General features: G+C 38.0%; 4 protein-coding genes and 1 pseudogene across 10 annotated transcripts; 3 read left to right on the top strand and 2 right to left on the bottom strand.

The window, feature by feature from the left end:
• The first annotated feature begins 63,743 nt into the window (after positions 1-63,743).
• Positions 63,744-75,342, top strand: LOC147494247 (uncharacterized). The gene is made up of 9 exons (XM_086568078.1): positions 63,744-63,898; positions 64,021-64,277; positions 65,079-65,273; positions 70,032-70,094; positions 70,788-70,877; positions 73,427-73,485; positions 74,300-74,355; positions 74,594-74,736; positions 74,817-75,342. The coding sequence occupies exons 2-9, from the start codon at positions 64,050-64,052 to the stop codon at positions 74,871-74,873; spliced, it is 891 nt and encodes a 296-aa protein (XP_086424204.1). The 5' UTR covers positions 63,744-63,898; positions 64,021-64,049; the 3' UTR covers positions 74,874-75,342.
• Positions 75,343-76,483: 1,141 nt separating this feature from the next.
• SCPL50 (serine carboxypeptidase-like 50) lies at positions 76,484-84,083 on the bottom strand. The gene is made up of 2 exons (XM_086566851.1): positions 83,231-84,083; positions 76,484-77,239 (listed from the first exon to the last, which is right to left on the bottom strand). Exons 1-2 carry the CDS (start codon positions 83,879-83,881, stop codon positions 76,535-76,537), a joined length of 1,356 nt encoding a protein of 451 aa, XP_086422977.1. The 5' UTR covers positions 83,882-84,083; the 3' UTR covers positions 76,484-76,534.
• Positions 84,084-84,318: 235 nt separating this feature from the next.
• LOC147494245 (N-terminal nucleophile aminohydrolases (Ntn hydrolases) superfamily protein) lies at positions 84,319-90,036 on the top strand. Of its 4 annotated transcripts, none has more exons than XM_086566853.1 (8): positions 84,319-84,473; positions 85,110-85,296; positions 85,404-85,569; positions 85,708-85,772; positions 85,884-86,333; positions 86,410-86,468; positions 88,131-88,235; positions 89,436-89,892. In XM_086566853.1, the coding sequence occupies exons 2-8, from the start codon at positions 85,237-85,239 to the stop codon at positions 89,653-89,655; spliced, it is 1,125 nt and encodes a 374-aa protein (XP_086422979.1). In that variant the 5' UTR covers positions 84,319-84,473; positions 85,110-85,236; the 3' UTR covers positions 89,656-89,892. The 4 variants fall into 4 exon arrangements, 3 of the variants coding, with proteins under 3 accessions (XP_086422979.1, XP_086422978.1, XP_086422980.1); XR_015199269.1 differs by lacking the exon at positions 84,319-84,473 and adding an exon at positions 89,894-90,036 and having other exon boundaries at positions 89,436-89,767; XM_086566852.1 differs by lacking the exon at positions 84,319-84,473 and having other exon boundaries at positions 85,003-85,296.
• LOC147494244 (uncharacterized) lies at positions 89,928-94,154 on the top strand (annotated as a pseudogene). Its single transcript, XR_015199268.1, has 2 exons — positions 89,928-90,045; positions 91,553-94,154. The product of XR_015199268.1 is annotated as an uncharacterized LOC147494244 (transcript).
• A 1,811-nt stretch (positions 94,155-95,965) lies between these two features.
• Positions 95,966-101,177, bottom strand: SHOT1 (Mitochondrial transcription termination factor family protein). Of its 3 annotated transcripts, none has more exons than XM_086566850.1 (4): positions 98,545-101,177; positions 96,663-96,783; positions 96,361-96,522; positions 95,966-96,258 (listed from the first exon to the last, which is right to left on the bottom strand). In XM_086566850.1, the coding sequence occupies exon 1, from the start codon at positions 100,995-100,997 to the stop codon at positions 99,330-99,332; it is 1,668 nt and encodes a 555-aa protein (XP_086422976.1). In that variant the 5' UTR covers positions 100,998-101,177; the 3' UTR covers positions 95,966-96,258; positions 96,361-96,522; positions 96,663-96,783; positions 98,545-99,329. The 3 variants fall into 3 exon arrangements, with proteins under 3 accessions (XP_086422976.1, XP_086422975.1, XP_086422973.1); XM_086566849.1 differs by having other exon boundaries at positions 95,966-96,522; positions 98,545-98,922; positions 99,038-101,177; XM_086566847.1 differs by having other exon boundaries at positions 95,966-96,522.
• Positions 101,178-144,179: the final 43,002 nt, after the last annotated feature.

Raw genomic sequence — 144,179 nt, 5'->3', positions numbered from 1 at the left:
GTTGGTCTCACATTCTTATTATTTCACGCACTCAATGTCACAGCATATACTGGAAGGAGGCATTGCAAAAATAGTGGACACAATCGACTTGAATTGCACAAATTTGGAAAAGTTTTTTTTTTGTTGGATTCGATATGTTTTGATGGTTTATTTTCTGAGCATACACCCTCACCTCTGTGTGTGTGGCCCAGATGTATCTAGTTATTGCTTTTGCTTTCAAACATGGCTAAAAGTGGTATGCTAGTTATATTGACCAGATTGATTGGGTCAAGAGCATAAAAAAACGTACTTCACTGATTAGGCTATTTCATTTCGACTGCTATTTGATTAGGACTGCTAAAAACAAAAAAATTGATTATGTTCTCGTTTAATTGCAGTATAACCATTCTACATTGGCGTATAACTAAACTACATTGTCTATTTAAAGAACATGCATAAGAAACCGGAATCGATAATAAACTAGATAATAAACAAGAAAGATTGATGTCACCCTAAATATAAGTAGTACATTAATTACAAGATACAACTACGGGTTAAACTGAGTTGCAGTGAAGTCTGACATGAATGGGAGAATGGAGTGATTGCCCCAGGTTGAGATTCTTTTGACAAATAGCAACTTCTCACCACTGAAATCGTAAAAAAGGATCTCGTTGTTGCATTCAAAAACTGCAATATTTTCTGTGAGTAGGTCAACGAAATGTGGGTGACGGTAAGAGAGAGAATACAATTTGTCCAATGAATACGTCCTCGGTTCACTCCACAACCTGTTGTCGTATTCTTGTAAAACCCTAAGTTCTAATTTCTCGGGGAGCATTGTACTCCTCACCCGGTACTTGAACATAATAGCAATAGTACCATTAAACCGAAACGGTTTATGCGAACGGGGGATTTATTCTGCGGTAGCCCAATCCTCGTCCAAGATTCGAGGGCAATGTTAAATACCAATATGCGCATCATAAAGAGACCAGTGAATAGATCCTTTTGCAGCCATTGCGCGGTTTGGTTCTGATGTGTTCATCATTAAGCGACAACTCAAGTCATTCAACCTTCTCCATTTCAAACTTGGGAATCAAACAATTCAACATACATGATGATGACAAGTTGCTTAGTTTTACTTGCTCGGGTAGACTTTCTGGTGTTGAAGTTGGGCTTTGACAATCGAACTATAGTGAAATCCAATGGTTCCATTGAATTCACCAACATTCCATGGGATTACGTAAAGAATCTAACCCGAGGAGTATTGAGTTGATAGACCTCTCATGTCGTTGGTTTGCAAGCGTAATAATTTTGGTTTTCTCGTAAGGTGTTGTCAAGAGAACAATACCTTGCATTGAAGACACGACTATTGTAATGCGGCCCGATTACCATGTGGTGTGTGTTTGGTGTTGGGGTTGGAATTGGTGGGTTGTTGTCAATCTTTGGATCACGAAAGATATAGTGGATTCCCATTTTTGCACGGTATTTATAAGCGTAACCAAGAAATGATCCCGTGTGAGTAGCGTTGTCCATTACAAAGGAATTTGGACTTGTAAGGCTTCCCCATTCTCACGGACACAAATTTTGACTTACGGACAAATGGGAGTGGAGCACGTTTAAGAACCCTGCCCACATATCGTATGTAACTCCTTTTGTTGTTGTTGTTGTTGTGTGCGATAGAAGGAGAGGCCGCCATTGTATGTTTGATATGTTTTGTTTACGCTTTGTATTGCATAAAGCTGTTTCCACGACTTCTGTTTAAGGATTTTATCTTGAATTGGATGGAGGTTCTTGTAACCGTTTTCTCAAGTCTCGGTTCCCTTTTTGCAAACTAATAACCGTGTATAGTATGTTTGCAAATTGAAAGTAGATTTGGTGTGGCAAAAGTAGAAGGGAGAAAAAGAAGGAAAGGTCTAGTAGTGAATAATATCTCTCAAAGCTCTGGGTGTTGGGTTTATAGGAAGAGTCTATAGGAAGAAATTGAAGGGGTGAATTGGGGTCTGTGTTATGTTATGGGGACCTGCGTTTCCCACTTCCTAAAGAGACAGAATAAATATGAGTGTAATGCTACGGGAACAGCCTGGACTCCATCTAAGTTACAAACCAAACAAAATACGCAGGGCCAATCGAAATTCAATTCTGTTACTATTGAGACATCTGCACAGCCTAAGCCATGAAAATCCATGAAAACCTATAATCACTCAATCATCATGTATGTTGAATTGTTCGATTCCCGAAGTTTGAAATGGAGAAGGTTGAACGACTTGGAGTTGTCATTTAATCCAAGTCGTTTGGGACTCCTTTTCTTCACGACTCCTTTTCATCACTCTAATTCTCTTGAGCCTGCAACACTTAATTTACACTAATACAGTCTCATCAAAGATTACACTCCATTTTCGTGTGGTTTGTGATGTAACTAATAACTAGATTTGTATTCAATCTTGTCCATAATATTAATCTATTTTTCTTAACAATATTAGATAATCAAAACAGATTTTGATATTATGAACAATCTCCCGAAAAACAGGTTTGTTAGTTTGTTACCGTGTTTCGATATTATGATAATCAAAACAGATTTTTAGTCTTTGATATGATAATCAACCGATCGACCAAACTCTAGAACAATTGGACTCACGAACAATGATTGTTCATAGTCATCGACTATGAACATTCTTTGTTCATATCATGATTGGACTATGAGCGATGATTGTTCATAGTCCATCTTGTACTATGAACAATCAATGTTCATAGTCATGAACTATGAATATTCTATGTTAATACCATAATTGGACTATGAACAATGATTGTTCGTAGTCATGATATATGAACATCCATTGTTCATAGCTCAATAAAGGGATGAACACGCTTTGTTCATACTCTAGTAGGTACATTATGGACTATGAACAATCATTGTTCATAATGCGTCTGATATGGACTATGAACACTCATTGTTCATAGCTCACGGCCATTTAGTTAAAAGACCCTAAATTATATGTCGTTTGAGACATAGTGGACTATGAACATTCCTTTGTTCATACGTCTTTACACTGAAACAGAGGAGGGTTGTCATTCGGACTCCTAACTAGTCGAAAGCACGAATATCGGTCGGGGAGCAATCAATGAAGAGAGTGGTACGATATATGCTAATGACTGTAGATGTTGCTTATTTTGGGACTACGACTATGATGTTACAAAGTAAATGTCTCCTTGATTGTTGCGTTGACTGAGCTCCAGGATTATCTCTCCAATAATGGCTGTAACTGCAGCTGATGACGACCTGGGTTTTGGGTCGTTGATACGATCTGAAGTTGTGGGACGAGCTGGAGTGAGACGTCCTGCTTTGTGGACACGTGCTCTGTAGTGTAGAACGGAGTGTGCTTACACAGCCCCGTTTTATGTCTGTTCTTTGGACAGCTGTTGCGTGGAACAAGAACGGTTTAGAAAGTAAAGTAAAGTTTGAAAGCACGTGTCTGACAGATGTTTTCTTTGAATTTAGGGAATGTGCGGGAACTGTTGGGCTGGATTAAGTGGCCCGGAGTTTTCGCGATATGTGAAGTGTAATGATTTAAGTTTTGGGAACACTAAAGCGTTTTGATTGTCTCGAGATGTTTGGGCAGTTGAGGGGTTTGAATTTTTAGAAAGAAGCTTTTTGTTTGTTCACTTTTCAACTAAAGGAAAAAATAATCCGAGTGAAAAAAGGAAAAAAAGAAAGAAAGAAAAAAAAAAACAAAAAAAAACTTCTCGTACTTTTTGGATCAGGTTCGTCTTTCAACTTTAAAGCTTTGAGCTTTCTTTCTTTCTTTGATTGTGCAATGTCTATGACTAGTGATAGTTTGAGTGGTGAGGCTGAAGTTAATGAATGGAGAGAGAGAACTGTAAGTGAAATAGTTGAGGAGAGGGTTTGTAGTGGTGATGAGGCTTAGTCGTCTTCCACGTTGGAGACGGTAGATGAGAGGAAGTCTAAGTCAAACTCTTACAAAGGCGAGAAAAGTCCAATGGCGACTCTCTTATGTGGACTCCCGTTGACTCTCGTTTGATTGTCGCTATTTAGCTCTCAATGGTGGTTGTGTGTCCTTGGGGCTTCCTTGGAGGCTCTGTTCCCACCCAACAATAGCTAAAGGAAGCACCTTTAGTAGATCTCACTAAGAATAATGAAGGAAATGTTGAGAAAAGAGTTTCCTTTGCAGACAAAGTTCGCGGTGCTCAACCTCAACAACTGGACTTGGATTCTCTTCGAGTTCCAGAAATGAAAGGAAATATGCCGATGATTAAGCTACCAAAACAAGCGGTGGAACCGGGGAAAGGTAGTACAGCTGACCTTGTTGGTAGACTAGACTTAAAGCTCAATGTGGAAGAAGAAGTTAGAATTGCAATGGAAACTTGGAAGCCAAAGGGAGATTAGAAGATCATTCCTCTTGGTAAAGGATTTTTCATGATTCGGCTAACTTAAGGAGGATGATTTGGAGGAAGATATGGTGTGGCGGACCATGGAAATTCAAAGATCAAACTCTTCGATTAACAAAATGGGGCCTTTGATTTGACCCCGACCTCGGGTAAAATCTAGTGGTTTAGTTTGGATTAAGTTTCCAAAACTTGGACAACAATATTGGGATTATGAAATCTTGATGTCAATGGGTAGAGGACTTGGCTCTCCGTTGGTGTTGACAAACATACTATGCAAAGAGACTATGGTTTTTGCTTCGGTTTTGGTTGAAGTAGATCTTTAGAAACCGATACCAAACCGATACTTGTTGAAGAGGATGAGCATACATCTTTCCTTCAAGAAGTTGAAGTTGAAAAACTCCCAAAAATTATTAGTCCTTTCACCGCAAATCTGTTGGGCACCTTGTTTCAAAGTGCAAGGCAACTGCAAAAAAAGGATTTAGACGAAAAGAAGAAAGCGAGAGTGGTGAGAAACAAGCCGAGGAGGATGTGCAAAACAGAAGAAAAAAATAAAAGGAATAGAAACAAGAACAAAAATGTCTCGTCGAACCAATGAACAATGTCACCGGTTGAGGCGATGGGTACGATTCCGTTGAGGTGCCTACTACAACAACAACCGAGGTGGTTCCAATTGATGTGGGCAGCGTGGATAGTGTAGTTGGAGCACAAGCAACCGAGGAGGATGCACAAACACAAGAAGATGGAATTGATCACGTTGATGCAATACCACAAGTTGGGGGTAGCAGAACATATAGTTCTGCGATGTTGTTGCATTGCTTCCACTAGGTGTGGAAATGCAACCAAAGGCAACCTTTGAATGCTCATGGCCGGAGGTTCTGACTACTAACCGCTCTCTTGTTGAAAATTTTGTTTCTCCAACTCGTGTAGTCTTACACACTACATTGCACCTCCACTCCGGAGTAACTATGGCTGAAAATACAATTGTGCGCAAAGAGAATAGCCGGCGACTAATTCCTATTCTCCCATTGCGAGGGACTATGAAGAGTGGAGGTTTAGAGCCGATTCCTCTTCAACGATGAGAATGGCTGAGTTCAATTCTTCTTCCACTCTTGGAGAGGGAAACAGCTCAGATTATTGAATGAGGCAAATTTGCTAAGATCGGTTAATTGGGACCTGACCGATGGATGATGATGAAAATGTCGAGGATGGTAAAGAACCATGGCGAAGATAGCAAAGAAAAAGTATAAGCCTGCATGGATGTACCGGGAGCGAGGTTGATGGCGAGGATAACTCACGGGATGGTGATGAACCATGGCGGTTTCAAAAGGAGAAAGGAAGCAAGACAAAGGGGAAAGATGTGGATCTGTCACCTCTTCCACCCAGGGCAAGGAAAATTCCAGCAAGATATAAATGATTTACTTTTACTGGAAATACATATGGTTTAGACTTTGGAATGAAGGTTTTATCACCTTTATGGAATTTATTTTTTGGTTTCAAAGTGGGAACTTGATCTAGCCCGGGTGGTGCTTAACCCCTAGTTTGTAAACTTTTATTATATATAATATATTCACATTTTGCCTGCAAAAAAAGGAAGTCTAAGTCGGTGAATTGTTATACCGCTTTGAGGAGGGAGTTTGGTTGGGTGAAATCCGACCTGGCCATGTACGATCTGGCTGGGGAAAAGAATTTGTATACTAACGACTACGTTCCTTGGGGTGGATGAGTAGTTGTTTGTTATGGGCAGTAGAAGGCTGGGATGAGGTTGCCCTTTTCCCGTCTCACTATGGAGGTTTTGAACTTTTTGAGGAAAGCCCCCTGGTCATTTCGTGGGGCAGTTGGTTGGAGGGTTCTCCATGTGTTGACTTGTTGAATGGCGGGTTGATCATCTGTCTCAACGATGTGATTGAGCACTTTGTTTTAGGAGGTCGGGTGCTATGAACTTTAGTTTTCATGTTTTTAAGGGAAGTCTTACATTATTGTGGGTGTGAGCAAAGGAATTTGGAATCGTGAGGCCGTTCTTCAGTTGTGGGTAGTTATTGTCCTCTCCTGGTTTGGAGATTGATAAGCGTGTTGTACAACCTCGTAGTAGGTCGTTTGTTGTAGTAGGTCGTATCGTGTGTTTTGAATTGTAATTTGGGCGTTGATTTATTTGGTTTTCATTTGCGGTTGTTTCTATCCCTTCTCAAACGAGCGACGGTGTGATTGAAAGGTTTGCTTGTTTGAGTTTGGAGGATAAGCAGGCTTTGTTGAGGGAGGTTGCTCATTACTTTAAGAGCGTGGAGGGAAGAAAATCAACCGTAAGAGGGGGAGCGAAGGCTAGGGCTCGCAAGGTGGTGGTTGAACTTTACGAATCTAGCTCGAATCTGCCATGAAGAGAGGGAGAGTCACAAAAAGTACACATACACGGAATGAAAAGGAGTGGAGGTCTTTGGTGACGGCCGTTCTGGTGGAGTTATGACGTCTGGTGGGGAGGTGAGGATGGTTAGAGGAGTGACACCATCCAGACGCTCTAAGCTGGGTGACGCAAATCGGCCGTCATCTCAACATTCTGAGTTGGGTGACGCAAATCGTTTGCTATCCCCACGTTCTGATTTGGGTGATGCAAATCATTTGGCGTCCCAACGTTCTGAGCTGGGGGACGGAGGGCGCTCTTCGTCCAACCGCTTCTCCTCTGGTGATGCAGATCGTTCTGCATCCAACTGCATTTCTTCGGAGATTCGGGTCTTTGGAAGTGGTGGGTGATGCTTTGCGGGTGGCGTTCTTTGGTGGGGAGGGTGATGCTCCCACTTCGTTCTGGAAGCCTATTCTGAAAAGGCATTCTGAATTGGTTGAGTCGGAAGGGGCTAAGAAGGTCCGGCGAAGTCGGAGACCAACTGGTCTTTGTTGTAGGTCGTTCGATCTTGGTCGGGCTTCTGCCGAGGATGAGCCTTAATGATGTGGCTGCTGATGTTGGGGTTGTTGAGACCGAGGAAAGGAGAAAGTTGGTGAGGCTAAGGCACATTCATCGAAAGTTGGGCATGGGATCGGGAAGTATGGACCCAAGTAAAAGGGTGGCGGTGATTTCCTTGATAGACTGGTTACTTATACGGACCCTATACTTTGTTGGTGAAGTTTGTTGTGTATGGTGATTTGTAGCTTCAAGTCCCCTTTGGTTGGTCTTGGCGTTGTTGGATAGTATTGCGCTTCCTGGAGATAGGCGCAAGCTGGATGGTAAGGGTCTGGACGTGAACTTTGTGGAGATGGAACGGTCGTTGTGCTTTGTGAGTATTCTTCCGTTCTGAGCTTGCTCCTTTTTGGTCTTGTTGATTTTGATCCATTCTATTGTTTATATTTGTTATCTCGTTTGCTAGGTTCTGGCGATGTATAGGAAGCTGAAGGATATGGCGTGTATCTCCAACCGTTATAAGAAGGAGTTGGATGATAACAAGCAAGCTGGTGGCTGAACAGCAATTGGAGAGAACGGAGGTTGCAGGGCTGAGGGAACAAGTGCAAGAGCTTGGTGGTAAAGTGGCTCTGTTGCAACCCGCTCTGGACTCTGCAAAATTTGGATGTTCAATGATGGGTTCATTTGAGTGCAAGAGGTCGCTCTCGTTGAACGAACGAAGTTTGCGGACTGCATACAACGGCTTGGTGGACACGGTGGAGAGTGGAAATGTTAATGCGTCTTTGTTTGATGATTATTATGAGGTGTTGGATAAGTATGATCGCCTTTAAGATGGCTATTGAAAGTGGGGACTGCCCACGATTAATCTGCTGCAGATCTTTGGTGTAGTAGGTGCTAGTAGACCATCGATCGCCATCGACCAAGTCGTTGTGCCACCGGCTGCTCCATCCATCTGTTTCCTTACATTTGTTTTGATTTGGATGTTTCTTAAGTTGTTGTTGATCGGGCTACCGATCCGGTGTTGTAGAGGGTGGTGATCGGACCCTTTGAATGTGGGTACTCTCATTGTGTGAACTATTTACGAACGTCTTGTGCTTTGTGATTGTCTTGTTGGGATGTATTGAACAATATTTAAACAATTTGTTTGTTCTTCATCTCGATACAATATTATTTTTGATGGGGATCTCGAGGTCATTTTTCCGGGATAACACGGGGGCCTCGATATCGACCGATTTTGTAAGTAGAAATATTTAAATTACTTGTTGAAGTCGTCTTGAAGTATGCATTTGATGGCTTTTGTTTTGGTGAATTGTTGTTTGACGATCGTCGCTGCGTAGTACTAGTTAGCACACTTGAACACCTTGAACCAATTGTATGGGTGTGATTGCAGCTTGGTTTCTAGCCGGATCTTAGTAAGTTTGATGGTTTGCACACCTTAATATGTGTTACACATGTTGGCCCGATTTGTGTTGGGATAATTTTTGAAAGACGTGGATCGGTAGGACCAGGGTTTATACTATACTGTACGTACTATGAACAATCCATGTTCATAGTCATGAGCTTTGAATATTCTTTGTTCATATCACAATTGGACTATGAACAATGATTGTTCATAGTCATGAGCTATGAACATCCATTGTTCATAGCTCCAATAGGGATGAACACGCTTTGTGAGTGTCCTTCCGATCTGAGTTTGTTTTCTTTATGTTTTGAAAGTATCTTTCTGATTTGACTTATTTTGTGGTTTGTCAGGTTCTGCCCATGTACAGGAAGCTGAGGGAGATGGCAACTATCTCCGACCTGTACAAGAAAGAGCTGGAGGTTGCTATGACAAACTTCTGGCTGTGCAAGAGGCGGAGAGGGTTGAAGTTGTAGGGCATTGTCTCAGTGTGCATTTTGTTAAGCAGATTGTCTCTGCTAGAAGTTTGCATTTTGTAATGTAAATATGTAATATGTGCAAAAGGTATTTTGAGTAACTCAAATGTGGATGATACTTGAATTGGCGGAATTTAAGAGTGTTGCATATAGTTGAATGCCTTTAGTTATTAATGCAGATCCATTATTATTTTGGTGAGTGTTATTTAGTGAACAAAGCAAGCATGATAGGTTGGACTTTATAACAAGAACAATGAACATAACATTGACATTACGTTCTGGACCACGAAGTCATTCTTTATCATCCGTGGCGTTTGCGAACTCTTTTGATGTCGCTTTTAAAAGCATTGAGACTGAAATCTTTTTTCATATCAAGTGAAATAATCACTCCCAAACTCATGCTTTTTTCATAATCACTCTGAAGGACCTGGTAGATGAAAGGTCAAGTATACCCCTGACCCAGTGTGTATATAGTATGAACAATCATTGTTCATATACAAAACATGCGAGCTCATTGTTCATACCTATTGGAGTATGAACACTCATTGTTCATGCCTATTGTAAAGTATGGGCAATGATTGTTCATACTTACTAATACCTACTAGAGTATGAACAATGGATGTTCATAACTCATGACTATGAACAATCATTGTTCATAGTCCAATTGTGGTATGAACAAAAATATTCATAGCTCATGACTATGAACATTGATTGTTCATAGTACAGTATGGACTACGAACACAGAACACTCGTTGTTCATAGCTATGCTACCAACTATGAACAATCACTGTTCATAGTCCAGTTGCGATATGAACAAAGAATGTTCATAGCTGATGACTATGAACAATCATTGTTCAGAGTCCAATTGTTCTAGAGTTTGGTCGATCGGTTGATTATCATATCAAAGACTAAAAATCTGTTTTGATTATCATAATATCGAAACACGGTAACAAACTAACAAACCTGTTTTTTGGGAGATTGTTCATAATATCAAAATCTGTTTTGATTATCAAATATTGTTAAGAAAAATAGATTAATATTATGGACAAGATTGAATACAAATCTAGTTATTAGTTACATCACAAACCACCACGACAAAAAATGGAGTGTAATCTTTGAGCCCAAATACCTTTGTATTAGTGTAAATTAAGTGTTGTGGGCTCAAGAGAATTAGAGTGATGAAAAGGAGTCGTGATGTTGCAAGTTGGGTCCTGCAATGAGGGCTTGAAGTACCTAGAGTTTATTGCTCAAGTTTTTCTTTTGGCCATGGATATTGAAACATGTTAATGGACTAGGCAGTAGTAAATACAAAATGAGTAACAGAGTTGGTTGTTCGAAGAATCGAAGGTGGAAGTTGTAGTTGCAGAGAATGGTAGATATGCACTTATTATGCTACTCTTTGTTTCTTCTAAGAAAGTAGGCACTAGGAAACAAAATATTCTAACACATGTTTAGTTTTCTTTCGTTCGAGAGCGAAATCTTATGACTTGATGAGATATACAGTCCGTTTGCAAACATGTCGTCTGTTGGTTTTCTCATCCGTAATTTTGGGTTGGAGAAGAAAGGGGTTTTGGGTTTTCTCATCCGTAATTTTGTTTATTAACAAGAAAGGGTAAAAGTTGGATTTTAAAAAATAAAAAGGGTCCGGCCAACTTATGGGTTTTGGGTTGTTGATCGATCGATGTTGTTGTGGGACGAAGTGAGTGAGGCGCCTGCTTTGTGGACACGTGCTCTGTAGTGTAGAACGGAGTGTACTTACACAGCCCCGTTTTATGTCTGTTCTTTGGACAGCTGTTGCGTGGAACAAGAACGGTTTAGAAAGTAAAGTAAAGTTTGAAAGCACGCGGTCCGGCAATTTTCTTTTGAATTTGAATTTAGGGAATGTGGGAAACTGTTGGAAATTTTGGATTCGTGGGGCCGAGTTTTCGCGATATGTGGGATGTAATGATTTAAGTTTTGGGAACACGAAACGTTTTGATTGTCTCGAGATGTTTGGGCAGTTGAGGGGTTTCTGAATTTTTAGAAAGAAGCTTTTTGTTTGTTCACTTTTCAACTAAAAGAAAAAAAATAATCCAGTGAAAAAAAGGAAAAAGAGAAAGAAAGAAGAAAAAAAAAAAAAAAAAACTTCTCGTACTTTTTTGATCAGGTTCGTCTTTCAACTTTAAAACTTTGAGCTTTCTTTCTTTCTTTGATTGTGCAATGTCTATGACTAGTGATAGTTTGAGTGGTGAGGCTGAAGTTAATGAATGGAGAGAGAGAACTGTAAGTGAAGAAGTTGAGGAGAGGGTTTGTAGTGGTGATGAGGCTTAGTCGTCTTCCACGTTGGAGACGGTAGATGAGAGGAAGTCTAAGTCGGTGAATTGTTATACCGCTTTGAGGAGGGAGTTTGGTTGGGTGAAATCCGACCTGGCCATGTACGATCTGGTGGTAAAGTGGCACTGTGGCAACCCGCTCTGGACTCTGTAAAAGAAGGAAGGTTCAAAGAATGGGGTCGCCGAGTGCAAAGAGGTGCGCTCCGATTCTTTGAACGAGCTATGGATCGCCATACAACGACGTGGTGGACGATGTGGTGGAGTGGCGGCGTAATGCGTCTTTGTTGGATGATTATTATGAGGAGTTGGATAAGTATAATTGCCTTAAGATGGCTTTTGAAAGTGGGACTGCCACAGTGTTTGCTGCAGATGCTGGTGTAGGTGCTAGTAGACCATCTGATCTGCCATCTGACCAAGTCGTTGTGCCACTGGCTGCTCCGGTTGTTCCTTCTGTTGTTTCTGATTTGGATGTTTCTTAAGTTGTTGTTGATCAGGCTACCAGTTCTGGTGTTGTAGAGGGCGGTGATCTGGACCCTTTGAATGTGCATACTCTCTTTTTGTGAACTGTTTCTGAACGTCTTGTGCTTTGTGATTGTCTTGTTGTTGGGATGTATTGAACAATATTTAAACAGTTGTTTGTTCTTCATACTGATACAATATTATTTTTGATGGGGATACTGAGGTCGTTTTCGGGATAACACGGGGGCCTCGATATCGACCAATTGTAAGTAGAAATATTTAAATTACTTGTTGAAGTCGTCTTGAAGTATGCATTTGATGGCTTTTGTTTTGATGAATTGTTGTTTGACGACACGTGCTCACGTAGCACTAGTCCCGATGGACTGCTTGACTTTGCCGTGTCGTCCTTTATCACAGTCGTAGAGCTCTTGATACGACACGGTTCATTTCGTAGTTGGCATCTAGGCTTCCGTCTTGTCCCTAGTTTACGCCATGATTTGTCCCTTTTGGAGGAACCCGGATATAATTGGCTTTTGAGTGGCCATTATATTTGAGTCGAGTTAAACCCTCCGTGAGGTCGTAAGTTGACTTGGGGTCCTTTTGGGGACCCCTAGATTGAATTTGTCTGATAATTGGCCTTTGAGTGGCAATTACAGTTGAACCATACCTAACCCTGGCGTTGGTGTTAGGTTGGTTTAGGGTCCTTTTTGGGGACCTTGATTTGAATTGATTGAACTTAACCAACTGCGTGTTTTGTTGTTGTTGTTTAGTCGTTTAAACTCCATCTTTGGTATCCGACCTGACATTGTGACGTCTTAAGCCGGGCGTGTAGTGTGAAATGCAAGGTGCTCATGTAAAAAAAAAAAAATGATAGCTGCACATAAAATGTTGATGAGATTTCATTCATATCGACTTATGTACTTGGAGAAAAACTTATTGATAAAAGCGTTTGAGGAGAGCTGTATTCCAAGGTCGGGGAAGCCTATCACCGAGCTGGGTTTTGATCCAATATGCGCCATTTCGAACGACTTTGTCAACAATGTAGGGGTCCTCCCATGTTGGGTCGAGCTTGGCTGGTGCTAAAGTGTTTTTGAGGAATAGGTCGATTAAACGCTTATTCAATTTAAAAAGTTTAAAATTAGTCCATCTTTTTCTCCACAATTAAGCGAGCTCTATATTAGACAATCAAGTCTGAATAGTTGTTTGAACAATGAGTTACAACAAAAATGGATACATGAAGGTTTAATTACTGAATCGCTTCACAATGGTCTGTTTCGGGTTCGTTTAGATAATGAGGATCTGCTTCTAGGTTATGTTTTAGGTAGGATCCTACGTAGTTTTATACATCCTGTTTATATAGTCTTTACGATTACTAATTGGCTAAATCTATGGTGCTGGAGGAAGGTAAAAGGTATGGTATGCTATCAATAACTCGGATCCTTCATACTTAGAATTTGATTATTATAAAGCTAAATCTCTGTTTGAGAGATGTATGGTATGCCCTCACATCTTTGGGCCACTCATCATAGGGGGTGCGTGTGTATTACATCACGAACTAAATACTTATGCACCACAAAAAAACTGAATTACAACGGCTTAAGAGACATTACGGACTAAACATTCTTCCCATCATCCTCTTTCATAAATTCTAGAAGGGTATCTAGTGCCGATACATCATTTCCAAATCAAAATGAAACATCTTGACATCAAAGTTCTTGTGCTCTTATCCTATTTATTGTTAGTTGGTACGTAGGAAATAAAATGGATCTGGAGGAAATAATAAAAGAGCAGCCATAATAAAAGTTATTATCAATAACTTCGGATCCTTCATACTTAGAATTTGATTATTATAAAGCTAAATCTACTGTGCGCGAGATGTATGGTATGCCCTCACATCTGGGCCACTCATCACAGGGGGTGCGTGTGTATTACATCACGAACTAAATACTTATGCACCACAAAAAAACTGAATTACAACGGCTTAAGAGACATTACGGACTAAACATTCTTCCCATCATCCTCTTTCATAAATTCTAGAAGGGTATCCAGTGCCGATACATCATTTCCAAATCAAAATGAAACATCTTGACATCAAAGTTCTTGTGCTCTTATCCTATTTATTGTTAGTTGGTACAATTACCAGTTCTTGAAAGCTACCTGATTCGTGGGTTGGCGTTTGAGCGGTTATACTTGCCAATATAGCCTTATTAGGACTTCTGACAGTGCTCAGTATCAACAAGATAGAATTCTTAAATATAAGGATAAAAAATTACAACGGTATATAAGATAAATGTGAGTTAGTTGCACATAGAATAGACCTTATACTACATTGTCGCACAGGTAATCTACATTGTCGCAGAAAAAAATAAATATTTGATTTGCAAATACAATTGGTTTTGAGTTTTTCCCAAATTGTACAGAGATAGTATCACATTGTAGTTCTTCAAGTGTAGCATTCCTTCACCTGTAGTACAAAGTTTATTACTTTATTGTACCTACCACACGCACAAAGTTTTGATGTCAGATGCCGTGTGAGATGGTTTTTTGCTTTTTCCCTTCTGATTTGTTTGTCTAGATCCTACTTTTTAACTCGGTGCAAAAAAGTTGTTGACATGGATTTTTTTTTGTCTGATTCGGAACACCCCGTGGACTAATTGAAGTCAAGATGAACACAAGTGGTACATTCTCAACTTTTACATTGTTCAAATACTTGGCTCAATTTGGACATCCACGATACATATCAAGAAATTGAGGATAGATAAACACCCATATCCTCCTGATATTTTGTACTATGTGTGTAGGTATTCCAGATGAATGCATGCATAAGAACCGATTGCAAGAGTATGCTCAGAAATACAAACTGCCACTTCCGACCTATACTACTAAAAGCTTGGGAAGCGCCACAATTTAGATCTTACGTTTTAGGTTGATGGGGTAAATTATATGTCGGTTGAGACATTTCTACATAAGAAAGAGGTGGAACAGAATGTTGCTAAAGTTGCTCTGGAATCGATATTGAAGAAGGTCAAAGACGAGGGATGTCCAATAATATATGAGGTGTGTTGCATGCATGTGTGTGTCCATGTCAATGTAACTTCGGGTTATATATTTTTTTGTTTTTGTCACTCTTGCGGGATATGACCTATTGCAAATCCATCCTTAATGTATTTGCCGTGAAGATTGGTTTGGAAATGCCTATTTATACAACTACCCAGTCAAATTGTCTTGTTCCAGTGTTCATCTCAACTTTGGTTTCCCATGGTAAAACATATACCGGTACTCACGCCAGGAGCAAAAAGGCGGCAGAACAAATGGGTGCACGTTCTGTTATCAAATTAATATTAGGTAGTTCTTTATGTTTTGATTCATGTTGATTAGATTTGTGGTTATATGGATTTTACTTTAACTACCTCTTAGATGATATTATCATGCAATTACCTGTTTGTTGGAGTGCTTTGAGTTCGCTTATTGAAGTAATTTGCAGTCTTGGTAGGGATCACTTCTATATGAAATCATCAAATCCAAAAGGAAACATTTTGATGCATTGCCCAAAGTCAGTAAGAACGCAATGTTGCCAATGGTTCCGTCACTTCCGTGTTCAAAAAAATCAATAAAAAGGGGAAAAGTTTAAAGTCAGTAATGTAAGCCTTATGAGGTGCGTAACCATCATGGTTAAATTGTAGTTTGTCGTAAACTTTTTGATTATCCGCGACTTGTTTGAATAAAATAGGGCAATCTGGTCTAGTTAGTTGTATTCACGACGATTATAAAGCTTTTCTAGTAACTCTGTTTATCTATGTTAGTTGCAATGGTATGAGGGCATGAGGCTACATTTGTTCATTAAATTAAAGTGAATTGCTGATTAGACTTGGATGCCTTCTGTGTACTCTGTCCACCCGTAAGGCTGAAAGCTCATTAGCATATGCTATCAAAACTTGTCCTAAGCTACTAATAGGCGCCATATCGTAGTTTGTAGCCGATGTACGTGTTATGTTCTTTGGTTAACCTTCTCAATCATATGCTATACAATTTCTTAGACAATGTATCTCCGTTATGGTCTGCGATGAGTACCAAAAAAATCCAAAATACCAAAATTCAACTCACTGCCTTAGCTTCTCCACACCAAATCCAGTTGTAGGCTTGTAGCACAGTCGCACATCACCGGTACCTAGTCACCGGTACCTAGTCACTTCTTATTGGCATGTAGTGGGTTAGGATGGTCCTACCCCAAAATGGGCAGGACGCTAGCAATCTTCTTAACATTAACCACAAATATACCCATAACCAGATATAACCCAACAAATTTAATGGGTACCATTACGACAATGTAGTTAGCAAGAACGACAACCAAAATGTAAAGTTCTTCGTAATAACGTGCATATTATCGCCATTCTAAAACTTTCCTTCAAACTTGCAGTTTCTAAGAATGGGAATCACTTGCCGTCTCTTCATAGTGTCTCCAGTCTTGCTTCTGTGGGTTTTCATTTTGTTTTTTTACTGTGGCGTCTCTTATTTTTAGTGGGTAATTTCCTTACAACATCTTATGGAAGTAGTCAGACATTCTAAAGTGTCACTAGATTGCAATGAATGCTGTGGAGTGGTGAGATTCCCTGTTTCACTACATTGTACTACAATAGTACCATATTCAACGCCTAGTGCTTGTCGGCCGAATGAAATGAACTCCTACATAGAAATTAAAGATTATTCCACTGCATTCAGCCCTAAAAACACATGCATAAATTTGAAGCACTCATTTACATTATGGAAAGGGAAAAACATTAGGGATTTACATTACGGACCCAAAACATTAACACTTGCATAAACTAGTAAGATGATAACGCGGTAACCTTCACATCTACAAATATCCCAACATTAAACAAACAAGCAACAGAACCCCACAACTAAATTGAATTCTTTTCTTCCCAATGGCACCGAAGAGGCTGCCATGTTACACATTTTCAAGATTCACTATCTGCTGAAGTGTCGTCTGATGAATCTAGTATAACATCTTTTATCGTGCCCTTTAATTTTGCTTCCGCTTACTCAAGATGCGTCGTGGCACGTGTAGGAATATGGGCGGTCGGGAGATATGAAATGATGGCTGCAAGGTGGCCTGCCGTTTGGCGTATCGATGCCATTATGACTTGCCTTGGAAAGGTACGTTACTTGGGCATAAATAGAAGAGAGAGAATTTAATTCATTATTTTAATGCAATACACCAACCAGAATTGACTTCGGAGGTTTTTTTTGTGCTGGGTCATGTGGGTTAGTTCTATCCTAAATAGAACTGTTAGGGGAAGTTCAAAGGTATTTCTTGTTGCTTCCTCTCCAAGTTGTTACGCTCCAAACTTCTCGCTCTCTCACCTTTCTTGATCTGTTAAAGATGCGTGCTCTTCTTGACTTATCTTGTCGTTGGGGACGAATGCTTTGTACTTCCAATGGTTCACCGATCTTCTAGCTTTTGTTTGTAGATTCGAGTATGGCTAGGCGACGTGGAGGCGGCTGGCTGGTGGTGGTGAGGGACGAGGGAAGCTTCTCCCCTAGTGATGGAGGAGATGGAATTTAGACCCCATTCTCTTGGGAACCATGGTAAAGCGTAAAAGGCGATGAGTCGATTCTAGGAAGTGTAAGCGTCGCGAAGATGGAGGGGCGTGGGCGACTGGAGGTGTCGTGTTCAGGTCTCAGAGTGGTGGAGGGGCGACGACACGGGGAAAAATCACCATCATTGCGGCTTGCGGCTCGTCCGCAGCGTCCGGTGATGTGGGGCGACTTCTTCTACATTGGGAAAACAGGGAAGAAGAGCATGGTGAAGCATTCTGATTGCAGTTTCCATTCAGCCTCTATAGCGAGCTGCCTTTTGGAGGGAATAGTGCTAGATGGTGATAAAGATGAGCTGGAGAGTGAAAGTTTGGAAACGACTCTGAAGACCTCAGACGCGGCTTGTTGTTTGGTGAGTTTTCTAGTTTTATTGCGACATGAATGAGGACTATTAACAGTACTGTTCTCCGTGCAGTTTTTGGCGGGGTACGATAGGTTGAAGCGAACTGTGCAGCGTCTTGGTAGCGGCGATGGTGGCATGGCTGAGCTGGCTAGGATGCGTGCTGCCTGGGAAGCCGATAAGAAGAAGCTGACGTCCCTGAGGAACAAACATCGGGGACGCGCTGGGGAGAAGGTCATCTTGGCTAAAGGCAATGATGGACTGCAGAAACGCGGTGGCGTCGGTGGAAAGCACGCCAAGCAGTGTCAAGTGGTGGCTCGCAAAGCAAAAAGGAGTATGATCGAACATGTGAAGATCATCTTTGTCGGGCGGAGTTATGCGTTGAGCTCTTGGAGAAGCGAGGATCGGAATTTGAAGAAAGCTGCTGCACTTGTCGTAGCTTCGCGATCGCGAGTCATCTCCTTCTACCGGTAGCCGCTCCCTACTGATAAGCATGTGGTTGGTGATGATTGATTTGTCTGCTTCTAAGTGAAGATTTTTTTTTGAAAATTCGACTAGTTGCTCTCTCTGTGAGAGAGTTTAAACAATAGAACTGGTTTCTCAAGCTTGCACTGAGCAGTTCGCCTTTTGATATAGATACTTCAACGAGCTGGTTCCCACGAAAGTGGCAGTTCGATAATTTGCACAACTTGTAAGAAACACCGATCTGGAAAGATATCAACTAGCACAATCTTGGAACTCAATCAATGCCACAATCAAGGAAACATTAACTTTGTAACAGCACATTAATGACGAATCATGAAGATAGCACACAAGGGGGATCTGCAATCCATAACGGTTCAAGCACACATCTATAATAGAGAGAGATGAACTACGTAAGGTAAGGCTTGATTCAAGTTTACCCTGAGAAACTTGATCGTAGGCAACTCTTATCCCAAGAAGAGTGCGACCACTTCCTATATCCAACAAATCATCAGGTCGTAGTCCCAAAATAACCAACATCCACACTTACGTTCTAGTAGATGATTATCTAGATCTAGATCGTAGGTATGAGCTCCTGAAGATGTCAGTTGAAAGTGGGGCTACAGCGATTAATCTGATTGGCGATCTTTGGTGTAGATCGGTGTAATCAAGTTAGATCGTGCACCGTTAGCATTGCATCAATATCAACACAAACACTTCCCATCAACAATGTTCTTCGCGACTGGCATTAAAGGCCACATCCATTCACAAACTTCTCACAACCGAGGGTCCTTCTTCTTGCTGAAAATCTGATGCCCCTCCTTTGTCGTTGCACTGCTTGTGTTTCCTTGACAATTGTGGAATTAGGCAATGGGAATTTGGATGGAGAACATCGATATATATATATGAAAAACAATAAAATACAATTAAGAACACTATATTGTCCTTCTTCGGTCTATGAGATGTATATATGTGGGTAAAAACCTTTGGAATACTTTTGCCAAATACAACCCTTGGTATGAAGAACACCATATTGTCCATAGATTTAGCCTATTGTCAAATATATCGGATGTCCTCTAATATGCGAAATAACAAATTGAACTATTTAAGTAAAGAACAAATTCACCGTCAATTGACTCTCAAACGGTGAAGAAATATAGATATAGGGAAGGGATTGGTTTACTCACTTTTCGTACTCTAAATAGCGTGTCGGTCGGATCAATTAATCTAATGGCCGTTTTTTGCTTATTAGGTGGATGACCATGTACTTTGTTAAGAAGGAATATGGCTTTGAGCTTGAGTCGAGAACTCAAGAGCCGAAACTAGTAATGAGTTAAGGACAATCATGGGTCCCATTTCTTCTCTCTCCTTCCTTTCCTTTGTTGTTCATACTCAGTGTTCATAGTCCACTAGGAGTTTGAACACTGAATGTTCATACTATTGTTGGACTATGAACATTCAGTGTTCATACTCTTAGTGGACTATGAACATTGAATGTTCATACTCTTCTTGAACTATGAACAATCAGTGTTCATACTCCTAGTGGACTATGAACATAGAATGTTCATACTCTTGTTGGACTATTAACAATCAGTGTTCGTACACTTTGAACACTGAATGTTCATACTCTTAGTCTTTCAGTCCTTCTCAGTTTCACCCACTGAACTTAGGAAAATCATGTGACAATGACAAGTGAAGATGGAAAAGGAATACTCACCATCTTGGCTGGTTGGTTGAATTCTTGGCAGGACCGTCTCTGTCAGATCTTGCACAAAGTCCACATAAATATGAACGAGCCCATCTTCGTGATGAGCCGAATTGGCAAAGAACTCTATCACCGCGTCGTCAGTCTCTAGTGTAATTTTCATGCCCCTAACCAGCCAACAAACAGTAACATTTTCATAAGAGGGACATTCAATAACTTCTCGTATCCAATTAAACAACCCGGCTCTTGTCATTTCATTAATTTGCATCTCCGGATAATCAACAACTTGACCACCATTGTACACCCACACTTTCATCCCTCTCATCTTTTTACCAACCCAAATCCCTCCATAATGGGCCCTAATGGATTTGCTATCAAGATGAGTGGCTAAAGTGCCACCGGTTCGATCATCATCATCGCTTTATCATCTTGACCTCTCCGTCCGTGTCCTTTGCCACTATCGGAACTGTATAAGTTGATACCAATCCGGGATCGTTTCGCGGTCGAGTCACATTGCTTCGCTTACTCGTGCGTGGGTTTCTTTGTATTGAGGAATCTTTTAATATCTCCGCAAGCATCGAGCGCTTAACTGTGGTGGAGGATTTCTTGATCCGCAGTATTTAGCGATATTGGTTCAACCAACTTCTTCTAAGTCCAAATCCCAATCGGTATGGCCACACCGTTTGGACTTGATAGAAGTCCAAATGGTGTGGCCATGTCGTTTTGGGATTTGGACTTTGAAAAATATAAAGTTCTGTTTTTGGGCTCTTGACCGGTGTGGTCACACCGTTTGGACTACTAGCAACGAAATATCGGGGAGCAAGCAATCAATGAAGAGAGTGGTACGATATATGCTAATGACCAATTATGTGATCATAATTTTTACAACATGTTATGAGTTTTGCCAATGCCGTGACTTACTTTTGTGTTTGCTTTATTAGGTCACCTACATGCATCGCATCCTATCTCTACTTGGAGATGAGTTCGCTGGGAGCTGTACAGTTAAAGACTGGAAGATTGAACAGTTGATCGACAATGTTCCACAACAGCTGAATGGGTAATCTCAATTTTCAAGTGTAAATTTGCAACAACAACCTTGGCTTGTAGAGTTACTAAACTATCTGTCTCTATGTAGATTCGATTGTGGAGTCTTCATGATGAAGTATATGCAGCTTTGGGATGGTCACAAGCTCTCAGAAGAGTTTTCACAGGTAGTTACTTAATTTAATTGTTCAAAAGCACCATGGTTTTCTTTATTCACACATCCATTTTGACTATGCATGACTGTATATGCCAACTTGCGGGCGGACATGGCACATATCCGGCATAAAATTGCCGTCGAGATGGTGATGTCCGAGTTGAACAAATCACTACCACGGCTGGACAATATGTAACTTTGGGAGGTTTTGAATGTTTGGGGACCCTCATCATGCGCTTTTGAAAACTCTTATATATTAACTTCAACATGTGGATGCAATGATTTTGGAAACTAGGGATGTATGTTTTGTCGTATTTTGCCGCACTGTACTCCATGTAATATATTTCGAAGACTATGTGGCGGGATTGAAGTTGGGATATGTACCATTCCAATTTCAATGTGCGTGTTATGTATCTTGTGTGTTAGATTGCATGTGGATAATAAATATTTTTGGCGTCAATGCATGAATATGTTACTTGATCGGCACATATATGCAAGTTGGTAGGTGATCACATCCAACAATTACACCTTAAATTTAAATTTTGTGTAGCTGCATGAACCCATGTAAAATATTTACTAAAGGAGCACACCACTGCAGGAGCGGTTGTGAATATTCTTTGTTTTGCCTCTTTTCTTTTTGGGATTTCTGCTCTTTTTGTTCATTCAAGATCCTTAATTAATGTTGTTAAACTGCGTAAGTTATTAGAGGAAGTTATATAGCGGATGCAACTAATTTTGCTTGTAATAGTTGTTGGGTGGAGATATGTCGTGGAGTATGAGTATGACACTGCCCGACATATGTGGAAATTATCGTCATTACGTACCATGGAGCGAGCGGAGAACAAAATTGTTGTGTTTCTGGCGATATATATTTCATTGAAGTGACCAAAAGTTTGCACTTGATCTTAGCCCGATAAATGAAGATTAAAAAGTTTGAAATACAAACAAAAGAGGATAAACAAATTTGGTTCTGATTAATTGTCAGGGATCATATAGCCTAGGCATAATTGTTTGAACCACTCACCGTTTTGATCAGACACATCAGACATGTTACTCAGCTCTTCCATTTAACTATGCACGTACAAAAGCTGTTGCGGTGTGGATCACATATGTTGAAATTCTTACGTCGGGCTAAAGAGTCGAGCGAGCCAAAAATGAGATTGGAGTTTGGGGTATGACACCTTTGTTGGTGCCATGCACGTACCAATGTAATGCGATTCGGCATGCGGTAGAGTTCGAATATGAAAAGTCAATGTATTATGTCACGGGGGTGACATAACTTTGGCGATATGACATAAATTATGTTATAGTCCTGCACTGCCATGAAATATGGCGATATATTCGGTTTTTTTTAGCAAACCGATATCGATATTGTACGAATTATTGCCTCGTATGGCCATAGCTCATGACTATGAACATTGATTGTTCATAGTATAATATGGACTATGAGTATGGACTATGAACAAATCACTATTCATAGTAGTCAATTGTGGTATGAACAAAGAATATTCAGGGCTGGTCATCAAGCTACCCGACACCCGAAAAGTACCGAGTCGAAGTTTTGCTATCTTGAAGCTTCGACTCACACATCGAAGCTTGACTCGAATTAGACTTGAGCTTAACATTGAACTGAAGCCACGACTTCGTCGGTGCTACTACTAGCTCGAGCTCAACTTCGTTTTGCACTTGAGCTTCGATGACATACTTCTCCAATTCCATCTTTTCCTTCTTAGATTGCCTCGTTCATAGTCTACTTGATAGAGGGGTATGTAATTGAAGAGGCCAAAATAATTGCCGAGATATCGCCGATATATATATATATATATATATATATATATATATATATATATATATGTTTTTTGGGTACACCGAGATGGAAATACCCAATATATCTCAACCGAATATTGAATCTATTTTTTCCCGATATATTTTGCAATTTCAGATATAACGATATATATCGACCGATATATACGATATAATTTTTTGGCTTTGACAGATATTGTTGGCTTTGACCGAATATTGTTGACTTTGACTGATATATTGACTGTATTTCCGATATAATAGACAATATATCCGATACATCGACATACAAAACAAAATTTTGACTGGTATGATGTAATACGATCAAAGCGGTGAGTGGTTCAAACAATTATACCTAGGCTATATGATCCCGACAATTTATCTGTAACCAAATTTGTTTATCCTCTTCTTGTCAGCCTCCCATGCAGTAGAGTTCCGAATATGAAAAGTCAATGTATTATGTCATAGGGCGTGTCACAGGGAGTGCCATAACTTTTACGTATAATATATATATTATGTTATAGTCCTGCACTGCCGCGAAATATGACGACATAAGCCGGTTTTTTAGCAAACCGATATCGATATTTTATGAATTATTGCCTCGTATGGCCATAGTTCCTGACTATGAACATTGATTGTTCATATACGTTCAGTATGGAGTATGAACACTCATTGTTCATAGTTAGGTAGCTATGAACAGTGATAGTTCATAGTTACCTAACTATGAACAATCACTGTTCATAGTTCAATTGCGATATGAACAAAGAATGTTCATAGCTCATGACTACGAACAATCATTGTTCATAGTCCAATTGTGGTATGAACAAAGAATATTCGGTAGGGCTGGTCATCGAGCTACCCGAGTACCCGAGTCGAGTTTTGCTATACTGAAGCTCGACTCACACATGCAGAAGCTTGACTTGAATTAGACTTCGAGCTTAATATTGAAGCTGAAGCTCGACTCGTCCAGTGCTACTAATAGTTCGAGCTCAACCGCGGCTCCGGCTCGACTTCGTTTTGCACTTGGGCTCGATGAGCTATGAAGATTGCCTCGTTCATAGTCTACTTGATAGAAGGGTATGTAATTGAACCGGCCAAAATAATTAGATATATATATATATATATATATATATATATATATATATATATATATATATATTTTTTGGGTACACCGAGATGGAAATACCCAATATATCTCAACCGAATATTGAATCTATTTTTTCCGATATATATTTTGCAATTTCAGGATATAACGATATATATCGACCGATATATATCACGATATAATTTTTGGCTTTGGCGGATATTGTTGACTTTGACCGAATATTGTTGACTTTGGTGATATATTATTTTGTATTTCGATATAATAGACAATATATCCGATACATCGACATACAAAACAAAATTTTGGTGGTCAACAAAAGCCAAAAAATGAATATCTCCGATATATATAGGTTTTTGGTACATCGAGATATTCACGAATTCGATATTTTGGTCCTTGGTATAGGCTATAGATCGTATATAGGCCCTAAACCGAAAACCTAGCATATAATTTTTTTGTCGCGGGATCTCGAATTATACACGATTACTTACGGAAATGAATTTATCAATTGAATTTTGTCATGTATGTATAATTTTGAAGGAATGCATATATATATGTCGTAACTTGAGATAATGCGTGGTCCTCTTGCTTAGTCGCTTTATGAATTGATTTAATCTAAAGAAATGGTCACTCAATTTTGACTAGTCTCTTGAGTATCTATTTTGCCATCACCAACATATTACAAACTAAACTATATGCTAAGAGTAGAGCATTCATATATACGATTTCAACTAGGAAGAGAGTATGTATGTCAAAAGGTTTGGCATTTTGGGGCGTGTTTGGTTAGGGCGTGGTAAGTGGTTCTAGTTAACTGACATATGCAGACAATAGGGAGTATGTAATTGGACATGTAATCATTACAATCAAAATTATAGAATGATATGCTACTGGCGGGCACCAAATGATCTCTTGACCTAGTAACTTATATGAAGACCATGTGGGAAGTACTTTAGATGAGATTGTTTCTTTGGCACATTTTCCTTCATTTAGATCAGTGTAATAAAGTTAGATCGTGCAACCGTTAGCATTGCATCAGTACCAACACAAACACTTCCCATCAACTTTGTTCTTCTTCGCGCCTAGCATTAAAGGCCACATCCATTCACAAACTTCTCACAACGGACTTGCCCCTTGGGGTGAAGAATCATCATCTGAACCATACAACTCTTCGTAAAAAGTGCCCCTCTTAGGCCCACTCATCCTTGACTAATCACTAGTTCTCATTGTCACACTAGTTCTCAATATATTCTCACAACTTCACTTCAGTACTTCAGCACGTACACTCCAAAATCAAAGTTTCAGTTTTGAAACAGAGAAATCAACAATGGCGATCCGAAAAAGTAAGTTCGTTGATATTTAATATTTGTAATTAAGCTTCTTGTATGCATTATATCTCATTAGGGAAGATGATGAACAGATGTATTGGTATATTGCAATGGTTATAACATATGATTGCAAAGTTACTTCATTTTTACATATTCTCTTCATCACACGATGGTCATCTTCTAGATCCGCTACAACAACAAAAAGTTTCACACTTACGGTTTTAGTTACTGGACTTTTAGACACTAAAGTGACCTTTTGGTGGTATGTTGCTTCAATTATCCTTGGCAAAGTGTGACATTAATTAGAAGCAAGGTGTGAATCATATGTGTATGTAATGCGGTGTTTGATTACCATATCTAGTAGTAGAGAAGCACTACCTATTTTTACGACAAAATCTTATTTTGGTGAAGTGTTCATAATTTTTTTGGACTTTAGTGTACCAAATTCATATTCCTACTTGTAAACTACCATATATTGGATTGCTATATATGCATAGATAAAAAGTTGGTTTCTTTTCGCAAGTCTTTGCCTATAAATGGCATAAATATTAAATATTATATCTTGACGTATACTAGTGTTGTTATGTTTTTACATGTTCCAAGATCAAAGATGCAGAGCAACACAGTGAGGACTGAAACATACAAACCTGTATGATAGAGTCAACTCACTTCAAGCTCGGTTAACGAGGAGGTCCAAAATGAATTGAAAGAAGTGAAAGGTGCTTTAGGTGCTTTGCGGTTTGTGAACTGGGTGGAAGATGTTAATCAAGCGATGGAAGAGTCCGAACAGCAGAGAAAGCAATTTTCTGAATTGGTGAAAGACAAAGGGACACCAGTATTGGAAGATGACATTAACATTATAAGTGTCTCTTCTTACGTAAAGGAAAGCTTCAAGACTCCTCCTTTGGTTAAAAAAGGCAGACAACTGTTTAAATCACCTCCAGAGTTTGCAAAGAAAATGAAAGTGGTTGTCGATGTGGAGGTATCCTCACTTGGCCATATACAAAATACTTTTATTTAGGTGAATGATAAATTAACATTAAAATTTGTTTTCTTTTTCTAGGCTCAACCGACAGCGATATTGAAGATTCTCCTTTCAAGAATTTGAAGAAGGAGTGGTTGAAGCCACACGAAGTCATTGATTTCTTTGAAGAAGCTAACTTCTTCCGATGGATATTTTCACCGTCCCATTCGAGGTAAAGGGTCAAGCTTTTCTTCTTCGATGGATATTTTCAAATCGTTACCAACAAAGGGGTCTCGTCTTTCCTTTGAAGAAGGGCTCATTTTTGCTGCAATCTTTGTAATGCTTAGTTTGCTTCTGTCCTAAAAAAGTCAAGCAAATATGAGTCTTGTTTTCATTTATATATTTCTCATCTGGCCTCTCCTTCAACCTTCACCTCAAAACCCACCAATCTAACAAGAGTGGTTGAAGAAAAAGTAATTTTTGTGGGACCCAATAAAATTTAATTTGAATATTGTTACCCAAATAAGTCTCAATTTGAATTTTAAAGAGAAATTGATTAAGCATATTTCTCTCTCCAAATGTCTAAAAGGACCTTTTCTCTCTCTGACCCGAAAACCCTTATTTGAGGCTTTCTCTCTTTAATTTAGGGAGAAAGCCTCGAACACTAGACTCAAACCCTAAATTGAAAACAAAATTGTATACCCGATTTGCATCTGCAGTGGAAGGTACACTTCAAGTTTTTATTTTAATTTGACGTGATTATATTTTGTATTTGTGCAATTATATTTTGAACCCTTATATTTTCACCATTTTTCCATATATTTTTTTTTCTTGAACAAATGTGTAGTGTTATTTCCTTACGTTTTAGGTTAAGTTTGGGTAAAAGGTTTAGCATCGACAAATATAATAAGGGAAAAATATTTGAAAGGAAGGTTATGATAGAGTTGGCTATCGGTGGGTGTTAGGTTATAATGATCTGTCTTCTCAATTTGAAAAAACTTTCAATTTGAGAGGATAGATCATTATAATATATCCATCGGAGGTAGGTAACTCTTTCATGTCCAAGTTTTCAATTATTTCTTTACGTTTTAGGTTAGTTTTTTTGGTACAAGGTTGTTCCATAGATATAGATAAATATCTGCCACGGTGATACAACACATAAAGGCAGTCTTTGCTTTAGTTATTTTCATTGTCAAATTTGGTAATTACATTTGATCATGAGATATCTTATTGTAGTTATTGGTAGAGGTGGAGAAGGTATTTTGATTGGGGAAACAATGTTTACTATTTCAGATTGGTGAAACTATTGGCTAATTAGGAAGAAAAATGTTATTATGTTTTATGTTATTTTTTCTAGGATGAAGAAAGATGTGTATAAATATAAGCCTAAAAAAAGTTGAAGGCGGTCGACCCGAGGTGGTATCAAGGTTACCGGTCGATCTTTTGTCGAAAATGCTCGAGGATAAGTTGTTTTCGACATTTTGATATAGATGAAAGGGTTGATTTCAGGAAATCACCTTTTGGTTTTCTTCTAGATATTAATGATGAGATCCGGATCGACGGTAAAAGGTATACTATGCTTGCCCAATCGCAATCTGATTGTGGAAGTGTTGCAAAAGAGGATTTTACCACGACTTACAAATTAAAAGAGGTATACTTAACTTTCAAGGAGTCGGACGTGGCCCCTTCTTCTTTGGATTGCCCACAGATCGACCTCTTTGACCTGGTATTTCCGGATGGATTCAACGGTGCCTACTGCCTTCCGGTTAAGGTATTTCAGGACAACCAAACTTCGGCGCAGTTACTGTGACGATGTTTTGCTAACGGAGATTTTGACGGCAAGGATGTTAGCTAAGACAAAGTCAGTATGGAGGAATAAGACGACTAGGAATGACATATACCACTGAAGCAGTTGTTTGTGGTCGGGGCTTTTTTTATTCCAAAGTCTACGAACGGAGTTAGTGTACTTCATGTCGACATTGCACAAGTTTTGGAACAGTTTGATGCATTTCCATGGGGCTATCTTACTTTCAAAGGCATTAAAGCTGGTGTGGAGCATCTAAACACTGAAATGGAGAAGCGGTTTAAAAGTTTTCAGGGAGAAGCCGTTTACACACACCCTAGGACGGTGTGCACTTGCTTTCACCTTGTGGATATTCCTTCACGTTCCCTCTTTGGATGCATACCGATTGGATAGGAACGTTTTCCCCTGGTTTCTAGGGTGGGTTAAAGTTGCAAGGAAAACCATGCGGGGATGATAAGTGGGACCCCGGTTTGAAGAACATGAGAAAAGTTCGTGTGGTGAATGACTTACAAGTTCCACGGAATGTGCAAGCAATGAGAGTCTACAAAGATGCGATTCAAGGTTAAGTTGTAAATTTGTTTTGTTAGTACGGATCGATCCCTTGTTTGTTTCTATTAAAAGTGTTTTTGATTGGGTTGTTTGTTCTGAGAGAGAAGCTGGCGATAACCCGGTTCCTCCGGACATTTTTTTCATCAAGCAATGCAAACAGAGGTAATGTTTTATCTTCCCTCTGTTTCTTTGGTCCATCGATCTAATAAGTATCGATTGATGTATGTTGGCATGAATCTCATCTTGTAATGACAGTGATTAAACGAAAAGCCGAGGAGATGTTATGGGAGCTTTCAAGCAAAGCTGCTTTGGACTGTTGTGGTAGTTGAGGGAACCGGAAGGGCAAACCGTGGTACGGAGGATTTGTGGTGATGATGCGTTTGCAGAATCGTCGGCAAAGAGGTTCCCAAGAGGAGAAGTCTCACCAAGCGTAGAAAAGAAAATCGGACACCAAGCAAGTTTGCATGATACGAACGGCCGAGGAAGAGGCAACCATCAACTAAACTCTGTAGTCACACGACATGAACCTCTAGTGAAAGGCGAGGACCACACACAAGTCCAGTTTGAAGATTCTACCCTTTACTAAGAAGCCCAGGACCCAAAAGACAAAACTTTCTAATGATAATGATTTATCTCAGCAAATTGCAGAGAAGAATGTTGTTGAAATTGAAAAAGAACGTGAAGAGGGAGAAGACCTGCCCAATGAAGTCTTAAGCATAAGTTCATTGGAAAATGAGTCTGTTGGGGGTTCTCAACTGCAAAATGTTTGAACACCAGTGGTGGAGTTGTTGAGAATAATTGCGGTGAAGTGGCGGTTGATACTTGGTGATCGCAGATTACAAACATCAAGCTCTTTGCAAAATTGGTATTTCCATGCTTTTATCTTTTTGTTTGTACCTTTGGTTGGTTGATTGCGAGATTGGATCGTCTTTCTTCCCTTTGTTTTTGGCGGTCTGAAGGGAAATCTCAATTGATCCGAACAAGTCAATTTATGATGAAGGGTGGGTGGTTTCTTGTGTTTGAAGGATTCTATGTACTTTTGTCTTAAATATTTACAAGTTATGAACTGTAAATTCAATTGTTTTGACCTCACTATTATTGTAAGCTCAAATGTTGATTTTGCGAGAATCTGGAGACATGAATCTTGCTAACGATTCGTCAGACGGTCGAGTGCTCATTACAAAATTGGCTTAGCTGAGTGTGGGTAGAGATATTATGTCTTGTCACATCAATTTCGATCTTTGCAATCAATGATTTGTAAGAGTATGCAGGTGAACTTTTAAACATGTGAGGAATGAATCCATAACTAAAAGTGGGCTTGACACGGCTTTGCACATTATTTGGGGTAAAGAGTATAAAGGAAAAATAACCCGATATTCCCTGTGAAAAGAAAAGGGTTATGTATGCGGCAATGATTGGCTAAAGAAAGTGAGTAATGAAGCATTGGCTAACGAAAAGTTCTAGATTGACATAAGGTTACTTGTTTGAAAGTTTCCACTATTTAGAGTGTGTAGTGTTGACTCGCACTTATTTGTACTAATTGTATCCATATTTTCTTCATCTATTAATAGGGACGGAGAAGCTGAAAAGGTTGATGATGGTGACAACAACCGTGATGATCTCGACAATGAAAATATTTGTTTAAAAGTGGAGCACTTTTAGTATCGTAAATTTTACGGATCCTTATATTTAAGGCTAGTAAACATTCTGCGCGTGTTACATTTTTTGAGGGTGAGTAAATTTTAAGAGAGACTGTATTGTACGTATGCGACAATGTAGTGTAGGGTTGGTTATGAAGCTATTTTATCGCGAGCTACTGTTTCATAGCCGTTGACTCAGTTGAGGGGAAAGCAACAGGCTATTCTCATGGATGATTTGTACTACAGATGAAGGAATGCTACACTTGAAGAACTAGGATGTGATACTCTCTGCACAATTTGGGAAAAACTCAAAACCAAATATTATTTTTTTTCTCGACAATGTAGTATACAATGCGACAATGTAGTATAAGGTCTATTCTATGTGCAACTAACTCACAATGTAGTATAAAGATGGCACTATCAGACTTTGCAAAAATGTGTCTTAAAAGTAATGTATGCATGAATGAATCAAGATATGAGTGCCAAATCCTTGTAATGAATAAACATATAAGGCTCAACATATAAACATAGGCTGACTTATTGGGTTGGTTTATTCTCCCATATTTATTCGAAAATGCTAAAGAGAGATGACTCTTGGCCATCGGCCTCTATGGCTCTATCTATCGTGATGGACCAAACACAATATGCCCGTGGTAACTATGAAAACTGGATCTGGTTGGTTAATAGAGAAAAAGGAACTCTATGGTCTCTAACTCTACCACCCTTTTTTCTTTGAAATGAGAAGCAACGTGGCGTATTTTGTTTGGTTTGTCACTTAGATGGAGTCCAGGCTGTTCCCGTAGCATTACACTCATATTTATTCTGTCTCTTTGGGAAGTGGGAAACGCAGGTCCCCATAACATAAACACAGACCCCAATTCACCCCTCCCGGTTTCTTCCTATAGACTCTTCCTATAAACCCAACACCCAGAGCTTTGAGAGATATTATTCACTACTAGACCTTTCCCTTCTTTTTCTCCCTTCTACTTTTGCCACACCAAATCTACTTTCTAAGGTTTGCAAAAACATACATGCAAACTAATAACGGTTATTAGTTTGCAAAAGGGAAACCGAGACTTGAGAAAAACGGTTACAGTAACCTCCATCCAATTCAGTATAAAATCCTTAAACAGAGTCGTGGAAACAGTTTATGCAATACAAAGCGTAAAACAAAACGGATCAAACATACAATGGCGGCCTCTTCTTTATCGCACACAACAACAACAACATAAAGGAGTTGCATACAGATATGTGGGCAGAGGTTCTTAAACGTGCTCCACTCCCATTTGTCCAGAAGTCAAAATTTGTGTCCAGAGAATGGGGAAGCCTTACAAGTCCAAATTCCTTTGTAATGGACAACGCGTTACTCACGGGATCATTTCTTGGTTACGTTATAAATATTGTGCAAAAATGGGAATCCACTGTATCTTTCGCATCCAGCCTTGACAACAACCCACCAATTCCAACCCCAACACTAAAGAACACAACACATGGTACTGGCTGTACTACAATAGCTGTGTCTTCAATGCAAGGTATTGTTCTCTTGACAACACCTTACGAGAAAAACCAAAATTATTACGTTTGCAAACCAACGACAGGAGAGGTCTATCAACTCAATACTCCTCGGGTTAGATTCTCTACAGAATCCCATGGAATGTTGGTGAATTCAAAGGAACCATTGGGTTTCACTATAGTTCGATTGTCAAAGCCCAAATTCAACAACGTGTAAAGCCTACCCGAGCAAGTAAAACTAAGCAACTTGTCATCATCATGTATGTTGAATTGTTTGATTCGAAGTTTGAAATGGAAAAGGTTGAGCGACTTGGAGTTGTCGTTTAATGATGAACACATCGGGGAACCCGCCCGATGGCTGCAAAAGGATCTATTCACTGGTCTCTTTCTAATGACTGCATATTGGTATTTAACATTGCCCTCGAATCTTGGACGAGGATTGGGCTACCCGAGACTAAATCCCCAGTTCATTACAAAACTATTTCGGTTTAATGGTACTATTGCTATTATGTTCAAATCTTTGGGGTGAGGAGTACAATGCTCGAGAAATTAGAACTTAGGGTTTTACAAGAATACGACAACAGGTTGTGGAGTGAACCGAGGGCGTATTCATTGGACAAATTGTATTCTCTCTCTTACCGTCACCCGCATTTCGTTGACCTACTCACAGAAAATATTGCAGTTTTTGAATGCAACAACGAGATCCTTTTTTACGATTTCAGTGGTGAGAAGTTGCTATTTGTCAAAAGAATCCCAACCTGGGGCAATCACTCCATTCTCCCATTCATGTCAGACTTCATTGCAACTCAGTTTAACCCGTAGTTGTATCTTGTAATTAATGTACTACTTATATTTAGGGTGACATCAATCTTTCTTGTTTATTATCTAGTTTATTATCGATTTCGATTTCTTATGCATGTTCTTTAAATAGACAATGTAGTTTAGTTATACGCCAATGTAGAATGGTTATACTGCAATTAAACGAGAACATAATCAATTTTTTTGTTTTTAGTAGTCCTAATCAAATAATGAAATAAAATGAAATAGCCTTGACCCAATGAAGCACGCAATTTTTTTATGTTTCAATTGACCCAATCAATTTGGTCAATATAACTAGCATACCACTTTTAGCCATGTTTGAAAGCAAAAACAATAACTAGATACATCAGCGGGGAAAATAACTAAATCACAGAGGTGAGGGTGTATGCTCAGAAAATAAACCATCAAAACATATCGAATCCAACAAAAAAAAAACTTTTCCAAATTTGTGCAATTCAAGTCGATTGTGTCCACTATTTTTGCAATGCCTCCTTCCAAAGATATATCTTTGTGACATTGAGTCGTGAAATAATAAGAATGTGAGACCAACCACAAAATAGATATGAAACAATAATTTGAAATAAATAATTCACCTTTGAGTTGGCAGATAGTAGACATGTTAATTTTTTGGTTGGGAACTTTTTGCAAAGTTGGAGAGACCACCAGTCGATGACCTGTTGAATTGAGCATTTTTAAGATTGAAAACAAAGTATAAATGAAGGTCAGATATAGAAATTAAAAAATAGCAAAGTATAAACATTATTCGGTTGATGGTCAGGTATGAACAATGAATTTCATAGTCCAAATAGGTATGAACATTCATTGTTCATACTCCACTAGGTGTATGAACACTGAATGTTCGTAGCCCGTCAAGAGTATTAACATTCATTGTTCATAGTCCACTAGACTATGAACACCGAATGTTAAAGAGTCCAATGGTATAAATGCATTCTAGAAATTGGGCTCCGGACACTTTCTTTTAGCGTTTTTTCTAGTGAAATACCAATACTAGTATCTTTGCGTGGCGTGGGGGGAGTGGCCGAGCTGGAGAGAGAGAGTTGGGTGATGGGGGGAGAGAGATGGGTGAAGGAGAAAGGTATTTGGGCGAAAAAAAAACAAGAGAGAAGATGAGGACAGACAGACAGAAACCAACCAAGTTGGTTTTTGTCTCGCATACCCCCCCTTCTACCAAAATCGTTCGCTCCGCTCACTCGATTATCTTTTGATTCTACTCCAATTTTAGCAACGCGTCACTTTTTGGGTGTATTACCGTTTTGAGTCCGGTTCCTCTATAACCGGGTACAGAGATCAATCTCTGTACCACACACACACACATCTCGTATCTCGACGCACACACACACATCTCGGAGCACACACACAGATATCGAGGCACACACACACATCTCGGATTTGAATCAACGGCGAGATAACACGGTTACAGAGATGATCTCTGTACCGGTTGTAGAGATCTCAAGTCCGTTTTAAAACTTCTTATTACTCCTTTTGACCTTTCATTTGTAACTGTCAATTTCTTCGGGCTCTCTGTACCCGGTTGTAGAGATCTCGAGCCCTTTTTTTTTTATGCTATTTCCTCTTAACTTGAGAAATTTGCGGCTGTGTACCTATACCCAGTTTTATGTATAAACATTATTCTGTTATGTAATGTCAGGTATGAACATTCAATGTTCATAGTTCAATGGTATGAACATTCATTGTTCATAGTCTAGAAAGGGGTATCAGAATTTACCTGATAATCAATTTCCCTATGAAACAAAAGGTCAATGTTTATTTAGGTTTCAATTCAATATCAAGCATTCAAGCTTTGGTAACGCTTTCAAACATGGCTAAAAGTGGTCTGCTAGTTATTGCTTTTGTTATGGGCCACACTCTTAGCGCAGCAAAAACTTTTATAATTTTGTACTGTTTTAAATTCCACCTGCTTCCTGCTTCAAATTTGGTAATAGCTAACAACACAAGAGGTTAAACCATCAAAACATATCGAATCCAACAAAAAAACTTGTCCAAATTTGAGTACAAAAAACTTGTCCAAAATACATAGTCATATCATACAAAAAGATCTCGTACATAAATATACTGCTTGGAGACATTTTCACCAACTTGTAGCATTTGCACTTCAAGAAAACCAAAAAATTCTGCAATTGAAAAAATGTAGTGAGATTCTTATAACTAGATATGATATAGAGAGTAGATGTACACCTTTACATGGTAATCAGGTAATAGGCATGGACATATTATTATACATAAGAAATTTCTTATGACTTTTTGAGAAAGTGCGGCAATAATATGATAAATGGATGTGAAATATATAAGAACCTACAATGAATAGACCAAGGTATATATGTATTGGTGTAGGTAACAAAGTTGGACATGTTAATGGAAACTCATTGCATGTTTCCTTTGATCTCACTGCCCATGCAAAGTTACAAAGGCTATTGCATCGAAGGTCAAAACAGGGTGCCTACGGCAATTGACGCTAGTGTAATCATAAAAAAATACCTTGACAAACAATTTGTCAAAGGCAAATAAGACCAGCAGACTACAAAAAGGTTAGCAACAGCGTCACATTGCCAGAGTGCATGAAGGTGTCATAAAGTATGAAGTCAGTGAACTAGACCATCAAGGTATCAGTATATGTAATTTGACGACTCATGCTAAGCACTCACCATTCTCAGTTGAACCAGGAGATCAATGAAATTTGAGTATCCAATATATAGCAACTACCCGTGTGAAGACAAGGCCGATATGATGGCAAATTGCCCGGTGTTGTAGGGGACTTTTTCATGACATTCACTACCACTCCCCATCCCCAATCGGTTCCTCCACATCGCGTATCCTTCAAACTTCGACTTTCTTGAATCGGACCTTGTTGAATTCCTCTTCATTAATCCCACAGTCTATTAAGTCTTTCGCTAGGGCTTTTCGGAGGCAATACGGTTCTTTTCTAAACACAACAGGCATATGCCTGATAACACAATCGGCAAATGCCGATTACATACACCCGCAATTCCATGTATCATTTTGTTTAGCACACTCTACAAACACAATTTCCCAGTCCTTTCCAAACTGCATATCCAGCATACACTTTGTATCGTGCAACAATATGCCAACAGGCAGCAGCACACCAAGTGCCTTCAACTTGGAATTTAGGCCGCTTGCTGGTGCTTTCGAAGAATCGTACACATAACATGTCCATGTCAAGAAGTTGAAGACAACAAGGACCCAATGTGTGCTCTTCCCTACGTTTAACGCCATCATTAACCCGTTTGATTTCAAAACATGTGGCACATCTCCGTTTTCTTGAACTAAATCTCTGAATGTCATCATCAGATCGAATGAGAACAACAACCCACATTTTGAAATCTTCTCTTCAATATTAAGACCTGTCTCATGCAGTATGCCAACCACTTGTTCATACAAGTCCAGCAAACGTACCTGTTTTCGAATTAAAACAAAGTAACAAACATATATTTAGCACTTCTAACGCCTGTCAAACCAAAAACAAAGGATGTGTTCATTTTAACAAATACAGGGAAAAATGTCTCTCAGGCAAAATAGTGTAAGTATCAAAACCGGGTGTTGTATGTGGCACAGACTTCCTTCCGTAAATCCCCGCCTATGCAACTCCAGGTAGGTAGAAATCAACTTCAAACACAATAAAGGTGTTATTTAGATACAGGTTAGCCTAACATATCGCTAGAAATAATTACTTAGTAGTTAGGAATACTATAAACCTTATCATTCAACCATTGTCTGCCCTTGAGAAGGTAGAAGGTCGCTAAATCTAATTTTAAATCATTACCATAGTGTATTATATCGGTAACCAATATCCTGCCTTTCAACGATTCCCTCTCCAACCAATACTCAGTGGCATAATCTTCTGAACTGCTGCAGTTCACACTTTTATCCCATAGCTTAGCTTAGGCGGTAGATTGCTTTAGAGCTCTTATTTATGAAGGGTCCTTCACCCATAACTTTAACAATCTTTGGAATGCATATATGAGCCATTTTAGGTTTCAAATTCGAAAATTTGTTCCTCTGTCGACCTTCCTTCCTAGGATTTCTTTCACATTTCAAAACAATGGCCAGGTTAAATGCCTTTGTCTAAATAAGTAAACAAGAATGACAAGGGAATAAATACATTTCTCATACAAAAATTAATAAAATTCAAATAAAATTAAATAACATAAATGATAAACCTTGTCGGGATCCCTTTCATTACTATTGTTCCTTCAAAACTTTCATTTTCCAATAACCGAACATCATCATTTTTTCCAAAGAATCGAACACAACAAACTTTGCACAATTAATATTTTCACTATTATTAGTAAATATATAAACCTAAGTTCTAAACAACCAAGACTTGCTAGCCCTTATAAATAAAATATCGGAATACATTGAGTTTTTTGAACTTTAGGTTTTTCGGACCTTTTCTGCATCGTTGTTGGTACATCTCACTTTTGACTTCGCTTTTACGGTCCGTGCTCATAGCCACTTGCCCGTTCCACTACCGGTCCTAATTCTTTTGTCCTCACAGCGGTTTCTTTGAGAACATCATCGGGATCTTTTAATTCATCGTATCTCTACCACCCTCATTTTTCCTCACTTGTCCGGACATATTACGGCCCCTCATGCTATTACCTCCGAACGTGTCTTTCCACACAAACCGCTTCTATTTGCAATACCTTCATTCTACATAAACACATAATTGTCACTAAAATAGGTATCTATGGCACCTATATAAACCTAACTTTTAAATCCGGTGAGGTGCTTGCCCCTTTACATTGTCGCAAAACACACAATATATTGACTTTTATTAGAAAACCTACCTTTTCCCGATCTTTTGTTGGTACGTGATCACTTTTTGACTTCTCAACTCCTTTTTATGATTAGGTTACAAATCTCTTTTCAATAACTCTTTATTTAAAATTACAAATGAAAATACAAATAACATTGTCTCAACTGAAAATCTATATCACCTCAAGGGAAAACAAAACCTATCTTGAAATGCGACGCTAACGCAAACCACAAGCAGCAACCAACCTTCTTCAACACTAAATCTGTCAAGACTTATCAACTATGTTCATTTAATGAACACATCCGATAAGCAAACATGCAAATCGGGTCAGCATTATAAAAATACTGGTGTGAGTAGCTCTAAAATACAAATTAGACTTATACATATATATACACAATAAATAAGGCAGGTAGTTCCTCCACCGAGGCACCTTAACCTCCAAACTAATAATACAACATCTTTAAGTACCATAATTAAGGCAGTGTAGTTCCTCCAATCGAGGTGCCTTAGCTTCCCACTAACCACACAACAAACCATCGCGATAATAAAAGGCATTTAGTTCCTCCACCGAGGCTTTTTAGGTTCTAACTGAACTAATAACCAGCCAAACATATTCTATACTTATCTCATTCCATGCTCAATTACAGAGTGGGTCGTCTCTGCACAAGTAATTAGTTTGACCCACCATACATCTCGCGCACCATAGATTTAGCCATATAATAATATATCTAAAGATATATCATTAACCAACATATTACCATGATTATATTAATTAAGACTTTCTTTGCGTGTCCCTAAAATCACGCCGTATCTATGTCTTACCTAGTTTCCCTGGCTACCACAATCGCTTCCCAACGTCGAACATGTACATCCACATGCCTCCCCTTACATAATGAACCACTCTGTGCGTAACTACCCTGAGCGGGATGCCGCACACCAAGTAACCCTCACACAAAAGCCATTATGTAAGTATCGCCACTATTCGCATAAACTATCGCCGCCTCGCTCTAATTTTGCTTAACGGAATAATCAAGCCACTATTCGCTACGCCAAAAGGGCCATTCAGATTCATCAAATTATGGGCCAATCACATTACTTTACGCCGGAAGGGCCATTCAGATTCACTGAAACGCCCGGCGGACAATCATATCACATACCATCACTAGGCCGGGCCAAATCACATGAGTTGTGGTAGTTAGGTTTTATGATTTTCGATTTACGTAATTTATTCAAGTGTCATACATTCATGACTCATAATAATTTCACTATATCACGGCATGCCAATTAATTATGGCTAAATCTATGGCGCAGGTAGGGGTGCGTGTGTATTGCATGGCAAAAGTATCGATCCAAAGGCCCACATTACCTGCAAGCACCATACCTCAGGCAAGACCTAATACATGCTCATTAATTATTGCACTAAGCCACACTATTTAGAAATATCTCAATACATCTCATAACTCCTTTCATCATTTCACACAATATATTATGGCTAAATCTATGCTCATTAGATGTATGGTGCTTGCCGATTACATCTCGCCACTCATACCAAGGGTGTGTGTATTTAATGGCATAACGATCCAAAGGCCCATAATTTGCAAGAGACATCATCATTAACAATATCAAGACATGCTCATATATTATTGCACTAAGCCACAATCCCGTGGGAAAATATTCACCAATACTATACTACCTCATAGTAGCATCTCACATATATAATAATAGAGCATTTATATAAATTTCTCAAAGATATTGCAATTAATCGATATCTTATCATATGATATCCTTTACCAGAACAACAATTTCAACATACCCCATAACGTCACAATAGCTCCAAACATACCGCATAACATTTTTATAACGTTTTAGGAATATTATATCTCCTAAAATTTCACTCTTGTCACAGGTCAAAAATACAAACTATCAACGTCACATCTGTCTTAGATAATGACAACCAAGTTTATACAAGCTTCCACAACATTCTATCATTTGATTTGTCCATACAATTTCGACAACATTTTATTACTACATTTGTCCATATTCTTAAATATGTGAAAATCTAGAAAAAAGTCAACATTTCATAGTCAACGGTCAATGGTCAAAGTCAACCCGTCATTGTCAAAGTCAAACTGTCGTTTCCATGTTCAACAGGTTCAGGGGTCATAGCCATGGTTCATGGCTAAGGGCAAAGGTGCATGGTTCATGGGCTCATGGTTAAGGTCATGGTTCGGACCCACTAGCCAAGCCCAAACCCCAAACCTTATAACCCAAAAGTCTAAATGTTGAAAGACCCATTTGGATCTCTATTAAGTCCTATGGACTGGCCCCAAACAATATTAGAAATTGGCCCCAAACACTTAAACTAACTGGCCCAACAACTTAAACTAATGTGGACCGCCCAAACAAAACAATCTAATGTTGGCCCAAACAACTAAAAACTAAAGTCCAAAACTGAAACTGGCCCAAGGCCCAACTGTCATCTTTCCATCGCCTACCACCAGCTCCCTCCACCAACCACCAACCAGGCAACCACCAAATCAACCACCATCAAGTTCCAATCGCCCACCCATTTCAACCAACCGATTTTAACCCCCATAAAAACCCCTACAACTTTAACAAAACCAAAAACCTCAAATCATTCAATTCATATACTTCATCAAAACTAGATCTAGAATTCGCGCCACCATTAACGACTTCCACAGGCTTCGACAGCCCACACCCAATCCCGCATTTCAATCATACATCAACCAACCATACCACAACAAAAAGGAGAGTTCAAACAATAATCCAGATGGTTTCGATCTTGCGACGCCATTACAGCCCTTTTTAAAGCTTCAACAGCCCACCCATTCAAACCTCCATAACCAAACATAAAACCCTTTACTCCCCCGACATCAATCAATAAATTCCAAACCACAGCAAAGAAAAAGTTCAAACAGACAAACATGCCGATTTCTTTATGTTGGGCTTTAACTGCCATTAACGCCCATAAAGCTTCGACAGTCAATACAACATAGTTTCAGATTTAATCTATAACCGGGTACAGAGATTGATCTCTGTAGTCTGTACCACACACACACACATCTCAGAAATCTCGAGCACACACACACATCTCGAGCACACACACATATCGAGGCACACACACACATCTCGGATTCGGATCAACGGCAAGATAACACGGTTACAGAGATGATCTCTGTACCCGGTTGTAGAGATCTCGAGTCCAATTTAAAAATATAACCACTCACTTTTAAAAATATAACCACTCACCTGTATTAAAAGCTAAAAATTTAATCCCTCCTAATCCTAATTGAAGCCCAACGCTTCTAGCCAACAAGCTTTTATCTCCCCCTCTCTTTTTATTTTATTTTATTTTTCTAAGAACCCTATTATTTGGAAAAGTATGAATATATATTTGGGTTTGAAACCCAAGCCCAACACAGACTCGGGCCCATAAATCAGGCCCACGTATCCCAAATCCAATTTAGCTTAATTTTTAAATAAATAATTAAATTAATTAATTAATAAATAAATACATATTTTTGGATCAAGACTTTTTGATGCAATACACCCTCACCTCTCAGGTGTGTGAGTGGCCCAGATGTGAGGGCTGCACCATACATCTCACAAGACAATAGATTTAGCCATTTTAAATAATGGCTTTACATAAACTCACTTTCATTTTGGGTTCTTAATTACTCATGGAGAAGGCTAAAAAGGTGGACATTTATGTTTTGAGGTCATGATGCGCTTACATCCGACTTCCGATTTCTAGTTAACTATTTTTGAGGTTATTTCAATGCATTTGCATCCAATTTCTGATTTTCCGTTAGTTAATCTCTGATTTTAGTTTAATACAGTTGCATCCAGTTTTTTATTTTCTGTTAATTATTCTTTGAGGCTAGTTCAATGCAGTTGCATCCAATTTCCGATTTAATGTTAATTGTTCTTTGAGGTTAGTTTAATGCATTTGCATCAAGTTTCGATTTCCGTTAATTATTTTTTGAGGTTAGTTCAATGTAGTTACATCAAATTTATAATTTCCCGTTAATTATTCATTTAGGTTAGTTCAATGCAGTTTCATCCATTTTTCAATGTTTCGTTAATTAGTCTTTGAGATTAGTTCATTGCATTTGGATCCAGTTTCCGATTTCCCGTTAATAACTTTTTAGGCTAAATCTATGGTGCGCGTGATGTATGGTGTGCCATCACATCTGGGCCACTCATACATGTGCGGGGGGTGCGTGTGTATTGCAATGCAAAAAAGTATCGATCCAAAGGCCCATAACGACCAGCAAGACTAAAGACATGCTCAACTTTTTAAGGTTAGTTCAATAGATCTCAGATCTAGTTTTCGATTATTTATGATTTGAGGTTAGTTCGATACAATTATATCCGGTTTTTGATTTCCGTTAACTATTATTTGAGGTTATTTAAATGCATTTGCATTTAGTTTCTGATTCCCCACTAATTATTCTATGAGGTTAGTTCAATGCAGTTGCATTCGGTTTTTAATTTTCTATTAATTATTTTTTGAGTTAAGTTTAATACATTTGTATCCAATTTCGGTTTCCCATTAATTATTATTTGAAGTTTGTTTGATGTATTTGCATACCGTTTCCGATTTCCGTTAAATATTTTTCAAGGATTTGCATCCAATTTATGATTTCCCGTTAGTTATTCTCTGACGTTAGTTTAATGCAATTGCATCCAGTTTCCGATTTCTAGTTAATTATTTTTTGAGTTTAGTTTATTGCATTTGCATAAAGTTTCCGATTTCCCGTTAATTACTCTTTGAGCTTAGTTATGTATTTGAATCGAGTTTTCGATTTTCTTATAATTATCCAATGTGGTGTGTAATACCAACTTCTACTAATCCATTTGTAGTGCATGCCCTTGCAAACATGACATAAAAATTAAATTATGCTTAATTTACTATGTGGGATCATCGAAGATTATCCAGTTCCCGATTTTCCGTTAATTATTCTTTAAATTATGCATGGCTCGCTATGTGGAATCTTCAAATATTATCTACAAACGGGTGTTGTTATATTAATTATTCTAAAAAATATTTGCAAATATGCATAACTATTATATATTAATATTATATTGATTACTCAACCAAATTTCTTATAACGTGAAAATCTCACTCTCCATTAAAAAAAAAAAAAAAACTCACCTTTGATAAAACCCCTCAACTTCATTTTGTTGTTTAATAATAGAAGTTTGATTGAAGTTTTGTGAGATTACCTAATAAGGCGAAGTTCATATATATTGAAGCTACTTGAATAGCAAGGATATCCCAATCATACGGAAAGAGATAAGATAAACACCATTTTAAATGCAAAACTATACTTATCGAGATATTCCCACAACATATAACCCAACTATGTTTTGAGGTTAGTTCAATGTATTTGCATCCAGTTTCTGATTTTCCGTTATTTATATTTTGATGTTAGTTCAATGCAGTTGCATCCAATTTCCAATTCCCGTTATTTATTTTTTGAGAGCAGTTCAATGCAGTTGCATCAAATTTATGATTTCTCGTTAATTATTTTTTTCGGGTTAGTTTAATACATTTGCATCCAATTTTCAATTTCATGTTAATTGTTCTTCGAGGTCGGTTCCATGCATTTGCATCCAGATAACTATTGTATTAATCCAAATTCAATAAATGTAAATTATTATTTGAGGTTAGTTATTGTTTGAGGTTAGTTCAATTAATTTGCAACCAGTTTCCGATTTCCCATTAATTACTTCTTGAGGTTTTGCATCCACTGTATTTTTTTAGATTAGTTCAGTGCAGTTGCATCCGGTTTCTGATTTCCCGTTAATTATTTTATGGCTAAATCTATGGTGCTTTAGATACATCGAGATACATCCGGGGCCACTCGATCACACAATGAGGGTAGGGGGTGTATTTCATCAAAGAAGTACTGATCCAAAGGCCCATACTGCATGCATACCATACAGCATGCGCACTGAAGACTAACTCTTATTTTATAAGATTAGTTCCACACATTTGCATTATATGTTTCCAATTTATAATTAATTTTTCTTTGAGGTTAGTTCAATGCAGTTGCAACCAGTTTCCGATTTCCCGTTAATTTAATCTTCGAGGGTTAGCAGTTAGCTCAATGCATTTGCATCCAATTTTCGATTTTCCAACAATTATTTTTTCATGTTAGTTTGATGTATTTCCATCCAAGTTTTGATTTCCTGTTAATTATTCTTTGAGGTTAGTTTAATGTAGTTGTATCCATATTCCGATTTTATATTAATTACTTTTTAAGATTAGTTTAATGCTTGCATTTGCATCCAGCCCAACCCCATCGTTAAATATTATTTGAGGTTAGTTCGATACATTTGCATCCAGTTTTCGATTCCCCATTAATTGTTTTTTGACGTTAGTTTCATTTAGAATACATATTTTAAAATATTTGTCATTATTGTTTTGCTGTTATTTTGTGATGTTATTTTTTGTATAATAACTATGTTTTGAGGCCATGTTAAGGATATATTCAAAATATGTCGGTGCTTTATCATAGACATTAAAATTGTATGATTTGTAATAGGGAATTAGTTTCTACAAATCACCTAATTTATAGTATTTTTTTTATTTGATCAAATATATAAGAATTGGAACACTAAAAGTGTTTGATTCGTAATAGGAAATTACCTTCTACAAATCACATATTATCTAGTATTTTTTTTTTTATTTAATCAAATAGATAAGAATTGGAAATACACTCAAACTCTCTAAATATAAGAATTGGAAATATACTCAAACCTTCCAAAGAGATCCCATGTACATGGGATTGTAGGATAGAAAATACAATAGGTCTCTGCTTTAGTATATAGATAGTAGATTGCTTTAGATATATCTACGATATTTGCATATCAAACAAGGGAGGGGTTCTAGGGACATATTTTAGCTTAACACGTAAACAAACTCAAAATCGTTAGGGCATTTATAAGTTTTGAATTAGGCTAATTTTTTGTTGATATGATCTCCTAACTATTCTAAACATTCTCACAAATAATAAAAAAATCCAAAAATTCAAAACTTGTTTAATGTAGTTAACAATTTACAAAATTTGGCTAATTGTAGACCGTTCATTTTCACCATTGTTGATATTGTATTTAGCAAGTTTATAATATATATATTTTTTTAAAATATTTGTGACAATGTTTAAAATAGTTAGAAAATCATATCCACAAAAAATTAGCCTAATCCAAAACTTATAAATGCCCTAACAATTTTGAGTTTGTTTAAGTGTTAAGATAAGATATGTACCTTGACCCCTCCCATCAAACAATGTAAAATGTCCCCAAAGATGGGAATATATCCACGATACATATCAAGAAATTGAGTATCGATAAACACTCATATCCCGATATTTTGTACTATGGTTTGAAGTTTGAACCGCCCGATTCAAGTTATGAACCGGGTGAACCGGTCAACTCGGTTGTTCAAATGTTAAAAACGTGTTTAACTTTGGAGTTTTCAATTAACCCGGGCCGTGTTGATTCAACCAAATACTTCCTTTAGTTGCCTCAATTATAATTGAGCCATTATAATTACAGGTTATATAATCATATCGCTAAATCTCTATGATGTGTAAAGCGGCTGTACCAAAACTAATGGCGCTGCGATTTTTTTCTAACAAAGAACCGCCTCGGGTTTATTTGAACTAGTGGTCTAACCCGATCCGGTCAAAAACCAGTTCGACTTTGACCCAAATCGGTAAGGTTGATTTAAATTTAGTCAAATTTCCATCGGTTCGACTTCGATACTCAAATTTCATAGGGTCATATCGGGTCAATGCAAATTTCAAAATTTTGCGAAAAGAGGGAAACCAAAGCAACCCCTAAAATTTGGCTTAAATTTGGAAACCAAAAATCCCGCTCTATCATTATTTTGAATCCTTTTGAAACCTCAATATCCCGGCCAATCGCTTCATATATGAGGAAACAAAACCTCCCTTTCTCTCTCTCTCCCTCACTCGCCCTCTCACGGGCTAGTACACACTCTTTCTAAACTGCCGTATGATATTCTAAACTAGCTAGGGTAAGTAGAATACTCCACTCATCTCTCCATTAATTGTTAACAAATTGTTTTTCATCTCTCTTAATTTATGGTTTTTCGCTTCGTTGTTTAGATTTTGCTTGCATTGATTCTCGCTTTGATTTTCTTGCTTCAAGGTATGTTTTACGAGGATGTTTTATATTTTGTTAGTTATTGATGTGAATTTAATATATCGACATCGTTCGGTTTTGCTTGGTTTGAAGATACTTTATTTTTATCTTATTTGTTTGAAATTAGTATCTTCATACGCTATAATTTTGGTTGGTTCAAGGGTGTTTACTTCACAATGATTTTATTTTTCTTTGAAATTATGGGGGGTGTTTCAATTTCCGCGATAAACTCTAAAAATAATAGAAAAAAAAAAAAAGTCTTGTTTCTTGAGTAAATTGGACGATTTTCAAGTGAGCGACGTAATCCATCTAGGGGGTTACGCGGGACAAAAGGGAGTTTGGTTGTTTCGTCGTCCTCAAGCCGCCCCACTTTGGAGCATTGGTAATGAACGGACCTATTCACTCACAAGAACGAGGCCTCAAGATAGTAGAACCAAATACTTATTCACTTGCAACCCATGGTAAAGAAAATGTATAGCTATATTAAAATGTGTCGTATTTAAGTTAGTTAAAATTCACCATCCGACCAAATCATGTCATATACATTCTACATATATGGTACAAAGGTTTAAATTCCAAGAAAACTAGATAAATTTGTCCAAAGTATACATAGCAAAATAAATATGCAACCCAAGATAGGGTACTACCAAAAATATCTACAATATTTAGCCAATAAAAAAAAAACGCTTATATATATGCAGGACGAGTCCGATGCACTAGGACTACTTCACTTGGTCATCTATGTTTGCTTAGTGTGTTTACACTTAGGTGTTCATTCTGTGTCCCACCATACTTATCGTGAATTAGAGTAGGACTACATTAAATATTTCGGGTCGTATAATTTTGTTGTTGTTCATCATGTATTTTGGACAATTTGTAGTTTCTTTAAGTTTGTTATATATATTAACTTAGGTAAATGGCACCACACGATGAAGCAGTGGTGTTTAGTTTTGTTACAAAGCTTTCGCGACTTGTGTTATCTTTTGTGTTGTGGCCTTGTGGGTGGCAACTTGGCTTGTTCGAGGACTCGTGGCCATCGAAGTCACCACAGTGCTGCCTAATAACCAAAGATGCCCCAAAGGGACCCCGATAACTTTTTCTATATAAATGATGCATAAATTGCTTAGGCTTAAGAGTCATGGAAAATAAATAGATTGTTCCATGTTATGTGATTTCATTGCTACAAAGCTGACCTAATCCCCATATGTTGACCGGATCGGTACACATCGGTTATGTCATGGTGTTATATCCATGTCGATACAATACCACTCTCGCACCAAACATTTTATACTAGGTGCACGGGATGTGTTGCATTGCATATAGCCACGCGCCTCAAGTTTGTGAAGGTGAGATTAGGTTTGTTTACTTGTCTTGTTAGTGAGTTGTCTCTTTGAGAGAAAGAAAAGAATGTGGGAGACGGAGCAATTGAGACAGACTGGGATGGTTGACCCAATTATGGTTGGATATAATATCCCCATTTGTTTGAATTGTATCTAAATTTCTTGATTTTGATGTACATTCTCTTTAACTTAAGTTACCTTTTTTTTCTTTTCTTTTTTAATCCTTGGGCAGTTCCTAGTATCTCATACCCATCATTTGGGATATGTGGCTAACTTACTAGAGTAGTTAGGGTTTCAAAAAACAGACTTAAAAGGTAAATTGATGATATGGAGGATAGTGTTTTGGGAACAATGCTAGGTCAGGCTTTTGCTTGGTATAGCTCTAACTAAAGGCAAGTGATTCTACATTGGTAGAAAATGGGTATTAAAAACAATAAGCTTTTAATGCTCTATTGTCATGCATACTAAACTATCAAATACTCAATATTGCTTATAAATATTATCTGTGGAGAGAGAGAGAGAATTGGGTGATGCAGGGGAGAGGGAGAGATGGGTGAAGGAGAAAGAGAAAAAAATGTAATGATTATCTTCCATATCGTTCATCTCTTTTTCAATTTGTAATGTATTTGAGTATGCCTCGGGATGCAATTTTGTACTCTACTCTCCACTGAATGAAAGCCTACAGTGTATTGTGGAAAAAGACTGTCTTGGGATACAACTCATTGAATGCAGGTTTGGGTCGCCCTGAACCCCTAACCTTTTCATAACAAAAAAGAACAAAAAACATTACATTTACTGCATTCACACTTCTTAAACAAGCTGTTGGAGCTTGCTGTGGTGCTCAGATTTCTTGCACTTTAGTTAACTATAAGAAAATAAGAGGTCGATCTCTTAACACCTGATTTGACTAAGCCTTTCCCATTTACCGCCTCAACGTAATTTAATTGCTTGCACGAAAGTGTTCTTTGCATCATAGCATTGTAATCGATTACCTCCATCTCTATGGAATCGTAAAAACTTGAAATGCTTATTGCTTGCATCTTTCCTTGCATTACCTTTGTTACGATAATAAGGATATTTAGGTCATTCTGTAAGGGTATTGTAATCAACCGCAGGCATATATTTGGGGTATGTATATATTTGTATTAGGTTTCTAGGGTTATTGAACAAGTCAATAGAATGTAGCCTTTAGATTTGTAATACCTTAACACTATTGTCTTTGCATCAGGTGTTGGTGAGCTCTTACTATTGATTCTAAACATGCACATTTCATATGTTCTTCTAAATGTTGATTCGCTAAACCGTAGACCTACTAGGGCATTAGGTCTAGCTCAAGACTCTTCGTAAGCAGTGAATTTCCATGGTTATGACTTCAATTAGTTACCCGAGTAAAGTATTTTACTTAGTTCATGTTCAAGAATTAATATGTTGCAAAACGCTGCAGCACTAGTGATAGGTAGAGCAATAAAAACAGTGAGATAATGATTGTAAACAAAATCGATAAGTAAGATTAACTACTAATTGTTTACTTGGACTCGAGATTAGATGCCATTACTTGGGATTTCATTGCTTCTCTTTTTCGGATTCCACTATTTTCTTCGAATTTCCTAAGAATCATATGAAACGAAAATTTGAACCAACTAACAAAATCCATATTCAACCAAATACTATATTTTGGAATTATTTATGTTCCGAAGTTACACACTTATCCAAAAAGCTTGGTGCCTAAGTATCATCTAAAATAGATCATCATATTTGTCCATCACTATCCAAAATGCTATTGTGTAGCTATTGGACTCCACCCTACTAGAAAATTTTCCTAACTCGCACTCATTCATTATGTGTGCTGTGGTGCAACATTCATTCCTCCAAGGCTCCATGGAAGCTGCAAAATCCTAGCTCACTTCATTAACACTCAAAACTCACAAAGCATTATAATGTAGTAAAGTATGCCATTAAAAACGCTTCACTAAAAATTAGTATATACAAATAATTGTCTATATCAATATGTTTGACATACATGATAGTATGTCATATGAATAGTCATATCCAAGAAAGTATGTCATGAGTATCAAATCATACTCCTAGGGTTAGATTCTTTATAAAATCCCATGGAATGTTGGTGAATTCAATGGAACCATTATGTTTCGATCACCGTCGATCCCAAATTCAACTCAGAAGGCCTACCCGAAAGCAGATAAAACGAAGCTATCTCAAGCATCAAGTATGTTGAATTGTTTGATTCCCAAAGTTTGGAATGGAGAAGGTTGAACGACTTGACTTGGCATTTTATGATGAACGATCGTGAAGAAGTTCGCCGGGCTGCAAAAGGATATCTTCACCGGTCTCTTTATGAGGAAGGCATATTGGTATTTAACATTGCCCCTCGAATCTTGACGAGGATTGGGCTACCGCGAGACTAAATCCCCACCAAAGTCGCATAAACCGCTTTCAATTTAATGGTACTATTGCTATTATGTTCGTGTTCGGGGTGAGGAGAACAATGCTACCGAGAAATTAGAATTTAGGGTTTTACATGATTACGACAACAGGTTGTGGAGTGAACCGAGGACGATTCGTTGGACAAATTGTATTCACTATTCACTACATTACCGTCACCCATTTTTCGTTGACCTTCCCACACAAAAAATATTGCAGTTTTGAATGCAACGACAAAGATCCTTGGGGGTAACGATTTCAGTGAAGAGAAGTTGTTATTTGTCAAAAGAATCCCAACCATCGGCAATCACTCCATTCTCCCATTCATGTCGACATCAATCTTTCTAGTTTATTATTATCGATCTCGGTTTCTTATGCTTGTTCTTTAAATAAACAATGTAGCTTCGTTATACGCCAATGTAGTACGGTTATACTGCAATTAAACGAGAACATAATCAATTTGTTTGTTTGTAGCAGTCCTAATCAAATAGCAGTCATAATGAAATAGCCTAATCAATTGTACAGGTTTGGTGTTTAGGGGACAACGACCTGATGACTTGGTACGAACTGGTGGAACACGACCGATGTGTGGACACGCGGTAATCGGGTGTAGAACGGAGAGTACTTACACAAGCTCCCTTTATTTTAGGGCTAAATTCCATCGGCGCGTAGATGTATGGTACGCCCTCACATCCGGGGCCACTCATCCATTGTGGGTTGTGTGTGTATTGCATCAACGGCATCGATCCAAAGGCCCTCACATCCTCGCGACGATACATCTTAGAGACCATAGATGCAAGACTTTGCGGATGCAATACACGCCACCCCTTTGTGTGTGAGTGGCCCAGATGTGAGGGCTTAATCGATACATCTCTCGACGACAAGTAGATTTAGCCTAAAATAAAGCCAAAATAAAGTTTTGGAACACGGTGGATGTGTTTGTGGGCGAAGTTATTATCATTGTCTGTCATGGGAATGCGAAAAGGTTTTGTCGGGCCGAGGTTTGTGCAGGTAAGGGTTTTGCCTTTACGGTTTGTGAAAGGTTTTCGTCCCTTCATTCTTCAATCAAAGGAAAGGCAGAGCTAGAAAGAAAGAAATTTTTCCATCCTTTGCTATCGTGCGTGCTTTTAATAAAAATTTGATCTTTCTTCTTTTTTATTTTGCAATGTCAATGACCAGCTGATAGTTTGAGTGGGGAAGTTTATGTTGATCAGTGGATTGAGAGAACTTTGAGTGATGAAGATGTTAGGGTTCAGAGTGGAGGTGAGGCTTCATCGCCTTTGCCATTGGTACTAATCGTGCAAGTCCTCATCCTACGAGGAGGAACCAGCAGGTATATTCACAATAATTTTAGATCTTCCCAACTCCCGGGATTAAATCAAGAATCAAAAATTCCGTGTAAATTTTCTTCCATTAACCAACGCAGATTTCCCCACCACCCTCCGACACGCGATAATTTCGCAAAAATTTCCTTCCCCGAAATCATGAAAATTTCCTCTCTCTCCGGTCTCCACCACGCCACCAAACTTAAGTAATATATCATTTTGGAAATCATTTTATTTTGGAGCATTTGTACATCTTTATAGAGCTTTTAGTCCGGGCTATTAAATCGTTGAGTACTCCCCGAGTAATCGTGAGTACTCGCGAACTCACGCTTAAATAATTCGACTAACAATTTAATCCCCGATCACAATCGGGCTCAAAAACTCCTCAAGTACTCGGCCGATTAGGCCCGATTAGCCGAGTAATTGTGTTCACTATTTCAATGTTAAACATTGAACTCAACATTTTGCTGATTCGACCAACCCTCGATTCTGTAAAGTTCTACACTTTAATCATATTTATTTTAGTTGATTGAGTGTTTTAATTGTTTATTGATTGATTGGGTTCTTAATTGGCTTCATTATGTTGGTATTTCAAAGTTAAATATATTTAATAATTATTTGTAAAGAAATGTAGTGTTATGAAAAATCATCCAATTAATCCCCTAATCGACATATTTTACTCACTACTCGCTTCTTCAAGCTTAGTAGCGATTTAACTGCACAGTCTTTAGTAGAGGTAGGGTGGTTGATTGGTACCTCAGAGAGTTATAAAAACTTTTTATTTCAGGTTTAATATGGCTCAAACAAATCGAAGTGGAAATGGTCTGAACTTTCAAGAAAGAAATCAACGATCACGCGATCATCGCGCCGTTTCTAGGCAGTCTAGGTACGAGGCGCAGATTCTTCTTGAATCAATATATCGATAGAGGCAAAGAAGAGCTGCCCGAGCTGAAGCAGAGCCATCGCGGACTTCTCCCCAAATGCAGCAGTTGATCAACTTAGTAGATGAAGAAGAATTAGTCGCTTTGGGCCATGGTAAGGATCAAAATGGTCAGTCCTTTTCAGTTGTCATTTTGGTTTATGGATTATGAAGAGGATAAATGAACTATACACAGACTTAGTTGGTAACTTGGTAAACACATGTATTGTTGGCGCCATTTTCTATGTCGCGTACTCACCGCCGTATTAAGGTTATCAACCGATCGATTAAGTAAATATGTCTTTTATTTAGAACTAAGGCAAAAGGTGATGAACAATGTTCAAGTCCCATCAACTAATGCTAAGAGGAATCGATCAACGCGATCAAACAATCAATCCAATGCTAGGAAACTGCAAAAAATCACTGGAGAGGGTATGGAAGAGGCAATTCATGGCATGGAAACCGCTTGTAGTTTCGAAAAGGGTCGTAATATGAAGAAACAAATTACCGGTTCTAGTGTTGAACATACAGAAGAAGCAAAGATCATTGCTGAATTAGAAAATGTGCCTGACCTAGATAGCATTACTTTCATTAAAGCTTTAGAGCTCCTTGATGATGACAAAAAAGCAAGGGTGTTCATGGTGTTAAGGCTGGAGAGGCGTAGGGAATGGTTGCTATATCATCTAGCCAAAAAATGATTTGGAATGTGGGAACTAAAGTGGTGATCCATTTTGTGTTTGTTGCTGAAACTGCATATCTTTTCAGGGGTCATTCGGTGCTTTAGTTAGTTTTTTGCCTATAAATTTAGAATGTGGATACTGGATGCTAATGTGATTATCCATTGTATATGGTGCTGAAAATGTATATTTTGTTCGGATCATTAGTTGCTTTGGTTGTTTATGAGTCCCATTTAGATGACTGCCGGACCCCAATTTGTGTTGGGTAGACTCCCAAAAAAAAACAATTATTACAAGTGTGCCATTGGTTTCAAAAAATCTAAAAAAAATTATTACAAGTATGCCATTGGTCCCAAAAAATTGAATTCGAAACCCCAAACTTAAACGACCTGGCTAGGTCGTTTGGACTAAGTCCCAAACGATTTTGACCACACCGCTTGGGACTTAGTCCAAAACGACCCGGCCACACCGGTTAAGAGCCCAAAAAACAGAACTTTATATTTTTTCAAAGTTCAAATCCCAAATGACATGGCCACATCGTTTTGGACTAAGTCCAAATGGTGTGGCCATATCGTTGGAGACTTAGTCCAAACGGTGTGGCCATATCGTTGGGGATTTTTCTAAGTCCCAAACGGTGTGGCCATTTTTTTTTCTAAGTTCAAATCAAACAACATGGCCACATCGTTTTGGACTCAGTCCGCACGGTATGGCCATGTCGTTTTGGGATTTGAACTTTGAAAAAATTTAAAGTTTCTTTTGGGTTCTTGACCGGTGTTTGGTCGTTTGGACTAAGTCCCAAACGGTGTGGCCAAATCGTTTGGGACTTAGTCCAAACGACTGTCCGGATCGTTTGTACTAAGTCTCAAACGACGACTTGGCCACCGTTGGGACTTAGTCAAAGTCCAAACGACCGGGTCGTTTGTACTAAGTCTCAACGACTTGGCCAAGGGTCGTTTGTATTTTAAGTCCCAAACGACTTGGCAAGTCGCTTGTATCGAATCCCAAACGACCCAGCCGGTGAGATCCGCGTTTAAGTTTGGGGTTTTCGAATTCAACTTTTTGGGACCAATGGCATACTTGTAATAATTGTGTTTTTTTGAGATTTTTGAGACCAATGGCACACTTGTAATAATAGTTTTTTTGTGGGAGTCGCCCAACACAAATTGGGGTCCGTAAGTAACAAATACTTTAGATTTTAGAATGTGGGGACAACTCGACAAGAGTGATGATCCATTTTGTCCATGTTCTTTGAAAAAATGTCAATTTTGTTAAGGATAATTTCATGAGGATTTGATTACTCATTAGGTGCTTTGGTTTTATGACTATGTAATTATTGGGAGATACTCATGACTTAATGAAGTTAGAATTTATTTTGGATTTGGTACTTTTGTTGTTATGTTTCTCTCAAAAAAGACCTCAAAGAAACCATCTAAAAGTTTTTCTAACTCTCTCACAAAGGAAAGAAAATGTCATATCTAACTCTCTCACAACTAAAAAATTTTGCTTTTCTCTCTCTTCTCTCTCTCTCTTAAATTAGATGCCATTACATGAGATTTCATTGCTTCTCTTTTTTCGATTCCACTCTTTTTTTTTTGAATTTCCTAAGAATCATATGAAACTAAAATTTGAACCAACTAACAAAATCCATATTCAACCAAATACTATATTTTGGAATTATTTATAGTTATTTATAAGTTCTCAAGTTACACACTTATCCAAAAAGCTAGGTGCCTAAGTATCATCCAAAATAGATCATCATATTTATCCATCACTATCCAAAATGCTATTGTGTTAGCTATTGTATTGACTCCACCCTACTAGAAAATTTTCCTAACTCGCACCATTCATTGACGCGTGCAACATTCATTCTCCAAGGCTCCAAGGGAGCCGCAAAAATCTCAAAACTCACAAAGCATTATAATAGTAAAGTATGTGATTAAAATTCACTAAAAATTAGTATAGACAATGCAAATGTATATATATCATTCTGTTTGACATACATGATAGTATGTCATCCTAATAGTCATCCAAGAAAGTATGTCATAAGTAACACCTTCCAAGGTACTATGTTTCATAACGCTATATGTGATTATAAAGAACATACATAGTATCTACATACCCAACGCGTATTTAATGTATTATGTAAAAATAATTAATGGAGCGATAATTAAGAGGATAATTAATTGTTAGATCTTAATTGTTCAGTAGTTTATATGGGCTTATAAATAAGAGTAATACTCGTCACACTCTAACTATGATCAATCATCGCTCATAGTCCAATTGTGATATGAACAAAGAATGTTCATAGCTCATAATATGATTAACTCTTAATATCAATTGTTCATAGTCCAATTGGGGTAACTCTTAATATGATTAACTCAAAACCAAAACTGAAAACTCTAATACAGACTACCAAACTTTTATATAGCTTAAATACCTCGATTACCACAAAACTTGAAAATTTTCAAAAATGGAAAGTTTTGGGATAACCACATATTAAGAAACTACTAATCAAAATATAACTAACACAGCTAGCCAAATAAAAAACGAACTCTCCTATCAAAAGATATAGCAAAAACAAAACTTTCCTAAAACGGCAAAAACGTGATTTTGAATGCCTAAACAATGGATTTAAGGCCCGAGAGGGTGGTGCCCACGGCAAAGCAGTGGGTTATGCTTATTTTGACGTTTCTGATCAAATATGGCCGCGTCCATGTCTTTCCGACTTTGTTTGTTGCCATTGACATATGCCAAGTTCATTGACATATGCATTGGCAACCTCAGATCGCATCACATATGCCAAGTTCAATGACATATGCATTGGCTAATGCATCATCAATGGTTGTTCACATGAACAATGAGTGTTCATAGGTCATGTTAAGATATGAACAATGAGTGTTCATAGCTCATATGGGGTTTGAATAGTTGATTGTTCATACCCCAAATAGGTATGAACAACCACAAAGATAATCACTTTCATATATCAAGTAGAGGGTCAGAAAAAATACCAAAATGCACAAAGCATGTGCACCCCTTCTAACACATATCATAGATTATGTATTAACCTACAAACCAAGCAACCTAGCAACCAAAAATACTTACATTTCACAAATTACGCCTTATTTTTCTCTTGGACAATTTCTCGAAGTCTTATTTTCCACAGTTTCTACACATTCTTCCCGGATTGTTTAGGGCTATTTCTCTGGGGATTTCCCATCTCTCGCTTTCTTCTTCCTCCCTTTTGTTTGAGAAATGTTGGGATTCAAAATCAATATCTGAAATAAAGATTTGGAAGTCAAAATATATATTATATATATATTTTTATCAAATTAAACATTATAATAAATCAAATAACATTAAACACTAAACCTATATCAAATTAAACATTAATATCACAATCATAACTCGTGAGCTGAGGTATCAAAGAAAGACTCTTCAACTTCATTATCTTCGCCTCCTTCGCTCAAGCTATATTCAACGTTGAGACATGCTTAGCCATTTCATCCATCTTTTCTATAAAATATGAATAAGCCTCAACACTACTCCCCCCGTGATCGTAAGCCACTTGAGAAGCAACCTTGATACAATGAGCCACTCTCAAAAGTTCATGGTTTTCATGGTCGCCACTAATCCAAGATGAAACTCCCATTTATACGCGTGTGTGCCTTTTGCATCCACCGCTTCAAAAGAAAATGCCTTGGAATCTCTTCGATTTCGTAACGCTGAAAAATCTTTAACATGTGACCACAAAGTAACCCCATAAACTGAAAATACTTACATTCACAGTCTCCCTCTAAGGTTCCTCTATTGAAACTCACTTTCCAAACGGATTTCTTTCTCGGGTCTCGAATTTCACCATGTAGCTTCCGGTTCCATTGTTGACAATCTCGTCCCCATCAATTTTGTACTCCATCTTTGCCTTCTCTAATTGCTCCTTAAATATATTGAATGCATTAATCGTATAGACCTTCGCAGCATGCATAAGGAGGAAAGCATCTTTAGCCACAATTCGTGAACTATGCTCGGTCGCCGGTAATCAAAGATCTCTTTCATTCCTAGCAATCAAAGCCAAAGATCTCTCATTACCATGTACAAACTCCATCAAAGATAGTGCTCGAATTTACTTAATTGGTCGTAACGAGAATTCATCGATTCACTCCTCCCAACAGATGCATACCAAAGAAAAAAATGTGTCACCGAGATAACAAGGAACCCATTTCTCCCAGAGATATTATACATTTTGTCAACCAAGGATTTGCAGACAACTCATTCTTCTCTATTATTGTACACCATCTTCTTTCAAAACCAACAATCTTATAATGAGGAGAGACCCTAGCAAAAGGCCGGAAGCAATGGTGGGAGAATAGACCCAATTTTGTTTATAGGTTAGAGAATCAACACTCTACTTATTTCAGATTTATTTCTTAAAAATTTAGGAAATGTATGTTGGAGTGGTCTACCCGTGGCCCTCACAAAATGTATAATCGTTTTTTCTTTGCTATTAATACATACAATTACCCTTTAGCAAAAAAAAAAAAATACGAGGAGAGAAATAGTGTTATTCAGTCGGTTACCGTTGTCTCAATTTTAGTAAAGGATAGCTTCTCTTGAAATTTTCTGCATAATATGCCAAAGACAAGAACGATGACGAAAGTATCGTGGAACACTTTTGCAATGGCTGCAGTCATCGCTCTATCCCGGTAAGTGATGATTGCAGTTGGCGACGACCACCACCCATGGCTGCAAGCCAAGCCTTAAACAACCATATGAATGTATCTTCGTCTCATCAAGTAACAAATAACAACCAACCAAATAACCGAATCGACCGCGATGCCGATTGACTCCAAATTAAAAGGGGCAAAAGGCATAGAGTATGCATTCAGTGACGTTATGTGGTATCAAAAGAGACAACATCCCCGAAATACTCATATCGCACTCGAGACCTCCCATCAACCCGTAAAAGTTTATCAGTAGTCCCATTTTGATCTAGATCAATAGCGTAGTAAAACTAGGGATTCTCGCACTCTTTCCTCGCGATAAAATATTTAAGCACGGGCAGTTGCATCACCTTCTTTAGGCATCTTTCTAGTCAAACCATAATGATGGTTCCAAAGAATCCTTATTTGTAATGCTAACCCAACTTCTTCCCCACTAAAAACAGCTTAACTTTACCGACAGTAAACCGCGGTTCACCAAAAATCCTAGCTCATAATGTAGTAAAGTATGTCATTAAAAACGCTTCACTAAAAATTAGTATAAACAAATAATTGTCTATATCATTATGTTGATGATAGTATGTCATCCGAATAGTCCATAGCCAAGAAAGTATGTCATAAGTAACACCTTACTTAAGGTACTATGTAAAAATAACGATGTATGTGATTATAAATAACATACATAGTATAGTATGTCATGGAAAATATCATAGCATACCGTCATACATAACAAAGTACATACCCAACGCGGTACGAATGTATTATGTAAAAATAATTGTAAATATGCTTTTAATTAACATACATAGTATAGTATGTTATGCAAAATTTCATAGAGTACAGAGTACGTGGTCTACTACCCGGTACATAAGAATTAAGGATAGTTTTATAAACAGAAAGTATATCATACTTTATGCCAAATATATGCAACTAGAAATGGCATTGTGGAAGCATGCGACATATGCAGTGAGATGTCAACGATTGGAGTTTTACCTTTATGAAAAGTATGTCACTTAAAGTAAGTGACATACCGACCACGGGCTTTTGTAAGAAGTGACATAACATATAAGTATGACAGCTTATAGTGTCATATCTACTCGCAGAGCTTATATAACGACATTATATGGATCGATTAATCAATAAGCTATGCACAACACTATATAACAAAGAAAGTTTATATATATACGACAATGTATAAGCTGTCCAACAAAAGTATGAACATTCGTTGTTCATAGTCCGACAAGAGTATGAACATTCATTGTTCATAGTCCAACAAGAGTATGAACATTCACTATTCATAATTCAATGGTATGAACACTGAATGTTCATAGTCCAACAAGAGTATGAACATTCAGTGTTCATAGTCCATTAAGAGTATGAACACTGAATGTTCATGGGTCAATTTGAGATACCCCCCCTGTTTGAGCCACTAGGAGTATGAACACTTAAAGTTCACTATGTAGTATGGAGGACAATAGAGTAGCATTGAAGATAAGATAAGAGAGTGAAGATAAGATAAGGGTATAAAATATATTTCGACCAGTTATAAAATTTTGGCAGAGAACAACAAATTCTAAGAACATTCAACTAGTATACTGCATGGCAGTGGGGAGTGAGCGGAGCTGCGGGGAGAGAGAGAGTTGGGTGAAGGAGAAAGGGTATTGGGGCCGAAGAAAAATGAGAGAAAAGTTGAGGACAGAGACAGAAACCAACCAACTTGGTTTTGTCCGCGATACCCCCCCTTCGCTAAGATCGTTTGCTTGCAGCTCACGCTCGACAAGCATGAAAAATGTCATAACTAAATCAAAATGAAAGAGAGATGAACCTACTCTAAGCCTACGATGGTTGGCAATGAAATTTCTAGTGGAGGAGTTGTCAACAATGGGAATTGATGGCACTTCGTTACATTTTCTTTTTCGGGTTTGGGTGCTTGATCCTCCTCGTGTTCGTGGAGGCATGTTTAAAATGACGGTTTAGAACATTGATAGTTAGGGTTTAATGATAATTGTAATCTCCATGAAGTCATTGCTACATATGATATCCCAAACTTTATAAAAAATGTTATAAGAGAATGTTTGAAAAACAAAAGTTTGTGCAAAACGTGATTAAGAAACATTTGTCAGAGATTAAGATGTGTATTGGACAGTTTGGACTCTGGGTTGCTCGTTCCATTGCCAATTCACTAAATTAATGCAAGTTCAAACAAGTGCCAAAATTAGCTATAAAAACAGGATTCAGAGTACACTGCAGAGCATCATAAACATACTCTGACTTATGTTTACAAGAGAAAAAAAATATCTTTGCATTTATCAGATGACAGAATATCCTTGCTAGTTTCGCCAAATTCCGAATTCTTATTACTTAATTAAGATAGCTTGTTCTAGAACCCATCAGTCCCTCGTTCACTTTGTGTTTGTAAAGGCAACCGGTGTTCTTTTGTCACAACACAAGTGATAAAGCTCACCGCCGAAGCTCGATCGCCTTTGGTTCCTACCTTAAACCGACAAAGCACTTACCATATTCTTGCATTTTAATGCTATTCTGAGCACTTAACAAAAACTAGTTAATACCATTTTCGACATATTCTAATACATTTTGCAATTTATGACAAGATATACACATACACAAAATAAATATTAAAGCCAAAAACCCCACAAGATAAGGATAGTTACGAAAAGGTCTAAATCCATAACATTTTTGGAACCCTTTTATACCACTTCACGATCCTTGGTTCCATTATAGTTGCCCAATCCCAAGCTTTCGTCCATGCAAATGACTCCCACCCCGGAGCAAGTGGCGGAATAGGACTATCATCTTCAAGCACGAAGTTTCACAAAATGTGTGCCTCCTCCAATGTGGCCTATTGCCGCTTATCCGGACACGAAGTTGGATCAGAGAGATCCACAAAGGAAAGTATGACATACATTCTTTCTCTCCAATGACGACAAGGACACACCGAAAAGTATTAGCGGCTAAAAATCCCATTGAAGGAAGTTCAAACCATTCTTTGGGGTTCATCGTGATATGGAACCACACATCGTAGATTTGTCTTGATCGCTTCTTTTCATTCTTCTCCACCCATCATTGAAGTATAATCTGCCTCATGGGAAATCAACTCTCTCAACATAAGAGCCTCCACAGTAATCCATGCATCACCTCCATTAGACCCTAAGCATCGCGGTAATCGCGCTAAATCCACAATGTCCATTCGGTTCAACATCTTGCCAATCCACAATGAAGTCTCAGATCAATGGATTTAAGTCACGTGAGCCCATCATCCCATTTAGACCCAATTTCAGGTAAATCTACAAACACTTGAATATGAGTTCTTATTGGTTTTCTTTTGCATGGTACCAACTTCTTGGCTTTACTATTCTTGCTTTCTTGAGTTACAATTTGTTCATCAATTTGTTTGTGCGGACTTCGAAAAGTGAAGGGCTCTCTATTTGTGTCCCTTTTATCTTTACAAGTCTTCACACCAATTTTTATTCCAGGTGGCCTACCCCTCACATTGGTGTTGATCCGAGGCTCTCGCCTGAAAGTTGCCTTTGGATCACCTAGTTCTACACACTTTTTCAGCATCAAAACCTTTTGTTCATCCGGAGATTTAATCAAAACTTCTTCGAATGCGGCAAGCTCGGGTGAATATCAAAGGACCCATTAGGAAGATCAATCGAGTGCTACTAAGCTGTCTCCACCTAGGGTGTATCAAAGATAAGGGGATGCTTCCCCTACCAATTAGAACAATTTCACATAACTCATGCGACAAGGAAGCCCATACATACTCTTTGTAAAAACACAACGACAAATTAATTTCATCCGTCCCAACTCTAATGGACCTTATTAGCTTTTTTGCTATCAAATCCAATGCATCTCTAGAAATGTACCCTCTAAGTTGCACATATGTGTTTTGTTTGTAACGATGATCCCGAGATTCAAGCTCCTATTAAAAGAACTTTCAATTTTGTCACTTGGTTTGTCGAGATTATTAATCAAATTAAAGTTTCAGAAGTTACCATTATTGCTAGAACGCAAATGCCTCTTCAAAGAGGAATGCATACTTTCAATTCGGTTCTTGCTTTCAAGTACCAAAATGCATATGGAGATCTATCCAAGCCGAGACAAACCTTTCTTTGTACTCGAAAGCCACCGGTCTTCTATGTATTCCACAACACCATAATGATCTCCGTACTCAAGTTTAAAACAACGTAGGTGTTCCAAGTACTCAACTTCAAGACGAAAGCCGTTATCACTGTTTGAACATAAACATAAATTGTTCATACTCAACAAATTTCTCAAATGTTTTTGGCCTTTGTCTCGATGTTCCTCGATGTGAACTCGACACAAGAAGTGTGCGACCTCGAGAAACACTATAGCTATCGTGATTCATAAGTGCCAACTCACAATCGGTCATAATTATTATCTTTACGTAAGTAGCTTTGTAATCCGAATATCACGCAACCTCTTCAAAACCCATAGGTAAGAACCTTCTTTCTCAATCTCCAAATACCCAAAAGCAATACGTAATGTCTTCATCGTGGATGTGAACCCAACAACTTCAAACAATGGCATCTTGAAAGACATTCGTCTTTGTAACGTGCAATCCATGACAATGACCTCGAAAACACTTTGCCAAATGAATTGATTGGGGATGTGCAAACAACAAATCTCTACATTCAATTCATGGATTATCCCTATGAAACTCGTGGTACCCAAATTCTACTAAATTTCTTAGAAATTCTTGCATTTGGTTTCTTCCACTCAACCGAACCAACCGATTCTTGTGACGATAATTGTATAAAGTGCTTTTGTTTGACAAATTATTGTCATCTCTCTTTTCAAGATGGGTAAAATTTCACGCGGTTTAACACCACTCAAAGACAAATCTGAACAATCATTTTTTTCTTGACTTTTAACCTTCCGATGAATGCACGACCAATAAGATGCTCCCCAATAGTATGATTATGAGTTCCACACATAACACTCGGTATCCATCCACCTTCGTTTAGTAAATTCCCTTTCAACACAAATGGATGACCACATTTTTCTTGAATTGGATTGCCTATATTCTTTGGTTTTTGTTCAATATTTTCGGGCTTTACGGATGGTCTAAATTTTCCACTCTTTTCGCGAACTCAAGAAAACTCTAGGTCTTCGCCCAAGTCCCGAATTATCGGACCTTGATATCACAACCACAACTCAACGGTCATACCAACTGCCGAACACCATCGGATCAACGAGTGACGATCTTCAAGACTGAGTAAACCCTTGATCTTAGATACTATTGATTTAAAAATTGTTTTTGCTAAGTTATTGATAAAATAAATAAAAAAATACAAGCTTTCAAATTACATTATTACCTCAATTATTGTAAATGATTGGTCATATCGGGATAGCTAATTTCAACATTGTTGTAAAGTTCATCATCGGAATAATAATTTTGATTGCAAGTAGTGTTAAAGTCGACTCCATGTCACTTTTAACACTAATCAAAGTTATCATTTTGATTTTTTTGGCGGAGAATTTATCTTGAACGTTGCTTCCAAAGACATGAGTCCATTCTTAAAGTGAAAATTTGGTGGGAATAACAACAATTTTGTGAGTGACTCAAGACTAACCTAAGAGAACAACAGAGGGAGGGGGAGAAATTTCAGAGAGAATGAGTGGTAGGAGTGTTCGTGGAGTAGTAAGTACGGTGAAGAGTTCGTTTGAATTACAATGGGGTGTGGAGAGAGTTATTTAAGGTTATAATGGTCATATTAACAAAAAATGAGGTGTGGAGAGAGTTGAGAGTTATTTAAGGTTATAATGGTCATATTAACAAAAATGGGGTGTGGAGAGAGAGAGAGCGTTTTTTTTTTTTTGGAATAAATTTGCCGTGTGTAGAGAGACAATCGGGTGTGACGAAAGTATTACTCATAAGTTAATATTTCATAGAGAGTACAGAGACGTGACCTACTACCCGGTATTGCATTGTAAAAGCATGGATATATGTTATAAAAAATGTCATATAGGATGTAGTATATCATACTTTATGGATGGTACAATAAAACAATTGTTTAAGAGGATAGTATGTCAATAAGAGTTTTATCGTTGGGTCTCATAAGCGTAGCAATCACAATTAGATATATGTCATACTTTCGAATATTATGTTACTTTTTTATAATATATGCTAGTATGAGTTTTATATCTGATTGGTAGTATGTATGTAAGTTCTACAATCAATCGATATATATGATACTATATGTCATACTCAAATGTTATGTGAATCAATCGATAGATATGACACTATATATGTTCTTTCGAATGTTATCTCACTTTTTTATACGTGATAATGTTATCTCATATATGACACTATATATGTCATATTAGCACTCGAATCACTGATAGATATGACTCTATATATATCATACTCGAATGTTATGTACTTTTTGTTATTTTTTTTGTTGGATTAACTTGTTGACCCGGAATAGTAGTTTATGTGACTTTTTTGTTGCATTGACTTGTTCACCCGGTTTGTTCTGGTTCTACCCTCGCAAATGTGTGGCTAGAAAACGCGCGCACCATTAGTTTCAGTACATCTCGCGCACTGTAGATTTAGCGTTTAAATAAAGGAAGTTCCAAGAAAACATAGCGAATAAAGCAGCCCCACGTGTGGTAAATCCGAGAAAGAAAACTGTTGCATGAAAAAGAAAAACAAGTCGAGTCATTAAAATGAAAGAACGAAAACAAGTCGAATCTTTGTGAGTTTCTTCTTTATTTTTGTTGCATTTAATTATCTATTTATTTCTACGGATTAATGTTGTATACTGCATTCTTATTAAAACTTTCATTTTTGTAAATAATTTAATATTTGTCATGGCAGTGATGGCTGAAGTTTGAAGGTCTTCCTCAATGCTTCATACTGAACCGGAACAAATAGGACCTAATTACTTTGCTTATTATAGAAATGAATTTGAGCAATTCTTCTCCCAAAATGTTAATCATGGTTGCAAAGGTAAAGAACCTCTCAGAACATTATTCGCCAATGGCATAGCAGACAGCCTTTCTGATTTCAAGAAAGAGAGGTTCAAGGCATCCTTAAAGCAGACTGTTACTGCCCTTACTCAGGAAGTTGATGAGGTATAGCCGGATCTCTCTCTTTTTACTCCTTGGGTCTTGCCATTATGCTAATTGCTACTTTGAGCCTTGGGACTAGCATGGACCTTATGTGAGTGACTCTCTGGTGGGAGCATAGGGGTAGAGAACTTGAGACAAAATGCCTATATCCTGCTGTGGGGAGACAAGAGGATAAACCTTTAAGACACAATTTTGTTAAAACCTTCAATATCTTGAAATATAGCTGAACAATTTCTAGGACAGAAAACTGGTACATCAATGGTTATTAGAGATGTTTCACTGAGATAGTGAAAAAGAATGAACTTTAAGTGAGTTTGGTTCCGATTTATAATTTGACAACCTTGGTGGTGCCTAGAGTGACTCTCTCCACTAGCTCCCATCTTGCCTTGGTGCCCATTCGACCGCTCGGGACTTGGCTTGCTTGTAAAGCTCTAAATAACTATATTGATGACAGCACACCTTGTGGAGAATGTATGCCCTGAAAGTTTTGTGAAGTGTAACAATCATCCAAAACTTGTATGGTATCACAATGAACTGTGTCACTTGTTTCTAGGTTCAAATGTAAACTATGGATTTTGGTTGAGCTACCTGTGTGGATTTATTGATGGGAATTGGGAAATAGTTTTAACTTCTAATGGCAAAACGTTTTTTATTTTCTTTTTTGACTTCTGAGAATCCTTTTTGGCGTTTATAATTTCTTGGTTTTAATTTTTGCATAATGTTGACGTTATAGACCATCTGTATTATCTGTCATTTGTGTGGTGCATTATTCAAGAATCTCACACTTTGCTATTGTGTATGCAGATGCTAGAGCCTGTTTTAGCTATGTATGAGATAAAGAAACATTTGAGTGACAAAGAGCGTGTAGCTAATAATCCACATTCAGATGAATACTACACAAGCCCATCTCCCTATAAGAAGCAGAAATTATCATCTTCTCCATCTTCAAATGGCGTCGCTACAAATGCTGGCGCTTTTGGCACCGAAACATATGAAGGGGTATGAACACTATACTGATGCTGTTCTCTTTTCTTCTATTCGTATTTTGCTTTATTTTATTCATAAGCGGAATAGGAATAAGGTTGTGTTTGCTCATTTATATATATTAACTTTATGAAAATGTGCATCCAGAATTGAATTATCCTTTCATTTGGTGGTTTCTGGGGTTCAATGAAGGCCCCAGCCTGTGAGAAGTCAAATTTGTTTCTTCCTGATAAGGTAAAGCATAATCATATTTTCAAAATGTAGAAGGTGTGAATGCCAGATTTATATATTTAATGAGCAAGCTGAAAACAGGTTTAGTTATTGGTATTTCCATTGGAGTTACTGATGGTTCCAGTTGATGGAAAACTCATAATTTCTATGCAAATTTTAGGGTGTTTGTCTAACTTATCTAGGAGAAGACGATTATATCTACTGGAATTTCAGGAAAACCTATAGGAAGTATCGATTTCCTTGGGTTTATGTTATCTTATCTTATATTTTATTTGATCTGATTTTACGGAGTACTCCAAAGTATTTCCATTCACATTACTGAGGTGGGGACCCAGTGTGCACTTATGTGACGCAGTCCACTAGTGGACTTTGATGGTTCAGTATGCGTACATTGATGAAATTGCCGCATAACCCGTATTTCATCAGGTGTATCTTATTTGGAAAAAGAATTGAAACTATAATGCTCACTCTGTGATCAACCAATCCACCTTCCTTGAGTGCTAGATATCCATTCAAGAATATGAGGATTCTTACACTTTCTCACACATATAATCAAAACACTTGCTTACATCCTCCAGTTTTTCAGTCTAAGGAGATTTTCTGATTCTTTTTCTCCTTGTGACTTTGCGAGTCCAGTTTCTGACTAAATTAATGTGGGCCTGATTATTCTTTTTCTGCTTTTATTGTTTTCGATCTGGTAAAAAAGGGAAAATACTTGGGAGATTTTACAAGTGGAAGGATGGAAAAAGGAATGTACAATTACTTTTTCTGTGTAGTCAGTTTAGTGAGGAATTTCATCCCTTTAGAATAGGTTCTCAATCTTTAAGTAATGCCAATATTCCCTTAGAACATGATGTTTGAGAATAAGCACGACCAGAGTGCAAACACGTTTGGTTAATACTTAATAGAGTTTTTTTTGTTCTCTTTTCAAATGTTTCAACATATAGGCATATTGCATCAGGGTTTACTCAAGATCCTTGCTACTGTTAGAGTTGAAGTTAATGTAGGTAATAAATGTTTTCAGATAGTTGATTGTAGAATCACCTTGAAGCTGACTTTTTTGGGTGGTCAATGAGTGATATCCCCAAAATGTATTGTTGTGGAGTGCATACAGTCGTTCCCTTTTGCTAGTTTGCTTTGGTGTTTTTGTTTTTTAATTTCTTAAATCCCTTTCACAATTGCGATTTCATTTTGTTATGTGAAGTGCGGTAAAACTGCTTTGGTGTTACATATCAATGGCGTATTCAGTAACGGATATTAGTTCGGATGAACTGCACTTTCCTTGAATATTAGACACTGTTTTTTCCTTATTTAACGTCTTACATTTCCTAAAGTTTCTTTTCTTGTTGAATGTATTATGTCTCCATCTAGTATATAGGGCAATGAATTTGTAAAAGAGACAGTGATCTATCCCTACTAGCAGGAAAGACTTAAAGAAGTTTTGGCCAAGAAGCAAATTAGTTTGTTCCTTCCGTTGTTAAGTGTGTCAGTGTGTAACCTTGTTAGACAAGTGGTCCTTTGATATTGCTTTTTGTGTTTCTCCCCATCATTTTCGGGTGTCAAGGTAGCCTGATCGACTGTAACATGGGGCCGTTACTTGACTCCACTAAAACGCACCCCAAAATAACTCCACCGTCAACATTGAGTTAGAGGTTGATTATGGTGAAGATGATCTCCCCACGATAGAGATCATCCTCACCACAAATCAGCTCAATTGAACATATCTAACCTTGTCAGAAGTCAGATTTTTTTCATTTTGAAACAACTTTTGACAAGGTTAGGAATATCCAGCTTAGCTGATTCTTTTGTGGGGGTGATATCCACTAATGGAGATTATCAGCAGAGCCAAGTTTGGAGGATCTCTGTCTGCACTAGGTCTATCATACACGAAAAATTCTTATCTCCGTTGTAGTTGTCTGCTCTAAAGGATGGGAATCAAGGTTATATTCTTTGTTATGATGAATTGTAATTGTCATATATCAATTGGCAAGAAGAACATTATTCAGTATATATAGCCCCACTTCTTTACCCCTCCCCTAAGCGCCCACCCTAAACCTCACCCCAGTGAGAGTAGAACAAAGAATCAAATGTGAGACATCCTCAATAATACTTGATTGCTCTTTGGCTGCTAATGAAAAATTGGTTGGTGGATCTATGGTGCCCAAGGTGGAAACCATAAAAACCTATGATCATGTAGTATAGAGTTTCTTGGATTTTGTTATGGAAAAGATAGGTTTTAAAGGTAGATGGAGAAGATGGTTTGTGTATGCATTTCTATGGCGCGGTATTCCACCCTCATGAATGGAGTTCCATATGGTTTCTTCCTAGAGGATTGAGACAAGGTAATCAATCCTTTATCACCTTTCTTATTGATCGTGATTACCGAGGTACTTAGTAGAATGATGAGTATTTTGGTGAAAGGAGTCATTGATGGCTTTTAAGTGTCAAGTAGGGTGGGGTCTATATCCATTACACATGCTAATGCATCTAAAAGCTTACTTGGTTGGTTTGAGTTTGCATCCGGGCTAAGAAGTAACCTGTCAAAGTCGAAGATCTATGGAGTGGGGATGGTGGAAAGGTGGGGTATATTGTTAGTGTATTGGGTTGTGAGGTGAAAGTCTTTCCTACTTTGTTGTTGGGCTTTCCATTGGGAGCTAGAAGCAAGCAAAGCTATTGGGGCCAAGGTGATTGATAGGGTTGAAACTTGAAAGTAAATTGGCAGGATGACTTGATGGAAAACAAAGTGTCTTTATATAGGTGGAGGTGGGGCTTGGTGAAGTTTTTTCTATCTACTGTCCCAAGTCTTTCATTGTTCCTCATTCAAATCAAGGAGGGAAGGCTAAGTAAGATACACATGGTCAAATGGGATAGGCTTTGCCTACCAAAGGACGAAGGAGGTTTGGGTTGCAAACCCATCTTGCTTATGAACAAAGCTTTACTAGCTAAATGGATTTGCGGATATGGTAAGTTGGACAAACATTTATGGCAGAGAGTAGTTGGACAAGTATGGAGAGGGGGAAGAGTAAGCGGTCTTGATAGAATCTTAGAAATCCCTTTGGAAGGACTCTATGAAGGAGTATAGCTAGTGGTTGGGACAAGTTTAAAAAAGGTATTCTTATCTACCCGGGACCAGTATCCATTTCATTTTGGGAGGATGTTTGAGTAGGGAATCTCACTAAGGGGACCATATAGTGACATCTATAACTTGACGTGCAATAAGAAAGCCTTGATATCGGATTATTTGGAGAGGAGTAATGACGGGGTGCTTTGGAATGTGACACGGAAGAGGCGTTAGTGATTTGGAAGAGCTTTGATTGGGGGTTACTGTGAAGTCTTTTTACTTGGTCCCGGCCAACGAGTTTACCTTGCAAAACCTAGATGCTACGGAAATGATATTTTTAATTTCCCACATTAAAGGATTTGAAAGAGCTCTATCCCATTCACAGTCTCCTTGTTTTGTTGGCTTGCTTACTCGGGAAGGATCAAGACTGTTGATAATCTTAATCAACGGGCATGAATCTTTCAAACTTTTGTTCACTTTGCAAAGGGGCCGAGGTTGATAATCTTCTTGTCAATTGTCCACTTGTAAAAGATGTTTGGAATATTTTATTATTCTCATTCCATAAACGTTGGGCTCCACCATTAAATCTTAGGGAAGCCTTGGGAGAAGGAATTGATTGTAGGTCCTCTGTCTACCAAGTCCAAGTGGCTAGCGGATAACATTCCTAGTGCGATTGGATGGACTTTATGGAAGGAGAGTAACTTGAGGATCTTCAAGCACAAGGAGAAAGGGGTCCAACACAGATTGTACAAGAGGTCAAACTGTCAAAGAAGTCTTGTTTGATTGGGCTAGTGGGTGTCCAAGCTTCTGGGATAGACTTGTAGCTTAAGGCTATGGGTGGTGGGATTTGAGTAGAGCTTCTTGCTACCTAAGATCATTAGATGTAATTTGTAAGTTGTAACTTTTTCAAATTGAATGAATGGATTTGAGTTTTATTGATGAAAAAAGAAATTTTAGATCGACCTGCAAAGGCCTTGCCAGCTAGCCTGCTAACCACTATCGCAAGCTGAACAAGATACAAAAAATAAAAAACTAACTTTCTCTACAACTATTGAGGTATGCAGTCTACTGTGTTGCAAATAGTCTTACAAGCATACTGGTTTTGTAGATCTGTCTTCTGGAGATGGTTATCATAAGTAAACAACTGTTCTTTTTTTAAATGGTTGTTATGTTCTGTGATTCTCTCCTTTGGCTTCTCTTTCTCTCGGTCTCTTCTGTACTTCAGTTCAGCTTATATTTCACTTAACGAAAAGATTCATATGCCCAATGCCAGCGGCTATCACTCTGAACATCAGTTCATGATATCCTAAAAGTTTCAATATGAGTTTGGTATTTTGATATTTTGTGAAGCACCAGTTGTTTAATTAAAATGTTGTCTGAATTCCTTTGTTCTGTATCAGGCATCAGGATCTGAAGATAAGGATAGCAAATATCCTCGCGTAGTTTCATCAGAGGAAAGCCGATCTAGATCTGTCAAGTGAAATGGTCTTGGTTGCAAGACCGCAAACACCCCACACTGGAGAGAAGGTCCAACTGAACCGAAGGTCACCAGAAAGATCAATCTTTTGTTTGTTATGCTTGTGGGATTATTAAAAAAAGGGGGGGGGGGGGGGTGTACCCTTTGCATTTGAACAAAGTAGAGAAGAGTTTGAAACACAAATTAATTTTTTGAAGCTTGTTTTCAAGTGTGTGTTTGTAGAATTCGGCCCAAATGGGTAGTTTACTAAGATAAGAGCTTACTTGTTTTTAACTAAAGCGGTTTCAAGCTCAGTAATGAAACTTAACCGAAACTTCAAATTGGTTATGCTAGAGTTGTAAGGGACATCTCCCGAGGGGCTATAGCAGCCGCCCCCCCCTGTTTTTTTCCTCGACCCTGAATTTGTTAGGAAGTTTCTATTTTGTAAAACCTTGTTATTTCTTATATTTATTGGAGTGACAGAATGCTGAAACTAACTAAGGCTGTATCCTCTTTTTTCTATTTTCTTTCCAAATGCTCTTCTCTATTAACAGTACCGCGTTAAAATATCTTGTTCTAAATAACCTATATTTTGTGTTCCTGTTTTTAATGATTGCCCGCGTAAGCCCATTGGCACTGGTTAATCTGTTATGTCTAAGTAACTTTGATACTATTCCATTTTGGAGCGTAGTGCTTCTGCAGTAACTTCTTAAGGCAGGGTCTTGATTTTCCCTTTTTGTTATTCTTCTTTTTTGTCATATTTTTTTTGTTATTCTTCCAGTTGGATAAGGATTTGCAAATTCTTCTAGACAGTGGTGGATCACACGCTAAGGATGCCGTGAAGAAGCATTCTGATGAATTAGTCCAAAAGGTAACTATAATGAATTATATTCTAGAACTTTGAGTACAACTATCTATGATTTTAGTAGAAAATGTTTTTTCTTTTCCTTTTGTCTGTTTTTATTGCTTTGTTGTTTTTGTTAATTTCTTTTAGTTTAATCAGATTTAAGTCCTATATCCAAATTGTAGTAGAATACCTGGTATTGTATTAAAATTAGAAGCTTCCACATGCTTATCATACCAAGAACAGCACCAAGTCCCAACATGGGCATCTAATCTCGTATAGGTGGTTATAGGACAATTTTTTAGGAATCAGGATTCTTATTGTACTGAACTCATGCATATTAGCTAGTGACATGAGAATTGGGTAAATAAGAACTTAGAAGCATTCTATGGATTTCTATTGTATTTAACATTCCAATTTGTAGTGTTTGGTCCAAATTCCAGTTTTCTCACCAAATATGGAACTTTTTCGTTTTTTAAGTACTGTACTTGGTGAACGCCTGTCCTCATCAATAACTCCCTATTGATTAAGAGTTTCTTTCTTAGTGAGAATATATGCTGTATAAATGTACTGTTTCATGGAAATTCCCTAGATCTCCCTTGTAGAAGTCTCTTGATGTGTAACTGCTTTGTCCATAGATTACAGGGTTAGTCACTCAGTCTATGCCTCGAAGGTATCGTACAACTTTTGTTCTTTAATATGTATCCTCCTTGAAACGGGAGACCTTAGAACTATAGCACTGTCTCTTTGATTTTGGGTTGCAATTTTTTTTTTAAAAGAAAATCTGTTATGCTTTTCCTTGATTTTTTCGAGCAATGGAAGGGATCAGAGATACACTGAATAGTCTGCTTTTCTATGTGGTGCATTTCCTAGGGAGGATTCCTTATGTTTGTAAGTTCATAGTTGAAGTTATCATCACAAGTGATTGTCCATAGTTTATATCTATCCAAGAATCAGCGATCAAGTTCACATCCATTATGAGAGTACCCATAATACGTGGTGTTATATTGTGGATTGTGCTAGGGTGTCTTTGGCTTTCTAATGTTGTAAAGTATGTTTGAAAATCTTGTCTTTGTAAGGACCATTGAAAATAGATACACACAATAAATAAACAAATTGCAGAAATTAAAGAAGAAGACAAGGTTTTATTGTGGTTCGGCCAAAATAATTGTTCCTACGCCCACACTTATTGGATTGATGATATCATTGATACACTCTTTCTTTTACATAAGCTCCTCTCTCTACACATTCAAGTCCCAAGCCCCCATTAATAGTGAGCTAGGGTTTCTCCTTCTTTTCTTTTTTTCTTGATATCCCGTCCAATAAGGAATCAATTCCTTTATTATGGCCATTAGTTCCTTGATTTATGCCTTCTATAATTATCCACATGGTTCAATGAACCTGACTTGCTTGGGTGCTGCTTCAATGCTAAGCGGGTCTTTATAATCTTGTAGTCCCTCTTTGATGTGTGCCACTTGGCATGAATTAAGGGGGTGAACGATTGGTCCACACAGTCTTCCTTTCAGTAATGTGGATTCCCATCCCATTCTAATTATATTCTGAGCCTTATCTTCTTCGTCATTATGTGAAGAATTTGATTGAATTTGAAGTATATGTTAGCAACTTTGTGGACGTGTTAGTCTACTCTATATAGACCCATTTATTTTGGGTTGGGTTTTATCCATTTGCCTCAGGTAAGGACCTGATAGTACTGATGGAGTTATGGGTCACTTATAAGCTATATAACCCATGGCCCTGGTCGTATGAAGAGAGTAATGGTGAACAATTGGAGTTACTTGTTGGAGATATGGAAACTGTTCTAAGACCTTGACCTGAGTTTGTTGTCAAACTCTGACAAGGCACTGAACCAGATCTATGTGATTAAGGATTCGTGTTAGGTTCTGATTGCTCAAAGTTTCAGGGTGTCAAAGTCTAACTGTAGAGCTGAGAATAGGGCATACACAACGAAAAAGAGGTGCATATAAATCCTTGATTTTAGGAGAGTATATATGCATCCTTCTGTGCTTGAAAGGGCTTGATGGCTTGGTGCCAGTTCTTGATTTTAAGGACACTCTTCGACAAGATTGGGCATTGGCAAGAACAACTTGGAGTTAGAGGTTTAGGTTGACAATGGCAAGTTCCATTGTATCTAGCCATGTTAAGGGACATTAGCTTGCGTATTCTTCCCTAGTTGAGTCATTTTTCTGGACTGATGTTGGAGTTCTACTTCCTTCTAATGTAATCACTTACTAGGTACCAGGATGCCACTAGCTTGTAGGAATTGTGAAGCCTTCAGGCTGCGTACTCATGTATTATTGACCATTTGACCCCTCCCCACACTATCATGAGGGTAGTAATAGTTTTTACTACTAATGTACTGGAAGTGGTCTGCTATAACCCTAAGCTCTACTAAAAAGGAAACTTTCTTCTTCCTAGTCTCTCTTTGTAAAGGAGAGGGAAGTCCATAACTAGCAGTCTCTATCGTCTCAACTCTCAGCTAGTTGACTTTTGTATTTATGACATATATAGAGTAAACTATTATGCTCTCTGAAAAAAAATTACTGTTATTGTTTCAGCTAGGGCATATGGAGCAGCAGCTTGAGAAATTTCTTGATGCTATTATGTCTAAGTGCAGGTATTCCTTTCTTCATTGTGTTGTAATTCCGTGACTTATAGAATGGAGTGGAGTGTCTCACTCCTCACCAGGAAAGGTCCCTGTATTGTGAGTAGTTTTTTTCTGACACAGAAGGTATAGCCTGTTCCAGGATCTGCTTAAAGTTTGCACGTGTTGATAAAAAATTAACTCATACTCTTTGGAAGTCTTGCCTGAATCCAAGGTTGACAACTCAGTTACAGCACCTAGCACTCTATGGGATTGTAGTTTTTTTTAGAGATGTTGAATAGTTATGAAGCAGAATGTGGTATTGGACTAGTGCATCTTGTAAGATGGAACCATGAGAGTACAATGTGGTTTCTTTTCTTCTTTTATTACTTTGAGCAATGTCAAATGAAATATTGAAGAGCTCCTGTATTAGTTCCCACATTATAGTCAAGGCACCAGTGATTAAGAAGCATTACACATTTATACATGAAGATGCCACTTGCTGATATCTGCTTGATGTTTTGTAACCATCACATGCAATGTCAAGCGAGTACCCTGTCATTCTTCCTTTCTCTAACTCTAGAAGTAGTTTTTATGCTCTTCCTATGGGGAGCTGAAGTATGTGATTGAACAGTGTTTTTTCCCTTAATGGTAATGGTAGTCATCATTAATTCATGATAAACTGGTCTTCTGCATGCAATTTTTTACATGAGGTTAGACCTTCTTGCATTACCTCTTTGACATTAGCGGGAACAAATGTAACCTACACAAGATGGTTTTCTGCCTTTGAACACCATTTTAAGACATCCTTATTGTAGACCTTACTCATTAATTTTTCATTATTTAGGGAATTTGGTGTTTATAATATTCCAATCTGGAGTAGAGATCTTATACGGGTTTTCGGTTAGAATAGAGCTAGTAAAGCTGTTGGAAATGGTTAGCTTGTTGTTATTGTACATTGTTTTACATATGCTTTCTGTTCAAAGTTTATGTTATTTTAACTTTGAAGTGCTCAAGTTCTTCTTATGGAGGACGTTATTGCACATGTTTTGCAGTTTGTGTGTTTTCCTGAAGCTTCTCATTTGTATGACTAAAAACTACTGTTAAGTAACTATCTTGTAATTTGCAGAAAAATGAGTAGGCTGGCAGGAGAAGCAGAAGCTTAGAGAACTCGTTCAAGGTCTCCAACCAAAAAGTCTTGACCGTGTGGTGGATATTATTATCCAGCATCGGAAGTTGCAAGGACATCCTATCGATGAGATCCATGTTGACTTGGAGAATGAGGTAATCGTAATTATAATTGTGAAATATAGTAGGGGATCCTTAGTGGCCAAAACCTAAGGACTCTTCTCATGTTTCTGCAGGAGAATATAACTCTTTGGAGACTATATGTCAAAGCAGTTGCAAGTGCGAATAGCTAATAAGCTGTTGTGTATAGGTCCAACCCAACAAATTATTTGATTGATCTGTCTCCGAAAGAAAGAAAATGGTAAATGGGTCTTCATATTCTGTTTTAAAGATCACATTACATCAAAAGTTTAAGGCTAGACTGCTTTAAGGCATCCCTTCAGTCTAAGGACAATTTCAAGAATGAAGTGTTAAAGAGCAGCTTTCTGTGGCTAATGAGATCGTGGGTTTGACTCTGATCCCTGCTTTTTGATATGCAGAACATAAGTCCCTCCTTAATGAGAAAAGGGTGCAGAGATTGCACGTTGAAATTTTGGTCAACGAAGGCATATATATGGTTCTGGTGATACTGAAGGAAGTAGAATGTGTTTGGAAGTGCATTTAATGTGAATGCTGATATGTTACCGTAAAGTCTGTACAACATTCATGTCTATAGGGCTTGAACTCTTGAAGCCGTCTTAGCAGGGAGGTTTTTTCTGGAAATTTTGCTCAAAGGTAAAAAGTATTTAAGATTTTCTACCTTATCGGTACTTCAATGAGGGAGTGACGATTTCTCCAAGGTAGGAGGAGTTTTGTACTTGCCTGTTTTGGGGGGGGGGGGGGGGGAGAGGGGTAGAGGGGAGGGTTTACAACATGCATCCAATGACTGGTGCATTTTTCGTTTTGGGTTAATGACATTCATTGAACTCAATGGGTCAAGTTTTTTGTAATTGGCAAGTTTTGGCTGTTTTAGTCGGAATCTTGAAAGATGATATACATCTCTAGCGATTATAGAAGAAAGAGTAACTCTAGGTTATAGCTATGAAATCAAAGGAAAAAGCACTTAAAATTAAAGTAATGCCAAGTGGGGCTTATGTTTGTCAAGTGACTGTCATAGACTGAGTTAAGGTGGTTTGAATGCTTCTCGCATTTCACCTGAAGATGCAGTCACAACCTCATTTATAACGGCTGCTGTGTTCTTCACATTTTCTCTCAGCATTTTACTCCGTGTTGCAAATAATTCATTGATACCGAGAGCTGCTATTGATATAGCTAAACTTGTTTTTAATGGTGATCCCTTACTCGCTCAGTCCCTTACACAGCAACTACTGTATATCTAATTATCGGTTGTCCATTTTCTCTTTGTTTCTTAAAAGCAAATCCATCTGTGAAACTAGATTCAGTCATTTCCATCTAGTAGATCCAACTGTAAAGCATTTCTAAATTCTTTTGTACAGTTTTTTTCATTCTAATTTTTTGGAAAAATTTGCTTCAACTGTTATTAGGAAAGCTCACTTCCTCTCTATCAGCTGTTATGATAATTAGTTCAAAGTTTCAAACGAAAACCGTTGATTGAGAGATGTCTTTTCTCAGGATTCAGGACTCATAACCATCGACTTGCTTGCCTCTACAGTCTACAGTCAGCATGCATCATGTAAAAGAATTTGAACTAATTAATATAAAAATTTATAGGAGTGAGTACTCTTGAAGGGGTTTGTAATTTATTTCCTTGGACTTGCATTGATTGTCTTTTGATTCATCAGAGTTGGAATATCTTGTCTGTGTGCGCGCGCATGTAGATGTGTGTGCCCTTGTGCGTGCTTTCGCCAACATATAATGCGCTAAAAGTGTAAGGAGCTATATCTGATCATTCAAGGCTTTATTTATGGAAGAAACTAGTAAATAAGTCCACAACTCAAAGACAGAACAAACCATCGAACTTTGAGGACATAACCTCTTTCTTATCACTAAACAGCCCCCTCTCCAAAACCCAATCTTGTATCATTGCTTGAGAACTCAATGCCTGATCAGCAGGAACCAAGTGCCCAGCCCCAGAAACTAAGACCTCACTCAAGTTCCCCCAGCTCTGAACATACCCAGCAACCTCTCCATTAACTTCCCATACCATCCTCTCTGCATCCAGAAACTTCTCAAGTCCGTCCCATTTTAGTTTCTTCATCCATGCTTCAGTTGATACAATCCCATCTCTCAAATCAAACTGTCCTTGGTACAACAGGACTTTACTTTTCTTCACCAGTTCATCTACCATGAACTTTACACTCTTCATCACATCTTCTTGCAAAGCATCACCTACGACGCCGCTACATTCTTCCCATATTATTGAATTCGAAACTCCCAAAGCCTTCTTTATATCTTCATTCTCTAGAAACTCACCAACTAAGTTTGTACTGTAGGGAGTTGTTCTTCTGTAATCATATAGAGTTGCTAACCCTGTCATATTTTGCAATGCACTAAATACCCTAATTCGCGCATCAGTAGCATCACTCCATTTACCTTCTTGAGTAAGTTTTATGGCTTCAGTCTGAATTTCCTCAAGTTGGACCCGCTGTTTCTGGTTGATCAGGCCTAAATAGTATGCAGTGACTGCATGAGTTCCCACCTGAGCATAGTAACAGATTTTGATTTGAGTAACAAATAAGTAACTAAGCAGAAAATAATTAATTACCAACTATGGAAGATTTTGAAAAACTTGGGCTTGTAAACCAGTTAAACATGCCAAAAATAACTGAAAATGTGCATAGAACAGCGCAAATGTGCAATGTGAGAGTGAGCCTTATATCCATAGTTGAACTTGTCGGAGTTATCCCTCACATGAGGAGAGAAACAGAGTTGGAGAGAAACGGAGCTGATTCGGCGTTGGATATGTCAGAGCGCGCCTACGCTTTGAGGAGGCGCACCTGCGCTCGTGCTTTGAATCGATCCGGTGTTGAGCGCGACCGCTCGAGATGAGGCTCACCAAGGCTCATGGCTCCGGTGTTGTTCGACCAGCGCTTCGGATGAGCGCACTGCGCTCATGGCTCCAGTGTTTTTGGCGACCCAAAATCAAATGAAGCGCGCCTGGCGTGTCTAACTTTCGTGGGCTTATTACAAGAATCGCGAAATTTGGTTTTTGGAGATAAAACCAAAAATCAAGGTTTTGGAAAACCTAACCAAGTCAGAAAGATTGGAATCCAGACTAAAACAAAGAGAGAGAAACCCAATCTTGAAAGCTATCAAGATTAAGAGATAACCTTTACAGAGATACAACCCTGTAAAGAGATAAGAGTGATCTAGTAAGGTGAGAGACTGAAAGGAGAAATTGTAATCTTCCTTTCCACTTTATAAAGAACTGGCTCTTGTGGAAGTAGGCATCATTGGCCGAACCACGGTAAATCTTTGTTTTGTAGTTTGCCTTTACTGCTTTGTATTATTATTTGTTGTTGATAGTTGTTTAGCGAGTTGGGCATGTTAGTATAGGTTGTAGTTGATATTTAGATTTTATCCGGAGTTGAATTGTGTTCAAATACAAGTTATCTGTGTAGTGGGGAATCGATTGGTATTGGTATAATCCCCAACAAGTGGTATCAGAGCCTTGGTTAGAATAGCCTAGGGTGTTATCCGAATCTTGGTTAGAAGGTGTTTGTGAAATTCACGAGAAGATTTGAGGTTAAATAACTTGTAGAGATGGACCATTCCGTGAACACTCGCATGATGAGTTTGAATAGGAAGAACTACACCATCCTGGAAAGCCAAGATGGAAGACTTGCTATCTGCAGTAAAGGACTTGGCACTTCCCATTGAGAATGATGGAGTAAAACCGAGAAAAATCGATGAGGCTAAGTGGAAAAAGCTTGACGAAAAAGCGATTGGATACATTTGTGATGGATTGACGGCGATTGTCTTTCACCATGTGTCCAAAGAGACTCTGACCTTCATGCGTGGAAGAACTTCGAAGACCTTTATGAAAGGAAGTCGGGTGGAAACAAAGTGCTAGTCGTTAAGAAGTTTGCGCATTACCGAAGTACCAAGAGGATTCTTCAATGTCCGAGCATCTTAATGAAGTACGTAATATCATCAATCGGATGCATTTGATGAAGATCAATTTGGGAGGCGAAGTTGAGGCTTTGTTCCTATTAGGCTCTACCCGAAAGTTGGGAGACATTAGCGGTTTTACACGGGCGACCCAAGGATGGAATTGTTACCATGGAGATGGCTACCACGTCTTTGTTGAATGAGGAGACTAGAAGGAGTACAAGAAGCGACTCTCTCGCAGAGATCCTTTTCACGAGAGAAACGGGGAGAGGTAGAAACGAAAACCATCTCGTTCTAGAGGTGATGAGGAATAAATCTAGGGGTGAAGCTAGAACTCCAAAGGCGAGAGGCAATGTTACTATTGTGCAGGCACCAAAGGGCCACTTCGGATATGAGTCGCGAACACTAAAGATGGATGAAAAGAATAAGCGTGTACATGAAGACATGGTGCGGAGGAACGGAAACACAGCGAGATATCTACCGCACTAGTCGGCGACCTGAGTGGGAATTGTGGTCGGTGTGGTGTGTGGCCGTCTTAGTACCTCATGTCGGGATCTGAGTGGGTGATGACCGGGGAGCATCCTATCCGCCACATCGCGACGGGGATTCTTCACTACCTACAGCTGTGGTGAATATGGTGAAGTAAGGATGGGTAACTGTGGAGTCTCAAAGATTATAGGCATTGGAGATGTTCATATAGAAACCAATGTCGGCTACACCTTGACACTCAAGGATGTAAGACATGTCCCTGACATTCGGCTAAGCCTAATTTCGGCTGGGAAGTTAGATGACGATGGCTTTGTAAACTCGTTTGGTAACGGGGTATGGAAACTGAGTAGAGGTTCCATTGTAGCAGCCAGAGGAAAGAAAACTTGCTCTCTTTATAAAACACAGGCTAGTTTGTGTAAAGCGTAGTTTAACGCGCGTGCGAAGAAGAAACTTCATCCCGAACTATGACCAAAGAGGCGCGGTCACATGGGCATAAAAGGGATGGAAGTTCTCGCTAAGCAAAAGGCCGTGCGGACATTAAAGGTACACATTTAAATACATGTACTTTCATTTGTTTGGTAGGAAAGCAACATAGGGTGTCTTTCCAAAGATTCGATCTCACGAGAAAGGACGACGTCCTTGAACTAGTGCACACATATTTATGTGGTCCTATGAGAGTAAAGTCCCACCAGGGGAGCCGTACTTCTTGACATTCATTGATGATCGCCAAGAAAGATATGGGCCTATAGTCGAAGACCGAGGATGAAGTACTTGGCGTGTTTGAGAAATTCCACGACATGGTGGAAAGAGAGACTGGGAAGTTGTTGAAGTGTATTCGCTCGGATAATGGGGGTGAGTACATTGGGCCATTTGAAGAGTATTGCGAGTCGTGGGATTCGGTCATGAAAGCGGACCGTTCCCAAGACACCGCAACGGAATGGAATAGCGAGAGAATGAATCGCACCATTGTAGAGAGGTCGAGATGCATGCTATCTCACTCTAAGCTACTTGGATAGAAGCAATCGCGTCAATGACCCATACATGTGTGATCAACTGTCATTATCGGCAAAACCTCGAATAGTGATTATCCGAGAGAGTATGGTCGGCGAGAGATGTTGATTATGGATACTTGAGGGGTATTTGGGTGCATGGCATTTGTGCATATTAGAAGGATGAGAGATCAAGCTTGATGACAAAGCCAAGCGGTGCATTTTTTCCGGGTTATGGAGATGAAAAGTTTGGTTACAAACTCTATGATCCGATTAACAAGAAGGTAATCCGAAGTCGAGATGTTGTGTTCTTAGAAGACTAAACCATAGCAGACTTTGAGGAGGGTGAGAAGCTACGAGGCTTTCACCAATGATCTTGTTGATTGAGAACCGAAGTTCCTACCGTGGAGCGTCGCGAAGGCATTGAGAATCTGAGAGAACCATGAGTTTGAAGCTTCATGATGAAAATCTTATTGCTTTCATGATGGGATAGAACCTATTGGTATAGAAGATGCGGATGAGATGCATGAACCACCACCGAGCAAGCGAAGTGCATCCTCCCGAGGCACGGCGAGATGGAGCAAAGAAGTCCGACAAAGGGAGACTAGCTTCAACGGTATCCACCACAATGCATGCGTCTTTACTATCGGATGGTGGAGAACCTATGTACTATCAAAAGGCACTTGAAGGTACGGACAAAGAAAAGTAGTTGAAGGCCATGATGACGAGATTGATTCTTTGCATAAGAATCACACTTACGAAGTTAGTTGAGAAACCCCAGGGGAGAAAAGTTCTCAAGAATAAGTGGATATACAAAGTCAAGCATGGGGAGAACAATCTCACCCAAGGCACAAAGCTTCGCCTTGTTGTGAAGCGGATTCGGTCAAAGGAAAGGGATTGACTTTGATGAGATTTTCTCTCCGTAGTGAAGATGACTTCTATCCGGAGTGGTATTGGGTATGGCCGTGAAAGTATGAACCAGAGGTTGAAAAAACTAAATGTTAAGACGACTTTTCTTCATAGAGACCTTGAAGAAGATGTCTACATGGACCCGACCCGGAGGGTTTGAGGTCAAAGGCAAGGAGCACCTAGTATGCAAGCCGATAAAGAGTTTGTATGGGTTGAAGCAAGCACCGAGACGATTGGTACATAAAGTTTGACTCCTTTATGGCGGCAAAGGATATCAAGAAGTCCGCTTAGATCATTGTGTGTTTGTTCAAAGATTTCCGGATGGGGATTTCATTGTCTTTATTCTTTGTATGTGAATGATATGTTGATAGTTGGCCCAAACATCAACAAAATATCAAAATTTGAAGAAAGACTTGAGTAAGTCCTTTGAGATGAAGGATTTGGGTCAAGCAAAGCGGATACTTGGGATCGCGGATCACTTTCGTGATTGAAAGAGTGGGAAGTTGTGGCTTTTCAAGAAAGCTACATTGAAAGGTGTTGAAGAGATTCAACATGGATCAAAGCCGAAACCCGGTCGGTTAATAAAACGGTGGCGGTTCGCATGACAAAAGAGATGTGTCTAAAGGGTGAGCATGAAAGCGAGTCGGATGGAAAAGATTCCTTATGCATCCGCATGGGGCTTTAATGTATGTCATGGTGTGTACAAGACCGGATATTGCTTTTCGCCGTTGGTGTTGTAAGTCGATTTGTCAAAACCGGGGTAAAAGAGCATTGGGAAGGTGTTAAGTGGATATTGAGATATCTCAAAGGCACTTCCAAATCGTGTTTGTGCTTTGGTGAAAGTAAGCCCTTATTTGAAGGCTACAACCGATGCGGACACATGGCGGTGATGTTGACTCGATGAAGTCCACCTCCGGTTATCCGGTTACTTTTTAGGGGAGCGGTTTCTTGGCAATCCAAGTTGCAAAAGTGTGTTGCTCTCTCTCCACTACGTTCCGAAGTATATTGCGACCAATCGAAAGTGTTGCAAAGAGATGCTATGGATGAAGAGGTTCTTCGACGAACTAGGGCTAAAGCGAAGCGGTTTGTAGTTCTATGTGACGGTCGAGCGCCATCCACTTGAGCAAGAATCCGAAGTTTTCATTCTAGATCCAAGCACATATACACGCGTTATCATTGGATTAGAAGTACTTCGAAAACAAGCATTTGTGTATCGAAAAGATCCATACCGACAAGAGCGGATCGGATATGATGACCAAAGTCTTACCGAAAGGTAAGTTTGATATTTGTTATGCTACCGTCGGAATGGTAGCAAACTCCTCCGTTGATTTGGAAATTGCATGGAGGTATTCCCTATTTGTTTGGGGGGGAGATTGTCGAGTTATCCCTCACATGAGGGAGAGAAACAGAGTTGAGAGAAAAGCGAGTCGATTCGGCGTTGGATATGTCGAGCGCTACCAAGGCGAGGAGGAGGCGACCCTCAAGGCCATAGCTCAAGATGTTTTTTGGCGACAGCGGCCAAATGATAGAAGCGACTCAAGGCTCGAGTCTAACTTTCCCGCTTTCGCGACAAGATCGCATGAAATTTGGTTTTTGGAGATAAAACCAAAAATCAAGGTTTTGGAAAACCTAACCAAGTCAGAAGGATTGGAATCCAGACTAAAACAAGGAGAGAGAAACCCAATCTTGAAAGCTATCAAGATTGAGAAATAACCTTTACAGAGATACAACCCTGTAAAGAGATAAGAGTGATCTAGTAAGGTGAGAGACTGAAAGGAGAGATTGTAATCTTCCTTCCCACTTTATAAATAATTGGCTCTTGTGGAAGTAGATATCATTGGCCGAACCACGGTAAATCTTTGTTTTGTGGTTTGTCTTTACTGCTTTGTATTATTATTTGTTGTTGATAGTTGTTTAGCGAGTTGGGCATGTTAGTATAGGCTGTAGTTGATATTTAGATTTTGTCCGGAGTTAAATTGTGTTCAAATACAAATTATCTGTGTAGTGGGGAATCGATTGGTATTGGTATAATCCCCAACAGAACTTTGGTATCGAGTGTGCAACTGTGCAATATATATAAGACTAATTAGGATTTATATAACAACTACAATAAATACTTGGTTTTCTCTTTATGCATATAAAATTAAGAAAAGTTAGACTTGAATCACTTGAGATTTTTATTAGTTATTCACCTGAGTAACAGGGTCAGTCAACCCATTACCGATAGCAACACCCTTCAAATTCACTTGCCGTGACAGGGGCAACTTAGAATTCTGTTGCAAAATGTAATAACCAATAGCAGGAACATATTTACCAGCATAGCTTTCACCAGTGATATAAATCGGACGAGACTTAAACGAAGGATTCGAAGCAATAAACGACCGAAGAGCTACAAATAAATGTTTGCCAACTGTCCCTTGGTCTCTAGGAATCTCTTCAGGGGTAGAAGCAATACTAAATCCAGCACCAATTGGATTATCAATAAAAACTAGACCAAACAAGTTATTCCAAGAACCTGGGTTCTGCTTGAGAATTGGTATTTGGTCTTCTTCAGAAGGCGAACTAACGAGCCATGGACCAAGTTCGAAGAAGTTACCAATCATAGAAGAACAACCAGGTCCACCTTGAAGCCATACAAGGAGTGGAGTTTGAGGTATGGGAGAAGTGGGATGTTGAGCTTCATAGAAAGCATAGAAGATTGCTGACTTAGAAGTTGAGTTTATAGGAAGGTAACCTGTTTTTGTTGGAAGTGCTTCTTTAGGAAATGAGGCAGTGGCAATAGCAATGGCAGTGTAACTAAGAAAGATGAGGGTGGAGAAGTAGTTGGAAGATGATGACTTCATTATTGGTTGTTGGCAATTGGTTCCAATGGATGTGACAAGATTATTAGATGATGACTTTTAATATCATGTGGATGACCAAGTGTGAGAATCTGTTTTGGTTCTTTGGTGAGGACTTTGAAAATGACGCCCACCAAGCTTGTCTCCATGCATAAGTTTTTGGACCTCAACAATGTACTACGCACGCGAAGAGATGAGCACTCGGTCCTTGTAAAGTGAATTGGAATAGGACATCATGTATACACAGTGACTACTCAGAGGAGTGCGACCCAAGGCATTTCCAATGCGAGGTGACTTGAGGTTTAGTAAAAACTGAGACACCACATCAAATATCTTCAAATTCCAAATGATATAGACGTTGCCCAAAGTCTTGTAACGGAAGGCATTTATGGATATATATTCCATTCTTCTCAACAACAAAAACGGTGGTGCTGCCATAGAAACTTTGTCCACCAAATCAAAGCAAAATCTCGAAACTAGTAGGTTGATAAGCAAAAATTAAACATTTTCTAGAAATTTTGGAATATCAATATTAGGTTCATTCAGTGGAGTACAATGCACAAGATTTGGAGGAGATGAATTATCTCTATACGAGGTTCATTTCCATTTGCCAATTATTTTTTTGCAAAACGTGTATAAGACTAATCATTTGCCAACAAATTAAATCAGCCTAGCTTGTAGATCTAATCATTAAACCACAATCAAATCCTCAACTGTCTAACACTCTTCCGTTGTACAATTTGAAGACACTATTGCTTGTACAACTAGCATGTGTCCTGTGCTACGCATCAGTTCGCCAAGTTGTAAAGAACTAAAATGAAAATTGTTAAAAAAACTAAAGAGAAACAATTTGTTGTGAATCTCTCACTAAGAAAAGAGAAACCATTTTCTAAAAATGGGGAAGATATACAATTCTTATACATAAATTTTAGCTTTTAAATTAAGAAGACTATCCTACAATTATTGAAGAAGGAGGTGGTTCAATTTTAATAGAGATCAGGGAGCCAATTGTAATTATTAATAAATAGGAGAGATGTAATTTAAATAAACGTAGAGAGGTGGTTCTAAAATCTTAAAATTGAGATATTAGAAATATACTGTTCGGTTGAGAAGTATGGTTCCTACAAACCCGGCTATCATATAGTGTAGAGATTCTACTTGTGAATTGATTTTCCAGAGCAATTTCAATAATGGGCCGGCAACTATGGTAACTTACATTGGGTGGTTTTAGGATTCATACGGAATGCTAGATGCGCAAGTTGATGCCGCGATCCTCGAGATCCTAGTCACAACAAACCCCAATCAGTGTGCCCGTGCAGAAACGTCGCTCCGAAAATAGAAAAAGGTAGCTTTCACAAATGGGTCTACTCAGAAACCTGTTGGTCACGAGTCTGCTACTCATTTCTTCACTCTCACTGGTAAACACGACCATCTTTTTTTTTATCTTCAATACAATTTTAAGTGGCCCACATATAATCCCATCTTTGATACTACTTATTAATGATGGTTCACTTTCTGTTAAAAGTTTCAGGTGTATGGACATGCAGGAAAGTACCCTTTGGTTGTGAGTACATGGCCTTTCATAGATGCTGTTAGAGCTGGTTGGCAGGCTGCTCAAAATGGATTCTCTGCTGTAGATTCTGTTGTGGAGGGCTGCTCTGCTTGTGAGGTGCTAAGGTGTGATGGTACAGGTGGGATTTTATATCTTAAAATATGTATCTAATGGTTATAGTCATGTGTCTTGTATCTGTGTATCAACAAGTGAAAATGTAGTTTCATGGATGGTTCATCATGTCTGCCTTACCTTTACTAATGTTTTCTATAAATAGTTGGTCCTGGTGGAAGTCCAGATGAAAATGGGGAAACCACACTTGATGCTCTGGTCATGGACGGGGTAAGAGTTGTTTACAGTTTACTCATTTGTTTCCATTTTCCTCTTGCTATTGTCGTTCTGAATCTATCAGAAATTATTATTTATCGTGTTTCTTGCTAAGGACCTGGATAGACAACTACGGAAGTTGGAGCTGTTGCTGCGATGAGATATGTAAAAGATGGCATCAGAGCTGCAAAACTAGTGATGCGACATACAAAGCACACTTTGCTTGTTGGAGAAAAAGCCTCGGCGTTTGCCATTTCTATGGGTCTTCCTGGACCCACAAACCTTAGTTCACCAGAGTCCATAGAAAAATGGATTAAGTGGAAAGACAATGGCTGTGAACCTAATTATTGGAAGAATGTTCTTCCTGCTAATAGTTGTGGACCTTATCATCCAAAGGACCCTCCATCATCTGTCGAGGGCGCATGTTCCATGGGAAGTGGACCTTATCATCCAAAGGACCTTTCATCTTCTGTGGAGGGCGCATGTTCCATGGGGAGTAAGGACCCTATTGCATCTAGTTCTCCCCATATAAGTCATAAAAATCATGACACAATCTCCATGGCTGTAATTGATCAAGTACGGATATCACACATACTTTAAGGTTTATAGGAATCATCTGAATTCCGTGGCTGAGTCTTTGTTCCTTGTGTAGATGGGGCACATTGCGGTTGGTACATCAACTAATGGAGCTACTTTTAAAATCCCTGGAAGGTATGTAGTAGAAGCTTCTCCTATCCTATAGGTGATATAACTGAATTAGGTATTTCAATTATCCTGAGCTCTCTCGAATCTATGTCAGTGGGTGAGGGGGAAAGGGCCAGCGTGGAGTATCATGAGGGCTGGCTCTGGCTCCTGATGTGAGCATAAGAAACAATAATTTTGCATTTATTATTTACTACTTTTTTTTCGATAATATTTTATTATTTACTACTAGTTATGCTTACTACCAGTTACTGAAACAGTATATATACCTATTGAAATTAAGGTCTGAACTTTGTAAAGTGATGGTAGAAGCTACTAGTTGCCTCATCCATCACAATTTTGTGAATAAAGTAGGATGCTCCTAGGAATTTCTTTGCTCTTATTGATGTTAAATTGTTAATAACTGCATGGGAAATGAAAAATGTGTATGCCAATTAATGGTAAACCTAGATTTCGTCAAGGTTTCCAATATTTAATTGTTTTTTTGTTTTTAAGTTACTGTTTTACTACCAAGGTTCTGGTTGAACTTTCGATTGATTAGTGGAATACCATTTATGTAATTCATCACGTCATTGGAATGGGGATAAGGCTCTATTAATGTTGTCACCTGCAAATTTGAATCGTCTGGTTGCAGGCTTCCAGTTTTCTTTCTCCGCTTCCTCGTGTTTCACATTGTCAGTTCGAATTTTTGGTCGTTTTGCATGGCTTCCATTGCACTTGAGTTTCATGCGTCATGTGTCCTTTTTGAGGAATCAATTGCACGGAGAATTAGTGTTTCTTGGGATGGTGTGCATTATGAGATGTTGGTGCCTAGGGTAAATCCATGTTTTTCTTTTGCCAGCTAAGGGGCTTATGCATATTCAAGGGTATGGGTTGTTGATTGTGAAGTGAGCATAGAGTTTTTTTTTTTTGATCAGCAAGCGAGGTTGTTCGTAATTACTATCATAGATGCACTGTGGAAGAGAGAGACAATAATTCCCAAAACTCTGTTCTTCTTAGTCGTAGGTCTCAACTTACGGGAAAGTAAAAAGACTTTTTCCAAACAACACTCTCCTGTGACTGCTACACCAAGATTGTGCTTGCCCATACCTATATGTCGTCATCATTAGGATATCGATTATCGGATACTGGATAGGTATGTGGAATCGATTTTGGCATTACACCAGGATAGTCCATGACCAGTGTAAACTTGGGTTTTGATAGTTGGATACTGTATAGATACCTGAAGACGATTTTGTTATCTCTTAATTGTACTATAGTCTATAGGGTACTTCATAAATGATTTCATTCCAGAATTGCTAATAAATTTTAAAACCATTATATTTGGTTACAAGTATATACCTCATAAGTTGTAATATACTTGGTCATAGATAAACCTATAATGAGGGAAACAACTACATCTCGGCACCTGGTACCAAGAAACTGGATACACATACCACTAAAGATGTCCTGGATTATCGTGAATGGGGGATGCAACTCTCTATTTCCCAACATTTCTACTGGATAATGGAGAGTTGCATCCCCTACTGTCCTTGACCCCTGCCCTTATTATTTTGGTTAATGTCAGATAATCTGATCTTCACATCTGGGCATTCTCTGGAATTATTTTTGCGTTAAACATTTTTTTTTTTTTGCATTTCAGAGCTCATGGATTATTGAACTAAATTTCAGGGTAGGTGATGGACCAATAGCTGGATCTTCAGCTTATGCTGATACAGAAGTTGGTGCTTGTGGTGCAACTGGTGATGGTGATGTCATGATGCGTTTCCTTCCATGGTAATTTAACTGCTTCCAAACTGTTATCTCTCTTTCCTTAGACCGTATAAGATCCATTATCTTCAGTTCCTGGGTTCCATTTTTTTCATCAGGGCATGCTATTGACTACTTAAGCTGTACTTATGTTGGATATGATGTAATTGGTTTCCTCTCATTATATCAATAATATATGTAACTTTTATCGGTAAAGAAAGAAGAAGAAAAAATATGTGAATTAATTAATTAATAAATAGATTTTTTTTGGGGGGGGGGGGGGTTATAAAAGTCACTGGTTATGCACAGGTTTGGTGGGACAGACGTCAGAGAAGTCGTGAAGCCGCAGAGAAACAAGTGATTTGCACTTCACGAAAAGTGGAAAAGGCTCTTTTTTTGTGAAAGTTTGGAGCAACACCTCTCTTCTCTACAGGATTATACTTAAGAATTTAAAGCTATGCACTGCCTCAATATGATTGAGTCTGGAGTTTACAGTGCAACAGTATATCACGAAGTTGTATGAAAGATACAGGCTGATCTTTCTTTTGATAAGTTTATCACTACGATGGACGATGCAGTGACCTATGCTTACAAACCGAAGGACTTGCAGTGTGCTATGCCGCCTCTTTGGTTACAGTTCCATCTTCCACCTCCCAAGCTAAACCAACCAATGCTGTTCACACTTAATGCTGATACTAGTTATTTGAAGCTTTTGGGCATTTTGTCACCGAGTCCCCAAAAAGACCAAGCACTTTGTCTGCAAGTTGACGTCGTTACATTTGTGCCCTGTGAGGCACTACACAATTGATTCTAACTGTCCTAGCTGCTTCTTCCGTTCTTCCTCTTTATGCTTGAGGTCGAGCTTTTCAAGGCGGACAGTAAGACCAGTAAGACGTAACCCTCAAAAATAGTGTGCCAGACACAGGAATTGTGGGATCCAAACTCTATTGGCCAAAAACAATGGACAATTTGTATTTTGAGAAACAAAAATAAGTCTTCTCTTTTAGGGTCTATTATGGAAACCTGGTCTCTATTGTTGGACTTATCAGTTAATTACCTAGTTTCTTGCTTTCACGAGAGATTTACATCAACAGTACAAATGATTGCCCATTTTTAAGCTCTAAGATATCCCACCTTTTATTGATTCTTCCCCCTATCTGTTAATAATGAATAGTAATTCATTTTATGTTCTTTAATTTGATCGTACCATTTTTTGTCGGATTTCAGTTATCAGGTTGTGGAGAGTATGAGGTTAGGGATGAGTCCCAAGCTTGCAGCTAAGGATGCAATATTGCGAATTGCAAGAAAATATCCAGATTTTGTTGGGGCCATTTTTGCTGTTGATAAGACTGGTATACACGCAGGTGCCTGCCATGGGTGGACATTTCAGTACTCGGTACGAAGCCCTGGTATGGAAGATGTTGAAGTCTTTACAGTGCTCCCTTGAATGTTTTTTGCAAACAGCGATATCTATGGGGGATAATCTCAATAGTAGCTACTTCTTGGATAGTAGCAGGGAAAGATTTGCGAAAAATGTTGTAATTTCCCCAGGCAAGAATGTACGTGCATGTGAATTTCTAGATATTTGACAGACTTTCTAAACTGTTTTTTCTTTTGAACTTTGTGAGTTGTGATTTCTCTAGGACAAGGTTTATTCAGGTATTTAACTTTAAATTTTCTTATAGGGATTATACTGGGTACACTGATCTCGTAGACCAACTCCAGTGAAATAAATGTCTTTATTTCCCTAGAGGTAGTCGTCTGTTCCTAAGAGTATAAGAGATACGAGTATCTAAGCTGACAGTAACCACTAACCAGGTTTCAGGTACTTCTTATGGTCAGTAACTTCACTACTATTTAGACTGCTTTTTCCTTTCATTTTTGGATATTCATATTCTGTGTGTTTAGTAGGGGTGCCAACAGGTAATTGAAACAGTTTATAGTGGTAATGGTTTTTAAAATACCAAACCCGGTTGAAGGCAGGTTCGTAGTGGTCACTCTAAATCTTCAAATCTTTAGAGGTAAGGAACTACAACCACCAAAACCTAATACTCGAAGATTGGAAGATTACCCAAACTGAAACTGAATAGTGAGTGCACCCTAGAAGAGGGGTTAAACCATGTGATTCTCATCCCCGCACCTAGTGTGAGAATTTGTAGTAGCTTGCTTCTACTTAGCTAATTCATGCAGGCCTTGCAGAGCAAGCAGAACTAGTTGCTCTAAATTTGCAATCAGTATGGCGTGCCATTTGCTAAAAAAAAAAAAAAGTATGGCGTGCCATTTGCAAGTGTACTGGGGCCTTCAAATCTTATTGAAGTTCACAATTTTAGTAACTTCTAATAGAGATTTGGAGTTGTTTCCAAACTAGAATGCAACTCTTATAAAGAAAAGTTTGCTATAGATTGAAAAAATGAATATCACAAAAGGAAGGCCACTCTCCAACAGGCTTTTTGCTTTCTCATAAACGGACTAGTCCGTGGACATGTTATATAGTGTCTTCAGTAGCTTATGAGTACATGAGTAAATACTACACTGACACAGGAAAAATGACACAGTCAAGATAGTGACGTGGCATTGTGCAACGTCAATGTTGCAGTGGTGAAAATAATAGCCAATTTTTTTTTTCTCTCACTCAAAACACTTATTCTCTTTCCATTATTATCTTTCCATTCTTATTTTGTCATTCTTATATTTTTTTCATAGCAAGCCATCCATTCCATTAATTTTTCATAGTGCAACATTGACGTTGCAGTGGTTTTCATGGTGCAACATTGACGTTGCAGTAGTTTTCATAGTGCAATAATGATGTTGCAGAGATATTTATTTGTGCAACATTGACGTTGCAGTGATTTTCATGGTGCAACATTGATGTTGCAGTGGTATTTCTCGATGCAACATTGATGTTGCAATGGTGGTTTTTTATATTGCAACATTAATATTGCAGTGCCACGTCATTGTGTCGGTCAACTGTGTCAAATTCTCTGTGTCAGTGTAGAATTATTGGTAGCTTATATGATGTCTTATTTTTTGGTAAAGATAGATGCTTATATAGCGTCTTGCACATCTTGCTTATATAGTCATATATAAGCTTCCCACATACAAGTTAATAAGCGTAAATTAAAAAGTTGTTCAAGACTATAAGCTGCCCCATGAACATGTCCGTTTAAGAGAGCCTGCACTCTCCAATAGTTTCATCTAATTGTTTGGATTTCATCTTCCTCTGCAAAAGATAAAAACAATGGAATAGAGAAAGAACAAATATGTGTTTGGAACTTGTGATTGGCTGTCCTGAGTAGTTCCCTCCTATCTCAATCTCGCCAGTTTAATCTAACTTCTGAAGCTAGATATGGTCCACCATGAAAGCAGTGGCGTCTAACAAGTTATATGACAATAATATGGAGGAACTATACAATAAGTAAATTAGTTCTTTCTATGGAGGAGACAATGAAGAGGGTTTGTATAGTTCCTCTTTATGGGCAATCCTTGCATCCAAGAAGCAGCAAAGTTTGCCATCGAAGACCAGAACTGGAGACAGATACCGCAATTGGAGTTAGTGGGCGGTGAGAAGGCTGCACACCAATCACTAAGTGGTTCTGGTGTCATTTACTTTCTTGTTCTCAAGGCCAACTGCAACGGTGGGAATCATATGCTCTTCAATACAGCCGTGCGGGAGGAGCACTTCATGGAGTCCATTGGACTCTGGTGCACCTTCTATGAAAGGGAGACACTGGGACTGCCACATGTCGTCGATCCTGAAATCAAAGCAGCAGCAGAATTCAGCGTGGAGCATCACAACCGCAAAAACCATACACAGCTCAAGTTGGTGGCTGTTGTAGGCCACGTGGTGCTTGGAACGGATGGTTATCGTGAATACGGTCTCACTATCCTAACACAGGATCAAAGGGAAGGAGATCAGCTTAGGCTATTCAGTACAGTGGTAAGCAAGGGAATTTGGGATAACTTCATGGAGTCAACTGGACTCTTGTATCTCTCTAAGGCACAGGTTCACCCTCCCTATTATGTTCCCGATTGGATCTCATTGTTGCTAGTACACCTTTACCAGTCTATTCAGTACAGTGGATGAGAAACACCTTTACCAGTCTATTCAAAATTTCAAAGTCTTGTTATATTTATATCTCTGAGGCACAGTTGCAGCCACCCAATGATATGCCAGACTGGATCACATCAGGCTTACTAACCAAAAAGAGCTCTCTTTCTGGAGATCCAAACTATTGGTTAATCAATCTCATGAAAAATGAGTACTCACTTCGCCGCCGAATTCCAGATGTCGCCTTATCTCTTGGTGAGGAAGGAACCAAGGAACTGTCGATTCCATATCTAATTCAAAACACAGTCGGTGTTGATTCTCGAGTGCTTCTTGTGCTTGCGGAACAATTGGGGTTGCTTCTCCCATATGTTGGGGGAGTGGAGTACGCACCTGTTATGCCCTTCCATCTTTAGAGACTCTTTGCAAACTTGAGGAACCTTTTGTTAGGGACGAAGCTGTGCAGTGCGTGGTTATGTGAAATCGGGGCTCAGATGAAGGAAACCGATTTTTTTGAATCTTTTATCCCTCTTGTAAAGAGACTGGCTGGTAGCGATTTGTTTACAAGTCGAGTTTCTTCGTGCGGGCTCTTTCACATTGCCTATCCGAACGCGCCAGTGTATTTGAAGACAACATTGAAGTTGTTGTACTCCCAGTTGTGTCGAGATGGCATGCATGCTCGTGGTTAGGAGATCTGCTGCATTAAACTTAAGTAAGTTTGCTGCTACCACTGAACCTTCCTATGTAACGACTGACATCACGTTGTTATATAAGAATCTATCAGAAGATGATCAAGAATCTATTCGGCTATCAGTTGTGAGGGTTGCATACCTCTTATGAAAGTGTTGGAACCTCAGGATTGTATAACACACATTCTTCTTGTCATAGTCAATCTATCTCAGGATAAATTTTGGGATGTTCGTTGCCTGGTTGCTGATAAATTATGTGAGCTTTTTGAGGAAGTGGGACGTGAACCTACCAGGGGAGACCTGGTTCATGCATGTGTTCGTCTACTTCAAGAAAACAAGGAGGAAGTACGTGTTGCAGCTGTAACAAACTTAACTGAGATGTGCAAGATCTTGAATCCCGAACTTGCAACTCAACATATCCTCCCATGTATAAAAGAACTATCCTTTGATTCCTCTGAATGTGTTCGCTCTACTTTGGCTGTCCATATAAATATATAATGGGTATGGCACCAATTTTGGGAAAGGAAACCACCATTGAGAAACTTTTTCCGATCATTCTATCCATGCTAAAAGATGAATGCCCTTCTGTCAGGCTAAAAACAATTAACAAACTTGCCCAAGTGAAGCAAGTTACTGGAATCGGTATACTGTCCCAATCCGTGTTAGCTACTACTTTTGGGCTTGCTGAGCATACAGACTGGGCAGCTAGGTTTGAATTATTGCTTTACAGACCTCGGTTGGCAAGTCCGTTGGGTGTTTGCTTTGGCAATGATACACTTGGTGATCTTTGCAGGCAGGGGTTGAAGATGAAATTTACTTTGTTCGTGTTGCTGCTGCTAAAAGCTTGAAGCTAATAACTGGAAGCAACTGTTCCGCAGGTTGTAGAGTAGCTCACTGTCGTTGTCCTTGTTAGGCATGCTTCTTTAAGATCCTAGTGAACAGTTTGCCTTAAAGTTAGGGTGCTATATCAAACGTTATAGCTGTAGTTCTTGTTTGTGTGTACTGTCGCGTCTCATAATGCATACGAATTCAGTAGGTGCAATGTAAATGTTCATAAGATGCAGATGCGTGTAATCTTAATGAAGAAAACTTTACGTGTAACTGTACAGAATATAATTAAGAACGAAATGAGGACATAGACCATGATCATTGCCATCGAAAATATTGTAGTTATACAATTTTATGTATGTAGTAACAATTCAAGTGCTGTGACATCAATCCAGTTTTCTTGCCTTGGTTAGAACTTAGAAGCAGATGTGCTCATTGAAACAAGGTCAAGCGGCTCAGGTGTCAGGACTGCAGGTAGCGTGTCTAAAATTTTGTAGCCCTAAGTTTCACATTTTGTAGATTACTCTTGTTAAGCCCTTCTTCCTAAAGTTTCCAGTTTATAATTCGTGTTGATGCCTTTCTAAATAAAAGAACCAATTTTCAAAATTTGTAATCGTAGGTCTCAGTACCTCGTGTGGCGATTTCCTAAGAGCAGAAGTTCAGAACTAATTCATGTACCGAAAATACAATTCATAGTATTCAACTTGAGAAGTCCCAAACCACATATACTAAACGGTGAAATCAAAAGTTTGCTGTTGAGGATCATAACTGGAAAGGGTGCTGAAGCTGGAGTTTGTTGAAGTTGAGACGGCGGCATATGAATATTTACAACTTTATCGTTCCTGGTAGGCTGGTACTACTATCTAACTATTAAGTCAAATCTAGACCGAGTAATTTGTTACACAAAACCATCGTGCGTGATAGACATGGCTTACTCGAGTCTGTTGGACTCAAAGTACGTCCATGCTTTCCACACCTCCACTAAGAAGTTGCATCGACTATGTTCGATGAATATCAAGACGCGAGGATGTACAACCTTTTCTCGTGGAGAGGTTCTATCTAGGCGCAAGTAACAATGGATGCTATCTGGGGCAGAAGGCAGAACGTATAGGAAATATGGAAAACAACCACATTTAAAAAAATACATGGTAACAGGGATGAGGAAAAAAATAGTAGAGCATTCATCTTAAGCCAATAGTACTACTAATCCAAAAACCAGCCAATCTCTTCATTTGCAAATTCTAGTTTTCTTTGTGCCCAAGTAAGAGTGTAAAAAAAAACCGTTGACCCATCATCCAGTAGGGTACCGCCACCCAAACCCGCACCGACCCGCTCCGTCCTGCCACCGTTTTTATGCGGTCAGACTATGAGTGTAGGTTCTATGCTAAAACCCGACCCATCAAGCCGCTCGACCCGCTCCATATAAAAAGCCGTTGACCCGCACAATTTCAAGACTCTAACTCTAATATTTTTGTATTTTGTTTATATTTTCTTTTAACTTTTGTTGGAATTTGGGAGATATAAACACAAACGTATAAGTTCAACATCAATTTGAAATATTCAAATTTGAACATTGGACAAATATTAAAATTTCAAACTCAACTTTCGAATTTTAGAGAAGATGAATCATTCATCCTTGTATTAATTTCGAATTCTTTTAGTTTATATTTTATTGTTTTGTACTATAAATCCTTGTTCCCATATTCATTTTATCATGCTATGAAAAATAATCAATTTACAAATAGTAAATCACGAGAAAAAAGTTTCACATTTGCATATATGGTTTTGAGTTCAAGTTCAAGTTTTTTTTGTTTTTGTTTATTTTTTATTGATTGATTCCATTTTTTTCTCTGTGAATTGGAAATATATTACTTGTAGAATTAAAAAGTTTTTTTTAGGTGAAATTAGGTTAAAATGATAATTTCCACCCGACCCGAATGACTTGCCCCGTAAACTGACCCAACAGGCTGGATGATGGTACTAAGACATAACACTTCAACCCACCATGTATCCCCTAGACCCGACTCATCACTATTTGACCCGCGGTTGACCCGACCCGCCCCATATTACACCCCTATGCCCAAGTATGTTAATTTCACATAAAAATGCTGTGCAAGAATGGATACAATGGTTCTGGACTGATAGGTCAATAATTCCGTCTAGCGAACTCAAATTAATACCATATTTCCCTGCCATTCATGAATCCGCGGTGGCTTTTCATTAGAAGAGAAGAACTCAAATACATAAAGTCTACAAGCATACTTTGCTGCAAGGTCTGCTGAGATGTTAGCTTCCTCGTGTGTGAGATGTGTAACCATGTAATTTTGCTTTTACTCATTTCAAATCTTCCTTTCAGCTTTCAGTGCATAGAACCTTCATTGGCTGCTGTGACCACTGCTGCAGCATCTGACTCTACTCATACATTGCCCAAGCGTCAGTAACTGCTAGCTCTATAGCTTCTACTAGTGCCACAATTTCAGGCCAGTAGCTGTGTTATTACCCAGATTTTTGCATATCAGTTTTAGGAATCCCCTCCCCGCCCCCACACACACGGTTTCTGAAACAAATGCCATAAGGGGCCAGAATTTACCTCAAGCTGCCCCATCAATATTAATCTTAACTTGGGGCAGCCATATGCATTGTGTTGTTGTAAGTGCTCTTCCAAGTCCAGGTGAGACATTCCATTCTTCAAGTAACTCTGTCTTCTGTGCAGTTGTGCGGCTTGGCCTTTGAGAGCTGTAATGCTTTTGATCTGCGGCAAATCCCACAAACCATAGGGAAAATAATGAGAGTAGGACACAAGGCGCTAACATGAAAACATTAGGGAAAAAGTGTTACTTGTACTGAGAGGAAGACAACAGAGAATATTAGAAGTCCGTTAGTAATAAGTACCTGTCACTGCATACTCTGCTGCATAGTTATAAGTTACCAACACTCTAGTAGATATGCGAGTCTTATCTCCCTTGGTGCCATCTTTCGTGAGTCCAAAATCAGAAAACTTTGCAGTGTATTCCTGGGAAAGTGTGTTATCAGAGGAGAACTAATAATTTACTAAACTTTAACACTTCTTTTCTGGTTTTTAGTTACATGCAGCATCTAATAGGATGTTAGTTGACTTAAATCACAATATAACACTGGCCCTTCTGCTTCACATGAAGAGACGGAAGTCATCTCAGCTATAAACCACGGGAGAGGCAAGGACCCTTCTGAGTGTAAGATGGATCTTAGCACAGAATGTTAAGCAACCATATGTTGAAAGTGCATCAATACATTGAAGAAAAGGTACGAGAGCAATCTCAAATACGCGGTCTCTTAACAAACACCTAACTTAATTCACTAGAAGAGGTTAATGTTTACATCCATATGGTTCATAGAATCATAGCTGATGTGCTTGATATAAGATTTTAGATTCCTGGAAAATCAAGGGTATATAAGTAATGATAGAACCACATGTTGGCGTTAATGGGTACTTTGTAAACAGTTCCATGGGTACATTGTTAGAGATGACAGCACTTTGATAATTTCATTCTCACAAGGGTATAAAATTCAACAAAAGCAACACTTCTTTTAAATAAGGGGTGTTTATTTTCCTTAATTGATTGGTGCAGGCAGGTAAAACACAGCCTCAGGTCATGCAATCCATAAAAATTTAAACTGGCCTCACAACTTTTTATAACAACTTCTTGCTAATGTTTATTTCCTCTAAGATATATAACCAAAATGATATAGTCCAAGTCATCAATAAAATTCAGAAGAAAGGAACAAGAAAAATGTCAAAAACTAGTAAAAACTAAGGACAAATGTTCATCCTCAGAGAGTTACAGCATTAAGGCCACTGTCAAACTACATGCATTTGATATAATAAAAGACCACTAGACCAGGGATTGTAGACATGTATTAAAGGAGTGCCTGATCCTATAAACAACATAGCATACCAGAAACTTCATTTGATGTGAGAATTAGCTTTATAGTCATGACATTGATAAGGTGGAACTTGAAGTAATTATGAAACCCTCCAACCACAAAGTTACTAGCGTCGTCAAACACTGCACACTGGCAAACTGCCAGCCAATATGCCCCATAAGTAAGCAACTAACATCCCAGTCCAATATTTGGGTGTACGAAAATTCCTGACACTCCAAGACTGAGTGTGCATAAAAAAAACTTCTATACAAAAATTCATTGGACATGTTACCAGTCACATGTTTTATCCAGAGTATCAATTAAGTTGTAAACAACTCTGAAAATTATTATGACGAAGAGGGCAAGAAATTCATTCTGATAATTTACGCAGAGAATTCATGGTTAGATAGAGATGTCTCACACAGAAAACGATAGAGAAATCAGATATATCAAGTTTTTAAAGAGAAGCATTAAATTTCCTTCATTACTTAAGCACATTTCATTATGTCAACAAGAGTCACAGTTGCATTCATTCATGTGGATGATCTATAAAGGGTCAATCTGATTTGGATGAAAACATGGAACATGTACACTGTCATTTTTGTATATATCAGTGAATAATGAAGGATAGTGAAATCGTAAAATATCATTTAGCTTTAACCAAAAAAAAAAAAAATAGAGAGAGAAAAATAAGCATCACAGTCTGAAAATGCATACACAATCTAAACCAACAACAACATGTCTAGGTGGCTATCGATTAAACAATGCATATTTACATTAAAATTTGCTTACACAATAATGGCCATATAGAACACTACAATGAATCAATAACCAAATGATTATAGATAAGAAAGGATGATTCATCACTTACTTCAGGTTGGACGTCACCAACCAAAACCTGCTCCGTACACTATATCCTTGAGAGATGTTGCGACCTAATTATCCACATTGCCTTCAAGTCACCAGAACAACCATGTCACTCTGTGAAAACATGCTTTCACCACTGTGCACCTAAGCAGCCACTCCAATTCCATGTCAAGACACTAGTGCCAAAGGCCGAATAGTATTAAACAGGGAGTCAATGTAGGCTCTAGCGGTACAAGGCCTGAAAGCTAGCCGAACATAGAGTAATTAAACTCCTATGAACTACACTAGTAAGACTCTAGAGGCGACCCACAACCTGCCATCTGTTGTGGATGCACAACTTTTGAGCGAAATCTCTTCAAGATCCAACTTTAGTGCCAATAGCCTGATCACACGATTAGTACAGAATGTGTCAGTTCCAATGTTACATGAGAGTTCTTGAACGTCGCTCCACTGTATAATGGAAAGAAGTTCTGAAATTAAATTATAGCAATGCATACCGGGTGGGTCTTGATTCTCGACTTAGACTGAGAATGGACAAAATTTGCAATCAAGATTTCAAGCAACTCCCATGAAGCTTTACTCTTGCAGTTATTCTAATCCGAGCAATGAAATTAGGATTTCAGAACATCAGTAGCTTCTCAAAAATGCCAGATGACTGTAGTTTATTCTGACACCAAGGGAAGAAACCAGTAGATATTACTTGTACAAAATAAGGATGTACTTTCTTGTGATTATGACCGTTGCACTTGTTCCCAGTCGATCACAATAACTGGTATGAAATTAGAGGACTTATGGTTCTTGTGGACTATAAGAATGGTTTTTAGATGAAAATCGTTCAAACCATTGTTTCAGAACAGTTGGGTGGATGCCAACAAGGCGATCTATGAATCTATTTTCAGAAGTGGCAATTATGCTTGCAAGGGAGTATTCTTTCGCATGAAAACCATTTTCTAAAATCCACTTGTGGATTCTCAATCTGGGCTTCATCCTGTTTTCTAAATCAAAACACAAAAACCCTGGAAAAACATTCAGGAACTGTACCGACATCCCAACTTCATTGCATAGAAAGTCTACTTTATCTTTGAGTAATTCAGGTTTCTGGTTAAGGACTTTCGGTAACATCTTAATCATCTTACTGAGCCTGGAGAATGCAACCCCTCTACCAAGCAGATAGTTAAACCGCACCTGCAACTCACTCTTTGTACCATGCAAGTTTGAAAGGACCTTTAAAGTAACGAGATTCTCCCCGAAGCCAATTTCGTGCAAGAAATCCAACTTAGCTAATGCATGCTTGTAGCTCCTCCCAGATTGGAACCTCTCCAAGCAATCTTTGAAATCTTTCTCAAAATCCTCATCCTGACTATCTATACCCAAATCAGCCAATAGGTGATGATTTCCATTCATGATCTTATCAAAAAACCATTCATGTCGATCTATAGCTCTCATGAAATGCGGTAAATTCGCCAACCTGTTCTTTCCTAAAACATAAGGATACTCCAGAGCAATAGCATCCAGTTCCTCATCACTTAATCCAAAATGTTTCAAAAAGTTCATCGCTGAAAACACTGGGCTCTCCAAATCAAACTGTAGAACCTCCGGACAACAAAGAAGAAACAAGCCTACATCCTCCTTCTTAATGTTCATTTGTTTAAAATATTCCACTTTCGTTACCAAAACCTCTTCAGAACACTCGAGAAACACATCCCACCTCTTACCAATAAACTCCCCTACATCATTCATCTCACAACCAAGATCAATAAAAACCTTAATTTTCCTACAAAACTCATAAGACGCATCAACATTCCCATCCACGGAACTCTTCAAATCAAAATCAACAAACACCCTTTTCAAAACACCAAACAATGCATCAACTCCAATACTCAAATGATCATTACCACTCAAAACAAAAGGAAATGCCAAACAAATACCAACAACAGTACAAGTATCAAAACCAAGTGAAACATAACGACATAATAAACTATCCAAATCATTACAATCCTTACCAAATATCTCAACCTCTTCTCTATACAGCTTCCCAAGCTTATTCCAAGGAAAACCGAACAACGAAAGCGTCCTAGCAACATTCAAAAGAGAGCCATCTTCATTTAAGAAAAACTCAAACTCAGGTAAAAAACTATCAAGTTGTAAAAAAGGAATACCAATACTTTCAAAAAAGAATTCAAACTCATTTATAGGATGGTATCTAAGGAACCTTAAAAAGTCACTAGAGAAAGTAGTATAGGAATAGTCCATCCTTGAAATGAGACTAGTTATGGAATAAAGTGAGTTTTTACTTATGTTTTCTGCATGTGTGAAGGATAATGAACGTGTGGCGTGTAAGTAATCTGTTAATGCATGTTGGGCTTGTTGAATTATCTTTGGTCTTTGCTTTGATTGGAGTTTTGTTAGTTTTGGTAGTTTGGAGAGTGAGCTGAAATGCCGAGAAAGTAAATGCATAGTTGTAGTGTTGTGTCGGGGTTTTTTGTCAGGGTTTAAGGTTTAAGGTTTAATTTGAGGGGTTTCAAAGAAAGGGTTGTGTTTTTTTTTACAGAAATTTGAGGTTGTCTGGAAATTGTGTTAGTGCTAAAATGACATGGTTACTTGCATATTTGCAGTAGTTGGGGCAAAGAAGCAGGGGCAGGTGTTATTCGGATTGTCACATTTGCTTCCGTGCTATTCTCATTGGGCCTTTTCATGCATTTTACTTAACAGAAAATGGCCCGTAGGACAAAATTGCCTTTTAATTTCGCTTCTAATTTGGCTTCGCAAATAATCAAGGCTACACGACAAACCGGGTTGACCACTGCTGAAAGACAATATTACCCTTATTTAAGTTTTTATCAGTTAAATCAAAATCAAAATATTGTAGCTATTGGAGAAAACTCCACGTGACTTTTCAAACACACTCACATTTTATGTTAGGACTAACATGGAAATTTTAATTTATTTCATGTTTGCATGAAATGTTCAACACACATGCATAGTGGTGTTTGCATATTTGTTGAACACGTACATATTGGTGTGTGCATGTGTGGTAGTAGTGTTTGCATGTTTGTTACATACATGCATAAATGGTGTGTACATGTGTGGTATACACATGCATAGTAGTATTTGCATGTTTGTTGTATACATGTATACACATACATAGTGTTTGCATATGTGTTACACACATACATAATGATGTTTGCATATGTGCTATACACATGCATATATATAATTATGTACATGTGCATGTTGGTATACACATTCATAGTGGTGTTTGCATGTGTGTTGTATACATGCATAATGATGTATGCACGTGTGTTGTACACATGTATAGTGGTATTTGCATGTGTATCGGACTACTACTCCAAACTTAAAAATATCATCGACGATAACAATATCGAAATCGAGATAAATCACGCAATTGATTAACACAAGATTCGAGGATTTGAAAAAAAAATTCAATTGTTGTTTAATTGTTTGTCGAACCGGTGCTGAAATCGACCCAATTATTTTTCAATTATCAATAATCTATAATTGAAAAATGAGAAGAGTGTTTGTCATAAGAGAATAATATGTTTTCTTATAGCTTAAATCACTAATCACAACACACAAATCAACTAACTCAAAGATAGAAACAACTAGATCTCAAAAAAATTTATAAGTTTCTAGTTGGAGTTTTATTTTGCTAGATAGAGAAGAAAATAAATGTTTTATCATATCTTAAATCACTAATCACAAGTTCACAACACACAAATCAACTAACTCAAAGATGGAAACAATTAGATCTCAAAAGTATTTTACAAGTTTCTAGTTTGAGTTTTTTTTTTGCTAGATGGAGAAGAAGGTCATAATTGATATTAATAAAAAATAACTTGCTGACGTTAGCCCAAAAATGTCCTTATAGCTAAATTATTAGTGATAGATGCTGATGGCAGCTCGTTTTTGTCCTAAAATCGTAATTATTGGTCAACCATGCCTAAAACCAAAATTATTAGTCAATTTATGTGTTTGGGCCTAAATATGTGTTCACTTAATTGGGTAATGAACTTGCTACTTGGGCTCGAACAAACTTTTATGTACACTTGTTTGGGGGCGTTTGGAAACTCTACTTTGAATCAAATTTTAACTACCTAAATGATGAGGAAGTATATTTGTTTTAGGACAAAAAAACTGATAGCATCTCTATGTGGTGGTAGTATCACCTCCAAATTTGAAAGTGAAATTTGAAGAAATTGGACGCAAATTTTGACCAACTCTAAGTGGTCGCAAATAGCGACCGCAAATTTGATTGTAGGGTCTACCACGCGCTCCATTGGTAATGTCGCGCGCCAGTACTATTGTCTTGTGACATTACCAATGTCGCGTGCTATGATTGTTTAAATGTCGCGCGACAGTCGGACTGTTGTCATTTCACACATTTGTTTTCAACATAGTTTTTCTAGTTCTAACAAAAAAAATGGATTCTGACGACGATTATGTCTAACAAGATGGAATGGTGACGGTGAGGAAGATCAAAACAGTAGTAATAGTGCACTAGTTTGGAGCAATCCCATGGGTGATCTAGATGATGAACTATGAACTTCTGGAGTTGGAAAGGAGCTGAGCCGGATGATCCATTGCTGCTTCAGTATCAGCAAGTCAATTTTGAATTTCCTGCTGAGCCTATGGATTTCAGCTATCTTAGACAGGTGTCTAGGAGGTGGCATGATAAGCATGTCTCAAGAGTTATTCTTGAACAACAGGTATGTATTTTAATTTTATATATTAGCAGTAGTGTTTAACTTTGTAGTTAATTTTAGTTTTATTTTGCGTACATCAGAGATGTGTTATGTATCGGGTTCGGTGCACTCCACGCGCGTTTAAGACATGGTGGGATGATATTAAAAAAGTTGGTGCACTTGACCATGTTAGAGATGCAATTCTAGCGACTCCCTTCGGTCATCTAGTTGACATACCTTACAATAAGACTGACATTCAGAGAGTTATCAATGGTTTAGTTGAGAGATGGTGGGATAGTACACATACTTTTCACTTCCCTCAGGGAGAGTTGGGCTTCACTCCACTAGATTTTGTATGATATTTGGTTTGAGTATAGGATTAATTAGGTCATCCGTTGAGATGTAGCACTGAATTTTAGAGTTGTGCCCAAATGATGACTTTCTTCTCTTGTCTGACCGAGGAGTCATATGACAGTGCTAGTGTTAGGATTTCCAGTATCAAGGCTACAGACATTACACCGTTGACTAATGATAATGGGTTGCAGTTTTTAATAAACTATTTGTCACTTGATTCTGATGATGGTCAAACACATATTGATGAGTATGTAAGAGTTTTTTGTATGTATTTGATGGGCATCTTGTTTCTTCCTTCTGGCCATTCCACGATTAACTTGGGATATCTAGCCAACTTTGAGCATTTGCATGAGTTGGGCGGTATTGATTTTGGTGGAGCCATATAATGTAATTTGTTGCATTTTTTAGATAGGGCTTCTCGGCAGATCGACTGGTGCTGTCACTAGTCCCCAGATGAGAGAGTTTGTCATTCTCTTAGAGGTATGATTTTATGAGTATTTTCGTGCTGCAAATCATATCCTCACAGAGTACACCGATGAGAGGCCTAGGCTCAGGGCTTGGCACAGACCTCGTCTGACCAGTGAGATCAGTTATAACATAACTTATGTGATCGAGCTTAGCACATAGGCTTCTATTGTTTGGAGGCCTTGGCGAACATCTGTGCATGTCGATGCGAATGACTGTAGGTACGCATTGTTCATTTCTTATAAGAGGATGGCATTCACTTGCGGGAGTGATATGGAGTGGTATTTAGGGGATAGATGTTACAGACAGCTCACACCATGCTTTGGTATCCCCCCTGATCCGCCTACCCATGTATTAGAGGCTAAGGACATGACTTTATAGCAAGTCATCGAAAGAAACATGGATTGGAGTTGGCCAGTAGCTTCTGACCTAGTTACATTGCAGACTTATGAGCCGTAAAGGTATCTATTGGTCATTTTCTCCCAGTTGTGGGTCGTATAAGCAACATTCATACGGTTAACAGAATGGGTGTCAGGCGTGAATATCAGATTGGTCAGCCATCACAGCCGATGTTTCAGTATGAACCTGTACACACATTTGTCCCAGCATCGATCCCCTTCAGTCAGAGTGGCCTTGGGTTTTTAGTTTGAGTGATCTGAGTGGCCAGACGATTTACTATCCCATTTCTTTTATTGATGACACTCACGTCGTACAGTTTGAGCCTGACCTTGGACATCTACCTCTGGTAATTATTTTTATTGGTTTTGGTTTATTATTTTTGTTTATTATAAAAATGTCATAAATTATTAATAAATAATTATTTCAGGATGAGCTACGCATGAGATATGAGATAAGCATTTGTGTAAATGATGCCATGCGCTCCTTGGTATTTGCCTACAGTGTTGAAAGAGGGAGACTTCTTTCCCAGGCTCATGTAGATTATGATGATTTGCAATGCCAGGTTGATGAGTTACAGGCTCAGCTTGATCGCACTACGGTACATCATGAGAGTTCATCACATGGACAAACAGAGAGTTCAGCACAAGGACAGTTGAGGATGAGTTCACGACAGAGGAGGCGTATGTAGGAAGTGAGGACTTGATGATTTATAATATTAAGTTTGTTGTATGACGATTATTATTATGTTGTGTGATTTAGAATTGTTCATTTGATCATTTCGATAAGTTCTAATTTACTTCTTTTGATCAATTTGATTTAGCAAATGAATTGCAATTTTTATTAATAGAACACCAACTAATACATGATTGCAAAAACATAAAATAAAAATAAATAAATAAAAGACAACTATTACATATCACCCTTATTACATACTACTAGAGTTACTCTAGTTAGGAGCCAATCATCATTTTCTTCATCATTGGGTCCTTCATCCTCGGAAGCTTCATTTGTACTACTTGATCCAGCCCATTTTTTTTTATATTTAGCTACAATTGCTTCTTGTTTTAGCTCTAAAGCCCTTCGCGCACAAGGATTGAGTTTGTCGAGTGACATTGCCAACAACCTAGTATCATTTTCCTCCTCTCTAACATTGAGTTTTTCTTGTTTCAAAAATAACTTTTTTTGTGTCTTCTTTTGCTTCAATTTCATCATAGTTTGAAATTGCCTATCTAGAATCTCTTCTCTATGTCTTCGGCTTTCTTTAAAAGCTTGAATAAATTCATCCATATTTTTAGCAGTGGATGCAACATTACCCTCGATAGTAGAAGCAATTTTCTTGTTCTTTGATAATAGAAAAATGAATAGTCTTACCTACGTACTTAAGCGATGAACTCTAAACACAAGTAAAACTAAACTTAATCTTATGGGTCTATGTTTATCAAAGATTCTACTCTCAAGTCTATGAGATATAGTGGAGTAGAGTGATTCGTTCCACTCCTAGTCCTTCCGCATGCTTGTTATCACGTGTAATTACTCTACTTAAGGTCTAATGAGAGATTTACGAAAAGGAAACTAGACTACGATGCAACTACCCACGAAATGCAACTAGTCGACAATGGGAATAACTAAGGGAATGCTACGTTGATTCTATGATAAGGAGTTAGAGGGGGATTGATTTCACCTTAACTCGACTTAATCCTATTAACCAGATAATCGTCAGTAATCCGAATTGAATCTGCTTCGTGAGAACAATTGGTTCTTCCTAATCCCTAATTACACATGGCATTCCTACCAATTCATAACTAGCATGTGAAGCGATTAAACCCATTCTCATGGTGAACTAATCGTTTCTAGAGTGGAAAGGAAATTACGACGATTCTACGATATTCGAATCAAGCTTTCATCAAGGCTTCTCAACCCCTCTAATGGAGGTTTAGCCGAGAATCATTACTTAATCATTTCGATTACATTTAAACTAAACATGATATAAAGAATTGAAATTTACTTAATTAAACAATAATGAAATCTAATTTAATGACTCAAATGAAATAAGGACGAGGAATTGAAATTAGATCTAGAAATGGAAATGACAAAATCGAAATTGATAAAAATACTACTTTATTGATCTAATCAAAATGAAGAACAAGATTCAAAGGTTTAATCTAATACAATAATTGAAATGGAACTAAACTTAATTAATCTACATGAAAAACTAGATCTAGAAGCTATTTTAATGGCTACTTTCTATTCTAAGCTACCTTTATTTTCTAACCTAAAAATCTACTATTCTTTACTAAAAAATCTACCAATAACAAAGAGCTAAGCTTTTGTTTTTATACATTCAGATCCAAAAATCGTGCATGGGCTTGGAGCCATGTTTTGGGCCAGAGAATCAGGCCCAAAACCCAATTCTTTCAGTCCAAAAAGGCCTCTTCAGCTGCAGTTGGCTTCAACAGACTTTTCGTCCACTTTTTCTCCTCTGATTAGATCAAGGCTTAGACCATTGGAAAACTCTTTCCGAGCCGGTCGTTTTGACATAAGGTAGGCCCCATTCCGAGGTCTGAGTCCAAAGATACGGCCTTCGGAAGTTCTGCTGATTTTGTGTACTGTTTCTGCCCACGTCGACTTTTCAGCTTTTGACCGGGCTTTTGGAAAGGCTTTGTCTTCTCGAAACTTGGCCTTTAATCACATAACTCCTTAGTAACCGACCTTTGCTCCTTTATCTCGCTAAAGTGGCACATTTATGCACATAATGGACTTTGTAGCCTGAAATGCATAAAAACACGTAATCAGTGTTAACTCTTAATTATTACTCACATAATTGGTCTAAAAGTATGACTGTTAAAGGGTTAAAACTACAGTTTTGGGCTCTTATCATTCTTCTCAATTTCTTTGCTCTGCTTCCTACCAATCGATCTCTCTAAAAAACCTTCGGTACTGCCTCAAGAATATTTTTCTGAGGCTTGGAATTGTTTCATTTATCTTCTAGTAGAATGTCCCCATCATAATCTTGGTAAAGACACACTAGTTCGTGCCTTCTTCAAAGGTCTATCCCAACATCATAAAGAGACTTAAGATATCATGAACGGAGGTAATTTCCTAGGTAAAGGAGCCACAGATGTTTATAACTTTCTAGATAATCAATCCAAGATAAATAATAACTGGGGAGGTAACGATTACTCCCGCTCCATTCCTTTTTCTTCTACAGCTACGGCAGCCAGTATGTTTGAGGTTAAACCTGATCCTGAACTTAGATCTTTAATAGAATCCCTCACTCGTAAGGTTGATGCCCTTTCTGTAAATACACAAGAAGAGAAACCCACTCCTGTCATGAACATAAACTCTCTTCGCTGTAATTTCTGTTTTAGTCTTGAGCATTCCGATCATTATTGTCCTCTTGCTTATGAACAACCACCACCACAGCCAGAAGATGTCTGCTCTTTTAATTATATATACCTAATGCACCTTGGAGACAAAATCCTAATTTTAGTTGGTGTAATAATCACCATTAAGGAGCACCTCCAGGTTTTAATAATCAAAATGTTAGGACCACTGACAATAGAATAAAAGTAGATATAAAAACAGGTTGTTTAACATGCTAAAATCATTCTTAATCAATAATAATAATACTCTCTAAAACAGTTGTTATATATATGGGAGTAATTGAATTGTTTTCGATCCACTCTTGTTGCACATATTTGATACGAATTTAGAATGAACTACTATTCACTAATGAGAGAGTAATATGAGGCTAAGAAAATAGTAAACTAAGATGTCAAAATAGTAGATTTAAATTAGAGAAAGATATAGAGAGAGGTAATCCTCCATGTAATTCGATTGACCATTAGGTTGATTATCGAATTGCCTATTGATCCCTAGTGAACACCAAGTCGTCTCGGATCAAGGTTTTACTAGCTTGAGAGTTTAGCTCCACCACAAATCTCTTTGGTGATGACTCTAAACTCTAGTTCTCCGTTATGAGCTCTATCTCTAGACACTCACAACGAAGAACTTGAAGTTCTTTATGCAACACAATAAATACTAATGGCTACTCATCCTCACGTGGCTTCATAAACCTCCTCTAATGGAGGTTTAGCCTTGTTTCATTTGATGTTTCTAAACTAAAACAATAAGATAAATACATTAAAATAAAGAGACAAGAATTGAATTGAAGAACTAAAAGCTTTTTATTGATGGGAATTTATGGTGGCTACACTACAACTAATTAGTTAACTAAATCTAAACTAAACTAAAGAGGGAGAGAGATAACCCTAATTACAACTAAACTAATGGGGAGGAAGGAATACTAAATTTTGCCTTAACGCTCTTTATATAGGAGAGGGTTAGGGTTACAGTTTCGTGCATGGGCCAAAAAGTAGGACTTTGGGCCTCTAATATGAGCCCAAAGTCCATTAGGCTAAGTCTAAAGAGGTCACAAGTGTTGGAAATTACTTTAGTGCCTTTTTAGTCCGCTTTTATAGCTCTAATTAGGGCAAGGCTAGGTCTATTAGAAAGTTTATTATGAGCCGGTCGTTTTGCCATAAAGTAAGCCCAATTCCAAGGCCCGAGTCCAAAGATACGCCTATTTGAAGTTCTGTTGACTTTTATGTTCTTTTTCTACCCAAATTGACTTTGATTTCCCAGCTTTGACTGGGCTTGAAAAAACTTTTTCTTCTTGATTCTTGGGCTTTAAACATAGAACTCTTCTAGCAATCATCTTGACTCGTTTTCCATGCAAAATGACGTCTTTAAGCACATAAACAACTTCAAGACCTGAAATACACAACAACACGTAAACAGTACTAACTCTTATTTATTATAAACATAATTGGCCTAAATGTAATACTATTAAGGGGTTTAAATTATAGTTTTGGGTGCTTATCACACCACCCCCAAGCAGCATTTTGTTTGTCCTCAAGCAAAGATGACAAATAAAAACAGATAAGTGGCAAAAAATGTGGTCCTAACTAATCTCGTTTTGCAGAGTGCGATTGCATTGACCATATGCAATAAGGCCTTAAACCACTAGAAATTCCTTAGTGGGCGAGTTATAGCCTCGTGAGAGTTTTCCATAGAAGATACTCACAAACTCCATTTATACTATAACGACTAAATAATAAAAGTAATTGTTCCCTAATTTTATCTCAGAATCTATACATCTCACTAGCAGTTAAACAAGGATCATCAATCTAACTCCTAAATTAATACATGCATAATAATCAAATCATCCTAAGATAAACAACTATACAATGAACTATGCTATGAAATGCACTAGCAGGTCCGTTTATGAAACTTTTGGGTAGCGTGCCTTAGGTAGGTTCTCACAAGAAATGTGTCAAGACACATAACACTCTGATTTCCCACTCAAGTTTGCTAACTCCAGTGTGCCGTGGGCACACGTTTTCTCACAATCTCAATGACAATTCAAGGAAGCCGAGGTCGATTAAACACATTTACAACTTACTATCACACCAATCTATTCCTAATTGAGCTAGTTAGAGGTCTTTATTAGGTGATACGGGGATGAGGTGATGGTTTAATAAGGAAGAAAATGGATATTCAAATTATGTAACTAAAGAAAACATTGTTCTTACTTTGCTTCTACACTTTGTTTTCATTCTTGGCCCTTTTGTTTTGGCTTTTGACTCATTTGATTATGTTTTTGGAGTTCTAACTTTTATTTCTATTTTTATTTTTATTTTCTTTGGATGGAAACTTTCTTTTCTTTTCTTTTTCTTTTTCTTTTTCTTTTGAGGCAAATAACTAATTTTTGTTTACACAAGTTTTTCTTTTATATTTTCTTCACTCATCCTATTTTTCAGACTTATCCAGATAGGTAGGCTGATTTTATTATATTTTTATTTTGTTTCATTAGGTAAAGGATTTATGGTTTGTGAAAAAGCTAATGAAAAGGCTCAGTGGGGCGACTAGTGGATAATTACTTATAGGTATAAATTTTTAGCTATATCAATCCAAAGAGGGCCTAAATTTTCGCTTAGGATATGGTATGGTGATTAAGCTAGTGGATGTGTGATTTCTCTACTCAAATTTTACTTCTTCCTTGTGTCATCACTCAGATATTTTACTCTTATGAGGCTTTTAGGTTAGATGCTCACAAGATATGTATTAAATTCTCTAGCCTAGGTCTCAGAAAAATACTGCCAAGTATAATCCTAGATGCTCATGCAAGATATTCATGAAAAGATGCAATGACTATTACCTACATATTAATCTAAGTTTCAAAAATTAAATCCTAATTCAAGTACTACGTGAGATTTCTAGACTAATATCATCATGGAGAAGGGAACAATACCATTATCACTAAGTGCATACTATAAACTATTTTTATGATTTTTAAACTTTTCTAATTTTTATACGACAATTAATACGTAATATACAACCTAATATATGCTTAAACATTTACAACGTATTTCTATACCACCCCAAAATAGAATCATGCTTTGTCCCCAAAGTATGGAATGAAAATAAAGGATAGAGAGTATCATATATAGAAACGTGCTTGTAAATGGGAGCACTTGAAAAAAAAGGTTAATTTATACTAATATAAAGAAATATAAATATACACAACTCCTATATGAGTTCCTCTCGTTATAGGGACAACATTAAATAAATAGCGCTTGGAACATAAGCGGATTCTAACAGAAATAAAATAATACCATACGTTCACAAATCTAGCATGCGCATATTGTGGCTCCTATAGGATTAGCTTCCGAAATCCCACGAAATTGTGGAATTTCACGAAATTAAGGTGCCTAATTACATTAGTAAATCAACATGCCCATGGTTTCTATATTTCGATATTTATACATGAAATTTTAATACATGAACATACAATGTGCTAAAATTAAATATACCACCCCCAAAGAATTTGGGAGAAGGGGGTTCATGAAATAATTAAATAGGACAATTAAATTATGTAACTAACTAACCTAGAATTCAATAGCATAATTTAATAGACTCAACTGGAGTAAACATGGAAGGCAAAGGGTGGCAAAAAGTTTTGAAATAAAATACCAAAATACACCACCCCCAAACAAAATTTGAAAACTCTTTTTAAGTTTGAAGAATTTTGTGGCCTATACTCTATTAAGGTGGTATGTTACAAAAACTTTGGTCTTTTAAAGTCAGATTCCCTAGACTTACTAATACACGTTTATGTTTTAACATTTTTAATTTTTATATATTTGATTTTTGGAAAAAACTAAATTACGAGAAAGAAATAAAATGAAAATGAAACTCACTCCATAGAGAAACACTACTCAAACAACGAGAAAAAGTGCAAGAGATGAATGCGTGAGTTACATGAAAGGTGCATTCCCATAAAGTATGAAATGAAATGGAGTACACCAGAGAATACAATGAGTCTTTTATAGTTAGATACTCGAGACTTTATCTAAAATATATGTATTAACATGCACACAGTTTACCATATATCAACAATCTACAGAGTTGTGGATCTTGTTATAAATAGTTATCACAGAAAGCACCCCCAAACAGAATTAAGCACCAAGGTTTCCTATGACTTAGCTTAGCAGAATGAGAGTGAAATCTGATTGATAAAGAACCTAATCGAGTGTGTACTTTATTCTTTTTCCTCCAACGAAAGGGTGGCACTACCAGAATTTTGGCAAATTGGAACGCATGGGGACCGTTCCTGTTTGGTGTGTACAAAAAATCAGTTAAAAATAAACTACCGAATTAGTAAATTTGTTCATATCTTAGCGACGAACCTAACAGGAATTGCTCCAGTCTGTTCCAAATAGGGAAAAATGGTGTAGTGTGGCCAAGTGAATGATCGTGAGAAATTGGATGGTTATGGAAGATATGTGGGATATGGATGAGTTTTGAAAGGGTATGGTTGTACTATCTCACATTGAAAAATGAAGGGATCTGGTGGCTTGTCCTTGGGTATTATGTCTGTATTAGGAGGGTTTAGAAAATCATGAAGCATATGAGAAGCAAGAAGGTCAAGTGCAAACTCAAGGTTCCTTTGAAAACGTAGAGGGTAGGGAACATTGGTGATGGAAGGTGAATGAGGATGTGAGGTGGGTGAATGGTGCTCAGCTAGTGTTCTTAGTTCTATATCATCAGAGGCCTTGAGATATATAAGATATTCCTCAATAAGTGGGTCAGAAGAATCACTAAGATAGAGGGTGAAAAATTCTTCTTCCATCATGGCGTCAAGGGATGAATGGATGTTAATAGGAGGGGACTCGCGAGGGGGCAAAAAAGTGTTAAAAAAGAGTCGAAAGAAATCTTCCTCGATTTCATCTATGTTCAGGGAGTCAAAATTGTGATATTTGTCTTCTTCCCTAAAAGGGGTATTGAAGAAGAGGATTTGATAGTGGTGGTAAGGGTTTTGTTGTTAATCTTAGATTCTTTGTTTAGAGGATGGTTTTGATAGATGAAACACTAAACTTTGTAACTCTTCTCTCCGACTTTCTTATGGTTATTTGGAATTACTCTCAATCTTAAGCTATTGGTTGCCTTGTAGAGGGATGAAAACTAGCTTTTAATTTGTTGTTGAATCAAACATGGAATGAAAATGGTTCTTATGGTTATCTTACTCACAAAGTAATACTCATTTGAACTTGTCAAATGAGTATGACTTGTGTTTGTGAGATTAAATCACTATGAAGATAAGAAGAGAAAACTTGTATGGAAGATGTAATGAAAACTAGTATTGAGAACTTGGTTTACACTAAAGCTTTGAAGAACATGAAAATGGAAAATAAGTAAATAACAATTTAAATTAAAAACATTTAATCTACTTCTAATGACCAAATATTAGCTCTAGGGTAAAGTTTTTTCTCTACAACTTTGGTTTATATAAGACACCATTTACAATTATACCCTTCCTTTTAGAAACAATCTCATGGGCTTTTGACCTAAGCCCATACAATAGAAGTCTTGAATTTAGCTTTAGGTCCCTGAGTCAGTAGCTTTCAGTCTTGAGTCCTTGAGTTTTTGACTTTGACAGTTGACTTGAGTTTTGACTTTGACTTTTGAATTTTGACTTTTCAGCACTGTTGCTCCTAACTTGGAATCTTCCCAAGCAGCGTAAATAGCCATCCTTTTTGTGCTAAAATGCACGTATTAGGAATATGCGTCCTAAATGGCCTGTATCCTACAAACAGTAGCAAAAACTATAAGTTGTCTGTTCATTAAGCATAAGAAGGGCGTATTTGAAGCATTGTAAAGGTAATAAAACACACATTTGTGGACTGATCAACTACCCCCAAATAACATTTTGCTTGTCCTCAAGCAAAAGATGAGAGAGAAAAACTAAGATCACAAATGTGTGATTTATTATACTAGTTTTGTTTCGCGGAGTGCGATTGCATTGACCATATACAACAAGGCCTTAAACCACTATGACTTCCCTAGTGGACGAGTTTAAGCCTCGTGAGAGTTTTTCAGAGAAGGTACTCACAAACTTCCTCTATTTAGTATAAAGGGTCTCATTTCCTTATTTATTCTCAGAGGTTTATACACCTCATTAGCGGGGGAATAAAGAAAAGCTCCTTTGAACTCAGAATAATATATATATATATATATATACAGTAGTTTAATCATTTAAAGATAAATGTGCAAAACATGAGCGGTGAAATATAAAAGCAGAGTCATTTTTGAAACTTTTAGAGAGCGTCCTTAAGTTGGGTTCTCACAGGGGTGTGTTACAATCACAACTCTTTGATAGATTTACTCAAGTTTCGTTTTCTCAAGTGCAAAGGGCACTTATATTCCTTACATACTCAAATGACGTCCAAGGAAACCGGGGTCGATTGATCACAATATCCACTTACTATCACACCATCCTATTCCTAGTTGAGCTAGATGTCTTTTATTAGGAATTACGGGGCTAATTAAGGTAGTGGTTTAGAAATAAAGGGAAGGGAAAACAAACTCTGATAAGTTGAGAAATTAGGTCTTCAAGATATTTGTAACTAGAGAAGAACCTCGTTTTGTTCTTTGCTTTCGAAATTGTGATTCATTCTTTTTGCCCTTTGGCTTTGTGACTCCATATGATTTTGAATTTTTGGGAGTTCTAACTTTGCTTTTGTTTATTTTGAAATCGACTCCTTTTGATTATGAACTTTTGGGAGATTTCGATCTTTGAATCTTTTCTTTCTTTTCTCTTTTGAAGCTTCTTTTCTAACTATTCTGTTTTTGTACAAGGCATTCTCTTCGCTTTTTTTTATAGTTCATCCAATTCTCAACTCGTCAGCTGGGTAAGTTTTTTATTGTGTGTGCTAGTAATGGTTCAGGGATTGATGGCGAAGTAATAAAAAGGCTTTTAGAAATTAGTGAAGGCTTAAGGGGGGTAACTAGAGGAAAAATAAGTTTTTCGGTTTTTAACGTTTATTTGGCTATATCGTTCCAAAAAAGGCCTAAATTCTCTCTTAGAATATGGCGTGGTGATCAAGCAAGTGGACGTGTTATCTTTCTATCCAGACATCCTTGTGTCATCACTCAATAATCATTCAGATAAGGCTTTTGGCTAGATTCTCACAGGATATGGAACTTAACTAATCTAACCTTAGTATCGAAAACTTATTGCTATATACAATCAAATGCTGATGCATGCCATTCATGAAAAGGTGCAGAAACTATTGTATGTATATTAGTTTAAGTTCGAAGAACAAATCTTTACTCTATTGCTATAATGAAACTTCTAAACCATTTATTCATCATAGAAAAAGGAAAACAAGACGTTTAGTACTAAACAAAAAAATATTTTTGGTCTTTTCAAAATATTTTAAGAAAGAAAGAAATATAGAAAATCTATCTAATATAAGAAATGCTATATAATAAATGCCTAGTTTTTGCAAAATATTACTATACCACCCTTAAACAGAAATATGCTTTGTCCTCAAAATATGAAGAAAAGGAAAGAGATTACCATAGGGACATGAGCAAAAACGGTAGTAACCGGTACTCTGTTCTTCGTTATTAAAATATACCACCCCTAAACAAGTTTGGAGCGTGGGTTGATAGATACAAAACGTGAAATACATGGTTTATCTAGAAAGGAAAAAATGTAATTTATCTAACATGAAATTTTTGGCTTTTCTGAATTTTATTTGTAAAAACATGCATAGTGTAGAAAATAAGAAAATTTGGGCATGATGTATTTGTATGTCCTTCTGTTCATATACCACAAATCCTCATACATTCCACAAAACACAGATAAACATAACAGATGATACTAACATACTAGAAGTGTAGAAAATAAAAATAGATACTACAATGAAAATAAATTACATATAACTATGTGGACACTAGGGGGTTGCCTAGTTAGATTCTGTGCGGGATAACTAACGACGTCGAGATGAACTTGAGCTACTCCTGTCTCTCCTCTCTCATCGGGTTCACTCAAAAGCCTGTGTAACTATCTCATCTCGCAGCTCCTGAAGCATCTGGAGAGTGTTATCCTGAAAGGTATGCTGCTCTTGCTGAATCGTAGTCAACTACTGATGTAGTTGACGCTGACCGTCATGCATGAATTGCAAAGCATCCAAGGGACGCGTGAACTGGGAAAGTGCTCTTGGAGCAAAGTAGTCCACTTGAGGTGGAGGTGGAGCGTCGTTATCATCGAGACCGTGCTCGATCTATTGTATAGCCTCTGGGGATCAGTCGTGCTGAATGCAATGAAGGCAGATAGGAGTGAATGTGGCAGACTTGACTGCCACAAAGTCACTCGGAACTACTGCTCCCCAACTAAGTATGAGCCTAGTTACAAGGGTAGGAAGGGGAGTAGTACTCTGTCTGCACTGAGAAAGCTGGTCCTACAAGAAAGAAGAAATACAAAACCCGTTGTTCTGGGTGTTTAAAATCCAAAGAATGTGAAGGATCGACTTACTGATATCTGAAGGTTTCGTCATCCCCACAAGGTTGTGCGCAATCCATGTTATCATTGCCAACTGGTTCTTTCTCAGAGAAGTCTGCCTCGCGCAGGTGGAACCAACGACGTACTCGCCCTCTAACATAGTCGCATGCATCAAATCAAACATTGTGCCATGAAACTGCTGACTCTCAGGTACCTCATGTCGTGCTTCAATACCCAAAATTGTACCAACTGCCTGCTTAGAGAGCATATGAGAGCGGCGAAGCGGTCACCAAGCCTTCGTTATCGCGAGTTAAGCTGCGATAAAAAGCTTGAATAAGAGAATGGGAGTAATGGGCAGTGGGTTCTAGCAAGAGTGGCCTCCAACCTCTTCTAAGGATTTGTGCTCTGAAGAAAACATAAAAAAAACCCCGAATCAAAGAGATTTGAAAAATCCATCTCGGGTACAATCTTTCGATTGGCAGCCATGGGAGGATGTTTTGGTTAAATTGAATGTGGGCATGAGATGGGATGAAGGTGGGCGAGTGGTAGTTAAAACTATTTTGGAATTGGCAAAAAAGTAGGTGCGGTGCAGGTGCGTGTCGGCTTTTGTTTTGTAAGCTAGGGTTTTGAGTGGAGAAGATGGTATGTCAGGCGGTCGCGTGGTTGGGTTATAAACCCACGTACGACTGTTGGTTGTTGGGTTTTTAAGTTTTGAAAATTTTGGCCCAAGCCCATATGAAATGTGAAAATACCGAAGAGGTCCCATTCCACCTCGTAACGCATAAAATGCACATCCCCACTTTGTTATCTGTCCGATTTGGACAAACGAACTGTCTCAATGATCAGTGCAAAAAATCCTATCCAACGGTATATCACATGCTTTCATCCAAGGTTGTATGACATACAAGATGATAGATGAGCGCCTTGAAGCATGAAAATGACATAAGCTGTATACATGAATGAGCTCTAAAAAGAATAGAGTATGCCAACTTGAAAACAAAGCACACAAATAGTGGAATGAATAAAAAAGAGTGTTACGAGAGCAAAGGGAACAGATGGTGGAAAGAATATACAAACTTGAAATTAAAGACTAGTTAATTTTTTTGGGTTATATTTTTGAAAAACTGTAAAAATGTGGGTCGTTTTTAGTCAGATCCCCAAAACTCGAGTCAATCCCAACCAGATGGTTTGATGACTCTATGAATTGAAGCTGAGCTCTATGCTTTGGTGCAAGGCACATGTAGACTGTAAATACTGAGTCTTCGGCTATCGGCTTTAGCCCAGGGCAATCTGGTGTTTGACATCTCAAGCACCAGTTCTCTTCGCATTTGCATGCCATCTGTGATGAGGGTAGGAGGCATTTCCTACACGGGCGTGGTGGTATGAATTCTCTTCCAAATATCATGTTTTATATCAATTGGAAGAGAAGCAAAAACGTTTAAATAAGAGGGTACACGTCTCCATTGAGCCTTACTCGGTGGAGAAGAATTGTCTTTAGACATTTTGAAAGGTTTGTAGAAGGGGGAGGGGGGGGGGGGGGAGAAAAGAAGTTTTTGAAATTTTTGGCAACTGGAAATTTTGTAGAGTTTTAGAAAAGAGGGGGAATTTTTTGAAGTTTTTATTCAAAATGAGTCTTTTAACGTCAGATTCTCGAGACAATAATAGAGAGGCACATTATAGAATTAAACAAATAATGGTTTCACTTTGGGTTACACCATTTGTTTTATTCTAAAAGCCGACTCCTCGTCGTTTTTTTTTTCTTTTTTTTGAAGATTGTTTTTCTTAAAAGATATCTCTAACAAGATAGAGGGTTTTTGCAAGAAGATAAAATTATACGTTTATCCAGTATCATTTTGGTTACTCTGGGACGTAAGATTTTAAATTTTTATATTCTCAAGTTTTTGAAAACTATGTAGAGATATATATAAAGGACTCTTATAAAAGCAGTGATAAAAACATACCATAACAGATTGTCTTAGGCAACTTTCATGTTGGTCCGAGTGAACTCAATCTAGATAGACAAAGCTTCAGTTATACGAGTTGGGGGATTTATTTACGCAAGACATGTAATGTCCTGACCCGTGCGAATAGCGCGGTGATATAGGCGACCCTTAATAAGCAAAATTGATCTCAAACCGCCCCTAGATTATGATTTTCTAGGGGTTGGTCCGTGTAGAATCCATTGCCCATTTTGAAACAAAAACACATGACTAGTGTTGTGTCGAGAATCCTCTATTATAAAAACTGGAAAAACCATGAACTTTTATAAAAACAACAAGGAAAAGCTAATTATAACAAAAAGAGTGCAAAATAAAGAAACATAAAATTGTATACTTGCTCTATAGAGATACACTACTCCAACTACGAGTAAAAGTGCTAACAAGGAATATGCAAGTACATGTGGACTCAAGGCTTTGACACTTACAACCACACACTCCAAGTGGAGTGGTCTAGTTACCTTTTCCGATGTACTCTAAAGAAACAGATGTAAGGGAATGAAAGGATTAGAAATACATCACGGAACAGAGAATTTAGGTGCTTGTAGCTTCCAAGGCAGAGTTCGCTTGTTGAGAATTAGGAACTGCTTATCCTGAGAACACACCTTTCTAGGCTTTCTCTTGGGTTAGGTGGCTTAGAGATTGTTGTATGGACACCAAGATTTGAGATTGTTGATGCATCAAGGATAGCATCATCTTAGATATTTTGTCTAATGGGACATTAGTAGGTTGGGCAACTGGTACTAAGTCTCTTTGGTTATTGATTGGTGAATTTTGGTAGTTCTGGTTAAAGTTGGATGGAACCATTGCTCTATTCTGATTATTGTAGGTACCTTGTCCTTGTTTGAACTGATTGAATATATTTTGTGGTTTGACATGATTTGTGAACCCTGGAGGTGGTTGGTTTTGTAGATTAGTATTCCATTGGAAATTTGGGTGTTGCCTCCATGGTGCATTTGGTATATTGAAAGTACAAACTTCTTCTAGTTGAAGTGATGCTATGTTGTTGAGCAAGGGACAATGGGTAGATACGTGATTTAGATCTAGACAGAAAGTGCATGGTGTTATATCGATGCTCATGACTAGTTAGGGAGTATGGTCTTTTTGTTTGGTTCCAAGGGCATTTATCTTTCTTGTGAGGGTTTCGATTAATGTTTTCATCTATAGATCGGATTTCACCTCAAATATACCATTGGCTTTAGAAGTACTAGTCTGGGATGTTCTGAAATTGTATGTGTCGCCCCAATGAGTATTCTTTTCTGCTTGGTCTTCTAGAAAGATTAGAGCTTCTGTAGCACCTTTATCTAAAAAGTTTCCATTACTTATGATATCCAGTGTGACTTTGTGTCCTTAGAGAAGACCTTTGAAAAAACATTAGACAAGAGTAGATTTTTCGAGTTTATGGTGAGGACATGAATGGAGCAGGTCAGAGAATCTATCACATGCTTCGGAGAATGTATCACTCGGACTCTGTCTGAAGAACTGTATCTTGCTTACTATCTCCTCTATTTTCTTTGGTGGAAAGTACTTCTTCATGAAGGAGAACACTACCTTTTCCCATGTATCGAACGAATCGGGCTTCTGCGATAGAAGCCATACGTGGCTCTTGCCAGCTAGAGTGAAGGGAAACACTTTCAGTTTAACCTGAACATAAAAAATGCCCAGATGATTGAATGTACTGCAGACCTCATGTATCCGGCGTAGGTGTTCGTATGGTAACTTGTGTTCGAGATCGTGAAAGATGGGTAAGAGACTGAACACGTTCGTTGGGATGCAGAAATCGCTATTGATCTGTGTAAGTCGTATACAAGATGGAGGTCCATCTTGTAACGGTGTGTAGAAACTAGAGAGAGGCTCTTTAGCTTGAACTACTTCATCCGCCATCCTAATAGTTGGAAGATGAAAAATAGGAGAATGTCGAGATCGATGTGCTCTCTTACATGGATAAGTTTGAAACATGCTAAACTTTGTATAGCCTGAGTGTAGTCTCATGCACGATTGCGAGACTATTTTAGAATCTACTTACATGCGCACACAAATGTGTTGGATGCTCAAATAGCAGAATTCGTTTGTAGCTTTGAAGTTTTTGAAAAGTTTGCATGCAATGTCTATAGATTAGATACTATGCCCTGTTTAAATTTAACAGTGGGTGCGAAATTGGGTTCTGGGAACTACATGTGTTGAGGGAGAAGATCACTACTTCACCAGGATGGTGTGCCACCAAGAATCTCACCCACGATATTTTTGAGGGAGGGTAGTGAGAAAAGTGGTTGGTCCACTAGAATCTGGTAGTTTACTACTCTATTTGTTCGTGCTAGATGTTTGTCCTGATGGATGTGACTAAATTGGCTCTGCTTGGCTGATTTTATCTTTTTAATTTGGTCTATGTAACAAACATTTCATGCAACGTCCATTCTAAAGTGGGTCTTAATCCCACTTTTTGTTCTTTTAGGGCTTGGGTTTAGCCTTAGCGTTAAATGTAAAGACGATGCTAAAATGTAAATCACACAATCATCCAAGCATGCTTAGTAACACACAAGTATCCTCTTACACTTTGTAGTGATGAGGTTTAGAAATTACTGCCCAAGGTGTGCGTACACGACCATTAAGGTGAAGGCGACGTGGTGGGGTTAACGAAGTGTTTGGTGTCTTGCATGTCAACCCACCATTCGAGCTTTTCCTTACGGTTACAAATTTAATCTAACTAAAACCCACAAGTCAAGTTGAAATGTTGGCAAAGCCAATAAGTTACAATTGGTTACCTTCGTGGGCTTAAACTATGAAAGTGGTAAACACGAAAATTAACTACATTTAACTAATTATCTATTCACTTAATTAAACAAAATACGTAAAAGTTTGGAAAGTGTTCGTCAAAGATTGGAACTTTAACCCCCGAGTTGGATTGTGATGTGCGCGCATGGTACTACTCTTTTGTGCCACGCACATCCAACCGGTCCAAGTTAACCAAAATACTAAACTTCCAAAGCTTAAACTATTTTGTATTTAACCTAATTAATTATTTTTGTTTTTGTTTTGACTTACTTATATGATATTATCTTAATCTAATCATGCATAAACAACAATTAATGAAAACTAAAACCTAAACATGCTACTAAACTAATTCTAATATTTAACCTTGCTGATGGATTACTAATTTATTTTAATTAATAAAAACTTTTAATTTTTAAAATGCTTTTTAATTGAATTTGTGGGTTTTGAAAACTCAAAAACTTGTAAATCTATCTACTTTTTATCTACTAACATTTGAATTAAAAAGACTATGGTAAATTAAAGTGGACTTACATATGAAGATTCCTAGCCAACGGAATCTTCATCTGACAAAAACGTGGTGCGGCGTGGGTCAACGAGGCACGGTCATGTGTCATTTGTGGGCGCGGGGAAATGGTTCGTGGGTGCGTGTAGTACACAGACACGTGTCTGACATACTCGGGTGCGTTTCGTGTGTGGGCGCGCGTGTGACAGGCGCGACGTGGGTTTGTTTTCTCCGTTTGCGTTCTGTTTTCTACAGCAAGTTCCGATGATTCATCTCGTGCTACTGTCGGGCTCCGTTTGCACAAAAATGTACTGGAAACATACGAAAATGAAATATGAGTAACAAAAATTAGAAAAAAAAACTAAAAATTGAAATAAAGATTGAGTAGAAGGGTTCAATGGTTGTTGCTTTTCTCCATCTTCTTCTTCCCATTTGAATCCATGACGGCAACACCATTTGAAGAAGAGGATTTGATAGTGGTGGTAAGGGTTTTTTTGTTCATCTTAGATTCTTTATTTAGAGGGTGGTTTTGATGGATGCAACATTAAACTTTGTAACTCTTCTCTCCTACTTTCTTATGGTTATTTGGAATTACTCTCAATCTTAAACTATTGGTTGACTTGTAGAGGGATGAAAACTAGCTTCTAACTTGTTATTGAATCAAACATGGAATGAAAATAGTTTTTATGGTTATCTTACTCACAAAGTAATACTCATTTGAACTTGTCAAATGAGTATGACTTGTGTTTGTCGGATTAAATCACTATAAAAATAAGAAAAGAAAACTTGTATGGAAGATGTAATGAAAACTAGTATTGAAATGGTTAAGAACTTGGTTTACACTAAAGCTTTGAAGAACATGAAAATGGAAAATAAGTAAATAATAATTTAAATTAAAAACATTTAATCTACTCCTAATGACCAAAGATTAGCTCTAGGGTAAAGTTCTTTCTCTACAACTTTGGTTTATATAAGACATCATTTACAATTATACCCTTCCTTCTAGAAACAATCTCACGGGCTTTTAACCTAAGCCCTACAATAGTCTTGAGTGCTTGAGTCTTTGACTTTGATAGTTGACTTGACTTTTGACTTTGACTTTTGAATTTTGATTTTCCGGCACTGTTGCTCCTAAGTTGGAATCTTCCCAAGCAGTGTAAATAGCCATACTTTTTGTATTAAAATGCACATATTAGGAATATATGTCCTAAATGGCCTGTATCCTGCAAATGGTAGCAAAAGCTATAAGTTGTCTGTTCATTAAGCATAAGAAGGGCGTATTTGAAGCATTGTAAAGGTAATAAAATGCACATTTGGGGACTGATCATGTATCTACTAGTGTGGGGATGAAGTCGGCCACACTAATGTGAGATACAAAACTCTCAATGGAGTAAACCTAGTTGTCTCTGCTTGAGTCTAAATATGTTAATCTCCATAGACAGATTTCCAAAGGAAAGAGTCATTGATCCATCCTGATAATTGATTTGGGCATTGGCGGTTGCTAAGAAAGGGAGTCCTGAGATAATGGGAATAGAATCATGAGCGACTGCTGTGTCAAGAATAATGAAATCAACCAGGTAGTAAAAATCCTGAACTTTAACGAGAAAGTTTTCAACTACGTCTTTGGGATACTTAATAGAACGATCGACTAACTGCAAAGTCATTTTGGTCAGATTTAGTTCATGGAGACCTAGCTGTTTATATAAATAAAAAGGGAGTAAGTTAATACTCACCCCTAGGTCTAATATTGCAGTTGTTATGAAGTTATCACCTAAGGTGTATTATACAGTAGGATGACCAGGGTCCTTATACTTAATAATTCCGTTTTGTTCAGATAAAGAGGCATATTGTTAAGTTAAGAAGGCTTCTTTGGGTATGATGGTTTTCCTCTTCATAGTGCACAACTCTTTTAAAAACTTAGTGTGTCCAAGTATACTTTTTATAGCATCTAGAAAAGGTAGGTTTATAGTCAGATTTTTAAACACTTCCCTAATCTCATCAAAATTCTAGTCCTTTTTAGACACAACTAGTCTATGGAGAAATGGTGGTTTTTCTCTATACTTAGCATAAGGGTCAACAATATTATTAACCTTGTTTTTCACTTTTTCCGTTTTCCAACTAGGTTTCCATATTGGAACCTCTACAGGTGTAGGATCATCAATTTCTATTATTGGGTCTTGTAAGATTTTCCCTTTTGGTTGGGGTTGGACTGGAACTTCTACAGTTGTAGGGTCTTCAGTTTCTATGACAGTATTTGTTATGGTTTCATTCTTAGTTTGCGGGCGATCTTTAGGTATAGTCACTTGGTTATCAGCGAACTGCCTTACCCGAACGAAGGGTAGTGACTGTCTGTAAGTCCCCTTGGTTTATATTACCATTATATTGAATACTGTTTACTTTGAAGGCAGTGTTTGTTGACTTAGGATTAGGCACAACTTGACCTGGAAACACGCCTGTTTGGTTATTATTTTGGTTAGGAGACAGATCAAGTACCTTTTGGCACAAAGACTGCATCATTTGCATCGTTTGTTGTAGCATGTTTGAGTTTTGATCATGTTGATCTTTCATACATCTGGACTTTTGTTCATTTTGTTGCTTCATCTAGTTGGAGTTTTGTTGCATAATTTGATTTCGATGTTGCAGCAAAGTTACTACTATGTCCTCTATAGATGGTTTAACTAGTGGAGTGACTGGATCTAAGGCTTGGTGCGTGGTCATGCCTTGATGTAGATTGTTCTGGGTCACGGGCACTAAACTTCTGTTCTGGTCACCTAAATCACCTTGTCCTAGATGTTAGTTAAATTGGTGGAAGTTTGTAGTGGGCCTAACGTTTTGATAATTAATACCTAGGGGTGTAGGCTGTTGTTATGGATTATAATTAATGTTTTGCATCCATTGTGTGTTAGGGTTGGTGAAAGCGTAATTATCTACGGGTTGTGGTGGCGGTGAACCGTAGAGTAAGGGACTAAAAGAATTGGTATGGTTGGGATTAAAACATATATTACATAGAGGAGAGTTGATGTTCATGACTGGAGTGGGTATCGCTTCTTGTTTATGAGCAGAGAGGGCATCTACCATTTTAGTGAAGGATTCAATTAAAGTTCTAAGTTCAGGATCTTGTTTTACCTCAAGCATACTGGCTGCCTTAACTGTTGAAGAAGAAGTATTGGAGCGGGAGTAATCGTTACCTTCCCAGTTGTTACTTTTCTTGGATTGATTACTAAGAAGTTATAAGCATCTGTGGCTCCTTTACTTAAGAAATTACCTCCGTCCATGATGTGTAATGTCTCCTTATGGTGTTGGGATAGACCTTTGAAGAAAGCACGAACTAGTGTGTCTTTACCAAGATTATGATGGGGACATTCCACTAGAAGATCAGTGAAACAATTCCAAGCCTCAGAAAAGGATTCTTGAGGCTTTCGGCAAAAGAAGTGAATATTTTGTAGCATCTCATCAGTTTTCTATAATGGGTAGAATTTTTCCATAAATAGTTCAACTAGTTTTTCCTATGTGTCGATAAAGTTCGGCTTTTGTGCTATTAGCCAAGCAGCCGCTTTGTCAACTAGGGTTAAAAGAAACACCCTTAGCTTTATTTGTTCAGGTCTTACGTTAGGATGATGAAATGTAGTAATTACTTGTTGTATCCTACATAAGTGTTGATAAGGCTTCTCATAGTCTAAGCCATGGAAAACAGGTAAAAGATTAAATATATTAGGGGGGATTCTAAAATCTCCCGTAGTATCTGCAAGAATTATGCAGGACTCAAGTCCATCGCTTAAAGCCTTATAAAAATCAGAGAGGGGACTCTCTGCTATTTCTTCACCTATTGCTACAGATGTAGTTGGGGTAGGGGTAGGTGGTGGTGTGTGTGGTGATGTGTGAATTTCTAGATAGACGATTATGTATCCGTCTACGATAAACTAATATGGCAGGTTTATGCGTACCAGATCTTAATCTAATGCAAGTTTTAAGTCTAATATGCAATTCCTAACAAGCATGCAAAAAATAGCCTGATTATTACTAGAAATAGAATCATCTTACAGTAGATTCGATAATGTAAATAAGTATAACCTGGAGTGTCCTTGTTACGCGTATAAATAGCGTCTTCAACAGCCTTGAAGCACGTCTATGTTACTTGAACAATTATACGAGTACTGGTTCGGGTACACGAGGTGGATAGTGAAGTCCTGTAAAAAGTTTAACCTTATTATTTTTAAAGTTTTAAAAATTAGGGAAAGGCTTTTTACTATCGGCTTGTGTTGGGCCTGGATGTCAGGCCTGTGAAACGGGTTTGGTAGTGGGTGGGCTTACTAATTTAACTAAGAATAATTATTTTATTTTTTTTGTATTTTTTTATCAAACCAATGGCCAGGTCACTTAGGAATTTGAGGGAGGTTGTTTGTGCATGCACGTTCCTTAATTAGAGAACCCCAAATTCTTTCAGTTTGCCAGACACCGTTTAGAATGAAGAAAATAATTTTTAAAATTTTGAAACTTATAGCATATGAGTATTGTACTGTACTCTTGAGGTAATATTTCCATTGATATAAAAAAAATAAATTTATTTTACTTAATCAAGGGCGCGCGTGCACTAAAAAATAGTCTAAATTGGGCGCGGGTCACGTTTTGGTACCTTTCTTTTCGTAAATTTAAAGGAGCGTGGGGCGTGCTTTAGAATAGGTCAAATTGGGCATGGGTCGCTGATAAAACATAAAATTGAATAGTTTACCTACGATATGAACGATGAACTCAAAACGTAAGTAAACTAAAATTATCTTATGAGCCTATATGTTTATCAAAGTTTCTACTCTCAATTCTATCGAAATAGAGTGGAGTAACAAATTTGTTCCACTCCTAGTGCTCTAGCATGGAATGTTTTCTAGTCTAATTAGTCGGTCTTAAGTCTAATAAGAGTTTTACGAAGGGTGTTATACTACGATACCTATATGAATTTGATTATGTTGAATTTAACTACGAATGCTATGGAAATATGATTGTTTTTTAATCTAGATAAAGGATTAGAGGGGAATTGAATCCACCTCGAATCCAACTTAATAACCTAGCATAGATTCTTGTATCTCGATTCTTACGTTCTTACGGCAAGAAATTCGAGTTCTAATCCCTAGTGTTCATGGCATTTCTACCGAATACTAACTAGCATGTGAGGTCGTCCACCCATTCTCATGGCGAATCACGACCTTCTAGATTGGAATAGATTCTACAATGCTTCTACACTATACCACTAAGTTTTCATCAAGGCTTCATCAACCCCTCTAATGGAGGTTTTAGCCTTGAGTCATCAAACCATCATTTCCCATTGAATTATAACTACACATCATATTAAAATTCTAACTTAACTAAATTAACTAACAATGTTTTAATCTACTTAAACTACGAAATGATAATCAACAAGAATTAAAACTAGATTTATAAATCGAGATGACAAAAATCGAAATTGACAAAATAACTATTTTATTTATCTACTCAATCAAGAACAATGATTCAAAGACTTAATCTAAAACAAGAATTGAAAATGGAACTAACACTTAATTAATCTACTGAAAACTAGATCTAGAATTATCTATATTGTTTTAGGTCTAACTAGCTACCATTAACAAAGAGCTAAGCTTTGGTTTTTATACTTTCAGATCCAAAAATCGTGCATGGACTTGGAGCCATGTTTTGGGCCAGAGAATCAGGCCCAAAACCCAATACTTTCAGTCCAAAAAGGCCTTTTCAGCTGCAGTTGGTTTCAACAGACTTTTCGTCCACTTATGCTCCTCTGATTGGATCAAGGCTTAGACCATTGGAAAGCTCTTTCCGAGCCAGTCGTTTTGACATAAAGTAGGCCCAATTCCGAGGTCTGAGTCCAAAGATATGGTCTTCGGAAGTTCTGTTGACTTTGTGCACTGTTTCTGCCTGTGTGGACCTTGACTCTTCATCTTTTGACCGGGCTTTACAGAGGCTTTGTCTTCTTGAATCTTGGCCTATAATCACAGAACTCCTTAGCAACCGACCTTTGATCATTTATCTCGCTAAAGTGGCACATTTCTGCACATAATGGACTTTTACGCCTGAAATGCATAAAAACACGTAATCAGTATTAACTCTTAATTATTACTCACATAATTGGTCTAAAAGTATGACTGTTACAGGGTTAAAACTACAGTTTTGGGCTCTTATCAAACCACCCCCAAACAGCATTTTGCTTGTCCTTAAGCAAAGATGAGAAATTAGAATAAGTGACCAAAAATGGAGTTCTATCTACTCGTTTATTTGAGTGCGATTGCATTGACCATATATGCAACAAGGCCTTAAACCACTAAGAATTCCCTAGTGGACGAGAGTTATAGCCTCGTGAGAGTTTTCGTGAAGGTACTCACAAACTTTAACTATACTACTGGCGACTAAGAAATAAAACTATTGTTTCCTCATTCATGTCCCAACTATCTATACATTTCACAAAGAATGAATAAGAATAACCAAGTTAAAAAACCTAAACTAATATATGCATAATAATCAATCATCTATGATACAAATATATATACTATGAGTAATACTATGAAATGCCTAGCGGGTTAGTTTAAAAAACTTCGAATAAGCGTCCTTAAGTAGGTCCTCACATAATTGTCAAGGCGAAAACCACTCGATTTTTTCGGCTCAAGTTTAAGCTACTCGATTGTGCAGTGGGCACACTTTACCTTACAATCTCAATGACAACAAAGAAGCCGGAGTCGATCAAACACATCTGCCACTTACTATCACACTAATCTATTCCTAATTGAGCTAGAGGTCTTTATTAGGTGTTGCGGGGATTAGAAGATGGTTTAAGAAGGAAGGAAATGGATATTCAAAAGGACAAGTCTGAGATAATAGAGTATTTATATTATGTAACTTAGAGAAAACCTTGTTATTTTCTTTTGCTTCTATACTTTGTTTCCATCCTTAGCCATATTTTTCTTCTTCTTTTCTTTGGCTTTTGACTCCCTTTTATTCTATTTTTGGAGTTTTTATTTATTTCTATTTTTATTATTTTTATTATTATTATTATTTTTTTCTTTTCCTTGGATGGAAAATTCTTTTCTTTTTCTGAAGCAACTACTAATTTTTGTTTACACAGGTTTTTCTCTTCTTCTTTCTTCACTCATTATATTCTCAGACTTATTCTAGATTGGGTAAGTTGAATTTTTATTTTGTTTGTTTTGTAACAGGGGTAAAGGAATTGTGGTTTATGGAAGGCTAAAGAAAGGCTCGTGAGAGGGAGGAGGAAAATAATTCATAGGTTTGAATTTCTCGGCTATATCGATCCAAAGAAGGCCTAAATTCTCGCTTAGGATATGGCATAGTGATCAAGCAAGTGGACGTGTGATTTCTCTATCCGGATTTTACTTCTCCCTTGTGTCATTTCTCAAATGTTTCGCTCATATAAGGCTTTAGGCTATATTCTCACAGGATTTGTAGAATAAGTACTCTAGCCTAGATTTCTGAAACTTACTACTAACAATCATAGATACTCATGTAATATATTTATAGATAGATGCAAAGATTATTACCTACATATTAACCTAAGTTGCTAACAATTATTCTGATGCAAAAGCTACGTGAGACTTCTAGATTGTTAAGCACATAGAGAAGGAAAACAATACCAATATATATTCCTAAGTGTATAGCATAAACTTATTTATTTATATTTTTGAAATTTTTAACTTGAAAATAAATGCATATTATACATATCTATATCCTAACAGATGCCTTAATTACACGTGTTTCTATGCCCCCAAACAAGAAGCATGCTTTGTCCTCAAAGCATTTAAATAAAGAGGGTAGAACAATACCATGGAAACGCGTGAAATTTTGGGACATCTGCAAAATAAGGTTAGAACATACTAATATAGGAAATAAAAATACTGACGCAACTCTATAAGAGTTCCACCCATTATGGGGTTAACAGAATTAAATATGCTTGGGACATAAGCAGACAATAACAAAACTAAAAACTTACCTTATCTCCCGCTTAAACGTCTTCCTCCTCATTAAAGAGATGAGGTTCCTTCAAGATCCCCGCCCGATCCATTATAACTTGCCAAGCTTGCCGCCATTTATCATCTACTAATGCTAACTTTGTTAAGTGTTATTATGTGCGATGGGATGTGCGGAAGGCGACCAAATGAGGTCGCACCGCCATCCCGGCCAAGTCATTATTCGCGAATGAGCGAACCACCCAATTGGTGGGTCTCATGACTTCAACCCTTTTCCAATCTGTGAATTGTGTACGAATACAGGTAAACAACTACGATGATGCGGCTTACCAACATAGGCATAAGAAGATACTTACGCCTCATGGTTTGGGCTCTCTTAAGACTAGCGACTAAAACTTCGGGGAATGTCATATCGGCGACGTCCCCCCCACCTAAAGCGAGGAAAATGTCACCGATGAATACTTGTTTGCGAGAAATGAACCGCCATTCCCCAAAATATTCATCGGGATGAATAACATGGTGGTGCCTACGTTTAGGGAAAGGCTACCAAGGGCAATGCTATATAAGCCCTCGGTCCATTACTCGAAATACCCTCCCCATAATACTCATGGAAATATGTATAATCATAAAGATATGCATTATCGGTCATATATGCCCATGTGTGAGCGAGGATCGGTATTGGTAATCCACGAAACTAAAGCGACCATATTTTTATTGAATTGATGTGTCGTGTCATCGACTACTGACGGAGAATTCTTGTTCTCCATCCCGATTACAATAGAATTTAACGTGGTCATAGAAATAAGCGAGAAGGTGTGGTGAATATGAATCGTCATCACTTACCGATAGATGGCGCCATCCTAACTTCGCTAGGATCCCGTGGTCGGAACCAATGTCCATAGGTCCGTGCCCAACACGTCTTGAAAAGACTGTTCAGGTATGGCTATAGGGGATGTCATCTCAACTACTCTTTGAACAAAAAAAAAAAATCCGGAATGACCCTCCGAAAATTGGAATTTTCTGCGTTATTGAGAAAGGCGGTAGCTGGTGCGCAGATATAGAAGCTGTGGTCGCTCGTGGGTTTTTGCTATTACAGTGTTTGGGCGCGAGTCGCTCTCAAGGAGGGTGCGGGTCGCGCTCTGACTAAACTTTGTGAAATTGTATGCAGTATGCTAGGCTTCGGACGACGCGCAGGTGCTTCGTAAGTCTTGAAACAGAAATTTGGAGGAAAAAGAAGGAAAAGCTTGGAGTGAAAGGTGCGGGATGATGGTGGGGTGTAGTGTGGTTTGTTAGTGTAGAATGAAGGGAGTTTAAATAGGTTTTGAGCTTCCAAAATGAATCGGCAAGTTCCCAAATTGATTTAAGGCAATTTCCGGAAATAGAAAAATTCCAAATCCGAAAACGGAAACAAACCATTTTCGTGATTTTCTAAAAATCCTGGTATCTTTCATAATGGATTTAGAATAGTAACTTCTAAACTCTCCTCCATTTCATGCTACCACCACACAAATCATAGATATGCCGATATCGGCCAAATTATCAACCTTTCCTTCAAGACTACTTTACCGCGGATGATCATATAACGAATTATGCTCGGTATAAATATTACCACCCCCAAACAAGTCGGGAAGGTGAGATTAATGATAAAAACAAGCAGTACTCGAAATTAACCAATTATATTAAAAATAAAATTTAAATCCAAACAACATTAAACAAACACATTAATATTTAAATTTAACTACTTAATTAAAATCCAACTAATAAAACAATCAAAACCATGAAATAACAGCGAACACAACTGATGGTGAACACCTAGTTATGTGATGAAGATGGACCCTGAGATGGAGATTGGCCCTGGGATGGAGAATGGTTTGAACCAGCTGTTTTTCGGCGACGACGCTTATGCCTGTCGGACTCGGCTGAAACAGAGTCCTCCACGGGTGGCATGCGTCGTAGCATCTCTATTCGGAACAAGCGCTGTGCTTCCATCTCAGTCCTGAGTACTGCATACTGGGCTTGTTGATGCTGGTGGATAGTCTCCATGTTAGATAGGATATCGTCCTGAACCCCTTCGAGCATTTCAAGTCTCGTTTGAAGGTTCGTTTGCTTCTTTCGAATTACAATCTGTCTATCTCGGATATCTTACAAATACCATAAACGCAACGCAAGGCAGTTTGCAATACTTGCATGCGTTCTAAATTAGAACTACATTTATCTAATGCATCGTCATCCAGACATGTCATATCCTCCCTTTCATCCTCCGACTCAACCATTTTTTCTTCAGACAACGGCCAAGTCTCTTGGATGCAATCCGTATAGATACTTGCATTAGAATGCAATTTGATCTTAATAGGAGCAGATCTTGCGACAGGTCTAAAAGAGAGCATGATCTTAGTGATCAATACGGGAAGAGGCGCCAAGCTCTTCCCCACTCCTCGAATCACATTAAACATTAAATCGAGGATGCAGAAATTATACTTATTTGTTTACAAAATCCAGAGAACATGCATATATTGCAGGCCGATATCATTGACTTTGTCTTTCCCGAGGACGTTCCTACCAATCCACTGAGCTCTGACCCGGTTGATTGGTTTCGTGGTTGATCGGCGGACGCAATGAGATGTCGGATTGTATTCACCCTCCACGACGGTATCCTTCATCAAAGCGGGAACTCCGAAACTGGGATTCCTGAATTGTCGATTACCGAGTTGCTTTCAAAGCGTAATTCCTAACAGTTCGACCAACAAACCGCACCGTTACTTCCTCCTCGCGTTCTGCTACCTTTATGAAAATCCTATCCCTCCAATTCTTGCTTCTTATAAAATTGTTCTACCAAATCATAGTGATAGAACTCCTCAGTCGAGTACCACAGTCCGTTCCAATGCCTCCTAATCATCTCCGTAAGTAAAATGGCGAAGTTTGTCGGAAGCAAAAGCGTGCTCCGGCAAAATTCTTCGTCGTAGTGCCATTGAAGTTTCTGAGACAACTAATGGTTTTGTAGACTGTGGGGGAGGCGAGTTTGAAGAAAAACAACTAAAACAACGGTGGTGGCGGTGGTTACTTGAATTGGTGGCGGTTTTTCAGAGTTAGGTTGGTGGTGGTAATGGTTTAAAGAAGATTTTAGTTGGATTTGATTATCTTGGTGTGGGTGTAGTTAGGTTTTCTTCTCTCTCTCTATTTTTTTTTTTTTTTTTTTGGTGTTTAAGGTTTGTTTACCTTGATAACCGGCGGGATTGACTAAAAGAAGGAAACCGTTTTTTTTTTTTTGGAAAGGAAGGAGACGCTTACCGGACGATCGCGTCGCGGTTTGGGGCCCAAGCCCCGGTTTGAATTCGAAATTTCCGATTTTTGTGCAATTTCAAACTCAATTTGCCGCTTCGTTACTGGCCCGATTTTGGCGAATGAGTTATGGAAATGATTAGTAGAGAATTTCCAATCCAATGATCTATAAAACACTCAATTCCAACCATGGTTGACGTATAAAAGGGTGGAAAAATGCCTCGAAGTGCGTGTGTGACGTAAGTTATGCGAACGAAGGAAATCTAAGTTTAGATTACGTCAACCCAATTGAACTACAAGTAATGGGCCTAAGCAACACAAATGGAAAGTTCGAGCAATCCAGATGGAGAAACCGATTGCCCACCCCCAAACAAATTTTTAACACAAAATTTGTTCTAACGCGGGTCGTTTAAAGTCAGATTCCCAAGACTTGTTGGATTGCTATTTCTATGATTAAGAATTTTTTATTATTATTTTATTTATTTATTTATTTATTTATTTATTAGTTTATTATAAGAAAAACGAAAAACATTAAATACATAATTCACCCCTTAGAGGAACATGACTCAAAAACCGAGAAAACATGCAAAAGTGGAAAACGTGAATTATGTTAACTGTGGACTTAGGATCCGGTACTTACAACCACACACTCCATAGGGAGGGCCCAGTTACCTGAATGGTGCACTTACCACTATATGGAAGTGAAAGGAAGTACACCAATGACAAAGGTCAATCCTCATAGACAGGGTCCTGTAAAAGGACTTCCTACACCGGGGGACGAAGTTCGTTGAAAATGTTTTAACCGTTGACCATTAACTTGAAAGGTATCTGTTGTTGTCATTTGGATTTACCAAGGTGATTGCCCCGTAAGGGGTGACTTGATAGAACTTAAAAGGGGCGGACTAACGGGTTTTAGTTTTCCGGGAAAATATGTAGGCGGGAGTTGTAAAGCAAGACCTTTTGACCGACCACAAACTCTTTCATAAGATTTGCTTATCATGAACACGTTTCATGTTAGCTTTATAATCCTTTGCGAGATCGTAAGAATCGCTCACGGATTTCTTCAAGCTCATTCAATTCAACTTGTGTTTGACACCGCCTCATCAATATTGAAGTTAAGGCTTTTTATAGCCCATAGAGGCACGGTGCTCTAATTCGGGGAAAATGACATGGTTTCCCAAATACAAGTCTAAAGGGAGACATACCTATAGGAGTTTTGAAAGCAGTTCTATACGCCCATAAGGCATCCGATAGACGCCGACCCGATCTTTCCATCGGGTTTACAGTTGTTTCTAAAATCTTTTGATTTCCTATTAGAAACTTCTACTTCTCCGCTTAGTTTGTGGATGATAAGGAGTTGCTACTTTGTGTGTAACTCCATACTTTTTTCACTAGGGATGCAACAACTCAAGGTAAAAATGTGTTCCACCATCGCTAATGATGGCTTTAGGAATGCCAAACCGACAGAAAATATATTCTTTAATAAAAAATACAACTGTCTTATGGTCATTGCTACGGCAAGCCAGGGCCTCTATCCATTTAGACACATAGTCCACGGCAACTAGAATATAATTGAAACCGTGGGAAATAGGGAAAGGACCCATGAAATCAATACCCCAAACGTCAAAAATTTCTACTATCAAGATTGGATTTAATGGCATCATATTACGCTTCGTGATAGGCCCAAGTTGTTGGCAACGAATACACGCCTTGTAATGCACTTGGGCATCCTTAAAAAGGATAGGCCAATAAAATCCACATTGAAGAACTTTAGCGGCTGTTTTCATCCCACTAAAATGGCCACCACACTCTTTGTCATGGCAGAACGATAGAACTTTATTGTATTCCCACTGGGGAATACAACGACGAATAATCGATCCGCACAATACTTAAAAGGTATGGCTCCAAGAGTAGTATAACTTAACTTTGGCCAAGAACTTCTTACGTTCATTTCTTGACCAATTATAAGGCATAACATCTGCCGCTAAATAATTTACAATGTCAACATACCATGGTCTTTGAAAAAAATCGCGATCTGGATGCTCATCGGAAAAAGAGTCGGTATATAGACTTCGGAATCACTCGATAGTCGTTTGTGAGTCTAGATAAGTGGTCGGCAACTACATTTTCGACCCCTCTTTTTGTCCTTTATTTCTAATGTGAACTCTTGCGGGGAGAAGGATCCAACGGATTAATCTCGCTTAGCATCATTCTTTGCAAGAAGGTACTTAAGGGCTGCATGGTCCGTGTAAACTAAAGTTTTAGAACCAACCAAATAAGGGCCTAAACTTATCTAAAGCATAAATGGCGGCTAAGAATTCTTTTTCTGTAGTTGAATAATTCATTGAGCATCGTTTAAGGTTTTACTAGCATAATAAATAACAGATTGGACTTATTATGTAGTTTTTGTCCCAAGATCGCACTAACCGCATAGTCACTAGCATCACACATGAGTTCGAAAGGTTTAGACCAATCGAGGTATAGATATAATTGGTGCAGAGGTTAGGCAGCTTTTAAAGTTTTAAAAGCCCGCGCGACTGATTAAAATTAAAATCAAAGATTGCATCTTTCAAAAGCAGATTAGTTAAAGGCCTAGCTATTTTCGAGAAGTCTTTAATAAACCGCCTATAAAAACCTGCATGGCCTAGAAAGGCTCTAATATCACGGACAATCCGTGGTTTAGGTAGAGTCGCTATCTTATCTAGTTTGGCCTTATCTACTTCGATGCCATCACTAGATACAATGTGACCTAGTACTATGCCTTTTTCACCATGAAATGACACTTTTCCCGGTTTAAAGCGAGGCTCTTTTTCTTCACCGTGTCAAAACCTTAGGCGAGTTAGACAAAAGTCTATGAAGGAGTCTCCATAGATAGAAAAAATCATCCATGAAAACTTCCATAAAGCACTCTACCATGTCACTAAATATATGAAGCATACACGCTGGAAGGTTCGGGAGCATTACAAAGGCCAAAAGGCATTCGTTTATAGGCATATGTTCGAGGAGGGACATGTGAAGGTAGTCTTTTCTTGGTCATCAATATCAATAATAATCTGAAAATAGCCCGAGTAGCCATCCGGAAAACAATAAAAGCATGACCGACTAGGGCGTTCGAGCATTTGATCTATAAAAGGTAAAGGAAAGTGATCCTTTCGTGTCATAGCATTTAAACGTCTGTAATCAATACAGATCCTCCATTTCATAGGACCTTGTGTGACAACATAGTCACCCTTTCCGTTACGTACCATGGTAACTCCCGATTTCTTAGGAACTACATGAATGGGGCTTACCTATTCGCTATCAGAGATTGGGTATATGATACCCGCATCGAGTAATCGTAAGACTTCTTCCCTAACCACCTCTTTCATGGCTGGGTTCAAGCGACGCTGAGGTTCGCGAGAAGTCTTCGCGTTATCCTCCAAATGGATACGATGAGTGCAGATATTAGGGTCAATTCCTTTAATGTCGGCTAGGGACCAACCAATCGCAGACCGATGTTCCCTAATCACCCGGATTAAACGTGTCTCTTCATTCTTAGATAACAGAGAAGATATAATTACCGGATGATGACCATTCGGATCTAGTTGAATATATTTTAACTCCGGGGGAAGAGGTTTAAGCACTGGGGTGGAAGGAAAATCAATAGATGTTTCGTCGGGGTCCTCATTTTGCATAATGAATACTTGCTTAGGTAGCAAGTCTTCATAGTCCATATGTGGAGCAACCGAACGGTCTACAATTGGTATGGACTCAAGGATGGTGTTGACTTCCTCTAAGTAGGAGTCATTTACAAAATCTAAAGTTCCAAATGAAAGGAATTTGTACATATTGTTTTCGGGAAACGTGTTGTTAAAATAATCTTGAGCTAAGCTCTCGATCATGCTAACCTCCCCATCTATAGACGAATCTGGTAATTGTTTCATCATTTTAAAAACATTTACCTCAACTGTAAGATGACCAAAAGATAAGGACATCTTACCATCACGGCAATTTATAAGTGCGTTGACAGTTACCAAGAAGGGGCGCCCTAAGATGATCGGTACAGAGTCGTTGGCGACTTCTGTATAGAGGATAACAAAATCAGCAGGATAGTAAAAATCTTGAACCTTAACAAGCACGTTTTCCACTACACCCTTAGGATACTTAATTGACATGTCCGCTAATTGCAACGTTATTTTTGTAGGTTGCATTTCTTGTAGACCTATTTGTTTATACAAATAATATGGGAGTAAGTTAACACTCGCCCCCAGGTTTAATAACGCGGTCGTCGTGTGGGAATCTCCTAAGGTGCATTTTACAAATGGGGCGACCGTGGTCCTTGTACTTAACAATTCCATTATTTTAGGATAAAGTTAGGAATTGTTAGGTTAGAAAAGCGTCTTTAGGTATGTTGGTCTTACGCCTAGTAGTGCACAACTCTTTAAGAAACTTTAGCGTGGTTAGGGAGCTTTTAATAGCTTCGAGCAAAGGAAGGTTTATTGTTAGATTCTTGAAAACGTTCCTAATCTCCTCAAAGTTTGTATCCCGGTTAGCATGGCTAACTCGAGGGAATGGTGGTTTCGCTCTATATTTAGCGTATGGCTCGACTTGATGTGTTACCTTGGCTTTCCGTTTCTTAGTTTGTTGTTTAACTGGTACCTCTACAGTGGTAGGCTCTTCAGTTTCTACTTCGGTATCTAGTTCGATATCCGGTGGAGAATCTTGATGGGGTAACTATAAGCATAGTTACTTTGTTATCAACCACTCTTCCGAGCGGAGAGTGGTGATGGCATTTAGGTCACCTACTATTGTCGTTTCCATTACTAGTATTACCGTTTACCTCAAAGGTCGCGGTTAGTTGTTTTAGGGTTTGGTATCGCTAGTCCTGGAAACACGCCTTTTGGTTGGGCTTTCTCTTGTGCTAACTGTTGTATGCCTTGATTTATGGATTGTAAGATCTGTTGGTTTGACTGAGACATTGATTGGAAAAGTTGTTGGGTAACCTGTATAAAGCGCCTATAACGATCCGGATGTAATAGTGTAGTAGTCCGCGAGGTGGTTAATTTGGAACTATCTCACGTTGATTATTTATGGGTGGGTTATGATAGTTACTATTGTTAACCGGAACGATACCTCTATTGGTATTATAACTATTATAATTACCCTGACCTTGTGCTAAACCTTGTCGTGGTTGCGCTTTGGTTGTTATAATTATTATAATTTCCCCGACTTAGTCCCCGGCCTTGCCTAGGTGGAGCTTGATTATAGTTGTTCGCTTGCCTAACATTTTGGTTATTAGACCACGGAGGTGAAACTTGTTGATTGTTTTCGCCAACTAAAGTTAAGGATGTTGTCTCCATGGGGCGTTAGGAATAGGATAGTTATTAATGGAGTACACATTATCTTGCTCTAATTGTTGTTGTTCATAGGCGAAAAGGACAATAGGAGTCGAGGTGCTTTCGGACTCAAACGGACATTACATGGGTTGGAGTTAACATTCATGATGGGGTAGGCTTTTGTTGCACGTAAAATAGCCTCAACCTTTTTAGTTAGAGATTCGATTAAATTTTTAAGTTCTAGATCGGGTTTCATCTCAAACATCTTGGCGGCCTTAACTGTTTGAAGAAGAACTAGCGGTATTGGGGGATATCATCACTACCCCCCCAATTGTTATTACGTTTAGTTTGATCTTCTAAAAATTTGTAAGCCTCCGAGGCTCCTTTACTTAGGAAACTACCCCCATTCATTATGTCAAGGACTTCTTTATGGTGATGTTGAAGTCCTTTGAAAAAGGCACGAACTAACGTGTCTTTTGCTAGGTTATGGTGTGGACACTCAATAAGCAGATCGGTGAAACGATTCCAAGCCTTAGAAAACGATTCATGAGGATTTTGTCGGAAAAAATGAATCTTGGAAAGCATCTCATCCATCTTTAGGGGTGGGTAAAAATGTTCCATAAACAGTTGAACAAGTTTAGCCCACGAGTCCACGAGTTAGGCTTTGGGCAGTTAACCAAGACGCCTTATCGGCTAAGGTGAAGGGAAATACCCTCAGTTTAATTTGTTCCGTACCAACCGTAGGATGATGGAATGTTGTAAGGACTTGTTCAATCCTACGCATGTGTTGGTAAGGTTTTTCATGGTCTAAACCATGGAAAATGGGTAACAAATTAAATATGTTTGGGGGAATTCGAAAATCCCCCACTGGGTCTGCTAGAACGATGCAAGATTTAGGGCTATCGCTCAAGGCTTTGTAAAAGTCGGAGAGAGGAGTCTCTCTTTCTTTAGCCATTATGTCCGGCGTGGTTGGTGGAATAGTAGTTAGAGGTGTAGTGATTGGTATACTCGATAGATTTGTTTGTTGACGTTGACGGTTAATTACGTTCGGTGTTTTTCTCCGACCAGACCTTAATCTCATGCAAGTCTAAGTCTAAACACGACAACAATCCAAACAATCTTGATATATTAGTATGAACCTCTAACTAGAGATGCGAGGTATGGAAGAAAGGAATACCTGATAGCATCCTTGCTTTGCTTATGAATAACGTCTTGTTTACGTGTTCATTGTAAAATAACAAGTTAGAACATTGAAAAACTTAGAAAATCGGGTTCAAAACAAACTGTAGAAATCCGGAAAATTTGGGCTTAGCAGCGCTTCGCGCCGCGATGGTCGCTACTCCATGTAACTTGAAATTCCGGTGTTTTAGGGTGGGTCGCTCCACATGGGGTGGTGGCTCGTGTTCGATAACTTAGGTATGGTCGCTCCGTGTATGGGGCGGTCTCGCTCGTGTTCCAGTATATAGTAGGAAAAGCTCTCTTATAAGCGCGATCGCTTCAATGTAGTTTTGTGGGCGGAATTTTTCAATTTGAAATGGATAACCACAGTATGAATCAAACGAGGGTGGGTGGGTTTAATGGGACTTAAAAATGACTAATTCTACTATGATAACAATGCTAAAGTGCAACTAAGATGGCAGCGGCGCCATTTTGTCGTTGTAGTATAGTGGTGAGTATTCCCACCTGTCACGCGGGTGACCCGGGTTCGATCCCCGGCAGCGGCGCCATTTGATAAAACATAAAATGGAATAGTTTACCTACGATATGAACGATGAACTCAAAACGTAAGTAAACTAAAACTATCTTATGAGCCTATATGTTTATCAAAGTTTCTACTCTCAATTCTATCGAAATAGAGTGGAGTAACAAATTCGTTCCACTCCTAGTGCTCTAGCATGGAATGTTTTCTAGTCTAATTAGTCGGTCTTAAGTCTAATGAGAGTTTTATGAAGGGTGTTATACTACGATACCTATATGAATTTGATTATGTTGAATTTAACTATGAATGCTATGGAAATATGATTGTTTTTGAATCTAGATAAAGGATTAGAGGGGAATTGAATCCACCTCGAATCCAACTTAATAACCTAGCATAGATTCTTGTATCTCGATTCTTACGTTCTTACGACAAGAAATTCGAGTTTTAATCCCTAGTGTTCATGGCATTTCTACCGAATACTAACTAGCATGTGAGGCCGTCCACCCATTCTTATGGCGAATCACGACCTTCTAGATTGGAATAGATTCTACAATGCTTCTACACTATACCACTAAGTTTTCATCAAGGCTTCATCAACCCCTCTAATGGAGGTTTTAGCCTTGAGTCATCAAACCATCATTTCCCATTGAATTATAACTACACATCATATTAAAATTCTAACTTAACTAAATTAACTAACAATGTTTCAATCTACTTAAACTACGAAATGATAATCAACAAGAATTAAAACTAGATCTATAAATCGAGATGACAAAAATCAAAATTGACAAAATAACTATTTTATTTATCTACTCAATCAAGAACAATGATTCAAAGACTTAATCTAAAACAAGAATTGAAAATGGAACTAAAACTTAATTAATCTACTGAAAACTAGATCTAGAATTATCTATATTGTTTTAGGTCTAACTAGCTACCATTAACAAAGAGCTAAGCTTTGGTTTTTATACTTTCAGATCCAAAAATCGTGCATGGGCTTGGAGCCATGTTTTGGGCCAGAGAATCAGGCCCAAAATCCAATACTTTCAGTCCAAAAAGGCCTCTTCAGCTGCAGTTGGCTTCAACAGACTTTTTGTCCACTTCTCCTCCTCTGATTGGATCAAGGTTTAGACCATTGGAAATCTCTTTCCGAGTTGGTCGTTTTGACATAAGGTAGGCCCAATTCCGAGGTCTGAGTCCAAAGATATGGTCTTCGGAAGTTCTGTTGACTTTGTGCACTGTTTCTGCCCGCGTGGACCTTGACTCTTCATCTTTTGACCGGGCTTTACAGAGGCTTTGTCTTCTTGAATCTTGGCCTTTAATCACAGAACTCCTTAGCAACCGACCTTTGCTCCTTTATCTCACTAAAGTGGCACATTTCTGCACATAATGGACTTTTACGCTGAAATGCATAAAACACGAATCAAGATTAACTCTTAATTATTACTCACATAATTGGTCTAAAAGTATGACTGTTACAGGGTTACAGTTTTGGGCTCTTATCAGTCGCGCCTAGGGTGTAATAATGGTAGCGCTATGTAAGGGCAAAATGGGGCGTCTTGAAGTTAAAGTAAGTCTTTGCCGGGTCAGCTCTCTATAGGCAAAAGTAAGGCACGTGCACGCTCACAAGTGAATAACTAAGTGTGAAATTTTTAGGGTCAGGTCACGGGAGGGCAGAGAGTTGGTTGCACAACTCGTATGTTCTCGAACAGTAGAAGAAAAATTCAAAGAAATTGCGAACAGTGTTTTCAATGTTGATTTTGTGAATAATAAAAACAGTGTTTTCTAATCTAAACACGCTATGCGTAACAAAGCAAGATGGAAAACATCGCTATTTGACAAGAGAATTAAATTAAGATATGAAAATAATAGTTCTAACCTGCTAAATTCATTTTAATCAATCTATATTAATACTCTCGAAACATGTATTAAAGAGGAGAGTAGTCGTGTTCGAACCACTCTTGCTTGCACGTACTTAAAATCAATTTAGACTCAACAAATGGAGCACTAATGAGAGTGTAATATGTGATGTGGAAACAAGAGAGATTAACACCCCCACAAATATCTTTGATAGGGTTTCTAATCTCTAGCCCCTTATTATGAGTTCTATCTCTAGAAACTCACAACAAAAGACTTGAAATTCTAATGGAGGTTTAGCATTGTTTTATTGGCTTCATAAACCCCCTCTAATGGAGGTTTAGTATTGTTTTATTGGAATCATACTAACTAAATAATAAACTAAACACATAGTATAAAAGACAAGAATTTAATTGATACTAAAGCTTTTATTGATGGGGAATTAATGGAGCTACAAACTAAAACTAATTCTAACCCTAAACTAAACTACAACTACACTAAACTAATTAGAGACTAAAAAGAGGAAGGAATAATAAGTTTTTCCTTAACCCTCTTTATATAGGAAAGGGTTAGGTACATTTTCATGCATGGGCCAAAAAGGAGGACTTTGGGCCTCTAATGTGAGCCCAAAATCTATTAGGTTAAGTCTAACGAGGCCATAAGAACTGGAAATTACTTAAGTGCCCATTTCGTCTACTTTTACAGCTCTGATTAGGGCAATGCTAGGTCCATTGGAAAGCTTATTCCGAGCCGGTCTTTTATATATAAAGTAGGCCCAATTCTGAGGTCTGAATCCCAATATACGCCTATTTGAAGTTCTATTAACTTTTATATTCTTTTTCTACCCGAATTAACTTTGACTTCCCAGTTTTAACTAGGCTTGAAAATGCTTTTTCTTCTTGATTTTTGGGCTTTACACATAGAACTCTTCTAGCAATCATCTTGACACGTTTTCCATGCAAAATGGCGTCTTTAAACACATAAACAACTTCAAGACCTGAAATGCACAAAAACATGTAAACAGGACTAACCCTTAATTATTATAAACATAATTGGCCTAAATATAATACTATTAAGGGGTTTAAATTACAGTTTTTGGTGTTTATCACCCACCAACAACTACAATCAATATCAACCAAGTCAAGGACATGGGCAAGGTAATAATAGAAGTTTAGTCCCGGTAAATAACAACTATCAAAATCCACCCGTTAATAATCAACGTGAGATAGTTCCTGTTACACAACCCATGGTAGCTCAACCTTCCCAATCTGATAGATTCGATGCATACATGCAAACTCAACAACATATATTACTAGCCATCAAACAATCCATCCAACAATTATCCCAAGAGAAAACCCAACAAAAAGACGTGTTTCCAGGTCAACCCGTATATAATCCACAATCAACAAATACAGCCTTTGAATTAACCGGTAATCCTAGTAATGAAAATTTAATACAATGAAAATTAATAGCCGTAACTACTCTCCGTTCAGAGAAAGTGGTTAACAACAAAGTAATAATGCCTGCGGATTCTCCACAGACTAATAAAGTAACTTTACTAGATACCGTAGTTGTAACCGAATATCCTACCTGTCACACCCTGAATTTCAACAAAATTGGAAAAGCAATATTTGTTCTCGACTCTTCAATTTTCGAGGTGTGATTCACTCTCAACTTCCAAAAACCCATAATCAGTTTAATTATGCCGATAATTAAAAACCAATAAAAATTTCAAATAAACAAAAGTCATCTTCATTACAAAATTTCACAAATATGATTAAGTTACAAATTTCCTTTCAACAACTCTTTAATTAAAATTAGAACTGAAAATACAAAACAACATTGTCTCAATTGAAAATCTATTGCACCTCAAGGGAAAACAAAACATATCCTGTAATGAGACGTTGACGTAAACCACAAGCAGTAATCACCCTTCTTCAACACTAATCCTGTCAAGACTTATCAACTAGATTAATTTTATGAACACACCCGATAAGCAAACATGCAAATCGGGTCAGCATTATAAACAATGCTGGTATGAGTAGCCCTAAAATACAAATCATACTCTATATATATATATATATATATATATATATATATATATATATACACACACACACACAATCAATAAGACAGTTAGTTCCTCCACCGAAGCACCTTAACATCCAACAAATAATACAACATTCTTAAATACAATAATTAAGGCAGGTAGTTTCTCCACTGAGGTGCCTTAGCTTCCAATTCAATAATAATAAGGCATTTAGTTCCTCCACCGAGGCGCCTTAGCTTCAAACCATACTAAATCAACTGCATCTAAAACTAAAATAACAAAACCAAAACTTACTCTATACTTACACTGGTGTAAGCCTAATCACAGAGTGGGTCACACCTGCATAAATAATCAATTCAACCCATGTTTCTGCAAAATCATTGTGAATGCAACATAACTTACAATAAATCATTTATT

Source organism: Coptis chinensis, chromosome 6 (genome assembly GCF_015680905.1).
Source record: "Coptis chinensis isolate HL-2020 chromosome 6, ASM1568090v1, whole genome shotgun sequence".
Taxonomy (NCBI): domain Eukaryota; kingdom Viridiplantae; phylum Streptophyta; class Magnoliopsida; order Ranunculales; family Ranunculaceae; genus Coptis; species Coptis chinensis.
The sequence above is the reverse complement of the archived record's forward strand: the minus strand, read 5'-3'. Positions and strand labels throughout refer to the sequence as shown.

Bases quoted from the DNA above. Each gene is read 5' to 3' on its own strand.
- SCPL50 (XM_086566851.1), bottom strand. From the start codon at position 83,881: ATGAAGTCATCATCTTCCAACTACTTCTCCACCCTCATCTTTCTTAGT. The intron at 77,240-83,230 runs GTGAATAACTAA...TACTATGCTCAG, and splicing joins TGACTGACCCTGTTACTCAG to GTGGGAACTCATGCAGTCAC.
- SHOT1 (XM_086566847.1), bottom strand. From the start codon at position 100,997: ATGCATTTACTTTCTCGGCATTTCAGCTCACTCTCCAAACTACCAAAA.
- LOC147494247 (XM_086568078.1), top strand. From the start codon at position 64,050: ATGCTTCATACTGAACCGGAACAAATAGGACCTAATTACTTTGCTTAT. The intron at 65,274-70,031 runs GTATGAACACTA...TCTGTCAAGTGA, and splicing joins GCACCGAAACATATGAAGGG to AATGGTCTTGGTTGCAAGAC. The intron at 74,356-74,593 runs GTTAGAATAGAG...AAAAATGAGTAG, and splicing joins AGATCTTATACGGGTTTTCG to GCTGGCAGGAGAAGCAGAAG.
- LOC147494245 (XM_086566853.1), top strand. From the start codon at position 85,237: ATGGGTCTACTCAGAAACCTGTTGGTCACGAGTCTGCTACTCATTTCT. The intron at 85,570-85,707 runs GTGGGATTTTAT...TTCTATAAATAG, and splicing joins GCTAAGGTGTGATGGTACAG to TTGGTCCTGGTGGAAGTCCA. The intron at 85,773-85,883 runs GTAAGAGTTGTT...GGACCTGGATAG, and splicing joins ATGCTCTGGTCATGGACGGG to ACAACTACGGAAGTTGGAGC.